The 144,179-nt window shown below is 38.2% G+C and overlaps 2 protein-coding genes and 3 long non-coding RNA genes across 7 annotated transcripts; 2 read left to right on the top strand and 3 right to left on the bottom strand.

Annotated features, from left to right (window-relative positions):
- The first annotated feature begins 13,774 nt into the window (after positions 1-13,774).
- On the top strand, positions 13,775-78,574 carry LOC115412653 (melanophilin-like). 3 transcript variants are annotated; one of them, XM_030125269.1, is made up of 16 exons: positions 13,775-13,875; positions 16,867-17,036; positions 34,128-34,349; positions 37,027-37,166; positions 45,385-45,426; positions 49,963-50,018; positions 51,488-51,595; positions 53,774-53,957; positions 55,462-55,685; positions 62,266-62,346; positions 68,333-68,635; positions 71,067-71,216; positions 71,333-71,401; positions 71,656-71,704; positions 72,929-73,023; positions 76,544-78,574. In XM_030125269.1, the coding sequence occupies exons 2-16, from the start codon at positions 16,912-16,914 to the stop codon at positions 76,568-76,570; spliced, it is 1,875 nt and encodes a 624-aa protein (XP_029981129.1). In that variant the 5' UTR covers positions 13,775-13,875; positions 16,867-16,911; the 3' UTR covers positions 76,571-78,574. The 3 variants fall into 3 exon arrangements, with proteins under 3 accessions (XP_029981129.1, XP_029981130.1, XP_029981131.1); XM_030125270.1 differs by having other exon boundaries at positions 68,372-68,635; XM_030125271.1 differs by lacking the exon at positions 51,488-51,595.
- Positions 78,575-82,484: 3,910 nt separating this feature from the next.
- On the top strand, positions 82,485-87,283 carry LOC115412658 (uncharacterized). The gene is made up of 3 exons (XR_003934365.1): positions 82,485-82,578; positions 85,479-85,580; positions 87,154-87,283. It is a non-coding gene; the product is annotated as an uncharacterized LOC115412658 (long non-coding RNA).
- Positions 87,284-94,197: 6,914 nt separating this feature from the next.
- Positions 94,198-99,421, bottom strand: LOC115412654 (ras-related protein Rab-17-like). Its single transcript, XM_030125272.1, has 5 exons — positions 99,078-99,421; positions 96,575-96,726; positions 96,370-96,495; positions 96,191-96,284; positions 94,198-95,062 (listed from the first exon to the last, which is right to left on the bottom strand). Exons 1-5 carry the CDS (start codon positions 99,259-99,261, stop codon positions 94,932-94,934), a joined length of 687 nt encoding a protein of 228 aa, XP_029981132.1. The 5' UTR covers positions 99,262-99,421; the 3' UTR covers positions 94,198-94,931.
- Positions 99,422-115,744: 16,323 nt separating this feature from the next.
- LOC115412656 (uncharacterized) lies at positions 115,745-119,149 on the bottom strand. Its single transcript, XR_003934364.1, has 3 exons — positions 118,930-119,149; positions 118,555-118,860; positions 115,745-115,803 (listed from the first exon to the last, which is right to left on the bottom strand). It is a non-coding gene; the product is annotated as an uncharacterized LOC115412656 (long non-coding RNA).
- A 31-nt stretch (positions 119,150-119,180) lies between these two features.
- Positions 119,181-120,571, bottom strand: LOC115412655 (uncharacterized). Its single transcript, XR_003934363.1, has 3 exons — positions 120,525-120,571; positions 120,145-120,447; positions 119,181-119,235 (listed from the first exon to the last, which is right to left on the bottom strand). It is a non-coding gene; the product is annotated as an uncharacterized LOC115412655 (long non-coding RNA).
- Positions 120,572-144,179: the final 23,608 nt, after the last annotated feature.

Raw genomic sequence — 144,179 nt, forward strand, 5'->3', positions numbered from 1 at the left:
CTTGATTCCCACCATTCCAAGTCACATAGTCTCTCTCCGAGGGCTACAAAGTTAGGGATAATGTGTTCCAAATTTCAAAATAAATTTTCAGTTTGGAACTGGTGGAGCTGAATAGACTCACTTTACTTTCTTTGCAGCCTGGACATTTTCCAGACACATTTAAACACAATACAATTTTATGGCAACATAACTTAAGACCTAACATATCAAATTTAATACCTTTTAAAGGTATTAAATGCAAAGACTTTTTAAGACTCCTGTATAAAGTTGCACTGTTTGGCAAAGATAGCAAACTAGCATTTAGTTTAATGTAAAACAGCTCAGTGGACTGTCTGCCTGGACTGTATGTGATACATGTCAACAACACCATAAGGATCATCACCACAATGTACCCCACCTCAAGAATGAATAGAAAAGTTTTGAAATTGACAAAACACACACACACACACACTCACACACACACACACACACTCACACACACACACACACACACACCAGCTTGTTCATGTTGATGCAGCAAGAACATTAGTGACTAACAAATTATGGAGAAACATAGCTCAGGTGTGTAGTCTTCCTATTTACATATTTTCCACAGTCTGGTAGTTTTACAGTTTCACAACAAACTGCAACTTCCTTGACTTGTAAAATTTATTTTTAAACTACTAAATATTGTATGTGTAAATGATGGCATCATTAAAACGGAAAAGAAAAAAGCTTGTTTCTCACCAGTGACTCTAATTATTTTTTATTTGTTTATTTATTATTATTATTATTATTATTATTATTATTATTAAGGTCAGGCCAATAACACCGTCTGTGCCCCCCTAGGACAAAGCTCAAACCCATGGGTGAAGGGCTTTTGCTGCTCCCTGTCTGTGGAACGCCCTGCCTGACCACCTCCGGGCCCCACAGACTGAGGACACGTTTAAAAACGATCTGAAGACCTATTTTTATTCTCTGACTTCCCTTTTAATCGTATTTATTGTACCCTGCCTATAGCACTTTGAGATTTTTAGATAAAAATGTAAAGTGCATTACAAATAAAATTCATTATTATTATTATTATTATTATTATTATTATTATTATTGTTATTTTAATACATAATGAAGTCCCATGGGGTAACAACAGAAGGGTTGGGAAGTTTCACCAAGAGATTAACAGCTCAGTCCGTTGGGTCCTTGGGCAAGACACTTCACCCACCTTGGCTCCAGTGTCACTCACACTGGTGTATGAACGCGTATAAATGTTTGGTGGTGGTCGGAGGGGCCGTTGGGTGCAAATTGGCAGCCACGCTTCCGTCAGCCTGCCCCAAGGCAGCTGTCACTCCAAATGTAGTTTACCACCACCAAAGGGAGAAGGTGAGAGCCAATGAATAATGGATCAATAATGTAAAGTGCTTTGGGCGCCTTGAAAAGCGCTACAGAAATCTAATCCATTATTATTATTATTAAACCATTGTTTCTTTCTTATTCTTTCAAAATACAATTTTAGTGTAAAATAAAATGATGCTGTGGGTTCGTTTTTCCTCCTCTCCTCCCTAGTATCTGAGTCATCAGCTGCCGTTGCCCTCATTACACTCAGCTTTTATTGGTCTGACATCTGGTGGGAAAAACTCACATCTCAGTGAGTTTCAGGTCTGACTGGTTTGTCAGTAAAATTAAAGGGTTACTTCATTAAGTCTTATGATTAGGTTTCATCCTTTCCAAGTCAGATCCATCCTCTTTGAATGGAATACAAAAAAATGTCCGGAAGACCAGTGTGGGTAAGGTTCTTTTCCAAGTCTTGATTTCTAACAACTAGATGTTTTCACACAATAAAGTTCTTCAGCTGAATGGAACATGTGACAGTGAAAGACTCTGTATGTGCTGCACCACCAAAGCTGTGTCCATAATAGGTCTTTGTCACTTGGTCCAAGACAAAAAACTACACTGACAGCCAGCAGTGCCCAGCTGGATGTGTGAAAAAAATTGTTTCCAGGATAAAATCTTGGAGGTTTAAAACAGGGGATTCCCATAAAGCTGTTGCCTCAGTAATTCCTCTTAGAAAACACACAAAGAACCTTTGAATCAAGTGAATATCTCTTTTCCAGTGCTCAGGCTTATGCTTTGTCACTTATATTTAAAGGATAAATATGATGCAAGAAGTAGAGTCCTTGACTACAACATGATCGCCAATTAATGACAAAAACAGACTCCACCTCTATAGAGTGTGGAGGGAAAAGAAAACTTTTACAGGCACACTTCATATCTAGCATGCAGAATCGTTTGGAATGCGTGCTCGGTACTTTAAGTTGGAGTCCAAGGGAATATGACCATGACTTCATCACAGCACAGGACTGAAAACAGGCCCACTTCCTGCTTCCAAATGACTGCTTGAGCAGAGAGCCAAACTCTAGTGATAAACCAGGAAGAGCCAATCAGCAAGTCTATATCATTCTTAAAAGACCATAATCTCACATTAGGAAGGAAAAACAGGAAATATAATGAGGCCAAGCCATAACCAAAACACCAGTGTGTGTGTGCCTCCATATAAATCCACTGTTATTGCGATCTAATCTTCGCTTCCAACAATGTCAACAGTGTTTGAGAACACCAGACGTTACAGTTGAAGGTCACACATTTAACTAAGCAAACAGGATACAGGTGAGTGATTATTGTGGTTTTAATCCTCTGAAAATATCCATTGATCAAATTCACTTCCAAGATAAGAAACATGAAATGCTCAGAAACATATATGAGCCAAAAAAGATTTAAGTGTTCAATATCACTCCATATTTAGCACATAGTGTGTTATATTTACAGTTTACCCTTAGATGTGTTCAAGATACACTGTGCCATATATTGAAAGAAGATGAGAGCAGGCTAACGGAGCTAAGTTAAAAATCAACTGTTGGACACTTTTATGTTGAGAATGGTGAACCTATGCCCATCTGTACTTCTGAGAGACTGTTCTTCTCTAAGGCTACATTCAGACTGCAGGCAAATGTGGCCCAAATCCGATTTTTTTGCCCATATGTGACCTGTATCCCATCTGTTAAAGACAGTTTGAACAGCACAAATCTGATTTTTTCAAATCCGACCCAGGCCACTTTCATATGTGGTCCTAAATCCAATACGTATCCGATATTTTGGAATGCAACTTCAGTCTGAATGGCCAGGTCGCATTTATCCAATCTTTAGTTCACTGAAATGTAACAAACGTCACAATTCTGCATCCCAGGAGTGTTACTTCCGTAATCACAGTGCGTGCTTGCGTTTTCACGTATTATGTCAGGACCACTTTTGCGCATGCGGGTCACTTCAGGGTCGCATTCAGTTCATACTCAAAACTGATAGAGGTCTCATTTAATATGTAATATGAACAAGCACACAAAAAAATGTGAATTGTGCATCAAGAGCTGCTGTCTCAATGTAGTCTAAGATGTTCTTTTTGTACCCAGTCATGTATCTTATTAATCTAATTAGTTGAAAAATATTCCTCTGGTTTTTTCTTTTAAGTTACACTTACTTTCCCAGCCATTTGTTGCCCTGTCCCAACCTTTTTGAGATATGTTACTGCTATAGAATTCAATATTGCATTTTTTTTCTTCCTTAAAATGGTATATTTTCTCAGTTTAAGCATATGGGTTTATGAGGTTTGCAAATAATCCTTATTCACATTTTACAAAGTATCCCAACTATTTTCAAATTAAGTTTGTTGACAAATTATCACTTTGTTTATCACAGGGTATTTATTGATTTAATCCTTTATGTTTAATTCTGTGTTTTTATGAGCAAATGTGCAAATATTTATGTACAAAAAATTCACATCAATGTCAAAATCAGGTTACACTTATTTATTTTCAGTGTCAAGTTGTTAGTGGTCTTCAGCACTGAGTTCCTGGTCTTGTGTGTTGAAAGCACTCCCAACACCTAGCTAGCTACTAATAAAAGCAACATTCAGGACAACACATATTGGAACTTCACAAATTATCCACAAGATTAAAGTCAAACAACTTCATAATTGCCTGATTTTAAAACATCTTCTAGAAAATTAGAAAATTACAAGTAGCCATTGTTTTGAATGCTAGCATGTTTCTGTCAACCACTGGCTCTTAGAAGGCTAACAAAAAGAGCCAACGGAGAGTCAGCATCATGTCCATGTTGGTTAATTTGTGTTCTATGAGAAAAAGGATTTTTGTTCCAGAGGTGAATTTACCATTGTAGTGGCCACATGATTTAATGACGATGCTATATCCTGGGGCGATGGTCACAGCTCAAAGTGAAACCAATGTGGAAGTATCTTAATGTGTAATACTAGTGATGGCCACTAGGTGCTGGTTCCAAAAAGCCCTAGCTTCCATAGGATTATGTGGAACTTCTCGCTGAATGAAGTCCTTTTTTTTGTCAAGGAGTTATTCTGGTCTCATCCCCATTATTTGGAAATTCTAGTGTGTTTTGCTGGTGCATCTTTAAATTATTATTTGGATTTTTGGGCCAATAGAAGACTTTGATGTTTGCCGTGTCTAAGTTTGATTGATACTCATGTGCTGTTACTATGCTATGGGTTATCTTGGATGATCTATTGGAAGAAATTGCTGAAAACACAACAGAGAGTTGATACATATGTACATCTGTTGACACATATGTACAAGGGTGTTGGCTGAGCTGTGAACCATAAGGCACTCACTCCAGATTATTCTCCTTTAGGAATCTTTAAACCTTTCAAAAATGTACTTCCTCTGACAGTTTCCATGTTTTGTTTTGGGGTTTTTTTTTTGCATGTGAGGGTCCCACATTGCTTAAAAATGTTAAAGTTGCAGAAGGAAGGAAGTGTTTGGATTAGCTCTGCAAATGAATACTCCAGCCATTGGATTCTCTCAATCCAGAGTGAGTTCATGTCACATACCTGCTCTATCTGGAATGATACAGGATGGAAAACCCACAAAGACCAAAACACTATGAAAACAAGTGAAAATCACTGACAACTCAAAGTGACTGAGTAAACTTAAAGTGGTTCATATCATCACTGGTGGATCTACATGTTATGAACCCAAATTCCAAACTCAGCAGTGCAGGTAATAAATGTGCTGTGCACTTTTAATACCCCTCAGCCAAATATAGTCTAATCAGAAAAGCTTTATTATCTGTCATGACAGAAAAGCATCTTAGATGTAGTTCATACAACAAACAACCCAACACAGAAAAACACAATTCCTAAAAACCAAGTGAGATAAAAGAATACTGAGACATAAATAATTTATACAGAGTTCAAGTAAAACTAAAATGTGCAGCATAGTAAAGTGCATGTGCTGGACATCATTTATGAGCTTTTGTTTGTTTAAAATGTTGTAAGTTGAAAGTTACTGCCCCATAATTTAGATTAGGTTGTCTTTGTGTAAATCATACATACATATTTGAAAGTACTCAGATATTATAACTGTACAAGGCCATCTGACCTTGAAAAAATAGGTCAAGGTCACCTATCTTCAATAGGCTTCCGCTCCATGCCAAGATGCATCCACAGTATAAATTTGGTGCAGATATCACAATGTATTCTTTAGATAATGGGATCACGTTATTGAATGGACAGACAGACGGACAGACAGACAGACAGACGACAAAACAATTACAATACCCCTTTGGCCTAAAGTTGGCCGAGGGGTAACAATACAATTCTAATAACAATAGATTACATCTGTGAAAACACAAAGGTAATGTCTTATCATCCGGTTAAGTGAATTAAAGACTAGATCACTTATTACAAGGTCCAAATAAAACAAATGTGGCCAGAATGACTCAGACAGAATGTTGACCTCAGTATTTTTCCAGGTAAGGTCATCTTAAGTCTATGGGAGCCAGGCCTTGAAGGAGCCATTATCTAGTGGCCATCGGCCATATTAAACTCGAAGGAACTTGCATGTTGGTTTAATTTTGGAGCCTTTGTAGTTGGTCTTACCGTCATTCAGTGATAAAATACAACACTTCCTACACTAACAATACAAACTAATAGCACATTGTTTTTCAGTTACATAGTAACAGACGTCCTACGGGGCTACAGCTGCGAGTTCCCAGATCAGCCACCTACATATACACAGGCCTGAAATCTCACTTGACAATGAATTTGTAATTTATTTCTTCTTGTTCACTACTTAATGATCTACTCTGAATTTTCCTTATAGGGACAAGTGATTCAGAGAATAAAGGGGTATATTTCTTAATATTTGAAACTGGATTATATGGATGATTTTAATAGTGAACAACATAAAACATGTTTATCATATTTTGACTATTAACCAGAATATTACTTTGACATGTGATTATCTATAGAACAAGTGACAAAAGTGAATGATAAATATCAGGTACTTCAACATTCACAGTTAACACACTTTATCATTACTATTATTGCTACTTCTTGTCACTTTAGCCACTTTAACAAACTTTTTTATATTGTTTATATTTTTATCTCTTCATTTTTCTATTGTATTGACGCATACTGTCTTGCACTGCTGTACACACTTGAATTTCCCCCTTAAAAGATCAATAAAGTATATTCAGTTCAATTCAGTTAAGTGCCATATATGTTTTTGTGAAGTTCCCACTGTCCTTGGGTGCTTCATCTTGCATTGAAGCAGATTCAGGACACAGACAAGACTGGCCCGGACAAAGAGTCACAATCAAACAAGCGAACCGGGTGATCATGTGCTGCTCAGGGCTTTTATACACACTAGTGTGTTTGAACTGGGTGTAAGCCAAGATAAAATGGAAGGAATTTAATGCTAACGTGCATGGTGAGATAGCTGCAGGATCTGACTGCACTGCAGCCAAACCTTTGATGTGCATTTTTCTTCTTCTTATCAAACTCAAAGACACTGTTGAAGCTTCCTGTTGTTTTTAGGCTGTTTTTCACTGATCTGGAAATGCTGCGGTCTTATAAATATCTTTAAAATAGCAGTCAATCCTGTGCTCATCATTCAGAGACAGTGACAAAAAATGATGGAGTAATACAACCTGATGACAGAATAAAAACCTTTTACCATGCCTTGAGCTGTCAGTTTCCTAGTATTAAGATGCTTTCCTGCTGTAACTCAGTGAGTTATTTTGTTTTGGGTCAGAAATGGTAGCTGTAAGCAGTTATATTTTAGCACACACCTGCTGTGAGCTCAGATGTTTTCTTTAATAATCCCACCAGCCAACTGTTGAATTACCTCACCTAAAGAAATGTTTTTTCCTTGGTTTTGTGCTCCTCTTACCACTGCAGTAATCATTTGTGGCCATAGAGGGCAATGCTGCTGATCAGCCTTGTTTTAAAAAATGTTGAACTAATGTTGATTTATGAAAAATTATGTATGATTTACTCATGAGTTATCTTTGGGCATTAGTACAATACACTCCCCGGATCTACACCTGCGTTAAACAAAGCAAATTCCATTGGATTATTACTGCAGGGATTAATATGTTTCGGCAGCAGTAATTTATTAACTGTTACCTTCTCGTTTCTTCAACAACCATCAGTTTGTAGTGAACATAAAGACTGGACTGTGTTTCAATGGAAGAACGTCATGTGGTCTGATGAGTCCAAACTGGCCCTGCTCCAGAGTGATGAACACATCAGGCTGAGGAGAGAGTTGGATGAAGTGATTACCCATCATGCCTTGTGCCCACAGTACAAACCTGTGGAGCAGGGTTATATGATCTGAAGTTGCTGGGTCGCATTGATAATCTTTTGGATGAGCTGGGGAACATTTTATGCAGTGGTCAGACTCTCCCAACATCGATACAAGATCTTGGCAAAAAATACATGCAACTATGGATGGAAATAAGTGTTGTTTACTGTGTCATTTAATAAGCACTGCATGGCATAAACAATGTCAAAGTGAATGCATTCCACAATAAAAGCTAAAGGCGGTTCAACAAAATAATGTGCATGACTTTTTTGGCTGGGCAGTGTAAAGAGAAAGCAAAAGAAGTGGATTAAAGAAACAGTGTTGATGCTGTGAACAGTTCCTGATACTTTGTGAAAGATTTTGGGAGATTTACAATGATCTAACCAGAAGTAGTATAGAATACCTCTATATAATTATGTTTTTCATTAGTGTAGATTCCCACAACAATGACAACTGTTGTGTTTTTGTTGCCTTAGAATTAGGGATGCACCGATACCGATAAGAGTATCAGCATCGGCTCCGACACTCAGCATGTGTACTCGTACTCATAAAAGATATCCGATACAAATGTACTGATATCACTTACGGCTGCGTGACATTCACAGTTCAGTGCAGCAGGTATGAGGAGGAGGAATAATGTGTGGGGAGTGTGAAGAGTGTGGAGATTTAACCAAATAAATGACGGTGATAAAAGTAATGCTGACTGCAAGTAACGTTAAAGACACAGACAGATACAGACGCAGCGTTCTGTCCGCCCTCTGCGTACATTCCATCTGTTTACCAGGTGCTCGCGGATGTGTAAACAGAATGAGAATACCAGCGGGTGTACGGAGCGGTGCAGACCGCCGCCAACAGAAGTGAAAATGAAACTTATCACTCATTTCTCTTTTCTCTACCTGCGGAAGCTAAGCTGTTAAACCTTACCAGTGAAAACGCTGCAATATTAGTATCACATTAGTGTTACCTCTGTTGTCTCCATGTTTGTTATTACTGACTCTCTTGTTCTTGTTCTTCTTCTCAAAAAACTTTACTCTTCTTCGTGGTATTTGTCCAGTATGGTTGATTAAGAGCGGCGCCCCCTGGTGGATTAATTGAGAAACGCTCATTCCAACACATTAAATGTCAGTAGCAACACTTTTTTTTCCAGTCAGACTAATGACAACGACAATAAAGCACATTTACAAAAGGAACGAAGAACTGGAATGAGATTATTAAGTATTAAGTACTCAAATGTAAGTACTCGTACTCGGTCTGGAAAAAAGTGGTATCAGTGCATCCCTACTTAGAATGACACATTAATATCGACAGAGGGTCATGTTGCATTATCACGTGACCTCTAAATGCGAAGACACACCAACCCGATTTTTGGCGGTCAGATGTCATCGGGCAATCGGGCGAGGTTGGTGACATGAGTCTGCTCGGTGTGTTCTGAGCGACTGGCCATCGTTAATGCTGTCACCAGTCTTTTCAGCCGATTCAACATGTACTACCCGTCGTTCAGTCGGACCAATCTGATTCGTGGAGGGATAGCCCTTGACTAGTGAATCAGTGAATGAGAAGTTTATATGTGAATACAGCTATGTCAAGGTACTTCACACTATTATTGTCTTCTGTAATAGGCCATTCACTGCTCATATCGTATCTGAATGAGTGTCAGTCAGTATTGCCAGTGGACTTCATTCATTCCATGAAGTGAACACTGTTAGCGTTGTTAGTATAGTGCGATTTCTCCTTAGTTTTCCCCTGTGACATCTTTCTTCCTCCACGAGGAGAAGCCCAAGAGCTGACAACGCCAGTATCTTCTCATTACTAGCCATCCATTCAACAAGTACAACAACTTCAACTCTTATTGACTACTTAACACCCTCTACTGACAACAATAACTGACAACAGTGACCTCTGTGTTTTGGTCTAGAGAGATGTCCTGTCCTTTTCCGGTCTTACGTCTCGCCAAGTGCAGAACGTACGCTCAAGTTGGTAGTTGATTTGGTGTGTCCTTCATTTTTTTTTTTTGACTGTGTCAGAGAGATGGGAGTCAACTCATCAGTCGGGCTACCTTTTCTGGTGACGATCAGCAGTCGGGTTGGTGTGTCTTCACTCTAAGGGGCAAGAATCTGGGCTTGAAAAGAAGCCAATGTTACAGTGTAATGCCATCGATGGCCACTAGGTGCTGAATCTAAAAGGCTTCACTTGTCTCCAGATGAACAAGATGTCCTAAATGCCAAATATGAAGTTTCAAATCACACAAGCCAACAGATGACATCATAGAGTGTCTGTCCGGTTTTTATCAGCAGTCGGTCATGCATCCCCTCCTCTTCCCACAAAACAGGATTCCTGACTTAAGCCACCTGGCCTCTACAAAACCTCATGGCTGTTTCTCACTTGGATGCTGTCCAAATGACAAAATTGATGCTTCTCAGCTGATTGATGTATCATCAGTCCAACATTTCCCTTACCTTAGAATGAGACATTTATATTTACAGAGGTTCATGTTCCATTATCACATTACCTCTAAGGGGCAAGAATCTGGGCCTGAAAAGAAGCCAATATTACTGTAATACCATCGATGGCCACTAGGTGCTGAATATAAAAGGCTTCACTTGCATTGAATGACATTGAACCTTACTGAAAAATACTAAATCAGTACTTTGTTATTTCCTTTTTTCTCCAGGAGTAATTTTAGTCTCATCTATTCTATTTGGACGCTCTAATAAGTCCTCTGGAGGCCCATTGGTAAACTGTTCCTCCACTAATAAAACCAAAGGGCTAATTCAAGGCTTTGATCCCATGTTAGGTATCGATTGACAGTTTATTAACCTGCTTAATCTGATTTTCAAAGCCTCTGTTCAAACAATCAAATCTTTTAGGACAAACAGCACCACTGTAGTTGTTATAAATGAATAAAATCATCCACTGATTTTTGTGAGTATGATAAGTGGTTTACCCTTTCATTAAGTTAGTGTTTAGCATTACCTCACCCCTTGCACCCCCTGAGCTTCACCCTCTCATCCAAATGTCCAAACAGCTGCCTTTACCACTGAGGGGTCAGCCAAATTACAAACTCCTGACTTCAGGATGAATTGGAGATGTTACTTTGGCTCCTCTCTTCTTGCCTACAGTCTATGATTTCACAGGATTTACGGTGAAAAGCCCACCAAGACACAAGAATCACCAGACAGATCTATATGTTCCTCTAAGCTCAGGCTTAATAAAGCAAACAAAACACTACTGCATATTCTGTATTTTCCACCTAAATGTAATAAATGTAAATTGTATGAGGGGGAAAAAAACTCCATGACTAAACCCTTCCACAGATTATAGTCATGTTTATTTTATCTACATGAAGATGACAGAGTGTGGTGGTTGAGCAAACAAGAAAATTGCTGGATAGGTCACATGGCTCAAATCAACCTCTTGAAAAACATAAACCACCAAGAGAGGAAATGGGAGCAAATCCTTTTGTTTATGAGTCGAATTGAGATAAATAAGAGCAGAAATATCTTCTCTGTTCATCTGTTTTCATTTTCACATTCAATTACACTCATTTAATTTTATATCAGTGTGTAAGTGTACACTTCTGTCATAGTCTATGCAGAGTTTCCTTTGTGATGACTATCTCAGTCCAGCAATACTTTCAGATCTTATTTGAAAGACTGCCATAATCACATGGAAATGTGTCTTCTGTGCTGTAATTTCAAGTGCTAAATGTTTGGCTTCATTTGTGGTACCTGACTACACTGAACTAAAGCCGACCCACCCTGTGCAAATACCGGTCTTACAAGTACATTCTGCCACCCAGTAGTCTTAAACCAACACTGAGTCAATTATTGACTGGGATAAAATATTTTGCATTCATTTGCTATTGGCCTGACAATAAACTTTTAGTTTTCACTTGAAAGATGTGAGTGGTGACGATATCAGATAAATGAAATGTAATCTGTTGTTACAAAGTTACTTAAATGTGACGACTTTCTGAGCTTCCATTTAGTGATTAATGTGTTTTTATTTTGTCCTGTCAGTCAGCTTTACTGTATGTATGGTCAAAAATGGTTCCATCATGAATACACTACCTAATGTTAACATTTATTTATATCTGTTAGCTAGCCTGTTGTTTAGGCCAGCCAGGACTAATGGGTGGCAAATGTAGGGTTTAAAATTTATCAAATAATTGAAATATTTGTTGGCATTTAACATGCCAGTGTGGTCAGTAATTTCAGTAAATCTTATGCATATATAGTGACTACCCTTTCCAAAAATATCACAGTGGCAAAGGCCAAAATGTCAACCTATACCTCACTTGTTAATATAACTTGGCTACATGAGGAAGAGTTAGCATTAATTTAGTGCTGCATTAATCGGGCAGTGGCTGAAATTCCATTCTGACTTGATAATTAGTAGGCTAAAACAGTATGACTGACAGTGCAGCATGAAACCAGCATTAATTGCATGCTACTGTCCGGTACGTATTACAATATGCAAGCTCTGGACCACCAATGCTATCGTGGCAACAACAGACAATGACAGAAGATGAACAGAGTCCAGTATCTGATAGTTTGTATCATCACACAGTTGTTGGTACAGTTTGTATTGTTACAAAGCTGCCAGTTGAGAAAGTAGTATTTTAGATGCCAGAAAAGTCTGTAATATTACACACATGCCAGTACAGTCCATATTACACAGATGCTGGACGATGGACTGGTGGTTACCAAGGTTACATTTTACCACCTGACAATGAGGCTGGGATTCTACTGGGTATTTACACAGAAGTGTGTTGCATGTTAGTGCAGATATATTGTGTAGGCTATGTGGAGAATAACATGGGAATAAGCTAATGGTAATTGGTCTAGTATACAGTGTTGAAGTTGACATTGTTAGAAAAACACAACTGGATATGTTAAAATTTATTAAGATGTATTTTATTAAGGTGAAATGATTTGGTGGTGTGTTACATGGCAATGTTGGTCAGTGTCGTTGTTTTAAAGGGGTCATATTTTGCTAAACTCACTTTTATTAGTCTTAGGTTCATTTATTTGTGTATTTGGACCCTAATAGTTCAAAAAGTTTGAATTTGAACCCTCCACATGCTGCAAAGCTATATTTATATTCATTTTGGCAAAAAATGAGTGGATTTCTACAACCCGTTTTAATTCCTCCTTAATTTGTTATGTCTACAACTACTTACGTCACATATGTCAGATTAGGTCAAGACTTCCGACCAACATTTCTCAGAGTACAACACAATTGATTATCAGCAACAGCGTTTTTTTTGTCCATACTGAAAATATGTCCAAATTTAGACCCGATTACCAAAAATGTTCAGTTGTTGGTTGAATGGGACAGAGCAGTACAGCCAACAACCTGGAGGGGGTGGGGCCTGAAGTGGCTCATGTGCATTTAAAGGGCCAGCGCTCAAAATGACCTTTCTGGAGTCATTACTTAGAAATACGGTTGAAGATGGACCTGTGGAGTTGAATTAATGAAAAATTCAGACCCAAGTATAACATTTACAGTTCATGTAGATCACAGCGAAATGTTTTAAAATGCATAATTCCATTTAAAAAAAAAAAAAGCAAATATCACTCCTTTAAGTAAAGCTAACTAAAAGTAAAGTTGTAAAGTTGTCTGGCATTAGGTTATATTAGCTAGCATTAGCTTACCTTAGCTTACACATACACACTTCCCCAACTCCATAGACTTGTCCAAATATGGGCACTTCTGCCTCATAAAAAACAAGATCTCCAAAATGCCAAATATGAAGTATTAAATCATTAATCCAGAAACCAATGGGTGACATCATAGTGTCTGTCCAGTTTTAATCTGCGGTCAGTCATGCATCTCCTCATTTTCCTACAGTATAAGATTCCTAACATGTGACTGTGGACTTAAGCCGACTGGCCTCTACATAACCTCATGATTGTTTCACACTTGGATGCTGTCCAAATGACAAAGTTGATGCTTCTCAGCTGATTGATGTATCATCAGTCCAACATTTCCACACAGCAGTATGTATGTAAATGCAAAGTGGCACAGAGGCGGCAAAGAACATTGCCTGACCCTTTGAAGTAAAGTCAAGAAAGGCGGAGGGGAGGTTTGTCTCCGTGCTTTTCTTCCTCCTGGTTAACTAGACATGTGATTAGCATTGCTGTCTGATACTTAGTTTGCCCTGCAGTCAGCCTGGTCTGCTTCCAGAGGAAAGACTGCCCTCAGGCTGCTCAGTCAACAACCGAAGGTGAGTTACATATGACAGTAATACCCTATCAATCTACTCAGTTAAGAAAATAAATATAGATGTTCTTACATGTTTGTATCCCTTATGAGTTAAGGTTATTTTGTTTTTATGTTTTTATATCTGTGTTAACATTGAAACCCTTTAACCAACAGCTATTTGGCTAATTTTACTGGACAAATCTGGTCTCTGAAAGGTTTTTTGTTGTTGTTTTTACCTTGAATTCATTGACAAATTTGATGTATATATCAACTATTGAGCAAATGCCATTCAGATCTGTCATTGCACTGCTGACCTGTGGGTTAGGTTACCTCTTTCATGTGTGTCTCATATAACTGTGTACAGTAATTTTTAGCCGAATAAGATTGTACAGCAGGCATTTGTATTTCTCTTTGCTGATGAAACTATTTAAAAATTGCATAGCCCTCCTCATGCTTTAAAACCAAATGTTCCTTCTGCAAATACCAGGAGTACTTTGCTTTTTCACCTGTTGTATCCTGTACACTAATACAAATTTAACTCAGAAAATACTTAATTGACCACATGCTACACAATTTAGATTTCATTAACCAGGTAATATACACTGTAAGGAATATCATAATGGACTTTAACAATGTTTGTTTTCTTCGTGTTTCTTTGTGCAGTCAGATACCAATGTGCTCACACCCACTAAGTAAATATGTATAGAGTTTATGTACAGTAGTGCTCAGCTGTTTCAAATGTAAGTTGTCTGAAATCCTTTTTAATGGATGAACACTGTTCTTCTCCGATTAGAACCGATTCTAAGTGTGACTGTGTTTTGTGCTGTTTCTCCAACAAACCTCACCATTTGTTTTTAACGTTCCTGCCGGCTTGCAGAAAAAGAAATTAGATTAGGATACTGAATTATTTGGGGTTTTGACGTGGCCTGTGAAAAACAAGATAATTATGTGATGTTCCTGAGCATTCCTTTGCTCCTCTCTGAGACTCTTGTTGACTGTGTTTATATGTACTTAAATGGTTGCATGCACATGTAGGTGTGTGTAGATAACACTCTAGAGTGGAGGGGAGACACAGCGAGGTTTGAAGTAAATAATTTAAACTCATGCGTAAAATCACTGACCCTTGATCGATACTACTCTAGTCTGTTTTGTCTGAAGAAAACAGCCGGAGTTTCAAGACAGAAATTGTGAGCTTTAGACCTGTCTCAGAGGTAGGATTTACAGTAGGAGATGCTGCGATGATAAGACAAGGCACTGGCTTTACCAAAAATGGACTGCACTGGCTTTTACTCAATTGCTTCTCTGAATTGAGTATGTTTTATCCTATCACTTCTCAGTAGCAAAATTACAGTTTGTTATGATATTCCGTCTAAAGAAGAGAAGATGGACTGTCCATATCCCAGAGTTGGATTCTTTAACCACAGAATTTGTCTTTGCCAACTCTGCCTATTTTAGCATCTAACTTTAGCTCTCCCCATGGCTGCAGATTAAATAAAAAGATAAACAGTAAAATAGAACAAGTTGTTCCACTTAAAACCCATAAATACTGATAAAGCCACAATTCTGATATCAGTAATAATTCTACATTGTTTGACTTTAAACTGTTTAATGTAATAGGGGTTGTCTCTCATGATAAACCAATGCAGCCAGAATCATTTTAGCGTATTTCAGCTTGATGTTTTTGTTTTACAAACGCAGCTGTACTTTTTTGTTTCACTGTGGTTCTTAGCACGAATTCTAACCAACTCACTGTCAGCTACCTAAAGCAAAAAAGTTCTCTAATTTACAAACCAAGTGGAGAGTTTTGATCAGGGATGCGCAATCCTGGTCCTCCAGGGCCGGTATCCTGCATGTTTTAGATGTTTCCCTCTTCCAACACCCCTGCTTCACATGATAAGCCTATCATCAAGCTCTGCAGAACCCTGATAATGACCGTCAGTTGTGCTGGAAGAGGGAAACATCTAAAACATGCAGGATACTGGCCCTTGAGGACCAGGACTGCCCACCTCTGGTTTAGATGCTAAAAAAACAGATATGTTTTTGTCATTAATTAGTGAAAACCAAAGCTTTTTTCCACATCTTTTTTCATCAGTGGTAATCTGCATCATAAAGTCAGTAAGTAGTGCTCCTTTCTACTTGTGAATTTGAAATTACCAATGTGTTGTGTTCAAGTGCGTTTGTTGAAAAATGGCTGACACACAATTTATTGTGACCTGCTACTTGGGTTTTGGACATGTTAATTCTGCTTTTATTGTTTTATGCAAATTGTGTAAATGTGCAAAATCAGTAGCTAACACCAGCAGAACATTAAGAAAAGTACTGTTTATCGTGATGAATTCCTTGTTGCTCACAGTCATATTGAAAAGGTCAAAGGTTATTTTCATCTCAGCAGCTCGTATATCAAAATTTTTTCCTAGTTTTCCAGTGGAAAATATTATGTGATGACGTTCATGTGCAATTTTTGAGTTCGTAACTAGTATTTACCATAATTCCCACAGTATGTGAAGGCAGCATTAGTCCATAAATCAGTCTATAACAAGTCCATAAGTAAGTCAGTTTGATCTATAATTACACTTTAGCAACCAAGATTAGTTTTGAGTGCGTCTTTTTCGTGTACAATTTCTTATACCAAAATGAAGTATAGAAGTAGTAAATCACTGAGGTGTTCATGTAAACTTTTAACTGCCCTGGTGGCCTAAATAGTGTTACTTCAAAGAGACTGGAAACATTCATATGCAAACTCCAAGCAGAAAATCTGTGTTAAAACATTTCTGATGCCATGACCGTCCTTGAAAAACCAATTAACACTGATGTCATGCAATGAGAAGCTGCTCATGGCTCCATGAAATGAGTGGCAGGCAATACAGATGGATGATTAAGAGTAAAAATGAATGTGACCTCATTCTAAATGACCCATTTTTGCCTTTTCCAGGTATTTACACTATTTATTGTGACTATTAAGTGGACTTTGCCTCATTTGCTAATAACCTTTTTTTTTTTTACCCCACTGCAGCCCAAGCCCAGGCAGCCTGCCCGGCATTCAGGCAACAAAATCACAATGCCTGGCACCACCACAGGCAAGAAGCTCGATCTCTCAAAGCTCACAGATGAGGAGGCCAAGCATGTATGGGGCGTCATCCAGCGGGATTTTGACCTGAGGAAGAAAGAGGAGGACAGACTTGGGTAGGTTATGTAGGCACTCCTGTTAGACATTTCTGTTGTTTTGTGGATATACCATCTAAGTATATCACAGTATAAAACACCCGCTGCTTTTAAATCAAAATTTAAACCAAAACTGGACTCCATACCACATTTGTAGGGACTTCTGTCATATTCCAGATAAGTTTTACTATAGTACGGTTGAAACTTTGGATCTTATGTTGTTATTCCGGAGGTTAGTTCGCTCCATTAATCATATATTCTGCTTTCATTGGTCACCAGTTCTGTTGCAGTTGTTTATCCCATTCATTAAAAACAAAAATTTCTGAGCTTATTTCCCTTCATGGCAAAAGTTCATTCTGCAGCAAGTACACTACCAGTCAAAAGTTTGGACTCACCTGGTTTTTCTTTATTTTCATGACTATTTATATTGTAGATCCTCACTGAAGGCATCAAAACTATGAATGAACACATATGGAATTTTGAAGTTTAAAAAAAAAGTGTGACGTAACTCAAAGCATGTTTTATATTTTAGATTCTTCAGAATAGCCACATTTTGCATTTACTACTGCTTTGCACATTCTTAGTATTCTCTTGATGAGCTTCATCAGGTAGTCATCTAAAATGTTTTCCAAAAGTCTTAAAGGAGTTCCCAGTGATGTTGAGCACTTGTTGGCCATCTGTGGTCCATCTCATGTCATTTAAATGAGAGGGCATGTCCAAAGTTTTGACTGGTAATTAGTAGATTTAAAGCTCACTATAAAACACATTAGCTCAATTCAGTTTTTCTTCTTGCATGAGACGCAGAGAGACTTCTTACGGCCACTTAGGTGTTTTATTTTTAGATAAAATTAAATTATATCTGATAAAAACATGCACTTGAATTCGGAGGTGAATTCTGTTAATTATGTCACAATTCCACATAAAGATATAATATGAGAAAATGATGAACGGATGGCATTTTGTACCATAAAAGTTCACAGGTCAACTTCATTGCACTTACATGGACATTTATGCAACACCAAAAGAAGGGCAGATTGTGACCATATGTCATATCTGATTTGACAGGCAACACTAGCCTTGGTTGCCTGAACTTTAAAGAGTTGGGATTTTACAGTTCTTCAGGCAGATTTGCCAAAATCTCTGTGTAGCAACGTTCATGTTTGTATCTTTGTCTACTGTCTTGGCTACAACTTTGTGTTTTATCAGACTCAGTATATGAACCCAAACAGGAAATTAACTGAATACAAATGGATATAAACTGCACCTCCCTGCAATTTATAGTCATACAGCTGGTTTCCTACAATTCTGACCAGACTCAGGCCCAATCCCAATTCACCCTTTGGCCCTCCCCCTTACCCCTCCCCCTTGACCCTTGCACTTGGCATGACCCCTTGAAACAGAGTTGGAAGGGGTAGGGTTGAAACATTCCCCTATGAACCTTTCGAGACCTGTTACATCATCAGCAATCATCAATGCCGCTATAAACAGATGCAACAAATTTGTGAAAGAATTCACCATGCCGTCAGCAGCTGTAACTGTCTCTGTTCCATGGGCTTTGGACATCTTTTTTGCGGCTATCAACCACAAACCACAGAAATGTGGTCTATAATACATTGAAACAGCATTAAATGGACGATCAATAAATTATGTTGTTTATGAAGAAAATACATACATTTGTGTGTTTCTTTCATCACACTGCTGCACGTTTATTTTTTACTGTGTTTACCTCCACCTTGCTGATGATTTGAACAGAATTATGGGAAATTTCTCAAACCCCTCCATATGTAGTGTGATCCTGAAAAATTTCCATTTCGAGGGCTGTACAGCACCACCCCCCCACCCCCCCACCCCCCAGCCCTTCCCCTCCAACTCATCGAGAATCGGGGCACCCCTACCCTTTCACATGAACACACAAAATGGCGGGGTAGGGGTAAGGGGGAGGGCCAAGAGGGGAAATGGGATTGGGCCTCAGTGTGAAGGCTTCTGCTTGGTCCATTTTGGATTCTAACAGTCTTCACGATTGCCAAATAAAAAATATCCGGTTGTTAATCCTGACGTCACAGTGAATAAAAGTCATTTCCAGGTCCAAACAGACTAAAGCAGTGGAGTCTGTTTGCTGTTTACTGTAACTTCTGTCTTTGTGGCACCAGTTAAGGATCAGAAGGGGCTAAATTCATTTACTTAAATCAAATACAGTGATTAGTGTCATTTTCCACAGTCGTTTTTTTACCTGGAGTAGATGGCAATTTTAAGTGTCTTAAATCCTGTTTCAGCTCCTGGTCCAACAGTGCATCACTTCAGCTCATACTTAGCTGTATGTAGACATAAAGTACTTCTGCACTGCACTGCACAGATAAAGGGCTGACAAATGAAACATAAAGATGTTACACCATGTAAAAGTCATAGTCTGTATCACAACATAAGGGTTACATATAACATAAGCTGGGCTGGTCTGTTAGTCGTAGTAATATCATCTAAACCAGTGATTCTCAACTAGTGGGTCGCGACCCAAAAGTGGGTCACAAACCCATTTTCAATGGGTCGCAGGCCTTTGTCTGGGCAAAAAATAATTTTGAGAAACCAGTCCTGTGCTATATTTTTTATGGAGCTGAGCGCTGCCCATTCATACTCCCCAACAGTAGGTGGCAGTAATGCACTGTAATGATTATTAACACCAGACATTTCACAGCATAAAAGACGACCCAAAAGTTTCAATTCAAATCATGGAGAAACTCAGGTATGACAACAACTACATCTGATATGGTTTCACTTACATTGAGAGAGGTAATCGACACACACATCCAGAAGATGAAAGATGTGCAGGATCCCAAAAAATTCAATGAAAAAATGAAATAAGGTCCACACAACCTGTGAGCTCCCAAAGAATTTATTTACCACGAGTGATGTTTCGTTAGGAATGGGAATCGAGAACCGGTTCTTTTTGAGAACCGGATCCCAGTAGCTCAATTCTTTGGAATCGTTTTCCTGCCTGCTTAACAATTCTGCTTATTGATTCCGCCTTGGTTGTGCATGCCGATGACGTCACACGAACACTGCATTGTTTTGGTCAGAATGTAGCCAACATGGTGTTGAGGCAGAAACGGTCTCAAAAGATGACGCCAGGTCCACTTGTAACACTTGCGAAGCTTCCATTTCTTCAAAAGGGTGGAATCCCTCTAATATGGTCAAACATTTGTCCACACAGCATGTTAATTTGATACGCTACTTAGCTTGTGAATCTAGCGGCAATGTGAATACCAGGACGTCATCCGGGCCCAGTTCCAGTTCCGGTGTGGGCAACAAATGTCATATCCCCTAAAATACAAGTTTCCGAAGGTAGGCGAAAAGAAATGAGGTGCACAACAATGGGAGACGGGCCGAGTCGAACTGGTTCCATCCATCCATCCATCCATTCTCTTCCGCTTATCCGGGGCCGGGTCGCGGGGGTAACAGTCTAAGCAGGGATGCCCAGACTTCCCTCTCCTCAGACTCCTCCTCCAGCTCTTCCGGGGGGATCCCGAGGCGTTCCCAGGCCAGCCGAGAGACATAGTCTCTCCAACGTGTCCTGGGTCTTCCCCGAGGTCTCCTCCCGGTGGGACATGCCCGGAACATCTCCCCAGGGAGGCGTCCAGGAGGCATCCGAAACAGATGCCCGAGCCACCTCAGCTGGCCCCTCTCGACGCGGAGGAGCAGCGGCTCTACTCTGAGCTCCTCCCTGGTGACTGAGCTCCTCACCCTATCCCTAAGGGTGCGCCCAGCCACCCGACGGAGGAAACTCATTTCGACCGCTTGTATCCGGGATCTTGTCCTTTCGGTCATGACCCAAAGCTCATGACCATAGGTGAGGGTAGGAACGTAGATTGACCGGTAAATCGAGAGCTTCGCCTCTCGGCTCAGCTCCTTCTTTACCACAACCGACCGGTACAGCGACCGCATCACTGCAGACGCTGCACCGATCCGTCTGTCAATCTCACGCTCCATCCTTCCCTCACTCGTGAACAAGACCCCGAGATACTTAAACTCCTCCACTTGGGGCAAAGACTCCCCACCGACCCGGAGAGGGCAAACCACCTTTTTCCGGTCGAGAACCATGGCCTCGGATTTGGAGGTGCTGATCCTCATCCCGCTCGCTTCACACTCGGCTGCAAACCACCCCAGTGCACGCTGAAGGTCCAGGTTCGATGAGGCCAACAGGACAATATCATCCGCAAAAAGCAGAGATGAAATCCTGTGGTCCCCAAACCGGACCCCCTCCGGCCCTTGGCTGCGCCTAGAAATTCTGTCCATAAAAATTATGAACAGAACCGGTGACAAAGGGCAGCCCTGCCGGAGTCCAACATGCACCGGCAGTAAGTCGAACTGGTTCCATGTAGTAGAAATGCGTCAAAAGAGGAATTAGTAAAGTGTCTTCAGTTTCACTTTCAATGTACGCCCCCCCACCCCAAACCGGGCCCAGCATCTGTTATTATTATTTGTACATACTGTATATGTTATATTTTCTGTGTAGAGATGGAAATATACAAGACCGTCAATGCAAACATACCCATTTGTACTCTTTTATTCCCTCACCCAATGAGTGGCTCTCTCAAATCCCAAATCTTAATCCCATTGAGAATCTTTGGCAGGAATTCAAGAACAAGGTCCATGCTCAAAAGCCACGGAATTTAAATGTGCAGGAACAATTATCCATGGGGGAAGTGGCTGAGCTCCCTCATAAACACCTCAGTAAGAGGTTTCAGGACAGTTAAAAGTCAGAATAATTTACTGTTGATTGTCAGTGGACAAATTTTGGCCTGTTTTTTTCTGTTGCAAAACATCAGTATACAGTATATTAATACATATGACATATTTTGGCAAACTTGCTTGAGATTTTGTCTGCCAACACTTAAACCATAAACAGATTTGGTCCATTCCTTGGAAAAGCTCAGGGATTTGGTCAATTTTATAAAGAGAGCAAAAAACTCTGACGCTAACCTTGGTTCCAGGTTAACACACCCTTGTTGTGTTGATCCTTTGACTTTTCAAGACAGTCAAGATTTTAGAGCTTTTGCTTTTTCCACATAAATACAGCAACATCTTGGCCGAGGGTTACATTTGTTCCACACTTTGAAAGGGTTCTCACCATTACTCATTTACACTAACCACTAAGCACTGCTTCACATCATGGTTTTACTTTATAATTAAGAGTTTTACATGTTTTTCTCTCTTGTTTTCTTAATACATTGAAAACTATATGGCACAGTAGTATAAAGGTCCCTTCAGTATGGGAAAAGTGGTGGTTTAGTGGACTGTATGCCATCATAATATACCATACTCTGATGGTCAGCTTATGTCAGTCCACTGTAAATTTTACGGATTACGACATTTCAATAACCAGTAATGCATGTTCAGTCTCTGAAGCTTATGGAGCTACATCATTTCTCATTTTCTCTTTTTTTAATAAAATGATACATGATCATCCAATTTATTTGAAGTACAACATATTACATTAAAGTGATCAGACCTAACTTTGTTTGCCTATTCATCACTAACAAATGATTCCCAAGCTACTGCTCACATGTCTTCCTGTTGGCAAAAACTAACTGATGTCCAACTGATGAATGCCAAACCATGGGAGGAGGAGTCTTAGAAGGGATTTCCCCATGTGTTTGGCTGAGGATAACAGAGCAGTAGTGTCTTTAAAATTAACAGACTTACACTGATTATGTCTTTCTCTAATTTGCCCCCATATGCACACAATTATAGAACTAAAAAGAGCTTGCTGTATGTGCGCCAACTCTAAAGACATATGTCAAGACTTTTTTCTATAAAAGCTGTTTGAGATTTTACTACACCTGTATTATTACACTGACATTACCAAACTGTGATCTTGTTATTACTTGTAAGTATCTTAAGATCAAGATAAAAGCAGACAGATTCCTACATAACAAAAATTTTTGTGTTTGGCATTCATTTGATGTAATCCCAAGTAGTTTATCTCCCTGTCTGCCCACGCAGCTGGTTTCAGATAGTCTTTCTGAGATTCCTTCACAATAAGAGGATAGTGTTCTTCAATTTTGGCCGCTTACATTACAGTCCGTGTCAAGGCTCTTCTTCAACTATTTGTTTTCCATTTAAATGAGCAGTTGTTTGCTGCTCAGGCCACTCCTGTTCTCATCCAAGGCTTCTGCAGTATATAAATAGGTGCAGATCATCATGTGGTTTACATATAAAAGTGTCACGCCAAGATCTCATGAAACCACATATGATGGAACCAAAAAAAATAAAATTATTTTTCTTGGCAAAAAAGTTGTTTTGCTTCACAAGGCCCACAAAATAAGAGAAATAATCTAGTCAGGTTGTTTTTATTAGTAAAATGCCAATCTGTCATACTATACCTACAATATACACCTACAAATCTCTCTATTTATGTAACCATCAATTATATTAGAGTTGAGCACACTAACTAAATGCACTAATTCAAACAGGGAGGGTTTGGTTTGTGTGAATGGACACTGACGGGACATCACCATGTATGGGAACACACTACTACTGCTCCTCAGAGCTGTCTCTGTATAAGCAAAGACCTGCCTGCCAGACATGGATTCCTGAACTTTGCAAGGTTTGCAAAAAGCTGCACCATAGCTGGTTTAAAATGTCAAACCAAATTAAAGCCGCAAGCGGCATCTAAAGGCCCTCGCCACGGGCACGTCCAGTAGAAGTATGTCCGTCGTTCAGCAGGTGGCGCTCTAGCACCAAATTTCAATGTCTTCTGATGAATGGGTGTAGGCCTGGGAGATTGACAACTGATTCAAATTTGAGACAGATCTTTGTTTTTATGTCCGAACTAAAGGAATTTTTGTATAAGTAAATCTGTAGGGGGCGCTATGCAGCTGAAATTAAATTTCTTCCTTTGAATGGGTGTAGGCCTGCGAGATGTACCACTGAGTCAAATTTGAGCCAAATCGGTGTTTGTATGTCTGAATTAATGCAATTTTCGTGAAGGTAAATTTGTAGGCGGCGCTCCTGAGCGAAGTGGCAATTTCTTTTGATAAATGGGTGTAGGCCTGGGAGATTGACAACTGATTCAAATTTAAGCCAAATTGGTGTTTGTATGTCTAACGTGAAGTAATTTTCGTAAAGGTAAAATTGTAGGGGGCGCTATGGCACCGAATTTCAAATTTTTCATATAAATGGGTGTAGGCCTGGGAGATAGATGTCTGAGTCAAATTTGAGCCAAATCGGTGTTCGTATGTCCGAACTGAAGCAATTTTAATAAAAAAATATTAAAAATTTTTGTAGGGGGCGCTGTAGTGCAAAATTTCAGTTTCTTTTGACAAATAGGTGTAGGCCTGGGAGACAGATGTCTGAGTTAAATTTGAGCCAAATCGGTGTTCGTATGTCCGAACTGATGCCATTTTTGTAAATGTACATTTGTAAGGGGCGCTATAGTGCGAAATTTCAATTTCCTTTAATAAATGGGTGTAGGCCTGGGAGATAGACGTCTGAGTCAAATTTGAGCCAAATCAGTGTTTGTATGTCTGAGCTGAAGCAATTTTTGTGATGGTAAATTCCCGAAAACACTTCGCAATGTTTTCAACCTCGTCGCACAAAAACGGTGATGCCGATTCAAAAAATTCGGCTAACTTTTGATGCCCCACTTCTCTAGATACTATACACCGATTTTGAGCTCATTTGGCCAAACAGCTTAGTAGGAGATAGTTAAAACACGACGTCAGCGAAAACGCTGACTCAGCATTTTGGAAATTTCAATCCAATATGGCCGACTAAGGGTGGGTTTAGGGGCGTGGCCACAATAATATTTTTTGTTTGTCTCCTCATGATGAATCTGTGTACCGATTTTCGTGGTTCTACGACAAACTTTATGTTGGACATGCTCCCATTGACGTAATGCATTTCCACTTTTCAAGGGGGCACTGCAGCAACATTTCTTTACCGACATCTCCGAAACCTATATGTAAATTCAATTTTGCACATTTCTGAATTTTGTGCAAAATTTGGTGAGTTTTCATAAATGTTCAGGGGGTCAAAATTGAGCTCAAAGCGCAGGAGAAAGAAAAAAATAAATAAATAAATAAAAATAATAATAATCTGAGCAAGAACAATATAGCCGTTTCTATGGCAACCACGTATTTGCCCTTTTTTGAAAGTTCTCGAGGTCCCCCACATGTGTGTGGGGTCAGATGTCACGTGTCGTGCACTTACACCCACGTGACTAACCCCGAGTGTGCGTGTTCCATTGACTCCCATTCATTCTGAGCAGGTGTAAATATGCGATTTGTGCACATGTCATATACATCGTCGGAAAGGTCTCAGTGCCGTGAATGTGAAAATGTGTGAGAGTGGCGACAGTGGCGAAAGGCGACCGCGTCACTGGCGATTTTGTCCCCATGCGCCCACTGCAGACTCAATAGGCCCTGCGCCGGCTTTACTTGGCTCGGGCCTAATAATGTACAAAAATGAGGATTTTAAGAACATAGGGTGGCAAAATATGATGGTTGGTTGAATTGTCTAGAACACGGGTGTCAAACATACGGTCCATGGGTCATAACCGGCCTGCCAAAGGGTCCACTGCGGCCCATGGGATGCATTTGTGAAATGCTAAAGTTACACTGAAGATGTTAACAATCATTTTAGTTCAGGTTCCACATTCAGCCCAAATCTATTTCAAGTGGGTCAGAACAGTAAGATTATATCATAATAAGTATAAATATTCACAACTCCAAATTCTTCTGTTTGTTTTAGTGTAAAAAAAAAAAAAAAAAAAAAGCTAAATTACATGAAAATGTTTACATTTACAAACTACCTGTTCACAAAAAATACAACTAACCTTAAATGTATTAAGAGAGTGTGAGTGTAATTTTAATGTGTATTTGTAGATCCACTGTGATGTGTACATTGTAATGCATAGGTGTAAATGATAATCTGAGGCAGAATATTGTTAAAATTGCACTTATTTTTCTTAATAAATTTCAGTTTTTGTACGTTATTCACAACTTTTTAAAGGATTAGGTGTAGATGTAAACATTTTCATCATGTAATTAAACTTTTTTCACATTAAAACTAATAAAAGATTTCATAATTGACATTATTTTTATATTAATATGTTATATTTTTACTGGTCCGGCCCATTTCAGATCATACTGGGTAGATAAAATGAGTTTGACACCCCTGGTCTAGAACATGTAGAGAAATGTACAGAATGACATTATCTATATTCACTACTTGTACCACATTTGTTTGATGTTTGCAATTCATCAGAGACATTTTCCACCTTCTGTTGGATTAAAAATAGTGAAAAAGAAAAGGCTTACTGTATTTCACAAGTTCACTTAGTGCAACAGAAATATAACATTAATGACAGCACCAATGCTACATGACAACCTCCCAGCTATAGATGTATCGGTGGGGGACTGTCACTCAGACCTCATGCCATTTCCACTAGTGGCCACCCACAGTACTGCAAAAAAAATCCCTGGCAGCCCAATTCCAAAGATTTTAACATGGAGGTTTAATATGTTCAAAATAATCAGATTAGATATTAAAATCTGTACAGTCTGAGCAGCCCAAGTCTGCTTGAGTAATGGGCTGCACAACTTGTTGTGAATTGAGGACAAAAAACTTTTTTTTTTAGCTTTGGCACCAATGAGCAGATTTCTTTACAAATCTACAAGCTCCATTTTGGAGTCTGGAATCTATTAATACCATGCTCCCAATACAACATCACCTTGGGCTGAACAAGTTGGATAAATGATCATATGAGGATCTTACAAGGTAGAATCAAAGCACATCAAAGTACATCCAAATCACAATTTACTCATCTTTTATTTAAAATAGTTAGTGTACTAAACCCTAACAAGTTTTCTTTGTTCTGGTTTCTGGAGGCTCAGGCTGTGTTTGGTGGTGGCTTTCTGTTGTTTGAGTTGTCTGAAACTCTGCATTTTTGCATCACTTTTAACCATATCATTGCAATATTTTGATAATTTCTGATGTCGCTCCATTGTCCAGGCAGATATTTATGAATCAAAAAAGGTTTTTACACACCGAAAGCAAGAAAAGCTTATGTACACATCATCACCAGACACACACAGACATTAAGATAAGATAAGATAAGATAAGATAAGATAAGATAAGATAAGATAAGATAAGATAAGATAAGATAAGATAAGAGCAGCAACATACAAACAAGTTTTAAAATAATAATAGTGGATTAAATTTATATAGCGCTTTTCAATGAACGCATACTCAAAGGGCGTACAGTGGATCCAATATTCATTCATTCACACATTCTCCCTCTGGTGGTGGTAAACTACATATGTATCCACAGCTGCCCTTGGGCAGACTGACAGAAGCGTGGCTGCCAAGTCACGCCTACGGGCCCTCCCACCACCACCACCGAACATTCATACGCATTCATACACCAGTGTGAGTAGCAGCACTGGAGGCAAGGATGGTGAAGTGTCTTGCCCAAGGACACAACAGCACATGACTAGGACAGAGCTGGATTTGAACCACCAACCCTACAGTTATTGGATGACCCACTCTACCTCCTGAGCCCACTATATGGCTTACTCATTTGGTCAGTCATTATTTGTGTGGAGTTTGTACGTTCTTCATGTGTGTGCATGGGTTCTCTCTGGGTCCTTGAGCCTCCTCCTTCTTCCTAATACATGCACCTTAAAAAACTAGGTTAATTGGTAGCTGTCCAGGGTGTACCCCACTTTCGCTCTCTGGTTGCCAGGATGGGCTCCAGCACCCCCACAGCCCTCTTCAGGATTAAGTGGTTATGGAAATGAATGAATGAATTATTTTATCTACAGCAGTGAAGCAACAAGTTGCACAAATTTACTGCAACTTAATGCAGACCAAACCAAATTCTTTAAAGTGGAAAAAAAAATACTCATGCAAATCACAATGAATCACAATGTACAGACCTAAATTAGTACCTTAACTCAGTGGTTCCCAACCTTTTTTGGCTCCTGCCCCCATTTTAATATCACAAATTTCTGGCGACTCCAGACATTCAAAACGGAGACTTTTTTTTTTTTGCAGTATTAATTTGTTTTTGATCATGTAATAGTTTGCTATAGTATGTTGCAAATAAACATTAATTTTAGATGACATTTAGTCTATATAATGTATATTATTATGGATGGAGGCAGAAAAGCCAGGTTGAGATAATTGCACAACATGAGAATTTTATTTTTCTTGGTCAGAATATGTACAGTCAGTCTAGCTTGGATTTACAAGGCTGACAATTAATACTGAAAAGACAATAACTCAAACTATGAATTATGAAAAAGCTGCAGCATCTGAAACTGACAACAATGAACATTTGACAGATAAACAGAACCACAGTGCTTCAGTTTCAGCTTCACAGTTTGTCATGTCTTTTATGTATTGTGCTTGTCTCTGTCAACTCACCATATAGTTTTTATTCGTAAGGTTTGTTTTTTTTATTTTTACCAATTTCTAGAAATTTCAGGTGACCCCATTTGAATTCCAGGCAACCCCATGTGGGGTCCTGACCCCAAGGTTGATAAACACCGCCTTAACCTACATTAATGCTAACAGCTCATTGAGCAATAACAACTGAAGCTTTAACTGGGTAGGAAAGTTTGGATAGCACTCTTTCATTTAAGGATGCAATCTGTTCAATCCCACTGAAAAGAAGTTTCATGTAGTAACTACACAAGCAGACATGTAACGTTTGGGTGCTCATTCACATCCATTAATTATTGTTTTTCTATTAGTCATTTATGCTCACTTCTGAATTGGAATCATGTGAATCACTAAATGTGGCAATTTACAAAATCAAAACAATTTCATTTTGCCTGAAATAATTAATTTACAGATACATACAGCACTTGGTATGGAAGAATTAAAGAGGTATACATCACTCTTACATTAGCTGTTGTTATTGCAGTGCTAGTGCCGATCTCAAGTACAGAACAATCTACAAAGAAGACACTGCAGTCATGGCTTAACATTAATCATTACCTGCTGCCAGCCTCTTTATGTGAGCACATTTACAGTCCATGCAGTCCCAGCCATTACTAAAAGTCCACTCTGTGTAAGCCAATGCACTTGCCTTTGATATTTAACCTTGCCAACTGTGTGTCGGTGTATAGAAGGGTTGGAAGTCGCCTACAGCATGCATCTTATTTGAAGAGGCATCTTGTATACCAGATCTGTGGGATTTGATGTTTCAGAGGAGGGCAGATTTAACAGATATTACTTTTAAATCGCTCCGCTAATGGCCAGCAGCTGTATCTCGAAAGGTTATGGGATACTGACAAAGTACCCCATTTATCCTAAAAATCTGTGTATAATTTAAAAAGCATGGCCTAAAAAAGCTTTAATAAACAATAAGCATCTCCTTATCCTTAGTGGGTGTTTTGCCAGACTCCACCCACATTGTGTGACATTTGGGACTAGTTATCTGAATTTTTCCTATTCACTACTGTCAGCATCCCACAGAGCTGATTGAGACCATTGCTTTTCCAACAATCTGCAGGAGTTATGAAAACAGTCTGACACAATGAAAAGAAGTCATTTACTGTGCATATGTGAGCGGCCAAGTCGCACAGAAAGAAGAAAAAATAATAGTTTGTGTTTTTGAGCTTTGCTTCAGTATTTTATTGAGGTAATTGCTGCATTTTTTGGATCGTACAAGTATAATTATTCAATGGTGACAGAGAATTCAAACTGTGATTTCTAGAAGAGAGTTCTTGTTCCAAAAATAGGAAAAAATCTTTATTGAGAAAGTAGTTTTTCTAACATTTCTCCTTAGAGTTTTCTCACGTGAACCATCTTCATTTGTATAATCAAAGGTTTTTAGTCAACTGCTCAACATGTGCCTATTTCTTTAAAGAAAAAGTGAGCTGTGTCACTCATTGCAACCCATCATTATGAGCACTCGAGGAGAAACTTGTCAGCCACCAACTGACCAAAGTTTTCCTGCCTTTAACAGAAATGTGATGGTCTGTTTTTCATATATAATACAAGGGTTTAGCAAAACCAGTATCCATTTAACTGCCATTTATCCCTGTGAAACAAACAAACAAACAAACAAACACCATTCACTTGTTTTAGATGTACAGCATCATGACAATGCTTTAGAAAGGAGATGGTGCATAGAAACCCACAAGATTAATATATACTGTAAAGATACCAAAAATATAAACTTATTCTAATGCAAGTATTTCATTAAAAGTGTCACAAAGTAGGTTTAGGGCAGAGGAGCGCATAAACATTTTTCACAAAAATTCAATTAGTTCGGTATGATTACAATTTAAAATATGCACATGCTTGTCTGCTTACATGACATATTGTGCTGGAGGTGTAGTTTGTTGACATTAGCTAACACATTTCTAGACTAACAGCTGGCTCAGTTGCCTACATCCATGATATCTCCCTGTTCAGCTACAGTAGCAACAGTGTACAACAGTGTACACGCTACAAATTAGGTTCATAAACGTCAACCAATGATCAGTTTCGAACTCAGACCCCTACACAAATTACAACAAGCAAATATTGCATACTCTGCCTGGCCAAAAAAAAAAGTCACACATGCAACATTTGACTGCACCACCTTTGGTTTTGATTACAGGAGACATTCACTGTGACATCTTATTTGCCACATTATGCTTACTTAGTGTCACAATAAGGTTAAAAATATTTTTTCCATCCATAGTTGCATTAATTTTTGATTATTGATGATGGAGAATCAGACTTCTGCATTAAGTCTTCATCACATCCCAAATTAGAGTCTGGACTTTATGGAGGCTAATCCATGTGTGAAAATGATGTCTTATTCTCCCTGAACCATTCTGTCACAAGCCTGATGATCCTGATCAGTCCTGGCATTGTCCAATCTTGATGACATGAAAGACATGAGAGGACACTTACTACATCAGTTAGAGTTAAATAACTTATTACAGCTGAAACATTATTCATCACTGCAGTACTTACCCATGGAAGGATCTGAACTATTTGTTTAGTTAAATCCAGGCAGTTAGTTTTTTTTTGTCCAGGCTGTTTATTTAACTCTAACTGATGCTGTAAGTAGCCTCTCATTTCTTAAACGTCAAAAAGATTGGACAATGCCAGAATTAATCAAGATCATCAGGCATGTGACAGAATGGTTCAGGGAGAATAAGACATCATTAGTCCCTTTTACACAGCACTTCTGTTGCAGGAATATTTCACCTTTATTCCAGAACAACGTCTCTGTAAACAAAATGGTGGATCATTTGGTTCCACCTCTGTCACAGCTCTGTAACGCCTCTGGAGGTAGTAACAGAGCCGTGATAAAGGTGGACTCATGATTCCAGAACGCTATATAAAAGGAACACCTCTTGTTCTGCAACCAAGGTGTGACGTTTTGATGACATATTGCATATGGGACCCCTGCGCGGGGGGGGTTAAAAATGAGGGTGGACCGTGTACAGTAAACAAACATATCAACGCGACCAGAAAGATGTCAAACTGAGGAGACACCGAGATCTGTGAGCTGTTGTCACTTTAGGCCAAGGGTTCTATCCATGCTAACATTTGTGGAATGGTTAGCTAAGACCTCTATGCTCGGGGTATTTCTGAAGCGCAAGTTATACATCACAATATACACTGTGCTGCGTCACCACCCCTTTGATTCCAGTCTGCAGGTCCGCTGTGTAAAAGTCCAGCCTGTCTCACCTGTTACTCCTTTGGCTTGGCTGTGGAAATCAGTCAGTGGTGGCAAATCTGGGATCTCTTTGTACAAGTGTCTACTTTCACACATGGATTAGTCACTTTAAAGTCCAGACTCTAATTTGGGATGTGATTAAGATGATGCAGCAGTCCAATTCTCCATCATCACTAATCAAAAATTAATGCAACTATGGAAACAATGGAAAAAATATTATGAACCTTATTGTGACACTAAATAAGCATTATGTGGAAGAAAAAAATATGTCATAGTGAATGTCTCCTGTAATCAAAACCAAAGGTGGTGCAGTCAGATATTGCATGTGTGACTTTTTCTTTGGCCAGGCAGTGTATTTAACCCACTAATCAGGTTGGAGATCCATGGCATGACACTGAAATACCTTAGTTCACAGGTGTCAAACATGCAGCCCGGGGTCCAAATCTGTCTGGCCTGCCAAAGGGTCCAATCCAGCCCTTGGGATGAATTTGTGAAATGCAAAAGTTACACTGAAATTACACTGAAGATATTAAAAATCAAGGATATTAAAATAATTTTAGGTCAATTCAATCTAAAGTGGGTCAGAACCAGTAAACTACTATCATAATAACCTATAAATAATGAAAACTGCAAATTTTTCTCTTTGTTTCAGTTTTCAAAAAGTTCAAATTGCACAAAAATGTTTACATTTACAGACTAGCCTTTTACAAAAAATGTGAATAACCTGAAATGTCTTAACAGTACTCAAATGTTACTAATATTCTGCATGTCATTAAATGTTTTGTGTATTTGTAGATCCATTGTGATCTGTAAGTTATAATGCACATGTACAAATTATAAACTAAGGCGAAATATTGATAAAATTGCGCTTATTTTTTAAAAAGAATTTTCAGGTTCATATTTGTTCATGTTATGTTCAAGTACTGTTCATAGCTGTAAACATTTTCATTACAGAATTTGACTTTTTTTCACTCAAAAACATAGAGCAAACTTTGGAGTTGACATTATTCATAAGTTGTTATCCTATTATTTATATTATTTTAATGGTCCGGCCCACTTTACATCATATTAGGCTGAATGCGGCCCCTGAGCTAACATGAGTTTGACACCCCTGCCTTAGTTGCACAGGTTACCTTCTCTTGTGCTGGTGACAGCTGTAGCAAAACATGTTGTTCACTTACTTCCATTCACTTAAGGTCACTGACTTACAAGGTATTCATGGTGACAGTGGTTTGGACCAAGGGGCAAGGATATCAGATCCAAAATGAAGTCAGTACTGTGTAACTTGAAGACGTAATAATATGTTTCACAGGTTTCACTAACAGGGCAGTAAAATTACTTTGTTACACAAGGTTTTTTTGTTTTGTTTTGTTTCTTTGTTTTTGTTTTTTATAATTTTCCAACCACCACCACGCCTACAACTCCATCCCTTTCATCCAAATATGGTCACTTATGGCTCTAAAAATCAAACACGGCAATTGCCAAAGCACTAAATACTGCCTTCAAAACACCAGATCAGACACCAATACATTCCTCTGCTCACTGATTATACACAGTCTGTGGTTTGAACAGTTGACAGTCTCTCTGTAAATGAGAGAAGCTGCTGCTGAATTTATTTCAGTGAAAAAATTGGTTCCATGTCATATTTTTTTTTAGAGAAATGAGAAACATGTGCAGCTCATTTCTTTTGAAATAATAACATTGAAATATCCTCTTCTTTAAATGGACATTACTCACTCCCTTCTGATATGGGGAACATCCTTATTGATTCCAAAAAGACAAATGTAAAGTGTAATGCAAAATGTGTGCAATATAAAATGTAGTAGAAAACCTTAACATCAGTTTACTTGTCAAAAAACACTGATTACATACTTTTTAGCTTGTCATCACAACCAAAATAAGCATGAAATTGATATTTTCAGAGGGTAAAAGAAAAGAGGACCCCAAAATGGGCAGTCGCTGAATTTGTTAATTTTCAGTCTACAGCAATGGAATGACAAATATAGTAAATGATACCAACAAGTCACAATGCCAAGTGAGTAGTTGGCTTCTACGTTGCCATTATATGTTTCCTGGAGAAGCATAGCACCATTTTCTGCCTTTACAGATTTTCCATGTAACACGGCTGACATAATATTTACACTGCTTTGCCAAAATGCAACCATGTGCTGCTGTGTGTGTGCTGACAACCATCTCTTCACTCATACTTGTAAGCCAGCATTTTGACTCATAAAATCTGTGTATAATGCAGAAGGTTACGGTTTGTTTTTTTAGCTGTAAAAACAGAAACTGAGTAATAAATTAGAAATTTAGTTTTGTTTTTGATGTGATCAGAATTGAAATCAAGACCATGATTCAAGCAATCACTACAAAGAAAACACTTGTTTAACCTGGCTTTACTCTTCCATGTTCCATGTCTTTTTTAGGGACCTAAAGACCAAGATTGAGAAGGAAGACACAAAGCGAGAGTTGCTGGGCAACCAGACCAGCCTGACTGAGACCTATTGTATCCGATGTCTTCAGCCCTTCAAGTTCCTGGTCAACAACAGGCGTCAATGTCTGGACTGCAATCTGTACATCTGCAAGTCCTGCAGTCGCTACAATAAGAAGGAGCACGGCTGGGTGTGTGACCCCTGTCGCATGGCCAGGTAGAAAAAAGTACCATTAACAACCTCAGTCTTGAAACACATTCAGTCATTGTTTCAGTGGGTAACAGCACCGGCCATCAGGCATTTGCAACTTCCACTGTCTGAATTGGTTGCTTTGCCAATGTGGAGGTAACTAGTGGTGGCCTGAACATGTAAATCCTTTCAGTGTGACCACTATTCTTCTCAATTATACTCAAATTATATATACTAGATTATTCTAGAATCATATTCATGTCATGCTTAATGTTATGTTTGCTGTCTCAGCAAACATATGCATACATTCACATTTGAACTTGTGCTGTTGTACTTTTTATTATGCTGTTCTTGTACTGGTGTTTTATTTGGTTTTTTTTTCTGTAATCAGTTTGGACCAAAAGCCAACAACCAGGGCTACAACTTGAAACCAGTGCAGAAGTATCATAAGGTGTAAAACCACTGACAGAAGATCCTGGCTCCCACTGACTTCCTCTTAAAAAATGGCAACTTCTCTGTAAAAATACTAATTGATAAATTTTTCTGTAGGACTCATTCTGGTCTCGTTTAATAAATGCACTGGAAATCCTAAGTTATCGCTCTGTTAAAAAAAAAATTAGGGCTAAGAGATATGACTGATAGCAACTCAGTTTCTGAGATGGACTGTTGGAGCATCTGCATATTGCATAGGTTTTTGGTTTTTGGTTTGTTTTTGCAGACAGACAGCTCAACAGTAGTTAGGGTTAAGAATTTACACTAACAGGACCATCAAATGTATTCTTATGCATTTCACATTTGCATAACAGCCAGATACGGTCACATTTGTAATAGACTGAGTACAGAGGCAGAACCCAAAAGCAAGACCACAAATACCGAATAAGATTTAGTGTTTTTATTAAACACTTTTACAGAAGAAAAAAACTCTACACAGAGAATATTTGTCTTCTGAGAGGCCTCCGGTTCCGGGGGTAAACGTCTGGGCTGCGGGTGGGATAGACAGACGGCCGACTCGGCCGAGTCGGGAAAACCCCCACGGAATCCCCACTAGGGACAGACAGAGGGTGGTCAATAGACAAGCCAGGTCATACACGGGAAAACAATCAATCGAGCAACGGTACATAGGGGACGAGCAAACTCACGGTAGTAATCCAGGCGGAGGTCGAAGCACAGGTTAACGTTGGAGGCTGAGGTAATAAAGGGAGCAGGCAGAGACGAAGTCGGGTACGAACCAGGTCGGGAACAGGCAGGCAGGAAGAGGTCAGGCTGAATCGAAGGTCGAGGGACGAAAACAGGTCAAACACGGCAGACGAACAAACAGGATCCAAGAAACGCTGGTAAGTGAATACAACGAGTTGCAGAGCACAAACTGGCAAAGGAACAGGGGAAGACACAGGGTTTAAATACACAAGAGGGCGGGAAGACAATGAGACACAGGTGGAGATAATCAGGGAGGAGCAAGGTAATCAGGTGAAAGGTGAACACAAAAGGAAGTAAAGACAACAGACAAGACACATGAGGGAAACTTAACAAAATAAAACAGGAAATGACAAACAAAACAGAAAAGACAGACAAAGTCCAGAAGCCGACATGACAACATTCTGAAAAGCCAAGATAGTTATAGTCAAAATGCAAAGTCAAGGCTTTGAAATGATACTTTACAAACCAAAACCAATTCCAACAACTTACTGGAGAGCTCAATAGTTAGTCAGACTACATAGTGTACAGCTTAGCTGTAATCTCTTGGGTCATTGTGCTCCAAGTTCTTTTGCTTATTATGCATTTCATAATGACATCCTGATGTGGACCTGCATATTCTTTGATGGGTTTTATAACTCTGTTATAGTTTTTAATGGCATGAGAAAACTGTGATGGTCATATATAAATGTAAGTTACAGTTCCAGTAATTTCCAATAACTTTACAGTGAATCATTATTTGATGCTCAGGTGCTGTTGTTTTTTTCATGGAAGGTTTCAGTGAAGAAAGTAAATGATCTACACATTATCTGTACCAGTTCCAGCTGCCATACACCTTTTACAACTAATAGGAAATTAGTAGCCTTATGGCACTGTATGTTAGTTATTTGTTTGAAACAGTCTCATCATGCTCAGTCTGGAGAAAAATAGGTATGGAAAGTAAAGAATTCAAGCCTTGACTAAGTACATTCCAGATGCCAGTGCACATAAATATGTTTGCCTTTCATCCATTTAGATGATGACTGGAGCAGTTAACAGTTCAGTGTCTTGCCCAAGTACATTCTGATAGCGATAGCATTTCATGGACATTTACTGTACATGCAAGTAACACTTTAACATCATCGTAGATACAGCTCCGATCAACTGTTTCGTTCAAGCTCTGCTAGTTGGAGAAGTCAAATCTAATACAGTGCACAGCTTGTCCTGGCCCCATTATACTTTTGTTTGCTCAGATAAGGCAGAGCACTGAAAAGGCCTTTCATTGACCTTAGCCAGCATCTGGAAAATATCATGCTATGCTTCTAATGCTTACAAACGTTTCACATTTACTTTATTATACACAGTTTTGTGTTAATTATTGTAGTTCATGTGGTTTTTGTTCTTGTTAGGGTGGCATTTGACTCTATTTGATCGTTGTCTTTAAAAGATACTTTCAGTAATTATTGGTAACTGGTTCATGTTTGAATTGTTGAAGAACAGTACTTGATGACATCCTAATGTCTTCTAATAGAGTCCTCAAGATTGGAACTTTGGAATGGTACCATGAAAACGTACGTGCCCGCTTCAAGCGTTTCGGCAGTGCCAAGGTTATGAGATCACTCTTCAAGAGGCTGAGTGGAGAAGACACTTCCTCTCAGAATGAGCTTGGAGGTGAGGAACCAGTTTTTACTGATGAGTTGTCTGCTTTTGTGTGTGTGTGTGTGTGTGGGGGGGGGGGGGGGGGGGGGGGCGGTACCCACTAATCCCCCTTCTCCTCAGCTGGCATCAGCTTGACTCTCCTTGACACAGCACATTTGGTATTTCCACTGTGTGAGAGCAGGGACCACTGGGGACTGTCAGATATTAGGCGAGTTTCCAACACAGGAACCTCTGGGTAGTTTTATGGGGGTGAGGCCGTCGGTGTGTGTTTCTGCTGCAGGAACCACCACCGTGACAGCAGTGTTTCTCAAACTGTGGGGCAGGTACCCTAGGGGAGGCACAAAGGCTTGCCAAGGGGGACATGGGATCACCCCTCGGTGTTTTTTTTTCTTCAGGTTAGAACATGTAGCAGGTGGAACTAATGTTTTGGCGTTGGAGCACCCTGGACTAATTTTAGGGACGTACAACAAACAAATCTTCTGCCAAGGTGATCTGTCACAAGACTAGACAAAGAGTTAAGGGTTGGAGAATGGACAAGAATTGGACTGGAAAAGAAAAATGTGCAATGTTTCTGTTTTTGCACAGTTTGTACAATTTGCACTTTAATGTTCTGAGATTATGGAATGGAAACAGGCTCATTACAGCCACTGATATTGTTAAAATGTTCATCTTTGTAACCAAAATTTGTTTGTTGTTCTAAATAAAGTAACTGTATTGTTTTAACTGTAAAATAACTGCACATTTCCTATTTTTATTTGGAAGAATATTGTCTCAGGGAGCAGTCTTGTTGAGTTTATTTGTATTATTCAAGCAAAAATCTAAGTTATTTTTAATTTGAACAAAAACTTATTCAAGGAAAAGCTAAAAGTATTGTTATGATACTGATGTTTCTTTCAATAAATGTTACAACTTCACCGCTGTTATAATGTTGTTGGGGTTGAGGGGTGCCTGGTGATTTTTCGTTCTCCAAAGGGGGGCCCCACAGAAAAAGATTGAGAACCACTGAAATACAGGAACCTTTACAGGGTCTAACTAAGCCCCTGCTTCGGGATAGGTACTCGAAACATCCATGAAAACTCTTGGGCGGAGCTTAAATCAATCTCTCAATGATCGCAATTAATTACATCAGTGGTGGGTCTGATTCTGCTGTGGAGATTCTGCCCCCCCACACTTGTACTCTGAAGTTCCCATGGTGGAAAGGCATCTATTGTTTGTTTTCTCACTTTTTCCACAGTTCTAAGCAGGCCAAAGCTATACTTGGATGACTGGATAGGTCCAGAATTGTCGTTACACCAGTACATATTTGGAGTCATGGTGTGACGCTGAACACTGAGCTAAGCTAGCACTAAGTCTGCAAAAATTTGGAGCAAATTTTTTATTCTATTTTGATGACTCAATCATAGATTTGATTTGTAAACAATTATACTCTCATCTGAAAACTATTAATACAACATTGCATTTTGGAAAGTATTACTGTTGTCAGAGTTATCCTCATCGATTCCCATGCAATTCATAGCTACAGTTGCCCTATACATGACATCATAATAGTTTCCATGTGTGGAATACTATACACACCTGATCAAAATCTTAAGACCAGTTACAAATTGCAAGAATTCACATTTTGCACTGAAGCTTCTAAGTAGAGTTTCAAAATGCAACAAGAAGAAATGGGAGTGACACAAAAAATAAAAAAAGCATAAAATAAAGTAAGCAATTTATTGAAAACAACATTCAACTGAAATCGGCTGTTCATCACCTGATCAAAAGGTTAAGACCAGTGCTTTTAAAAGCCAAAATCTTCACATCCTCTGTAATCCTCAGGATCTTTTAAGAAATTCAAAATGACTGTCTTACTGCGTCCAACCTCAGCAGCAATGGCACGTTGCCAGAGGCCTTGCTTTTGCAGCTCAACAATCCGACCACGTTTAAAGAGAGAAAGCTTTTTTACCTTTACCATCGGGAGATCATGACAGTGTGAATACCTGACAGAAAATGACATTGAATCCATATTTTTGCACAGATTTTGGCTTTTAAAGGCTGCAGTCTTAAACTTTTGATCAGCTGATAAACAGCCTATTTCAGTTGAATTGTTGTTTTTAATAAATTGCTTACTCAAAGTTTTTTTTTTTTTTTTTTTTTTTGTCTGACTCCGATTTTTTCTTTTTGCATTTTGAAACTCTACTTAGAACCTTCTTAAGATCCGACAGTGCAAAATGTACATTCATGCAATTTTTCAACTGGTCTTAAAATCTTCATCAGGAGTGAACCTGCAGTAGAAATGCAGTCAAGCTGAGCCAAGTCAATCTGATCCCGGCAGTGGAAAAGTTTTATTAATTAATTTAGGACTCATGGAACGTTTCTGGTGAGAACCAGCCAGTGTCTCAGCTAGTTTTGAGACAAATCATTATAATCAAGGCTGTGTCATCACTGGAGGGAATTGCACAGCAGATAATGTCTGGTAACACATTACCCCGTCCAGCTCCACTTTAGTTTATGATTTGGTCTTGCATTCAAGTAAAACCAGCCTTAGCTAGAATTTTGGCTTTTTAGTTTGGCATGCAACTTACTCTTTTCCTGTTTTTTCTTACTTGAAACTCAGTGGATAACCAAATAACCTCCATGTACATTTATTGGTTTCACTGGCACTTTATTCTGTTAGTTTCTCAGACTGCCTTCTGCATCCTCATAGAATATGACATGCTCACTGATCTTGTCACAGTTAACATTTGGTTCCAGCTGAGAACTCATTTTCTGGCTTTTGAACCAATTTGTTTTTGGATTTGATAACTTCAAATGGTTCAAAATTTAATGCAGAAACAGGAACTGCAGGGCTAATAAAGGTTTTTAAAGGGTTTAGTGGATGTGAAAACAAAATAAACCTTAACTTAAATACTGATGGCCCTTTCAGAGGTTAAACCCATAGTTGGACAAAGTAGAGTGTTGACGGCAGTAGTTATTCCAAAGAGGAATGTCTGTATGAATGTGAACAGTTCACATTTAAGGTTACAAACATGCTAGGTCTGTAGGTCAAGGTTTCGTTGCAGAAGGCAACCTTTACAAATTTCCATCTGTTCCACTGCTTTTTTTTTTCTTTTACAAGCCCCTGGGAGGTGCTGCAGGTCAGGACGTTAGATTGTCAGAGTCTCTGAGCATTGCTGGAAGTCAGCTTGAGCTTACCATGAAAAATCCTTAATAAATGAAAGGCTTGAGCAAGATTCAACAGCTGCATAGCATACTGTGCTAGCATGGAAAGTATGCATCAGCCTTTGAATCAGAGTTTAACATCCTAAAGTGGGTTAAATGTCACCACAACAAGGTCATTATGTGTAATTTGTGAAGCTCAAATTGTACATGTAATGTTTTAACAAACGTATTTTAACACTCAATCGTAAATACACAACACACTCCCCATATTATTCTGATGAAACATCAAAATTGAGAATGTTCCAGTTTACTCAAGGAGTGATTATCTTTACCACCAGAACACAGGTATGCATATGCACCATATTCAAGCACCTTACTAACCCTCAAAGACCTGGGACTATTTTTGTTGCCACCTCTAAATGAATATTTCTGAACTTTTACCCTTTCAAGTGATTTATCACAATATATTATAATATTATCTTCTGTATTTTGCATTTTTCAGTAAAAAAATCTGATAATTTTCTATATTTCTTTTACTAATTATGGGGATTGTCATAAAATCCCAGAATTAATTCAAAGGCTGTTGCATCAAAACAGGAAAAACTGAAGACAAAGTGGCTTTTTGACTAACTGAACATAAAACAAGCATCTACAAGCACTGCCATTTGTTGAACTCCATGGGTTTTACTGGTCAATCGATGTTGCTGAAGATGACGGTGATTCCACGTTCACTACAGAGCCACTAAATGTGTCCAAAAAAAGAACACATTTGATTCAGCTGAAAAGCTGAAACAGCATTTTACCTGAATTATTTACATTTATTGAGCAGATTAGTGATTTGGAAGATTGTAAATATTTTTTGTAGATGCTTTTATTCACCAGCAGCTATTTAGGTCTTTGAGGGTTAACATAGGTGTTAGTGGTCTATAGTCATTGTTGGGCTTCACCTGTGGACACAGCTGATCACTGTATTTGCCAGATCCTTTTCTATTATGCTTATTCACATTCACCATTTATTGATACACCGTACTTTACACCTCTACCTAGCATAAAAACTTTTTTAATATGTCAAATCTTAAAAAAAAAAAAAAAATGTGTTGGGGTGGGGGCTGTTACTGCCTAGTAGTAGTAACATAAAACAAGGAATAAGGCATTAATGGGTAACATCACCCACAGCCACACAAAAATACAAATGAACCTTGTCAGTCTCCATTTCTTACATCCATTCTGGGCTTTTTTGTTAGGTGGACAGTAAATCCAATCCACACTCAGTTAATGCACCTTAATGCTAGGTGCCTCCTACTATAAAGTAGAACAGGAAGAGGTCACTGTAGAAACCTGGTGGTGAATGTAAACCCACTCCCTTTGTAGATACTGTATAAAGGTAACAAAAACACTTTTTTCTTTCTTTTTTTTTTTTGTCACAAGTGTACACAAATGAAAACATCATTATGAATATTACATTCCATTTATTCAAATACATCCTCCTAAATTATATACACTGTACTTAATAATAGCTTTATATTGACATGAATACAGAAAATGCACATGAATGCAAATAAACATCTACTTAATAATGAATATATGTACAGTATCTTTATATAAAGTTTCAAGAAGAGATTTTAGAGTGGGATGTTCCACAGCACTGACTAGAATTCAAATAAGAGAATACAGTTTTTTTTTTAGAAGAATGGTTTCTCCAGAAGTGTTGTACAAACCTGGACCTTCTGCATTAAACTGATTCTGCTCTGGAAGACTGTGGTGGTCTAACACCTCAGTAACACCGTGTATACTAGGGTTTGGGTTCAATTTGTCACCCATCTGTCGATGAGACGCTTCATTCTTATGACTCAGAGTCACAAGAATAGATTCCTTTCTCTTTTTCAGAAACTAAGACGTCACCTGCCAAATCCGTCAGAAAGATCTAATCTTTTCCGTCGCCTGTGTTTTTCAGATCCAACTCCTGACAGCTGTGCAGTCACGGCCCAGTGTGTCTCAGGCCTGGATCTACATGGTCCATGTCTTCCAAAATCAGTTTTTGTCCTAATAAATGCACTTTTAGAAGACACAGCCTTGTGGGATTGCTAAACCAATTTGCATGGTTCTATTACAAGTGGATCTCATTTGATTCAGAGAGTAGATAAGCAAAGTCTGTGTTTTATTTTAAATGAATGATATTCCTCCACATATAAGATGTTAAAGCTCCTGATTAATAAGCTTCCACACAGTAATTTCTGAGCTTGTTGAAAGAAAAACCTTTATTACGCAGCCATACATATCATTGTTCTCATTATCTTTGGAGATTTTGCTCTTCTGGTGGATTTTAGCTTCCTTTTTGTGAATGGATCCCATGCTGTGTACTGACAGTTCTGAATTATTAGATTATTATTAGTACAGCCTCTATAAGAATGAGAAGGAGGCAGAATAAAGTTGTGACATGAAAGGTCAAAGTTGAGATGGAGTTTCGAGGATATAATAGTTTTACCCCGAACACCGCCACTGGATATCTGTCATGTGAATACAATAACTAGGACAGATTTGGTTGGATTTCTTCTCCCTTGATGTCCCACATAGGGGACTCCTAGTGGAAGAACCCTATTGATTTCAGCTTCTCTATCAGTATTATAAGTCATCCAAATAGGGGCGCTTAGTTGAAAATCAGTTTTTTTGGACATAAATCAAGCAGTAATAGGCCGATTGAGATAAAATTTGGTTCATATTGATCGTCTTACAATTGTTTTTTTCTGCCTACCATCCAGAGTTCATATGGTGTCATTTTCATTCACTAGGTGGGGCTTTGTGGGAAAAATTGGTTCTCTGACCATTATTCTACCACTATCAGGTTGATGTAGCTCAAACTGAGTTCTAACAATTCTCTTTCTTCATGCCACTACCTTGAGTTTACATGATGTCATATTTTGACTCCAGGTGGTGTGTTTTTTCCAAATGGTTGGGGGAGCAGAGGATTTGGGGGATTTCGGGGATACACCCTTGCTGTCAACCCCCGACAGCGTAAGCCTTGTTCTCACAGGACTTAGGGCAGGACTTATTTTCTGGAATATAATACTGTACAGCAGAACATAACAATAAGCATGTCCATCCATCTCTTCATCTGTCAGTCTGCTACCATTTTGTTTCTGCAGCATTAAAAAGAAAAATCTGTATGTTTCTAAAAAAACTTTGTAGTTTGTACAGTTTACCAGTTCAGCATGCTGAGAACCCCTTTTTTGGTTGGACTGTTTGGTCCACCTTGGTCTGGATGGAAAAGTTTATGAGTCTGAACCAAACAGTTAAGGTGTTCAGGAAGGTGAAACTATGGAAGGGAATTTGTTGTTGAATTTTTACCTTGACAATTAAAAATATGATAGATTTGAATCACAGTCACAGATAAAACCCCTGCTGAAATTATTACAGATTTCCAGAGGTCACTCTGTGTAGATGTCTCGTGCAAACAGACAGCCTGTAGTACTTTATTATTACCAGAAATACTGATGTGATGAAAAGACATGTTTATGTGTGCTGCTAATGTTTAAAGTCTGATGCAATGACATTATGAGACTTAATGGAAACCTGTCTTCTGCTGTTTCCACTATTTGAAGTTCTGCACGTCCATATCACATGTGTTCCTGTAGCATATCTTGCCTATCAGTTCACCTCGAGGTTGACAAATAAGCTCATAACAACAGGAGATCAATGAATTATGACGAGACATTCAAGACTCCTGGTGCTGTTTACGCTGAGTCACCCTTGAGGATTCTGGGATGGGATACAGAGTGAGTTGGCTGGCTTAGCCCAGGGGGCCGTGTGATCATCCAGTCACATGTCTCCCATTCTGTGCCTGGAATTGTACGATCCAATGCTGCAGGACTCCACAGACCAGAGGCAGACAGAGCAGAGAGAAAGAGCCAGAAAGAGGGAAGGAGAACAAAACGTTTGTTTGTCATGTCATGTATGTGGAATCTAACTCACAGAGTGCACGCAGACAAACTGTGTCCTCACAAAATGCAGTCATAAATATGCATGTAAACAGATGCATTGGGTTAGAAATCAGCAGTCATGTACACATGCATGTGACCACCTGGATTAAATTCAACATGCATGACTGCATGCGCACACTCTTAAACTGTCTTTTTAGTGTATGTAGTGTACTGTGGTCCGCCGGGCCCCCAAAGCTCACAGGGTGTCATCCTGTTTGTACAGTATCTTTGTGCACAGCATGAGATCTAAGACTGGAGCTTCCAACAGGGTCACTGTGCACGTAAAGCAAGTACAAAACAGTTTAAAGCAATTAACAGCTAATCCTGACTCTCACCCCGTAGATTTGTGCTGCTTCTGCTGCTGCTCTTTCTAAACAGCATTTCTTGCGAAACATTAGAATAGAATAGAATAGAATAGAATAGAATAGAATAGAATAGAATAGAATAGAATAGAATAGAATAGAATAGGCTTTATTGTTATTACACCAGTTGTGCAACGAAATTGGAGGTGTTCTCTGCCAGCAACAGTGCAATTACATCTAAGTAACAGCACAAAACATTCAGACATATATTTAAAAAAACATATACAATATAAAATAGTGTGAAAACATAATATGTGTAAATTTGAGATATACTGTATGAAAGGGTAAAATTTTAATAATATAAAAGTAGTATAAAATGTGCAAATGCAACAGTAGAAACAATGTAAACATACATGTACCAGTGTAAACAGTATAAACAGTGCAAATGTAACAGGGTAAACAATGTAAACATACAGGTGCCAGACATGAGGCACACATTCTGTAAGTGGTTATTGCACATTACAGTGAGGTATTGTGTGTGTTTACAGTCCCCAGGGGAAGAAGCTGTTCATAAGTCCGGTTGTGTGGGATTTGATTAGCCTAAAATGCTGGCCAAAGGGCAGCAGGTCGAACAGGTGATGGACAGGATGGGAGGGATCTCCTGTGATGGCCTTGGTTTACCTGAACTTTCTCCTTTTGCTCAGTCTGTCCTTACAGTTAATCAGAGACAAAGGTTTGATTTTGCATTTTTCTTGCATGTATTCAACACCACTTCATGAAGCATGTTTTCTGTCTTCTGTTTCCTAGAGCCCAGTGAATATGACACGCAGAGCATACCTGAAGTCCAAAGTAAGTACCTAGATCTAAGCGATCTGTCAGCAGACATCACATATCACTAATAGATAAGAATTGAGATTTTATCAAAAAAGGATTAGCATATTGTACTGTACAGATTTGTGGTACTTGCACTTTACTTGAATATTCTCATTTTATGCTGCTTTATATTACCAATATCTCCAATATCACATTTGTAAACTTTTACTCCATTAGATCACAGTTTTTCATCCTGTTCCTGTCTAGTAAAAACCATGTATCTCATGGTAATGTTGATTGTTTTTGGTAAACTGAACGATGGTGTGATCTATTATGGGAATCTTGTATAGGAATTTTTTTATAATTTTGAGATTCAAACTATAAAATAATGTAGGAGAAAAAACAGCTCATTCTAAAGTAACAAATACAATGATTCTCACTCCCAGGTGATTACACAGTTATAAAAATACAATAAAGAGTGTGGGTGCTTCTATGAAACTGGGTACATTTTGGTACCTGGCACTTTGCCAGCTTTTTAGACCCAATGATAAAAAGAGAATGTAGACATATTTCCCCCCAGGATGTACCTAATGATGACCTCAGATAAATGCAAAAAAATTATACTCTTGCTCTGAGCCATCCAAAAATTAATGAATTTCTAATGAAATATTGGGGCCAAAAACAGGACCAAAATTGGGACATGAAAAACTACCTAGGTGTCAGTGCATTTGATCTGGAAAACATGGCTGTAAATGATCTTATATAGTGCTATAAATAAAGACACTGAGTTAAATTTGAAGATCCTAGTTGTTTTTCTAATCCAGACATGTAGGTTTTTCATGAATCTCAGTCTCATTCCAGGTTTCGCGTGTAACCCATCGTGTCCACTTGTGTTACATACAGAACCTGCCCAGTTAAACGCATATAAATCGTGAGTGATTTTGCAACAGCAGCCATTTTTGTGAAACACTCTACCTTGCATAATTAGTTTGAGTCTCAAAAGACTCCTGTGAGGGAATAAAAAGATATTTTTTAAAAAAATAGTAGCACATCCTTTTTTCCGTGTTACACGCAGATATTTGTATAAAAATAATAGTAAAAAATGTGTTTTATCTGAAAAATGGTTTCTTTTTTATCTCAGTAAATATTTTTAAAATAAACCCAAAGTGCTTCCAAACTTGCTTCATAACATTCGTTTACATCTGGTTTGAATTTTTAGCCCCCATGTCCTGTTTTTAGGGACCAGTTTCATAGAAGCACCCATATTCTACTGAGTGTCTACAGTTAGATGCTTTTGAACCTTACACACTACACCTCAATCTAAATACATCCTCCATATCTGAAAAAAGGACATTGAGCACATGAACATTTCCCTTTATTGAAGTTATAATTTTTTTCACACTAAAATGTGAAAAATATAAATATTTCATAAGTATTTCTGCACCCATCCATAACATATATTGTGGCAGCTCAGTCTATGCTGTGTATAAGAAGTAATTTTGACTTTGTGGGATGGACGGCCGTGGACTCATGACTCATTTTTCAATCATTGTTTCCTTTGGGACCTCCCTGTATGTTAATCCAGCCATGTGTGTGGTCTTACTCTCTTTGACTTTCACACTGCTTAATTTACTCATACTTCCCTCTTATATTCGGCATCCTAAGTTTGAGAACAAATCATTTGATATTTTATTTTGGTATTAAATAATGTAATTGATGAACATTAAATCACCGGAATGATACATCAAAACTTTCTAGGCTTGGGTTTCTAATGCAGTAGTTATAGTGGTTTGGAAAGTGACCAAAAGGTTCTGGTTAGGCTGGCACCATCAGCGCTCGCCGCTGGACTTTTCATTTCCAGTCTCCCATCAGTAGAATTACAGCCAGGGACATTTTAATAAAAACAAGTACTTGCTTAAAAAGTCCCATTAAGTACTTTTATTGGAATCATTGTAAAGCACTTGTTAGTGTAATGTGTCTACATCTGCAAATTCTTTCTTCAGACTGGTGCTGTGACTGACATTTAACTGATGCTGGAAATGCCTTTTAAAGAAACACTTTTGCATTGTTGTTCATGTGCTTTACACATACTCTTTTGATCTGGAAAGCTGAAGCCTGTAATGTTTGCTCTGCATTTTACGTCGTGCTCAGATTCTCTCCTTCTGCCTATTCAAGAGGAAACTGTAACATAGAAATGCAAGTCACCCATAAACACTCTAATTACGAGTATTTGAACACACACTGCATTCCTGCTCGTGTGCTATGTTTGTAATTCCACATTCAAGATGTAATTTCTTCAAGATGTACAGTGGTCATTGCCATTCATTTATATTTTATTGTATAGAAATGTTTAGCTCATGAAACCCAAAACGCACAACATTTACAGATTTTAGGATTTTCTTGATATAATAGTAAAAGTATTGGAAATTATTTTTCACCAAAACTGGAAATACTGTGATTTAATGTATATTTTCTGCTGTTGGGTTTGAATAGGCCCTTGTTCTGTTTAACCCATAAGGACCCAGTGTTACTTTTGTGTCAGTTCCCAAATGAATTTTTCTGTATTTAACTTTCCTTAAGTGATTTATCACCATTTACTGCATTATTATCTTCTGTATTCTGTGTTTTTTTTTCAGTCAGGTATTTTTTTTTTTTTACATTTAATTTGCTAATCTTGTAGATGTTCATAAAAGCTCAGAGTAAAGTTGAGTGTGTTTATTTCAAAACACAGAAAACTGAAGAAAAAGTGACTTTTTCAGTAAAATATATCAATAACTGAACATAAACCCAGTGTCTCCATCTGCTGTCATTGATCCAACTCCATTGGTTTTACTGGTGAATCAATGTTGTAGAAGATGACAGTGTTTCCACGTTCACTATGGAGCCTCTGAATGTCCAGATGGGTCATATCGGATGACCATGAAAAGATGACAAACTGTATTTTACACCAGTTATTTACATGTATTGATAGGATTAGTGAATAAACAGGTATTAAACATTTTACATCAGTTGATGGTTTTGGTCACCGGTGGATGTGTGCGTCTTTATGAGATAAGATCTGGTGTGCAACAACTTCTGCAAAACAATTAAAAAAAAACCACAAAAAAAAAAATCCAATTAGCTATTAGTTATCTGTCTAGCTATCCCATCATGCCTTGCTGTTCCTCAGTGCACATTAAGCTGCAAACTCTGCAGCTGTAAAGTGGAGCCACTGCAGAGGTGTCAAAATCTGCACTGGGCTCTGCATTCAAAAGCGAATCACAGAAGACCATGTTAAAATGGACTTGGCAACAAAAATAAACATGTTTACAACCAAATTTCTCCTTTGTCACAAGTTCAGAAAGGGTGACTTTTTGAATAATTAACCTGTTTAGATTAACCAAAGCCAAAAACCTATGCATAGTAAAGTCACAGGCACTTACTGAGGCTTTGGATTAGCACTTCACAAACAGGTGACCTAGAGGGTTTGACCAATACTTATATGCAGTCTATCGTGCACATTTATAGAGATTTAGAACATAACTGCTGTGAAATAACCATGAAATTAATTACATTTTATGTCTCCTATCAACTACTTTGTTCTTGCTAATGCTGCTGTCTCTCTCTCTCCACTCACTCTCTACCTCGCTTGACCCATGTCTCTCCATTTGTCAAACGACCCCAGTTTCCCAAAAGCAGACATTTATCATTTATGTCGACTACAGGGCCACAATGTAATGCATGTTATTAGAATTTCAGTTTCAGTAAGGAAGATTTGCTCTTACTTTTACACTCATACATTTTTTCTGTCAGAATCTGTGTTTTGCTGGAAATTCTGTCAGTTTTGGGGGTTAGCAAATTTAGCTAACAATTTTGCTAATTAAGTGTTTTACTTTGTTGCTGAAGAGAAACAGAAGAACAAATGGAAGGAAGCAGGAGTAAGGATTTATATGGAAAGTGTAACCCGAAATCTTTACATAAAAATCTGTGCGCTGTGATAATTATTATGGATGTAAGCAACCAAGACAAACATTAGCTTTGAAATGGAGTTAGCTATTGTCAAAAATGAACAGCTCCACAAACAAAACAGCAGCACAGCACAAATGGAAGTACACGAATATTCCATATAGACTCTTCGGTGTTATCAAAGTAAAGTTTGGGATTTTGCTAACAATTTTGCATTTGTAATGTTATAGTTAATGAGGCTAGCTAAAGCAGTACAAATACACAGTGTAAGAAATGGTCCAAACTGCAGAAAACAACTGTATTTGGACTAGGTTTCTGTCACACCGATGAGTGTTTATTTTCATTTAGATGTTTGTGTGTGCTTTTTAGAGAGACTTTGATATCATCTGTTCATACTCTACTGTTATAAAGCTACATTTACAGATATGACTAATAAAGTCTGAAAGATCTGAATTATGGAGCCCACTTTGCTTAATGTTTGTCTTAATAACAAAATGCAAATGCATCCCCTGGATGATGTTACCACGGTGCTACTTTCCAAAAACTGTACACTGTGAATGATTGTAAAAAAAAAACAAACAAAAAAAACGCTGAAGTAAACACTGACATGTCTGCTTCCTTTCTCAGCAGATGGATACGGGGAGCACAGTATGGATCCGGCAGATTCACAAAACTATAAAGGGGTAAGAAAAACAACTCTCATTTTCTCTCATAGGGCATAATTCTTCTGGAGAGAATTAAAATAAGTGGCTATTTTATTTGCAGCTGTTTGCTGAGGCCTAAAATTTTAGCGAGTTTGTTTCCAGCAGAACACAGTCTAGTGATATGTACATAACACAAGAAACAGATATCAGTTTGTACTCTGACGTTATTAGCAGTAGCAGTTCTGCTGTTTTGCACTAATAATGCTGCCACCGCAACACAAGAAAACCCCTCAGACAATGCTCTGTATGATTTGTTGTGCACACCTAACGCATTTCCTGTTTCTTAATTAAAAGATGATGTAGTGAAGGAAAAACAAAGACCATTTGTAACACAGACAGTTCAATCTGTAACAAGTGACATGCGGTATTTGTGTGTGCACATGTTTTTGAAGCAGCCATATGGCTCTGCTGCCGTCAGCGCTGAACTTCATCATGTTGACAGGTCCCTCCTCTGGAAAGCAGAGGTGTCTTCTGCACAGTTATCGACATGATCTAGACCAGTCCTCGTGAAAATAACTGGTAAAGCCTTGACAGCTAGTGATGACTAAGGTTGACTAAGGTTAGGCATAGTCAAACCGTGTGCAGGCCGTGGTGTATTGTGGGTAAATTCCAGCCTGTCATACATAATCACACACATAAAAGAGCTAGGGTAAAGTTGAAAGAGCCTCTGGTCCAAGTCTTGAGATTGTAAAAAGTGTACAGAGTCCACTGGAATTCATCATAAAGCTTAGACAACTATTGTTTATACCACAGTCTCTGTGTAATGTAGAAGCTAAGCTCTGTTTATTTTCAATCACTGCAGCCGCTGTGAGAAGAAAAAAAAATTACTACCAGCAGTTTTGAGCTTTTCTTAGCCTCTGAGCACTTTATTTTTGCTTCCGGTGTGACAACACATTTAGGTTTTATTTTTTATCTGATATGAATGGACTTTATTTAAATATATATACTCAGAGGGCTTCATTTCCTCTGAGGGTTTTCACTTAAACAGAGTGCCCTCTAGTGTCCCTAAAACACCACTGCATTATGAGCATTTTACTGATCTTTGAACTCTGTTTTTTTTGTTTGTTTGTTTGTTTTTAACATAACAAATAAGTAACATTGACACTCCTGCTGAGTTTTTACAGTTGATCAGTGTCCTAATGGAGTACATATGAACAGAATGGATGATGTGACAACACAAGGCTTTAAGAGTCCAAATGTTTGAGAGCCACATAGAGCAGCATTCCAGATGTCCTCATAAAGACAGGGCTCACAGCCTAATTATTTGCCTGTAATGGTAGACATAATATAAATGACAGTAATTTGGTGATATCCTGCAGATTTAATAATCTCATTGCATTCAAATGGGATAACCTTGGGGTTCACTCCTTTTCTTTCCTGTCTCGTTGTTCTTTTTATTCCTTTTCTGTCATTTTGTTGGTGATGGGCTCTTTTGCTGGAATTCCAAGATGAAAAAGACCAAAAGGCGGCTAACTGTGGACCCTTTTGATCTCGATCTGGGTGATTTGGGTGATCTGGGTGACTACCTCATTGAATCAGGAGGACGGTCAAATCAGGTAGAATGAGCGCCCCCCCCCCCCCCCAAACACGCAACACACACACACACACACATACAAATACACACATACACACACTACCACCAAAACCTAAACCCATCTGCATGTCTTCATACAAGAGGTTCTCTGTTTGTTTCTTCTGCAGCTCATTTTGGTCTTAGTTCTTTGCCAAACATTGTCTGGTTTGACAAGAATATATTATATTAGTGCTTTTGGCCACAATACTCATATATTTATGGTCGTGTGGCACAACAATAACATATCTTGACAGCTCATTAACAGAATCCAACACAAGGCAACTTTTAATGCCAAATATAAATATGTAGGGAGCCTCAAGAAGTATAAAAGTAGGTCTCAGGGGCTTTAGAGTTTAGGAATCACATTGGTAGTGGAACAGTGTTAACATTATTCTGTGGCTGGGTTGTACCAAACTTTAAAGGTTCAGTACGTAAGTCTTGTACATGATCTTGAAGTACAGACTCCTAATTCACCTACAGCAGGATTAAAATGAAGACATGATCCTTTATCTTTAACCTTAAATATAGTTTCAAGTGTAAACCGAGTTTACATTTATTTCGGTCACACTAAATCTTTGAATTCCAATTTAACCTTAAACTTACATTTGAGGAGATTTCATTCTTAAAATGTATGCATTGTTGAGGTTAATGAACAAAACAATTTAAGAAATTGTGACAGATAAATCTAAAGGACAGACTCAACTCTGATGAGTTTTAAGATGCTGTTTAGTTTTTGCCAAGACACTGGTTCAGAAACCTGTCCAAGAGCTTAACTGGACCAACTGTCAAACATGGCGACTGTTCACCCATATTTTCCATTAATTCAGCCGAAAAATTTTTCTCAAAGGAGGTGAAAAGAAAGTTTTTTACAGCAGATATCTGAGTGAACCACAGGTGTTACTGATAACATTAACAATAGCTCTATTCTGTTTAGTTGACTCAGGAGGTCATTCCACTAAACCAGGATGTACAAATCCAAAATCCAATGCCCCATTGTTTCAGGGGCAAAAATGTGTGTGTGTTTTTTGGAAGAAAAAAAAAACATCTCCTAAAGGGAAGATTTTTAAGAACTCCACTTTGTGTGTATCCATGTGGGAAATGAAGAGATTAGGAAAGGATGGAGTCACACGCAGTGAGTATGCGCCTGAAAAACCAAATATAGGTCTTATACGTAGGTGTACATGTCAGTGTGACCTTTAGGAGACTGAGGTCACTGACACATATGGAGACAGACACAAGCACCTGTGTGTTTGTTTTTTGTTTTTTTTTTCTTTTTGGTTGCTGCACAGCTTAATGACAAACTAAAGCCTGTGCATCTGCGTCGTCCAGTATTATCTGAAAGCCCAACATAAACAACGGTGTGTGTGAAGATGCAAAACAGCTGAAAGTTAATATGGATCTCTGATTCTTTATACATACTACTACTACACAACTTTATTTTTTACAGATTTACTTATTTTTAGTGTGAGCGAGCAAGAATCTCCTGTTTAAATCAGCTGTATTCAATTTTGGTTTACAAGATAGATTTATTATCAGAGTATGATGTGTTTTTAAAATATCTCTTCACTTAAGTGTTAAACCTAAAGTAGACTGATCCAAATTTGGACATTTGGATTTACTAAACAACAATTTTAGTTGATTTAATTATGCAACAAAGATACGCTTAGTTGTGAGCCAGAGTAATGTATTTAGAGCCTAGTATGCAAAAGTCTGATTGTTGTAACCCAGCCTATTAAACACATGGAAACATAGGAGAGGAATCATTTCCCTTGTCTTTATATATTTATTTATTCATCATATTTAAGCATTTCATCCAGAGTTAAAATGCTTTTAATTTTTAATTTAATCTAGTTACAATAGTATTTGCTGATTTTACTTGCGTGTGTCATTATTGTCATTAATAATAAAAGAACTGACCCTTAATGTATTTACTTTAGTTGAGATATCACTAATCTGTGTAAATACATAACATAACATTAAAATTGTTAGTGCATGTTTTTTTTTTCTTGTTATTTTATAACCTAATCATACTTGAATAACAACTCAAGTCCTTTCAGTAACTTTCTTCCCCTGAAACTGTTTCTAATCCTGAAGCATGTGATCAGGTTGTCCCCATCCAGTGGCTCCAACAACACTCACCTTTGTACATCCTCACTTCCAGGCTCCCAGCCCCAATGAGATCACGCCCACAGATGTAGCTAAGAGGGAGTCGATGCTTGCTGAGGCTGATATGGCCTCTGTGTTCCACAACATTTTTGAGGAGCAACGCAAAGGTCTGGGGTTCAGTACAGACGCTGGTCTTGACTTCAGCCATGGGATGGGCATGGGAATCATTCAAGAACAAGGTAATGCATTACCCATCCTATAATACACAACATTCTAAAAATTTTAATCTAAAAACTAATCAATCTGTCAACACGCTATTTTCATGTCTAACGAGCATACTGTAGAATCAGTATAATTATAGTTATTGCTCAGTATCAAGTTCGCTGAGTTCAGACTTGTGAACTCGATGAGTACAGTCTGAGTAAGAACGGTCCCAGAGAACGGACTTCCTAAGCACACCAGTCTGTCTGTAATTGGAACGGTTGGTGCTTGTGAACTTTCCTCCTTGGCTCTGTTAGATTTCACCTTTGGCTCCCAAACGTATTCCCACAATCAACCAGAAGCCACCGTGGCCTTTAAGAATAGCACAAAATGCATCTGGTGATATTCGCAGCTAAGTCCACATGTCACCAACCAGTGCATCTTTGGTTTAACCTAACAGACAAGAACAACATCTGGGTATTCTATGTGATCTTGAGTTGTGTGAACTTTTAAATAAAACAGTACTTGGGAAACACCTATTGTCAAGGTAGCTTTTTCTTACCTATTAAACAGTCCCTCCAGAAATAAATCTTTGATTATGCGATGGAATATGTGGGGTTTTCATGTGATTTTATGCAGTGAAATTATGGAAATTTGTAAAAAAAAAAAAAAAAAAAAAAAAAAAAATTCATGCAGTTGTGAAAACATGTGGGAACTGGAAAAATATGCATTTCAATGAAAAAAAATGATTTTTCTCCTAAACCCTGTTCTAACTAGGCTACTACTAAATGAAAAATGTCTAATTACATCCTATGATAAGCAAACATACAAGAAATAAGCATACACTACATCACAGAAAGTGATGGTTCTGTTTTAGTTCTTTATTTTCTAAGCATGGCTGAAACATGGCTTCAGCATTCCTGAGTCACAAGTGTCAAAAATAAAATAACTGCTTCCTGCTTCACAAAAATTACATAGAACAGGCCATCCTTTATGTTCATATTATTATTGCTGCAGCAGAAACCATTTTCAAATGTTTCACACAGGAAAAGTGGCTCCAGCATCGATTTTCTTATATGTTCCAATATACAATTGTATGGGGTGCAAAATAGTATGAACCACTTTCGTGTATGACATCAGGTACTGGTTTGCTCTGTCAAATGAGCTGCATTTTTCATCATCTTGCAGGATTTTTTTCTGAGGCTCACGGTTAGTTTACATTCTGTGGACACCCAAGCTGATGACGTTGTGCTTTGCATGTTTCATCACTACCAGTGTCAAGTTACAGTGCAATATTTTTTCAACTGTAAGCGGAAAACTGCAGGGATTATGAAATCATGGGATCCCTGCATATTTTGTGTATTCTGTGCAGAAATATGCTATTATTGTGGTGAATATGTGCTCTTTTTGGAAAAAAATGCATTGAATTGTGTGATTGCATATTGCGTCTTTCTGGAGGGACTGGTTAAAGCATGTTAGCCTTAAAATAATTTTTTTTAAGAAGTGTTCATTGTGTTAATTCACTTTCATTTTTATTTCCAGATGACTTTGCGTACACAGACAGCCGAGCTCTTCCATCTCGCTCCATGTCGAGGCTCAGCTACTCTTCATGTGGTAGTGGCAGTGCCGGGGGCCCCCAGGGCAGTGGCAGCTATCTGGCAGGCCCCGATGACTCTGAGGAGGACTTCCCACTTTACCAGTCCCATCAGGGCTTTTGCAGTCACACTTCCCAGGAGAGCCTGAACTCAACAAACCCCCCACCGCAGGTCATTAATATCATGAAGTTCATTTTATTTCAACTGTCTTACGAAATGCTCAAAAAAGTACTCCATTTGGCCAATGTTTTATGACATTAATAAATCCACTGTTGATGTTTTTATGTTGTAAAATATATTATTTAGTCTGATGGAGTCTCTTATACATCTTTTACTGTCAATCCATTGAGCATTCTGTACATTTAATACATACCACATTCTCATTAAATAATAAATATTTCACAGTTTAACTGGTACAAAATATATTTTCATCAGTTAATATTTTGTTGTCTGACATCAATCAGTTTTACTCAAGTATGTAAGACTCATGTGGCCTTAAAAAGTCCAAGTTTGCCATGCAAAGATGTTTTTTTTTGTAACTTTCTGGCATAGTATAAAAGTCTTGGAAACAAAAAGCAAAGCATATAAAAGAGAACAATCAAACATTATTTTAGTGACAGTGGAAAAAGATATATGAGATTATTGGGCTTTTGAAATCATATCCTCATGCAGTAAAGCTGTTTATAATAGACCAAAGGCTAGATTTAGTTAGTATAATATTATTTATATTATATAACAAAATCATTAGAGTAAAGACAGCACAATGACAAGGAATCCAATTATCAACACCTCTAAGATAAGACATAGTTAAATCATCATCTTGTAGTGTTAGTCTTGGCACAAACTTCCAATTAATATGATCTTTGATTAATTATATTGTTTGGTTTGGTTCTATAGTTCTATAAGAGGACAAACTGATTTATCTTATTGATATTCAGGGTTTTTCCAGGAGCACATGCTGCAGCTTCAACAAATATACAGGCTCATGTTTATCAGGCTGACACATTGAGTTATGTGGGGAGACAGCTGCTAGATCAGAAGGAGGTTACACACATTACATCAGTGTCTATTTATGTGCATACAAACCAGTCTCTGCAAAGGATCACAACAACTGTTGCTCCTCTGTTCCTGGGAAGCAGATAAAAAACACATTTTGTTTACCATTACATTGGATGACTTGAAATCTACTTTTTTCGATGCTGCTGCAAGAAATCAAAAGTCCACAAATGTCCCCATGTGTCCTCTGTTTCAACTCAAGCATTTGAGTCAATCCAGACAACTCTTCATATATTTCGTGTCATTATTTTAGTATACCTCTAACTCTCTAAATCCAAATGTTCTTTCTTAAAAATAACAAGTATGGAAGGAAAAAAAGGAAATGATGGAGCTTTGTGACAGATGGCCGCCATGATATCAAAAGACCAGTGCTGATTCACACTATTGATATCTTATGTCATGGTAAATTTGTCTCGCCGTGAGCCAAGAGTGACACAAACAGGATACGGAGACAACCAACATACAGCCCAGACATGTGCCTGTCAGACATCAAAAACATCCGTGACATTTATGTCAACTGGATCCAAGGTTGCTCAAATGCCATATCCTGTATACGGGTGTTGTTTCTGTTGGTTAGATCTGGAAAATATTCATAATGACGAGCTAGCTTGAGGCTCATGTGACGTGCACACATGGACTGTTTATGGAACAGTACATTAGGTTGAGTCAACAAGTACACAGTCTGTACAGGACACATGTTTGGTGACAGTGAGTGGTGTAAACTGAAGTAACAGTACATTAGATTTCCAGACAGCCAGACATGTGACGAATGAAGCCAAATACTTAAATTAATAAGCAGAGTGTATGAAACGCCTCTAGGCTGAATTTAAGGTTTGATCAGTAAATATGATTTGAGACGTACGTCATGATTGTCACAGTCACTAATCAGCCTAAATATGGCGCCAAATACTCTATCACTGGCTCTGAGACATTTTATCTCCAATTTTGTAATATATTTGAAGAGATGAGAACCTTCCCAAATTGTCTCGATTGTCTGCATGATAGCAGCCTGTGCACTGATTACTGTTACTATGTTGCAAGATGGGATTTTTTTTGCCAGATTCCTTATACTTAGACCTTAAATCTTGTTTTGTTCTTTTCTGCTTCTCTCCAGCTGCAGTAGTAGATTCTGTTAGCTGAGACAGAGTCAGAAAACTCCAACATAAACATCATGTTAAAGTTTCAGTGTTACATAGTGCACTTTTATGAATATGCTTGCTTGTTAAATGGCCAGGGCCATGTCTCTAAAATGAAGCCAGTGTGGAGGAATGTTAAAGGAATGATATTTACCTTTTTTAAAATAGAATTATTCAATTTAAAACATTTCCCTGTTGTCTGCATAAACTGTAAATACACTGCTTGGGTCTGAATTCTTCATTAATTCAACTCCACAACTCCATTTTTAACCCTATTTCTGAGTAATAACACCAGAAAAGTCATTTTGAGCACTGGCCCTTTAAATGCAAATGCTCCACCCCCTCCAGGCTGTTGACCGTGCTTCTCTGTCCTGTCCAGCCACTTGTGTTCATTAATACGACCAACAACTGAAAATTTTAGGTAATCAGCTAAAAGTTTGGACATATTTTCGGTATGGACTACAACCGCTGCTGCTGACAAACAATTATGGCGTAGTCAGAGAAATGTTCGTCAGACGTCTTGACCTTATATGTGCAAATGTCGTGACCTAACTAGTTATAGACGTAACAAATTAAGAAGGAATTAAAACAGGTTGTAGAAATTCACTCAATTTTTGCCAACATGAATATAAAGATAGCTTTGCCGCACCTGGAGGGTTCAGATTCGAACTTTATGAACTATTAGGGTCCAAATACACAAATAAACGTACCAAAGACTAATGAAAGTGGGTTTACAAAATATGACATTGTAGGTGTAACACTGCTGAAAGCCACTGGGATTGGCTTCAAAACAGTTCAGACTTACATTGAAGTTCTCTCTTTAAATACGAAGTCTTTTTTTCCATTATTCTGGTCTCATTTGTTATATGTGAACCCTGAAATGAGGATTCTGATTATTCATTTTTAAATTATAACTCCATTAACGAGAATTAACAAGATGTCCACTGTCTGGGTTTGAGTGACAGGTTTGGCAGCCTTTCAGAGGTTCTGTTTACTGAATAGGGGGCGGGAGTATATAAATTCAACATCATCCTGCTCTTTTTCAAATAGGTTTTTTTTGTTTTTTTGTTTTTTTAATGTTTTTCCTTGTTGTTTTTGGTTTTAAATGTTGATATTTGAAACAAAATAAAATTAAGCAAACAAAGAATACAATACATGTTCCTGATCCACAGTTTTACTGTAGTTATGTTAATAAATTCCACCAATAACATCAGCAAATGACCCAATAAAGTTTACTGTTGTACCAAATCTGGATGGTTAATGTATTTAACATTAATTACATTGTTTAAGACTTTTATACTGTGCCAAAAAGAAAAAAAAAATCTTTGCATGTCAAACTTGGACTTTTTAAAGCCACATGAGTCATATATACTTGAGTAAAACTAAAACTTGATTCATTTACAATAATTTCCCCCTGGGATTAATAAACTATTCTGATTCTGATTGACTTTCTCATGATCCCTCCCACTCCTGCAGCCCCACCCCTATGGTCTGTATAATATGGTCACCTCTGGCTTCACCCAAAACACTAATTCCTTGCTTAAAAACAACAGTTCAAACACCAGTAAGTGACGTAATGGTAACTACCTCTACGTCTTATACACAGTCTTTGTTGCTTACCAAATTTAAGTAAATTAGTGACACCACTTCAAATATTTGTGGTAACTAGTTAAAATATAGGTACTCTTGATATGAGATAAGATCAAGTAATTTACCCTCCTTTGAAACACATTTCTTGGTTCAATGGCTGGGGTAATATGGCCAAATGATAGGAGCCACCGTATATCATCAGATATATATCTGACTCCAGACACTTTGCGAATCCATTTGGCAGACAGTGGAGGTGTGGAGGCCAAAATTTCCATCCTCTGGAAACATCTGGTGACAGAAATCTGTTAGTTGGAGCCTTGGTACATTTCATTCACTGTCATGTGGAGAGTTGGCCGAGTCGTCCTGTTCAACTCCATATGAGTCTCCTTACCAAAGCCACTGTCTTTACAGAAATTCAGTAGCATTATAAAACTCAACTGGGACTGCAAGACACTCAGTTATTTCGCTCAGTCCATGATGAAAAGGCAACTATTCTAAAAGATAAAACTCCTTAACTGCATAAACTTAAAACTGGATCACATTTTAGAATTGGATGGTTTGAATTTGTGTCGTGGCGTTGGGGTTGATTAAAGATGAATTTAATCAGATTTAAAATGAGTGACAAAGTGCATTATTCACATACACTGTTCTTCGCAGTATTATTCATTCAGTTTAATACTAATACTGCAGTTTCTTAACATAAGCAACATAAAAATCATCACAAATGTCATCCACTGTTACTACATTCATTTATCATCGCGTATTGACTTAAATATTACTAAAGTCTGACCGATAAATGACCGTAAACTACAAATCTACAAGACCATCCTTTGCTCTTGATTGACTTTGATTTTGATTGAGAATTATTTTCAGGGCCTATACTTTTACAATTTGCAACTATAAACAATTTATATTCAGAAAAACTATTGTGCAGCAAATCAGGTCGCATTTTCAACATTATGAGGGTATTTAATACTTAATACATATATTTAACATGAGAAATAGTCTTGTGCATTGTGCACAAAGTAAAACATCTCATTTCTCTCAGAAAAATCATTAATTCCCAGCATATTCTACATAAGGCTTCCCAGGACAACCTGATTGTTTAATTCATTTGATAGTCTTAATTTTTAAGGTTTTATGAGTTCAATCCCACCTTTGAACCAGAATTCATTCACCCCTCAGGAGCAAACTGTCACCAACAAACTCCATTCGTTATATATGTGTATAACCTATTGTAGGTTTTTTAGAGTTAATAACAGAACAAAAACAGCACAGGAAACTTATCAAAGACACCTTACATGACTGTCTGAGTGACTTCCTGGGTTAAATCCTACTCTTTTATTACCTCCGCCAAGGAGGTTATGTTTTTGCCAGGGTTTGTTTGTCTGTCTGTTTGTTTGTTTGTCTGTCCGTTAGTGTGCAACATAACTCAAAAAGTTATGGACAGATTTTGATGAAATTTTCAGGGTTTGTTGGAAATGGGATAAGGAAGAAATGATTAAATTTTGGTGATGATCGGGGGTGGGGGGGGCGCAGAACAGAAAATTTCATCAAAATCTGTCCATAACTTTTTGAGTTATGTTGCACACTAACGGACAGACAAACAAACAAACAGACAGACAAACAAACCCTGGCAAAAACATAACCTCCTTGGCATGGGGGGGCCCCCGGGGGGGGCCACTGATCAGCCTTGGCGGAGGTCTGCGCTCTCCGAGTGCTTCTAGTTATATTATGAATTACATTATGGATGGATGGATGACTAAGACTATGTAGATTACAGTGGTATGTTTAGGTAGGTTATGTTTCTTTTTTCAGGCAGAATTTACTGTTACATTTGGTTTCATCGGAGACAGGCCTCTCAATTATTGTGAAATCAGTGTTTTGGATGAAGTTATTTTCTTCAAAGCTCAGTCTGATGAAGCCATGTGAAAAAGCAGCATGAATGTTGTTAATTAGGGAATAAATTGAAGGCCATCTGTTTGTGAAAGACGTGTCGGTGCCGCTTTGCCTTTTGATTTGTTTCAAGGGAAATTAATATCATATGAGCTGCTTGTGCCTGTTGATTTTACTGTACACATTTTTTGGGATTACATATTTAAAATGAATTACAAACAGACAAGGGTCAAGTTTCATAATGTAATAAAAGAGTTGGAGGAAGATTCTCAGACAGTCATCTGAGGTACTGTATCTGTGAAGTCACAAGGACATTCTTATCTTGTCTGGACCTTAAATAAAGGTAAGTATAAACAATACAGTTTTGATAGCTGTACTTTAGTTCCATATTTCAAAGGAGTGATATTTTGCTTTTTTAAATGGAATTATGCATTTTCAAACATTTCCCTGTGGTCTACATAAACTGTAAATGCTATACTTGGGTCTGAATCCTTCATTAATTCAACTCCACAGGTCCATCTTCAACTCTGTTTCTGAGTAATGACACCAGAAAGGTCATTTTGAGCGCTGGCCCTTTAAATGCACATGAGCCACTTCACCCCCACGCCCTCCAGGTTGATGACTGTGCTTTCTGTCCTGTTCAGCCACTTGTGTTTGTACCAACAACTGAATATTTTAGGTAATCGGCTCAAAGTTTGGAAATATTTTCAGTATGGACTGCAACTGCTGCTCCTGACAAACAATCACGTCGTACTCAGAGAAATGTTCGTCAGAAGAATTGACCTTATATGTGGAAATGTCGTGACCTAACTAGTTATAGACGTAACAAATTAAGAAGGAATTAAAACGGGTTGTAGAAATTCACTCAATTTTTGCCAAAAAGGACTATAAAGGTAGCTTTGCAGCACCTGGAGGGTTCAAATTCAAACTTTATGAACTATTAGGGCTCAAATACACAAATAAATGAACCAAAGACTAATAAAAGTGGGTTCAGCAAAATATGACCCCTTTAAGTCAGCTACCACTTGCTGATTAATTCTCTGCCTGACTCTGCCCATCTCTTGTTTTTACAGATCACTGACCTCAACAGACGGGTGTCAGCCATAGAGTCACTCCTGAATCGCTTGGAGCGAAGAGTCTCAACAACTGAGCAGGTTTTATGTTCAATCTATTATTCATGCGTAACTCTCAGCTCAGTGCATGTTCAGGACTGTACAGTGAAACAGATATTATCTTGAAGACTTTGCTTGTGGGAAAGGAGAGAGCAAAAGTCTTGGTGCATAGATTGTCCAAAAATGTATGAACTAAGACTAATGTTTTTGGCCGAGGGATCAACAAACGTAAAAGTTAATAAAGTAAATCGCTAATAGCCTCCCATGCTACTTCCCCACTTTCAGGACATGGAAGGGAACAAGTATAATCCAGTATGTTGGCTTACTTCTGTGTCACCCCAAACACAGTTTGGATTATAGTAGTGGTGTCTGTGAAATACACCATTTTACAAAGAGTATTGCATCATTGCATGGGTTGCTTTTAGTACTGTCGTCGGAAGGCTCGCAAGTTTATAGTGATGTGTATGAGTCTGTCACTAAAAGTTTAGTCAGGTTTTGCTATCGCTGTAAAATCCTGATGTTCAACTTCAGATCACGTTCGGATCAAGGTGCAGGACCTTGGTATGAACCAGGTACTGTAGATGCTTACTCCAAAAAGGCCAGATTTCTGTAGACCTATACTGAACGTCTATCAAAATTCTAAGCCAATATAGTTTTTCTGGAGTCATTCTAATCTCCTTTATTATATATCGACCCTCTAAATTTTCTGGTGGTCCTACTTTAAACTAGAAGCACTCGGAGAGCGCAGACCTCCGCCAAGGCTGATCAGTGGGCCCCCCCATGGGCCCCCCCACCCCCGATCACCCCCAAAAGTTAATCATTTCTTCCTTATCCCATTTCCAACAAACCCTGAAAATTTCATCAAAATCTGTCCATAACTTTTTGAGTTATGTTGCACACTAACGGACAGACAAACAAACAGACAAACAAACCCTGGCAAAAACATAACCTCCTTGGCGGAGGTAATGATTCCTCTGCTAATAAGATTTTAGCACAAATATAAGAGTTTTATGTCTTGGATTGACAGGTGTGGATGACAGCTCATCCACTAACTGAGCTGCACTTTCAGAGCTTCTGTTTACTGTGTAAAATATGCTTTATAACAGCTCAACTGTATTTGTGGTTAAGTTACCTTTATAAGACTGTCAAACGAATTTCTTACAGAATTCCTTCATGACATTTCTTGTTACCATGTCAGTGAGCTAATGCTGGCTATAGGGTTAAATATTAGCCATCCAAAAACAAAAGTCTCAGTGGCTCTTTTCATGTCTTAATACAGTCTGTGGTTCAACTAGTCTGACTTTTTGGAGGTATGCTGCTAGAATAAGGGTGAATATTTCCATTGCGCTGAGGCAGGATTGTTATTCTACTTCCTCTATTGGTGTGTGTTACTACAACTACAGTACATTATCAAAAATTTGACAATGGCATGTCTTTTTACCCTGCCCCCCGAAGGGAAGGCAAGGGATATTGTTTTTGGTTTGGTTTCTTTCTTTGTTTGTTAACACTTTAGCAGCAAAACTACAGGTTGAATTCATAGCTACCAAATTTGGTTTATAGATTGTCAGTGACCTAGAACAGATCTCATTACATTTTAGGAAAAGTAGTTGAAAGTTGAAATTTTTTTATGAATTTTTTAAATCTTTTTTTTTTTCATTTACTTATAATGGGTGAAATTGCACATCTACAAAAAATCTATTTTGTTTCAAGTTACTTCAAACTTAGACATGATGACAATGCGAGGGGAGGAGTTTTTTGTGCCTGGCACCACTTGTTATGTGTTGTTTTTTGTAGTGAGTGAGTTATTTTAATATCACAGGATGCTTCCTAATGTGCACTTTTCTCACCAAAACAACTTCTTTTTCGACTCTATTTTGCAAATGCACTGTGGCAGCATCCTGTAGTCAGCTCCACCCAAGAACTAGCCAAACAGCTCAGAGAACTTTTTACAATTTAACTGAAAAATAGTAAATGATTTGTGGAGATGGAAATGCAAGACTAGACAGCTTAGATATCTAACCATGTATTGGAATGTCAGAACAATTGAACGACAGTAGCAAAACTGTCACACAAATTTTGTCACAGCAACCTGTTTTCTGTTGTTGGGCTAAAGACAAGCCTCCATGCCAGCACTGATATCATAGAATGAAATGTTTCGCTATTTCTGTTAATAGTAACTTGCTAAAATGTTTTCGGGTCCTGCTGAAACTGTGGCTGGACAAATTAGACTATGGTGAACCAGTCTGCATAACTTCTGTGCGTGGGAAACACTGGAGTCTGTATTTTTGATGATGTTAACTCCAGTTCTTAGCTAATGCTAGCTTGTGGATTTTTACAAGGGTGTCACTGAAGAACTCATGAATGGGGATGAGATTTTTGTGGAAAAAATAAATTACATAGAAGTAATTTTATGAACATAGGCAACATGGATGGACACAGACATTAGCTTAGAAGTGGAGTTAGCTAACATTAATGACCAAGCAGTTCCCAGCAAAACCTGATGTTCAACATAAACTTCATACAAGCATGTGTGAATCCTTATTGAAACACTGAACCTGACATGAAAGGCTAAAACTTGCATATGAAATGTATTACTGACTTAGAATGTGGACTGAATATACATTTTACAGATTAAGACTTGTCGATAGAATTATGGATTTGTGAACATTAACATCAAAAGTCTGGACTAGTTTGTGAAGACAGTGAAGCCTTTGGAAGATAATAAATGATGTTTCAATGCTGAACTCAGTGACTAAAAATGGATAAATGCCTCTTTAAATGTTAAAGATGCTGACATGCCATCATTCACTCTCTATAAACGTAGAGGCATTGTGTAGCATTATTCATTTGTTTGTCAGGTTATTTCAGTGTTGAAGAAATGCTCTATCCTATAGTCAGAATGATATATTTAATTTGCAGATCATCATTCATACATTCTGAGGACCACACAATGATTCATATTCATCTTCCTCTCATCAACACTGATCTTTAATGTGGGATGGGTGTCTGTTTTTAATTAGGCATTGAACTCCGTTATCCACACAGTATCGTTACACGAAGCCAACCCACACAATCTGTAAAGAGTCAACAAACACAGTACTTTAAGCTTGTGTGGTAATTAGTGGCTATTGGGCTTTAAATGAGGGAAATATCTGATGGACTCATGCTTCATTTCTCCTTTGTGGCAAACCACAGCTTAAGTCAATTTGTGTATGGCACATGTTCTCCCAAAGGAGTCTGCATGCAACATATGTCTGTGTTATTTCTGTCTGATCAGAATAGTAATAGGAGAAACTGCTTGGTTTCACAAATTGACAAACTGATTACGGTTTGTCCATCAGAATTATAAACCTGGAATTTAGTAGAAGGTGGGACATTTCCTGCTTATCATTCTGGAACATAGCAGAAGGCAGGATAAAGGATTCAGTTCTTCTCATCCTGTCACATATATAATGGACAGTATGAGAAGGACAGTGTATAAGGAGATTGGTATTTTAGCCATGGCCATATAGAGGGTATGCACGCACGTCACTTCCCCCCGAGCTACGCCCCTCTAAGTCAGACTGAGTGGCAAAAACCAACCTGCTCAACATGACGGAGTATAGCAGTAAACACAGCGAGACTGGGAAAATGTGAAATATGAAATTAAATTAAGGACAATTGGACTGGACATGGATCCATACGAGCTACCAAAGAACAAGTGGTCCACGAACATTGACATGTGGATAAAAATCACATATCCTGCCATCCAGGGTGTAGGGGATCATCACTATTTTTACCTGAAACAAACATACATGGTTTCATCATTACTGACAACCAGGGTCCAAAACTAGGGCCCAGAACCAGCTGATCCAAAGTGCATTTACAGTAGACTGTGTATTGACCCCAGTGAATATATGCATGATCTACTGGTACTGAGGAGATTTACGTCTAGTTAATATCAAGTACTTTATACAACACAGATACTACTGCTGTGGACCAGCAGGGTATGATTTTATTCTTGTAAATTATGATATTCTTCCCACCTGTTTTTAAATCACGACATTACTCTTGTAATATTATGGCTTTATTGTCAGAATATGACGACTTTAATCTCATAAACAAATGACATTTTTGTTTAATTATGAGTTTTTTATAACTACGACTTTATTCTCATAACATTATGATTCTTTTTGTAGTCGACTTTATTATCATAAAATTATAGGTTTATATCGATATTTTATGACTTTATACTCATAGTGACAAGTGTTTTTATTTTCTCATGTGGCCCTAATATGCTGTCGTAGCTTTATTCTCCAGTTCCCCCGTATTTGAAAAACTAGGTTAGCCTCAGTTTAAGTTAGTTTACTAATCGTGCACAAGGTTCATAATCACAAAATAAAGACAAAAAGCATGAAAGATCTGATCATGAAACCAAGAGCTTTACTAAGAAGTAACGTTAGCCAAAACAATACGTAATTTAAGGTATGATTTTACCCAAAAATACAGCATAAATTAATGTTACCTGACACGAAACGGGATCCACAGATCTAGGTTTAGTTTCCTGGATTTGTGGATCCATCTGCTTCTCTTTTCTTTGTCTTTCAGTGTCTGTAAAATGATAGCTCCGGCTGCTTTTCAAACCTGTTCATACAATCAATCGCACAACAGCTCTTCCCCATTTTTTGTTAAATATTGTTCTTAAGTTTAGACAGTATTGAAGCCAACACTGCTACTCATCTCCCTCTTTCTGCCACTCAGTGGGTGTAACCGTGGTGACTTCTGCTAGCGGTGACGTCACATGCATACCCTCTATAGGGGATTTTTAGAGGAACAAGTGACCATATTTGGACAAGACGGTGACGTTGGAGAGCAATGAGGGGTGAAAGTCACCAAACTACTGTCAGTACTAGTTATTTGCCCAAAACAAAACACACACACTACAAAATAGTGAATAGTGTTGGAAAGTATTTTAAGATAATTGCTAAATATAAGGGCATATGTAGTTGTGTTTAATACCAGAAAAGTCAACTTCATATATTACTAAAAGCATGAACAAGCAGGCTAGCTCACCAATTTAGACAGTATAAGTAAATACAGTAGGCCCACTGAATTAATGCTAGCTAAGGTAGATAAGATATGCTAACAGACTAAGGACTATGTGGTTAACACTACACAAAACCTCCTCTGACAGTTTTAAAGGTAAAAGAAAACAAACCGTTAAATCAAAGTTATTATGGCAGAATGAATGTGATTTAATTGGAACCAGGATGTAATAGATGTCAGCAGTATCACAATTTAAGATAATCCAGATAATCACTGACTACAATGTCAAGCCATGGATTAGCTACATTAGCTACAATGCTTCTATAAACATATTTTATGTGCATTTTGAAGTATCCAGTTAGAAAATGTAAACAGCAAAATTCAACAAACTTTCCCTCCTTTTCACATCCATTTTAATGTTTACTCTGGGTTGTCCTAACCATTTTCAACTTATTTCAGCATCTTCCTGGACATTCTTCTAAATTGCTAAACCATGACTAGTAGTAGCTGCAGGTACTGCAGACTTATAAGGAGACCGAATTATTCCATGGTCTCCTTCATAGAAAATAACACTGGTCAACAACAAATTTATTGTTTAAGTTTAAGTTTTTTGAGCTGATTTAGGAGCTGATTTAGGATAATTTTGGTGTGCTGAATCCAAAAATCACATTAATTTTGCTCAATCAGGTCAACTTTCTGAACTATGCTACATATTGGCTTTTTAACATTTTTGCTTACATTTATGGGCATTTTCACATCATATGATACAAAATTCTTTCATATTTCTGCATATTTCTGCGAAGTCATTTATCCCAAATCCTTCATTATTCTTTTAAGTGATGTGTTTTAATTTTGATTGTGGGAAGAAACTGGAATACCCAGAGGAAACCCACAACAGTGAATGGAGCATGCTGCTTTTACTGTTTTTCTAGTGGTACATGTTAAATGCGTCTGATGATTTCTGAACCACACATTCTCCACTCTGCTCTTGCTGTCCAACTAGACTCACTCTCCAAGTAGCACCTCTCCTCCTCCTCCTCAGTGGGAAGATGCAGACCTAGAAGAGCAGCAGTTAAGACAGAAGCTGGACAAGATGACGGACGACATCAGTGACCACAGTGTGACCTCTGATGAGGAGGAGGAGGAGTCCAACGGGCCTTTCTCCTCCCAAGACCCTCTGACATGGAGGAGCCCACTACAGGGGGACAGCCATGTCTCCAAAATACCTACCAAACCCACATCCAAAACAGGCACTGTGGTCTGCACACCTGAGGAGAGGCAGCTACAGCAAACCAACTTTCAGAAGGTAGAGAGGCAGTAGCTATGGCACACTGAAGGATCACATCTGGCATGATGCACATTCTCTACATCTGGCAGTGAAACACTATACCATCATGCTGGAATCCAGTTCAAGCTCATATTGTAGTCATAAATCAAGTCGCTCAAGCTTATCGTTTATTTTTCCTTTGTAGTCCTCTCACCCAGATTGTCTGGAACAGAACATTGCATAGAAACGTATCTTCTCTGCTAAGTTCCCTGAAATCTTTTCACTGGTATTTCCATGCCTTTAATTGAACACATTGGATGGGTAACAGCAGATAAATACATATGCTACATGAAATTTATAGCCTGATAAAGTCATAACTTTTAATGCAGATGCTTTTTTTTTGGTTGTCAGTCTGTCATTGGCTGTCTTGTTTTGGAGCAGAGCAAAAGGGGACACGGGTCACCTATTTTCACGCTTTTATCTCCTAGAATTCCCTTGCTTTTGGTCTTGTTTTTTATCAGACCCAGTCCATTTCAGTGTCACGGTGAGCTGTGAATGAGGATGTAATATGTAGTTCTTGTTGTTCAAGAACATCTCAACATGGACCAGATCACTGCCGACCAATTTTTCAAGTTACATTTCATCCACATTTTAACAGATTCAGTTTTAGCCACATGTTATACACATAAATTGTAAAGTATTCCCTGTCTAATGTATGCATTTTCCACTTCTTAAATCCTAAACCTAATCCTTACCATGAGTGAAAGATCGATGAACTTTGCTGAAGGTTAGAGTTCTGTTCAAAGATGTGAAAATTCCGAAATAATGTAACACGTAGATCTGTTCAGACCAACACTGTTATCCAGCCGGTGTAATTTGGTGCACATGAGAGAGCAATTTTGCATTTCAATGTTTTGATAATTCAACCATCTTGGAAATTGATTGGATAAAGTATGCATCATTAGTGAATGGCCAGAAATCAACAACAAATATTACAATCTTCATACCTATTCATTCTGATTTCTTGTAGGGTTTACATCATATGGTACAATATACTTTTTTTTTTATAAATCTAAATGTGAAACCCCTAGGCACAATATTATATGCCTATAGATGATCTAGATTAGAGTTTCTCAGCAGGGGTGGTACAGCCCCCAGGGGGCATTGGGACAACATTGAGGGGCATTTGAAAAGAGAAATCCGAGAGGGGCACAAATGGGGGGGCGTTAGTGTTATTTGTCACAATGTGTAAGTATCCATATTAGAACTAACTTTGTTTCCAGCACTGCTTGTGCTGCCATTTTCCTACTACCAGCATGTTATCTCAATGGCAAATGTATCTCTCCTGCACCCTCCAACCCACCCTCCCCCCAGGGTGTGAAAAGGAGAGTAATGATGAGGTGGGGGGGTACAGGAGGCTCATGATGATGTAAGGGGGCATTTGTTCAAACCACTGATCTAGATAGATGTATCTGTATATACAATGAAAAACCTATACCTATATGGAGGTACTTCCCTGCCAAAATGTAAGAAACAAAGTGTTTTTCACAAATGTACATGAAATAGTGGGTTTTAGAAAACAAACAAATGCATTTTGCTTTATTATTGTTTATTTACAGATTGATTGATTTAATAATTACTTCCTGATATTTACATTCACTGGTTTTCTGACTAAGATAACATGTATAAAATTAACATTTTTTAATTTCCAGAATATAGTTAACATCATTTGATCCTTATTGTGTCTGAAAATGAACTTAAAAGGGGCTTTAGTATTTGGCAGAACTCTTCTTCAGAACAGCACTTTGAAATTAACTCAATCATAAACACAAGCGCAGTGGAAAGATCAAAAGCCATATTACAGTTTTTGTCTTTGTAGGTGATATTTTAACATATGCATTTTGGAATACAGGATGTTTGTTAATCATGTGACACATTTAACATATAACATGTTTTATGTTTTTGTTAAGGTTTTGGCAGGAAAATCTGAAGTGGCTTTGTAGCCTTATAACATTGCCATGGGTCTTAGAGACGGAAATCAATGCCATCAGTATGTATACTGTCCTAGCAAGGTTCAAGCCTTAAAAATGTAAACATAGATATCTGGCTACTATATATGGTTACTGGCTTCCTCCTGGTAACTATATATAGTAGATATGAATTACAGGAGGCTAATATAAAAGGGAGCCAAATGCACATATGTAGGAAGTATTTTTTTATTTTTATTTTTTAATTCCAATTACTTTAACATTTGGGCTTTGTTTGCGTTATTTCCAAGAATCAGATAAGAAGATCAATACCACTCTATAGATAGATAGATAAACTTTATTGATCCCAATCTGGTAAATTGCAGATTATATACATGAAATATGAAGCATCTGGTTAGCTTAACATAAATTAACTTTGAAGTTACCATTAAAATAGCAGTTTTCCTGAATTTCCCTTAATAATAATAATTGTTCTCTCTCAGGTAACCCATGTGACAGAAAGCCCAGAATGGAAGTTGCACCCTCTCGAGGAGGAATCAAAGATGAACTTCAGAGGCTCAACAGCTTTACTTGTTGAGCTGGAGGACAAAGTGGCTCAAGCAGCTGCTGATGTTCAGAACACTGAGAGTGAGGTATGTAACAAAACACAACAAAAGCTTCAAAAATTGTGTGTTTTCAAAGATTATTAAAAAAAAAAAAAAAGTCTGTAGAGAATCCTGTGCAAAATGCTGTTTCTTTTTATCCCAAGGTGTCTTACATAGAAGATAGAATTGCTGCGCTGAATGCTGCTGGCATGCCAGTGGATAAAAGGAGAAGGGTAAAGACGAACACTTTCTTATCAAGTATATTTAGGATTCTGTTATACATAATATAAGGCTAAGCATACACTGGGTCAAACCAGGTGTGAAGGCTGATGTAATGGCTTGACTTGTTCCATAGCCCTGCCCCCTTAGATCTAAATCAGCCAATAAAATCATTTTCATCTTCTAAACAGGTCTATCTCTGATGAATATTTCTGCTCAATGACCAAAACATTCTTCTCCATTCACACTTGCTTCTTATTTGTTCTAGTCTGCGATCCCGATCCAAGCCAGAAGACTCTCCCACAATTTTCCCACAAGTAAGAACTGACACTGCTTGACCCCCAGGGGCCTCCTGACTGACTCAAACATCTTAACCTTGTTAAACTCATGAGAGAACATGATGATCCATTTTCGGAGCTGAGTCACATCTCACGAACAGTATCTTATTGTGTAGCTGCTTTAATTTTCCCAGCTGGATATCAGAAACTAGACTTCTCAACACTTACAATTCCCACAGGCATAGTGAACTGAATCAGGACTTTAAATAGTCTTTCGTTAGCCTCATAGCATAATTGCCTAACTCATACACTCTATGGACAAAAGTATGTGGACATGTTGAATTCAAGATTTTCTTTTCTAACAGGGGTCTGGGATATAAACAATAATGACAAATATCATAATATAGTTTTATATTGTGATAAATATCATTAAATTAGTTAGTTTTGTTAAAATTGTTGTTAAATCTTTGCTCCCAAAATGCCTAAAAGTCAGTTTTTACTTCATTTCTCTCAACATTGATTTTGTTTCTGTTTTTTTGGTTTTTTTTATCCATGATTATGATTTTAAATGGTCTACCTCTAAATTTCTAAAAAATGTTTGTGCTGTGATTGTAAATAATAATTTTCTACCACAACTACCCATCTACTTTCTTCACGTCTCATTTAGGAAGAAAAATCTCCCACTAAACATTAAGGAAATATTGATGTTTATAAACTATATGGACAAAAATATTGGGACACATCATGGCTACAGCAGTAAAATGTCCTGTTCGTGTTGATTTGACATATAAACATCAATATTAACAATCAATATGATAATTATCACAATATAAAACTATATTATGACATTTGTCATTATTGTTTTGTACCCCAGACCCCTGTTAGAAAAGAAACATCTGAATTCAACGTGTTCCAATACTTTTGTCCATATAGTGTTTGACTTTGGCAATTATGCTGTGAGGCTGATTTTTAATCTTACATTAGGCTACTTAGTATTGCACCTTTCCATAGATTCTTGACCAGTGGGCTATTTAGTGAAGAGAGGGAGTGTTTTGTAACTCTGTACTGTGCTGGTGACAAATATGCTTTTACTTGCAGGTATTTAAATACTTTTACCTCTCCTCCAACTGCCGTGTTATGTTTAGGGTTACATTTGAGTCATGTTTAAACTATCATGTTTTAGGGTGTGTTTTAGCCATATATTAACCTGGAGATGACGGTATCAGCAGAGCATGGACATAAAATGTAGCTGTATGTTTCCAGGCCAAGTGGACAGGTTTGTGAGGAACTCCCTCTACAGGGGCTCCCTGACACAGAGGAACCCAGTGGCCAAGCCCAAGCCAAGGGCTACCTGTGCGGTATGACGCCACACCCGATGGTGCTGGGTGTAGTCAAGAGTTCACTTCCATCATTTTACAACTACCATTTGGGGAAAATAAAATCAACACATCTCCAAACAACACACATATAACAAAAAAATGAAAAGGTGTAATGATGGACATCTTGAATGGGGATTGTCTGACTTGAAGGTGCATTGTGTTGGAATTATTGGGTTCTCTTTACAGAAATACAAAATCACATTCTGAACTGCATTTTCTGAACAGTAGTTGCTTGAAAATAAAAGTGTTTTGACACACACCATAATTACTGGTGTGAAACTTCCTCTGGACAACTGTACAGACCAGAGAGGTGACCTTTCCCTGGATCAAACTGATTCATGGGTTAGGGTTAGGGTTGTGTTTGTTTACAATACGAAGACCTTTTGGATGGTTCAGACATGAGGTTACAGCAGGCTATCATTTAGCATTAAACACAAGAAGAAAAAGAACCACAGAAAAGAAAAACAAATGAAACACAAAATTATGGAGAGAGAAGACATGTCCAAGGAAGTAAGAAAAAAAAGCGAAAAAAGTTTCATAAATATAACAAAAAAATCCTGAGGGGTTCAATACATTTGAGCCATGTTTGAACTGTTTCACATGAACCCTGAAACAACAAGACGTTCTCTTTCTCATTAAGTCTATGACATGCACGTTAGCCTTCTGCTTCTTCTGTTGTAAGTATAACCTTAGTAAAAGGGGAAAAAAGCAAACAAAGACAAAAACAATAAAAATATCTGTCCTTATAACTTCACATAGAGTTGGGGTTCCATGAAGGAGTTAAGGTATGAACAGAGCTGCTTTACTGCCACCAACTATTGTAAATAGGTATGGTGTGATCAGTTCTTTAGTACACACACACAATTGTGGAACCAAAACTGTCCAGATCAAAAGTAAAAAATGATGTAAGCAAAACATTTGTTTGAACTTTTATTTAAGAAATCACCCCAAGAATCTCATTTTTATCAACTTTAGAATGAGTGTTTTACATCTACAGAAGGATCTTAACCTTGTCCATAGTGTCAGCTGTGTTAAAAGGTCAAAGGTTAACTCACTTTATTACCCCCATACCCCCGGAAATTCAGTCTCTGCCTTTCTCCCATCCTAATACGTACAGCATCTAGCATTAGCATTAGCATTAGCACATTAGAAGCAGTGAGCTGCCATTGAAGGTGAACTAGAACTCATCCCAGATCTTCATCAGTACTTTGGTCAAGAACCTGACAGGAGAATTAGCCCATGAATATCTCACGTTTCTCTTATATTCAATGATAAAGAGTGACAAAGGTTTTGCTTCAACCTTTGTACTCCAAATAGATACTAACCTGAATATAAAACAAGGACTCATTGAAATTGTTGTGAAATGTATATGTGATATGGTGCTTTTGTATCAAGAAAAGCGGCCTTTTACCTTTCTGTGTTTAAAGTCTGGTCCAATATGGCAGACACACTGACATGTCACAGCAGTGGGCTGAAATGGCCATGTTCTTACCAAGGTTATAATAGTTTTGGATTTTTCATTATGGTTTAGTTTTATTTAGTTTTGACTTTTTTTTTCTCTAATTCAGTTAGTTTTAATTAGTTTTTAGAGCAGGTTTGCTAGTTTTTATTAGTTTTTGTTATTTTCTAAATGCTAAGTTTTAGTTTAGTTTTAGTTTTTTTATATCTTTTATCTTCTTCACTGTCGTATTCAAATAAATCCCAGACAGGACTCTGCTGCTTTCTCCCAACATTAGCCTCCATGTTTCCAGGTAAAGTGGGGACGAGAAGTCGACTAAATGACAAGTGACAAGAAGTGACGGGCTGTTAAATATCATATGGTGCCAGCAGCTAAAATTGCTTGAGGGAAATAAATTGATTTTATATCAATCCAACATTGACAAAGACGAAAACGAAGGGAATTTTATCCAGAATTTTTGTACACTTTAGTTAGTTTTGTAAAAACACAATACAGTTTCAGTTAGTTATCGTTTTTGTCTTTTAATTATAATTTCTAGTTATTTCAGTTAACAAAAATGTTTTTACAATTCTAGTTTTCATCATTTCGTTAGTTTTTGTTAACGATTATAACCTTGGTTCTTACAGTATCCCAGACCTGATGGGAAACAGGTGGTATCAATCTGCCACTTCACCAACAGATGCCACTAAATCCTACATAATGCACCTTTACAGATATCAGTGAACTTAATAATAAAATCCAAATGAATGTGGAGGTGAACTCTGCTTGTATTCTTTGGGCTTCAGTGCCTTTTGCGGCTCCAATCAGGTCTCGCTGTGTTAATCATTACATAGTGCCAATATGAACCTGCTATTTATGCTTTTTGTTGCCTAAACTTATGATTCCTGGGAGTTTATCAATGTTTGTTGTTGCTACTAAAGAACTGAGCTATTGCTGAAATGTCATTTAATTCATTTTAATGTTTGTTTTTGTTTTGCATAGGGATGCACCGATGTCGATACCAGTATCAGGTATCAGTCCGATACTGAGCACATATGCTTCTACTCGTACTCGTAAAAGTGCTCCAATACAAACACACCGATACCACTTTACAGTAGTGTGACATTCACAGTTCAGTGCAGCAGGTATGTGGCGGAGGAGTAATGTCAGCAGTGTGGAGATTTTTCAAAATAAACGACGGTGACAAAAGTAACAGTGACTGAAAGTTACGTTAAAGACACAGAGGGATACAGATGGAGCATTCTGTCCGTCCTCTGCCTACATTCTGTTCGTAAATCTGTCTGTTTTCTGGGTGCTAGTGGATGCGTACCCTGACAGAGAATACGAAGCAGTACCACCGGGAACTGTGGAGGTAGCAGATCTTTTCAAAGAGCGACTGTGAGTTAGTGAAAAACTACTGACATATTTTTGACGACTACCCTCATCAATATCAACAAGTATCAACAAGAAACTTTACTCTTCTTCGTGGTATTTGCCCAGTATGGTTAATTAAGAGCAGCACCCTCTGGTGGATTGATTGAGAAACGCTCATTCCAACACATTAAATGTCAGTAGCAGCACTTTGTTACAGTCAGACTAATGTCAAAGACAATAAAGCTCATTTTCAAAAGTAGCGAAGAACTGTAATGGGATTACTAAGTACTCATATCAGTACTCGGTATCGGTAAGTAATCAAACATAAGTACTTGTACTTGTACTCGGTCTGTGAAGAAGTGGTATCGGTGCATCCCTAGTTTTGCATGCACTAAAGCGATCACTAAGCACAGACTGACAGAACTAACGTGTATTAGCTACTCTCAATAGAGCATCAGATGAGCAAATCCGGTGACATGTTGATTTAAGGTTTACTTTCTTTTCTAATCTCTTTGAAAATGTGATGGAGCTGCTGTTTTCTTTTCCTGTCTGATTCACAGGCTTCATCGTTTTATGCCTCTGTCAGTAATTTCATATCTACTAATCAAATCAACATATACTGTGAAAGTTTACACTGACTTATTAAGGCATCAGCCAATTATTGCATCTTTTTGTCTCTTCTTACAGAAACCAGTCATGACACAGGGCTCATGAAGAGGCGGCTGACTATTATCTGAAGTACTATGAGGGTTCACTTTCCCCATTTCTTCTGTGAACACATTTATCTTGTACAGTTGGAATCCATGACATGGTTCCAATTGAAATTTCAGGGTCTGTCAAGTGGGATGAGACAGTTTAAGTTTTACGTTACTTCCTGGGATAAATCCATACAGCATTCATAGTGTGTTTCTCAGTTTCTCATGATACACTATGGACTAACATTGCAAAACCTGCATCTTAGGATACACTTTTGATTTGCAGGTTTTCGTTCATGCATTTTAATGAGCACATTACTTGCTGTCATTGGTTACATACACTGATGTATAGAATGAAATCCAATTTCATTACATATTGATGTAAGTTGCAAGATTTCATAATACTTTATGCCAGTGCAAATGTGCATTTGGCTCTGAAAGACTTACTTAAGGGCACAAAATTAGTTCTGGAAAAGCTAATTTTGTGCCTGACCTAACTTTATGCATTTGTGGGAGTTCCTATTTCAAAGCGCCAATTCTGAGGAGTGTATTTAAATGAGTCATGCAAAGTGATTTACTGATGTTTGCAACTGAAGATTTACTGCAGAGTACACCATTATTAAATGCTGGAAAAACAAAACAAAACATGTCTTTACACATTGGCACCTGTATGAACATGACAGGTACTGTACGTACAGAGGAGGCACCGCCGAGCACAGAGGACAGGCGGAAGAAGAGACGGAATTTTCAATACTTGTGTTAATTTATTTAATTTAGGACAGAGCAAGGTGTTATCAGAGCAGACTGACCATAAAACAGTTCACATTTTCACTTGAGTTGTTCACCTGAGATCACTACTGGAGCGCACTGACATCATGTTACCTAATCACCAGGAGGCTCGACAAGTCAAGTAGAGGTTTTATGTTCATGTAAATGAGGCAATGTGGCAAAACAATTTAGATGAACTATTGAATTCTAGTGAAATATTCAACTTGATAACATTCTGATTTCTAAGTCTTTTTCCTGGTTTTGTGGATGATACAGACAGCATGGCATGTTTCCTCTGTATTACTAATATTAAAAACAGTAGTCATATGGAATTAAAGTATTTCCCATAAAGTTTTGACCAGAGTGATGAGAATTATGAATGTAAGTCAGAATTCAGTTCTAATAGCAGCTACAAATTTCACTTCATGACATTTCCATGCGTGTGCCATTTTCTTTAATTTCCTCTGTAGAATACATCCTTCCCCTCCTGTATTCAACTCACTTGCAAAGTGATCCAGATCGGCCTTTATGAACAGGTGGAACATTATGATTTTAAAGCATTTTAGTTTCTCTTTTAGACACACTTACATTCATCCACAAACTCGTTCTGTTTTCCCACAGAAAACCTCTTCTCCTGCTACCTCTCTTTGGTCTGTGTTGTTGTTTCCTGACAGAAATGTGTGTAAAACTGACACTGTGTTGTTAGTAGAATCCCTTCATCAGGTGTGTCAATGTGCAGTCATTATTGAAATGAACTTTGCACATTATTGAAATGAGCTGGTTCTGTCTGTTCAGAATTACTTAGTAAATCACCTGCAAAAAGTGGCCACTGCTTTAGGTATACCTGTTGCCTTAGTAAATCTGGCACAAACTGTGTATATATGCACGGTACACATGCAGTTTTATGTAAATCTTCTCCACAATCCTTCCATAACTGTAGGTTTACTCTAACAAGAAAAATGATTTATGGTACTTAGGTGGAAAAATTTGATATTGGTATAGAGTCTTATTTTTTATTGATGAAACATTAAATAATAGGCTAAAAAGCCTTGTTTTATAGGCATATTACTCTGAGAGTTGTTAAAACTCCCAGCTGACTCAAATATAGCAGTTTGAGTTCAGCAGCTGCTGTGTTTTATAAATATATTTAATGCTTAGTGTTTAATTAAATTATTAAACGACTTTCTTTAAAAAAAAAAAAAGAAAAGATTTCATACAATAAATATAAAACTTTATTCTTCCAATCCAATCCAACTTTATTTGTAAAGCACTTTAAAACAACCACAGTGGACCAAAGTGCTGTACAGAAGAATTATTGTAATGTTGTAACTTCTGTCTCAAAATACACAAAAACAGATAAACATTATTTATCTCCAATGGGAAGTTAGTTTTATTATCAGCTCAAGAAAAATCTATCAGTCATCAGACTACAGTGTTGCAGAGTCTGATGGAAAATACTTTTTTCTTTGGCATTCTTCCTGAAATATTACTTTATTCTTGTATTATTATGACTTTTTATGGAAAAAACGATGAGTATATTCTCAACTTCAATGTGTCCCTAATATTCCTTCTTATTAAAAGTACTCTTTGCTGCATTAGTCTGGATAAAGACTCCTAGATTCATAGAATTAATACAAGTGATGTGTTAAGTAGACATAGTAGCAATACACCGTATTACTGCACATTTTATTATGTATATGAGATGTCATATTATTTATGGTAATAAGAGCTTTAAACATATATTATATTGTGCTGCTTCCACATTATATCCATACTTTTAAGATGAAAGCTTTATTGTGGAGTAGAATAAGTGATTTCAACTACATTAAAATGCTAAATTCACTTTTTTAAGTAACAACATCAACAAAGTAATGACTAGGAGTAGTTTGTATTTGATGAAAAAGGAATTTCTTTATTTTCATTTAGAGATGAATGTCATGTATTAATATATTAGGAAGACTTTGAATGGTTGTTATGTGGAGACAATTGCAATACCACCAATTCCGCCAATCTGGGATTAGATAGGAGTCACATGATCATTTCACATCCTCCTCAATCCCTCATGGTGGATACCAAAGCTGTAAATAGTAGAAACAAGAGGTGTTGATGTTTTCTGCCTAGTACTATATTGTATTGTGTTCGGACGATGATACATATAATCCTATGGCTTTTTACTTTTTGTTGCTACAGCGACAGTGTGGCCTACTGATCAACATTCTCTTAAATCTCCATTCCTACAGGTTATAGTGTCTTTCATGTAAGGCCACTTCCATACTAATACATTTTCATTTTAATACAGCATTTTAAAGTGAAAACATTCTTGATTCACATTAGCTTTTAACAATATTTCATAATTATACCAACATTTTAGCAAGACTAAAACACATCAAAATTACTAATAATGACTAGTAAAAAAACACCTGAATACAGATGTTCGCTACTCATCAGCCATAAATGTAGTCAGCTGTAACATTGTGAAATGCAGAATTTAATAGCACACCAGCTTTTAACAGAAACAACAAGGACAAAAACACCCAAAAGCACCTGTAGTTGTCTTGGTTTTTTCCAGAAGAATCACATTACAAGGACGTGAACAATCACAACCCTAGAGTTTCCAAACTATAAAAATGAGTTTGTACTGTTTCCAAATTTCTCCATGTAAGGGAGGCTAAAGCACCAGAATAATGTGGAAGCTACAGTAGGTGAAATTATAGAAAATGTTATATGTTCAAAAATGAAAACATGTTACTGTCAGCCTAATATCAGTGTTTACAATTTACTCTTTCATTGTCAAAGAACCACTATGTATTTAAGAGTAACCCATGAGGTGTAATTGATTAAAATTAAAAAAAAAAAAAAAAATATATATATATATATATATATATATATATATATATATATATATATATATATTTTTTTTTTTTTTTTTTTTATTTTTTTTATTTTTTTTTTTTTTTTTTTTTTTATTTTATGAAAATTTTTGCATTTACAAGGTTTCTATAAAAAAAAATTGTTCCCTTAAAAATGTCCTTAAAAATTTACAAAGTTTCCTTCCGGACATTTCTTAAGAAAAATAAGAGCAATGTTAAGAATATTATGCCTCCATTTATCATTTACACATGTGCATTACAATTTACAGATCACAGTGAATCTACAAATACATAAAAGATTTAATAACAGGCAGAATATTCTTAAAATTGTACTTATTTCTCTTAAGACATTTTATGTTGCTCTTATTTGTTCAGGTTAGTCATATTTTTTTGTGAAAGGACAGTTTGTAAATGTAAACATTTTCATATGGACTAATTTTACTTCCTTTTTTTTTACATTAAAACAGACAAAAATTTGTAGTTCTCATTATTCATAGGTTATTATGATAGTATTTGACTGTTCAACTTCTGACACACTTGAGATTGAATCGGTCTGTAAGCAGAACCTGAACTAAAATGATTTTGACACCATTAATTGTTAAAATCGTCAGTGTATATTTTGCATTTTATGGGCTGGATTGGACCCCTTGGTGGGTTGGTTTTGGGCTTCATGTTTGACACCTGTGCTATAGAGGTTTGCATCAGTGCCAGTGTTTCAACCATAGCTGATCTCTGTGGACATATTTAGAAAAAGCCTGTGTGGGGGAGTCGGAGAAACACAGTGAGGGGGTCATGGAGTCTCACAACCACTGCTGTATTTTCTTTCATTTGTTAATTATTAAATATTGTATTCTGGTATTGTTTTTTGGGGTTTCCTAATCTAATTCCCTCAATCCAATTTAATTAATAATAGAAATGATTTTGGTCAATAAAAATGTTCAGAAACTAAACAAAATGCTGTCAGTTGTCTTTATTATTATTATTATTAATGATATTTTTAATGAGACACAGGGTTGATCTGATATAATGTGACACTCATGCAGAAATATTGCAGAACCTTCTACGTTCCTTGTTTGTTCATTTCATATCTGAATTATCCCACCATATCATGAGAATATGACATGTTTATTGACAATATACTATCTTTAAATTGTGGTGCTTTGGTATGGAACCCATGCATAACTCTGGTTCTTTCAACTTCAAGACGTCTCAGGAAATAGACACATTTTGTCGATTATGGATAATGTCCGTTTTGGACACTACGCTTTGGGTGGAAATCATATGAAATCAAATTTCCAGGTTATGTGTCATGCAAGAAGTGGTTTTAATTTGCAGCCAGTTCAGAGTCAAAACAGGAAGGACAGAGTGGTCTTAATAACATCCTCTGAACTCTGGACGTAAATTTGCTTCAGGTTTGTGGAATCATGTGCAGGCATGGTTAAGCACATTAAGCATTGGGATTGCATTAAAACGAGTGAGAATACATTCACACTGGTAATAAAATGGAGCCATTTTCCAGCGTCCAGGCAGATGGCACATACATAGAATAGAATAGAATAGAATAGAATAGAATAGATCTATAATGCCATTGTTACAGGACCAATGGAAGTCAGTTTAGCAGCTGTTTCTTTTTCAGCAGCAAAATCACATAAAGTGCAAAGAGGCTATAAAAATATCACTCAAAATTATACTCAAAATATACAGTGGAAAGTATTGACAATATACAAAAAAAAAAACCTTGAGGAAATATTTTATGCTGCAAATAAACAAAATATATACAACATATAAGGATACAAGCAGTATAGGATATTTACAAGGTAAATTTAAAAAAAAAAAAAAAACATTGTGCATGGGTTGTGATTATTGTACTGATGTAGAGTGAGTCTTGCGTTGTACATTAGACTGGGGGTGGTGGTTATTCAGTCAGTGTGTGTGTGTGTGTGGCAGGGGGGCTTCTCTAGCTTTCCGCTGGAGTCTGCCAGTGTAGATGTCAATAAATAAGGCAAATTACACATATGTACTACCCCGTCAGCCTGGTGAGGATGTGTAATGTGTTGATATGTAATGTAATGACATGGCTGGGTGACATCAGCTTATCACACCGATGCCCCTCCTGCTCAAATAAAACCACATGATGACCCAACTGATAAACGGACTCCCAGAGACACCGCCTCAGTGTGCATCCACTTGACACAGCAGGTGAGAGACAACTCATTTCCTCAGTCTAAAATAACTGAAATGAAAAGGCGCTTGGGACGAGTCAATGGGAAATAGAACAGTGTTTTTTTTTTTTCTAGGTATTATTCTTACACCTGTTCAACTCCTGCATCTCACAACCATTGAAGTTTGGTCCTGCAGCTCAACATTCAAACAAGAATTTATCCAAACGGTAAGTCAGTTTATTATATTTTACTGAGAGGTCAAATATTGTTTGGAATGAATGCTGTTTTGAATGTTTTTTTCTAAAAGTAACTATCAGGCTTGTTCCTCTTTAGAAAAGGAAACTGTTGCATTTTCAGACAAAAGTTAGAAATAAGATGTTGGTTTAACTCTTGACCTTCATCTGCAGTCTTCCTCAGAACCCTCAGCAGTTCAGAGAGTCTACCTTTGTGTCAATGAGCCTGTTTACATAACCATAAAAATCAGATAACTAGGAGAAATCAGGTAACTGTAATAATCCTATCTGATACGTTTACATCCACTCAAGAAATGCAGTAATCAAAAACCCTGGTTTAGATGCTCCAGTCCATTATCAGATTTCTTTCAGCGTACATACGTATGTAGTGATGATAAACTCAAACTCCCTGTTGTCTTCCGCTCACATTTGACTATGAAACTTCAGTTTCCTATGACTTCAGTTGTGTTTACACGTGCAGACGTAAAGTGGATCAGATTATCCTGTATACATGCAGGAAGACAATGGAGTACTGGGGAGAAATCCAGGTATTTTAATCCAATTTCTCATAATCAGATTACTGCCATTATCTGATATAACAGATCAGAATATACTATTTACATGGTCACTTAAATAATCTGACAACTCCAGAAATTGGATAATGATTGGAGTATTGGTGATTTTAGCAGTAACAAGTTACACTGATAGTCTGCATGACATTAATGAGGAAGACCACTCACCAAGGTTATAATAGTTTTGGATTTTTCATTATAGTTTAGTTTTATTTAGTTTTGACTTTTTTTCTCTAATTCAGTTACTTTTAATTTGTTTTTAGAGCAGGTTTGCTAGTTTTTATTAGTTTTCTTTTTTTTCAAAATGTTTAGTTTTAGTTTAGTTTTAGTATTAATTTTAGTTTAGTCGTATCTTTTATCTTCTTCGCCATCATATTCAAATAAATCTCATACAGGACTCTGCTGCTTTCTCCCAACTTTAGTCTCCATGTTTCCAGGTAGAGTGGGGACCAGAAGACGACTCTAAACGTCAAGTGACGACAAGTGACAGACCGTGAAGTGCCATACGGTGCCACCCGCTAAAATTGCTAGAGTGAAATAAATCACTTTCGTATCAATCCGACATTGACAAAAGACGAAAATGAAGGGAATTTTATTCACAATTTTTACAGTTTTAGTTAGTTTTGTAAGCATACAGTACAGTTTCAGTTAGTTATCGTTCTTTTCTTTTAATTATAGTTTTCATTTATTTCAGTTAGCAAAAATGTTTTTTCAATTCTAGTTTTTGTCATCTCATTAGTTTTCGTTAATGACAATAATCTTGCCACTCACACAGCTTCTCAGTACGAGAACATTAAGTCTTAAGCCTTTATCGGGCAAGTGACTATTTTTAGTCATTTCCACATACATTACAAAACAGTGAAAGCAACAGTTACAGTGAGGGCAGTGAGTCAACAGTCTCCGGTCTAATGTGGTCTCCAGGGTCTGTAAGGTCCACCTCTGCATGAACAGTGAGCGGACCTGCTTTGTTAGGTACCATGAAGTAATGGTACTAATGTAAGGAATGATATTCAAAGGGATCATGTGAATGTGGACAGGGGTCTGGATCAGCACTTAAGTTGGTCTAATGTTCTAAAATACATGTTCTTTTCACATTACATGTGTTTTTCTTGTATTTTTATTTTTTTTTAATTAATATTTACTTCTTGGAATTTTTTTCTACGCATGGGCAAGGAAGCAAATATGGTAACTTCATTGACCTTGACTTTCTACATGACCATCAAAATTTTTGGAAAATTTTCACAAAAGTACAAAAGCCTTGTTAAGTCCTCCAATAACACACTAAGGTTAAAATGTTGAATTTCAGATCATTTCTATGAGTGAACTATAAAGGGTTAAATAACTGTGTTTGTTACTTGAGAAAGCACAAATTTTATTTATATAGCATCACATCATAACAAAATATCTCATGACACTTTACATTTAGAGCTGGTCTGAACCAGACTCTTAGGCCAATTCACAGACACCAACAGAATCCTCCAAGAGCAAACACTTGGTGACAGCGGGGGAAAAACTTCTTTTAACAGCCAGAAACCTGGAGCAGACCCCGACTCCTGGAGGATGGACTCTGCCTTGACCAGATGGGGTTAAGGAGAGAGGGTAAAGGAAGAGAAAGAGAGAAAGACAGAGAGAGAGAGAAATTGGGGGAGGGCAGAGACACATGGATGCACGGCAAACTACAACTGTTAAAAACTAGAACAGCTGTGGCTAGTATAATTACTAATATGTCCATAACTGTTAATACTACTACTCTAAATACAAATACTACTGTTTTAATGCCCTTGATTGTCTTTCAGTAGCTAGACTGGAATTTTATTTTTCGTCTAACCAAGCAAAATTTGTTTACTTCTTCTTTTACATAATATAACACAATTTGATTATATTTAAGACTATTGTGCTTTGTTCTGTTTGGGCTGTTTTTGCCCCGTGTAATGTGATCAGAATGTACTGTAATGTAATATAAACATGTAATAAGAAAAAAGAAGAATCAGTACAGCTAAAGAGGGGGAAATATGCAGAGGTGTGTGTCCATGCACTAAAAACTGTTTCTGAATTCTCACCGGTGTTTCCTGCTGTGATCTAATAGGCAGACTGTGTAATGTGTCTTAATTAGCTTTTACCCAAATCCTTGTTCTGTTGGTTGAGCACACATTAGCACTGGTGACTTTTATTTATTGCATTTTAGCTGAAAATAAATTAGAGGTCACATGTTGGGGTTACTGTGTCAGCTAATTGGTTCAGCTTATAAGAGTAAATCCCAGTCATTCCTCTGCACCAACTTTGTTTGTGTTACGGTCATTTTCTGTTTGTTTTTTGCTCCAGGTCCAGCTGCGATGAGGACGTCTGCAGTTCTATGCACAGTCTTATTGATGTTGAGTCACACACTTTGTAGACGTCATCAAGACAGTTCCATGAGTATCAGAAGTAAGGGATCCTCCTGTGACACCTCATTAATATAGAGACCAAAATCATCAAAATGAAATATATAAACAATCAAATAAATCTAAAAATAAGACATCAGTAATGAACTTGCTTGTAATCATTTCAACAACTCAATGCTTTTTTGCAGTTGGCCTAATGTAGAGTGGCTGTTTCTTTTAACTAAATGATTGATTAAATTTATCTAATTTCACAAAGATTAAATAATTTATTATTATATTACAGTTAAGTTATTATCTAAAATGTTAAGATGTGACTTTTATCATTACTCAACATTAATATATTATTTAAATATGTTATATTACTACACAATAAAGTGTTATTATATTACAAGATGTTACTTATGAAGATATTACTTAGTACATAACCATGTAAGAATTTACAATTTAATGAGCTATATTACCATTAAATTTTCTAATATACTGTATTACATATATCTGTATCTGAACCGAGAATATCAAGGTGTTAATTAACATATTATCACATAAGTTACTTAATTACTTAATATATTTTGAATGGTTATATAATTTATTAATAAAACCATGTAAAAAATATTACATGGTCACTGTTATATTACTATAAGTTTCTAATATACCGTATTACTCGCATACATTACAATTTGAATTATTAATATATTAATTATAATACTATCCCTTAAAATATTATGGATTTAATCATTATATTACAATCTAAGATATAAAGAGTTTATTATATTACCATGTAAGAAATCACAATGTAATATAGTCTAAAGCATATAAAGCATTAGATTATCTCCCAAGATATAGTGGTTTTATTTATTTTATTACCACTTAACATGAATATATTAATTATATGTAAGATGTAACTTACTGTATTATGTAAATGGTAAATGGACTGCACTTATATAATGCTTTTCCACACCCTCATGGTGCCCAAAGCACTTTACAAAGCCTCACATTCACCCATTCCCTCACACACCAATGGTGGCAAGGCGCTGCCAGGTCCTAGGAGCAATTCAGAGTTCAGTATCTTGCCCAAGGACACTTGGGCATATGGACAGTCGGAGCCAGGATTTGAACCACTGACCCTTCTGGTCACTGAACGACTCACTCTACCAACTGAGCCACAGCCACCCCATGTTACTACATACTTACTACAGATATACAGATTATTTAAAATGAAGATTTTGGAATAAAAAAAACAATACTTTTATTGTAAAATGAAGCAAAATAAAGTAAAACTTTCATCCATACAATGTAATAAAATGTAATGAACTGAAATGCTTTGCAACATATGGTTTTGTCCTAGTATTGGTTTTGTGTCAAACATAAATATAATTCCATTTTATTTACATTAGTAATTTGAAGTGAACAATCCCTTTAAACTCGTGTCTCTGGACAAGGTTTTGTTGGTTTCCTAAACTGTAATAATTTGTCATCCTCTTCCCTGCATGCCTCTTCTGCATACTGTTTGTGTTTTGCTTGTAGCTAGTGCTGCCATGCTTGGTTAGAACAGCATAGCTAATTCATTATAGCTGTAGATGTTGAAATGGTTTCGCATTGCGTGCTGTGTTGTCCAGATCCAGACATCGATGCCTCCTGGTACACAGGCAGAGGGATCCGACCAGTGGGACGGTTTGGAAGAAAGGCTGTGAGGAGAATCGAACATCTGGCTTTTATCACAGCCGGAGCTCACAGGCCAACAGCTGACAGTGACAGCACTGTTTGGATCACACAGTGAGCCAGGAAATGGACATTCTGCTATTGTGTTCCTAGTCTTTACCGTTAACATCCCATTACTTCACTACAGTCTTGTAAATAATTTCTACATAATAATTTCTTATTAAAGTCCAAATCATTTATTTTGACTTGTAATTCAGGAAGTACTCGACAATGTTTTATTTGTTAATTAAAATGAAGAGTTATATTTGCTGTATGTGACAATAGAATCAGAATGTAGTGCTTTATTTAGATCCTTTCCATTTGTATCCTTCTGTTTTACATCTAAACAGAAGGCTCTGGCACAACTTGACCTACTTCCAAGATGCATGGAAGAGGAGAAAAATTAGCTACAGGTCAAGACTTGAGCAGCACTTATAAGTTTATTTCACTCTGAAATAAAATTCTTCTGTAACAAATACTGATGGAGGTCGTGACCTGTATTCTTCATTTTTGAAGGTGCAACCATGGATGTAAAGTAAACCTTATAATGTCTGAAAATACACTATGGTGTGTATTATTTGGCAGCGCTGATTTGATTTGTCTTTAGAATGATACATGCCTTTGTACTTAGATGCTATTATTGTTTGTGAATTATGATGTATTATATTCATTCGTTCATTTGTTCATTCATTCATTTTTTGAACCACTTACTCTTCATGAGGCCTGCAGGGATGCTGGAGCCTACCCCAGCTACCAACAGGTGAACACAGTGCACACCCTGGACATGTCTCTGGTTCATCACAGGGCTGAGATATATATATATATATATATATATATATACACACACACACATACATACATATATATGTGTGTGTGTGTGTGTGTGTATATACCATTTCAATCAATTAATCAATAAACTAGAAAAGCACTCAGAGAGCCCCCCCCCCCCGATCACCACCAAAATGTAATCATTTGTTCCTTGTGCCAGTATCAACATTTCCTGAAAATCCATCCATAACTTTTTGAGTTATCTTACTAAGAGACAAACAGACAGACAGACAAACCCCAATTTAATTACCTCCACCAACTACATTTGGTCTATATAGCACCACATTGTAACAAAAGTTATCTCATGACACTTTACATATAGACCTGGTGTAAACCAGACTCTTCAGCCAATTTACAGAAACCCAACCGAATCTTCCAGGAGCAAACACTCGGTGACAGTGGAAGGAAAAACGTCCTTCACTGCTAATTATTTGGTTCTTACCAAGATAAAAAATTAAATTAAATTAAAAGAAACTTAGATTTAGAAGTGTTAGATAATTTATCTTGTTTTAAGACTTAATTTCTTATTTCAAGTGTTCATACATCTGTTGACATGTAGACATCTTAATTCACTAGATCTTGTCAAGTGAAATCATCTTGCTGCACGGACAGATATTTCACTTGTTTTGAGTACCTTTTTACTCAGATTTAGTGTTTTTATCTTGTTTGTAGACACCCCTTTTTTGCTGTGTTTAACGGGTAGAAACCTGGAGCAGACTGTGGAGGATGGACGTCTGCCTTGACCAGTTGGGGTTAAAGAGAGAGGGTTAAAGAAAGAGAAAGAGAGAGAGAGAGAGATAGGGGTGGGGGGGACACATGGATACACAGCAAACTAAACTACAACTGTTAAAAACTAGAACAGCTGGTACTAGCATAATTATTAATAACTAGAATAAACGTCCATAACTGTTACTGCTACTCCACAAGTACTAACAGTGGATATACTACTACTACTGCAGCTGTTAGTACAAATAATAGAAACCACTACCATACATGTAACTATATAATAAACACTATCACACCTATATGGATAAATGAATCATGATGATGGAGTCAGGAGAGAAGGAGGATCACAGCAGCAGGTCCAGAGATGATCCAGGGAAAACCTGTGAGGACATAAAGCACAGAGACTCCAGGGAAGAGGTCAGTAACAAATATTTGCTGGAGCGTGAATAGAGGAGAAGAGGAGGCCAGAGAGGAGGAGTATTTACTCTCATATTCACACCTATGGGTGATTTAGATCGACCAGTTAACCTATTAAAATGGAATTGGAGCCAGTCTGTGCTTCTTGTTGTGAGGTGACAGTGCTAACCACTGCCCCACCATGCCTCTATGACATATTACAGAGAGTTGTTATTGTTTCATGTATAACATACAGGGCCGGATCTACTACAGGTTGGTGTATATTAAAAAATGTACAAACTGATTTACTAACAGTGCGCACTAAGGTTGCTTCGTTCGAAGGTGCAAAATATTGCATCTGCATCCAGTTAGTACATTTGCTGCAAAGAATATGCAAGTTTTATATGTAAGATGACAATTAAGTTTACACTTAATTGTGTTTGCTGGGAGGAGATAATGTAAATATATTAATTTACCACATGCAAAGCATCAAACCTGAAAGCAATTTTGCTCATAGAAACTGCGTCTATATTTAACACGTCTCAAAGGGCAGTGCAAATAGTTTGGATGTGTAACTGTGCACACATGGAAGTGGTTATTGTCACAAAAAGGAGACATCAAAACAATGAAACAAGATGCAGAGAATGATTTTTTTTTTACCCTCGTGAACATTTTGGGAATGACAGAAGAAAAAATATTTGAGACTTTTCCACTTGATCTGATGATTGTAATTAAAAATACGCACTGACATTAGGCTACAGTGTGACAAAATTATGTGTGACTAACAGTCGATCCAACAACCTCCACGGTCCCCCCACCTCTAAAATGAATCGAGCACTGCTGTCCAGCAACGTCATTTTAGAACTTCTAGATGAACTAGTGGATGATCTGGGGCCAAGGAGGAGTCATGCGATACCTTCTATGACAAAACTCCTCCAACGTTACATTTTTCCGTGCATCTGGATCATTTCAGCACATTGTTACCATTAGTGCTGGCGTATCCCAGAGGACTTTTTCCAGTGACAACCAGTAGTGCACGCAAAATCCTCATTTAAATAGGGCGGTCTCGAACACTTTGCACCAGTTGCCATTTGCGCAAGCAATCTTAGTAAATCACCCACAAACTGCGGTTCAACCCCACACACAAAATTCTAGATTGTACACGCAAATTAGTACACACAAATTGGGATCTTAGTAGATCCAGCGCATAGTGTTTTAAACGTAGTGCAATTTCTGTTGGCAAGAGACACTGTTTTTCAGTTAATTGTTTTGCATTTGTAGAATGTTTGTTTTCACTGACCTCTTTGACCATCATCAGTATGAGAACAGCAAGTGGCACTCTTCACAAATGCTTCAAACAAATTGCAGATGTGGATTGGTCATTATAGTCTTCACTTTGGTTATATTTATAACTGTACAAATAACAGCCAAAGTGTTAACAGTTTTAAAGCTGTATTTAACTGAGATCACTGGGATTTACACAACATCTGCGTAATCTAAAACAGCACTGAGGGCGGCTTCTTTTTCTCAAGATTTATGCTTATAATGACAATTAGATAATCCATATTCCTCTTTTTACTGCATATCTACTCTCAGTGTGGGGTGTTTCTTTGTTTCTGTGAGGGATTTTAACCAAACAAGGACCAGCAGCCCCTCTGGGTGCACAGAAGCTTGGTTTCAATCAGTTCAACAACGCCCCTTTTCAGGAAAGATTTATCATCTATGTGCAATGTTTTAGATCACTAAAGGAGAAAAAACAAAAACACACACTCTCACACTTGGAACAGTTCTGTAGAGAAAAACTTCGTGCACTGAGAAAACATAGTGCTTCAAGTGAGTGACCACAAAATGGGGGTGAGGGGGTGGGGGGTCCACCTTAAAATGTTGGGCAATGCTGGTATGATATGAGTCTTCCTATTCATTATGATACTCTTTTGTGTTTTTTGTGGTTGTCGTGCAAAGCATAATATAGAAGTTCATGAAAGACAGTCCCTTAAATAAGGCCGCACTTCACTACTTGTCACGAGTCCAAGACATAAACCCATAAAATCACAATGTGTTGTTGCACTGTTTTACGCAGGATAAGCAAAGATATGGCACATTAAATGAGAGCCAGGTCAGCTGGTTGCCTGTTTATAGCCTTTGTGTGGAGGTACTCAACTGGTATTAGGTTTGTCAATATGTGTGATTCTCCATTTAAAAGTTTCTTTCATGGTTCAGAATGTAGGATTTGTGCATGTTCATGTACATGCCTGAAATATTCTGCTGAAGTCTATTTTGGGATGGGAGCAGTAGTTTGTTGTTAGCAAACATGACAAATGAGACAGTCATTAGCTTAGAAATGGAGTTAAAAAAAACATCCTGCACAAAGGCCAGTAATGTTGTACGGCTGTCAGAGAGGCGAATGTTGTCCAAAGTCAAGACAATATTGGACAACTCCACTCACCCACTCCATGATATTCTGGTCGGTCACAGGAGTACATTCAGTGATAGACTGATTCCACCCAAATGCACCACTGAACCACACAGGACATCATTCCTGCCTGTGAGCCAAAGGATAGAGTTCAAAATCTTACTCCTGGTCTACAAAGCACTGAATGGCCTTGGACCCAAATACATCCTAGACTTGATGGTTCCCTATGAAGCATCCAGACCTCTGTGGTCATCAGGGCCAGGTTTACTGTGTGTTCCCAAAATCAGAACCAAACAAAGTGAAGCATCATTCAGTTGTTCTGCTCCTCACCTGTGGAACAAACTTCCTGAATACCTGAGGTCTGCTCAAACTGTCAGCTCATTTAAATCAGGCCTGAAAACATGATTGTTTACTGCAGCTTTCCCTTAAAGTCTTGAATTATGTCTTTTAAATGATCCACTGCATGAAAAACCAGATTATTGGCCCCGTAAACACCCGCCAACTTCAAAGATTCCCAGTAATTATCGTGAGTGTACAGAGAAGTTCAGCTATGCCAGAAACTGCCAGAAATGGAGTTGGGGCGGGGGGCATGGGGGATGCAGGGCGAGTGCGGGGGTTAATACCTCACAGCAGAGGTGTGAATGGCCCTAATTTACATTTGAATGTCACTGGCGTCTGCCATGTCTGGCCTCAGAAACACCCAGTGTATGTAGTTGTTTTTTGTTTTTTTTTATATCAACACATTAGATGTTACCACAGACATTTCAAAGGACAGCTCACATGTGATTGGACAGTATTGGTCATCTGTGCAGCATTATAATAGGCCCCACCCATTACAAATATTATTATTATTATTATTATTATTATTATTATTATTATTATTATTATTATTATTATTATTATTGTTGTTGTTGTTGTTGTTGTTGTTGTTATTATTATTAATGTTTTTATTATTCAAGTATTTGTTTATTGTTGCAGGGTAACAATTCACATACTGAAAACATCACCACTAAAATCAACTGAGATGTCATCAGCAATAAAATCACATTTTATTGCTGATGATTTTAATGTCTATTTTAATTTTAATGTTTTTATATTTTAACTTTCTCTCATCTTAAATGCATTTTTATCCATCTCCTGTGATGCTTTTATGTTTTAAGTAAAGCACTTTGAATTGTCCTGTACATGAAATGTGCTATGCAAAAAAACTTGCCTTGCCTTGTGGCCATCAGTTTAATTCCACCATATAACTACATAATTCTAATTACACACAGCTATATTTTTGCAAACTTATTATGTATATTTCTTTGATTTTCATATTGATAATATATTGTCTTGTACAGGGGTCACTAACCCTGGTCTTCCAGAGCAACTATCCTGCATGTTTTAGATGTATCCCTCGTCCAACACACCTGCTTCAAATGATAAGCCTATCATGAAGCTCTGCAGAAGCCTGATAACGACCGTCAGATGTGCTGGAAGAGGGAAACATCTAAAACATGCAGGACAGTAGCTCTCAAAGACCAGGGCTGGTGACCCCTGGCCCAGTATATATTGTATAATTTGCTGATATACATATGTGTTGTATTGGTAACTTCTTTCCTGCTTCTTTTTATTGTGTTTGAATGGAGCGACTGTAACCCCCAATAATTTCCCCCTGGGATTAATAAAGTATTCCAATTCTGATTCTGATTCTGAAAGCAGACTCTAAGATAAATGACACACGAGTGCACAAGTACACTTAAATATTAGATAATGAAGTTCAGCATTAATCTGAGTGTATGGCCAAACTATACACCCCAAAATGTACCATTTTTCCACAACTGTAAAACATATTACAAACAACTGCTGTAATACGTTACATATGTCTTCATGTTCACATGTTCGTTATTCTCTTCACAAACAAAATTACCCAAATTTACTGCAGTGTTTTTTTAATGAAGAGCAGTTGATCCGCCTGGCCAAAATGAATATAATGCAGCTGACAACATCTAAAGATATTATGTAGATTTGTATTTAATCAGAAAGAAGCAGTTTGTCGGTTTTGCTTCTTCAAACATAAGGGTAATAAAACTGGTATTTCACATAATCAGTTCGCCTGTGTGCTGTAGCCATGTTCTGCTTTCATCCGTCAAGAAATGACAAGTATCTGTTTAGGAAAAATAAAAAATATACATTCTGTTAAACTGCAGTTTGGACAGAGGATGATTAGATGTCTTCATTTTTATTCTAAGCTAAACAGATCCTGACTCCAGTTTTACTCTAAACACCAGAGACTGATGTATATTTTCACATGAATTGTTGTGTTATGATTGTTGAAATGCACGCTACGTCAAAGGTCAGTATGTCAGACTTGCATATGCACATGATGTTTATGTTGACTATGTGTTGTTTGATGACCAGATAGTTGATTAATATTAGCCAACTTTTTCTCTAAGCTAAAGCCTGTATCTGTGGTCTACATCCATGATAACAGCCTTTATAAAGTTTTTTATGAGGAGTGAAGATCACTCCTGAGTTCTTCTTGTTCTTTCGTCTGCTCTTCTACAGCAGCATCACTATATAACATAACTTACAACAACAAATGACCATCTCCTGTCATAACACTTTACATAAGCACACGAGCATGTGCAGATCTGATATACTGAACATCTCAGTAAAGTTCAGTGCACTTCTAAGTATCTCTGTTGCCACTTTTAATGATATAAATGCTTCTGCCAAAACAACAGCACAGTATCTCATAGCATTGACAAAATACATCTATATTACAAATTGCACAACTGTCAAAATCTTTGACAGCTGGATGTCTGTTCATCTTTCAGGAACCACATCAACTGAAGTGAATTTGAGGGATCCCTGCTAGATTTAATGACAGACAGATACTACCGTAGCAGTGAGGAGAGGAAATTCAACTCAACATCTGGCAAGTGCTAAGACTGAGTGGGGTTTAGAATCTCCTGGAGGTTGATTTTCAACCCACTGAGGAAGAGTGCATGAAACCAGTGTGGGCACTGTAATAAATGGAAAAATTGTGAACTGAAATGTACTCAGCATGTCTCAACGGTAGGGGGTAGGGGGGTAGTTTCAGGATTTGAGTTCTATGATTATGAAACCGAATCATCTCAGAATACAATTTGTGTGGATCTTTGCAGCATCAGAAATGAAAATGGCAGAAACTTATATGTTAAGAATTAGTGCATTTTTATTGAATTTGAAGTTTTTTACATGATTATGTCTAGTATAAAAGTGTCTGTAAGTCTGGTATAAGTCTGGTATAAGACTATGACCCGGTGCAGCTTTGACAGAAGCAAAGAGAGATAGAAGTTGCAGAGGTCAGGGTCCGACTCTGCAGCAGTAAGCAAAAGGGTTGAACCTGTTCGTATGTTGGAGGTCCACTCGATGACCCTCCTGCCACTCCAGCAGACCACCCTGCTGCTCTCCAATGCACTCATACACTCTGTGGGCTGAGATGAAACTTCTGTTAGCTAAGTAACACACACAGGAACAAATCTATCATCGACTATCAATGAATGTGCACAATGTCTGAATGGGATCACTGAAGACGTGAACTGTTTAGAGTTCAAATAGTTGTTGTCAGATCACTATATTTTCATCATCCGTGGTCACTGTGTTAATGCATTGTGTTTATATTTATGTTGATCAACTCCATCTGCATTACCTGTTTGTCAATGTATTTTATATGTGCATAATTATTAGTGAAAATACAGCCTAAGTTCTCTGTACAGAACACCTGACTTTATTGTGTATTATTCACTGATGACGTTAAATGTGTTTGCTTTTCACCTGAGATCCACTTTTAATTATTTTCTTTTTTTATTTGTGCTTTTTATTCTTCAGTCCCTTTATGCTTTTTTGTTCAAGCTTGATTATTTTTTTACACCAGAAATCCAATACATCAGACTGAAATGTGCATTTATGCGGTTCACTGTGAGGTACTCAGTTTGGTGTCTGCTGCCGTCTAGTGGTACTAGACTGACGCTGATTTTATTCTCCCTGAGTTTAGTACATTATACAGAATAACCTTTCAGAATGTTTTGAATTCTTCCTTTCATGTAATAAATAAGTAAATAAATAAAAAGCAATAATAATAATAATAATAATAATAATAATAACTTAGAAACTACTATTTCTGAATAGACTGTTAGAAAGAAAATTCACCTAAAAATAAATAACAAAGTGTGATCACTCTCATGTCTTGTGTTCTTTATGAAGTTATGATTTTAAATACTCTTTTTTTCCCCCAATCATTAAGTATATTTGTACAAAGTTTCAGTATCAGATTGGTATTGCTGATACTAGCCTAAATTTTATCCAGGTCGGAAAGGACATCTGTGGTGTGGAAAATCACTAATGTCTGGTGGTCCGCACATTACCACCACCTGCTGTTGGGGAGTATGAATGGATGGTGCTCCGCTCAATAAAAAATAAAGCACAGGATTTGTTTCTTAACATTATTTTTTGCCCAGACAAAGGCCCATGACCCACTGAAGACGGGTTGCGACCCACTGTTGGGTCACGACCCACCAGTTGAGAATCACTGCTCTAAATCATTGTGTTGTTGTTTTACTTACCTACATCTAGCAGGAGTTCATTGACCTGATCCCCTGACAGAGCTGACGTCTCTATAAAAGACAAGCCCTTCTCATGGGCCAGATTCTGTCCTTCCTGTATTAGGACGCACAGAAAACAGAAATACTTATGAAGATACACAACAGGAAATCTGAGCCAGTGTGATTTTCATCGTCTCTACCTGCACTGAGACTTGTCGATCCCAAGCCAAGTCTCCTTTGTTGCCTATCAGAAAAATGACAGTCGAGCCTGGGATGTAGTGTTTCTCGAGCTCTTTGAGCCACAGCTGAGCTCGGATGAATGTTTCCTATTGTGACAGAGACACAAAGCCATATAAAGCTGCCAAGATAAGATAAGCCGTTCTTCACATGTTTGTTTCCCTTTACCCTTTTGCTGATATCATAAACCAAGAGTGCTGCATGAGCTCCTCTGTAGTAAAGTGGGGTGACACTGTGATACTTCTCCTGGCCTGCTGTGTCCCATATCTCAAAGCGAAGACTGGCATCACTCACATGTACCACCTGGGTCAGGAAAGCGCCTGGAGGTCACACAGCACAGTGGCAACAGGATGGATTTATTTATTAGACAGGTTTGTTTGTTTGTTTGTTTGTTTGTTTTCCTGTCACTCTCATAGTAATGAATCAGCTGATACTGATGATGATCCAAACAGTCAACAAGGTGGATCCTGTATGCCTGTTCAACATGTTCCTTTAATAAGGCACCAGTTAGAGTTCAGAGGGAGCTCATTTTATTTATACAACTCATTCCACTGATTAGAGTTGTTATCATAGGGAGGCATTTACTTGTAACAGATCCAACTAGAAGCACTCGGGGAGCGCAGACCTCCGCCAAGGTTGATCAGTGCCCCCCCCCCGTGGGCCTCCCCACGCCAAGGAGGTTATGTTTTTGCCAGGGTTTGTTTGTCTGTCTGTCTGTCTGTCTGTTTGTCTGTCCGTTAGTGTGCAACATAACTCAAAAAGTTATGGACAGATTTTGATGAAATTTTCTGGTCTGCGCCCCCCCGTGGGCCCCCCCACCCCCGATCACCCCCAAAATTTAATCATTTCTTCCTTATCCCATTTCCAACAAACCCTGAAAATTTCATCAAAATCTGTCCATAACTTTTTGAGTTATGTTGCACACTAACGGACAGACAAACAGACAGACAAACAAACCCTGGCAAAAACATAACCTCCTTGGCGGAGGTAATTAATATTAAAGAGACAGACACAGCAGAATCGCATCTCAAATACTGTTAAAGCTCCTGGTCCATTTACATCAGTGCAAATGTTACTGTGTTGACATCACTCTAATCACCATCACCTGAACTGGACAACACAGGTAAAGGCCTGACAAACTAAATATGAAGTGTGAAGGTCTGAAATACCTCATAAAAACATATTTTATATCAGGGGAATCTATGATCTGGTTTGGCAGACAGTGTAATTAACATTAGTGCTAATATGTGCTAATATGAGGGAGCCTCAAAATGAGTTTTACTCTCATTAGTTTAAGAAGTCTAACTTTACTGATAATCTTCATCCACTCCATCTGTTCTTTATGATCATAAGTAATAGTGGTAGAATGACAACTGGAAGTATAAAGAGATTTATATTTATATATTTTGCTTTGAAATATAACATGAAACATTACTCTACACTTGTGGAACTTGAAGGATTTTCTCTAAAAAATATAACCACCACTAATATCACACATAACACATGATTTATAGTTAAATTATACCAGAAGTTTTCATTTTTGAGGATTACCTAACTGAAGCTAATGTGTAAATATGCTATGAGCTGGCAGTGCACCACTGTGCTGACCCTCAAATGTTAAGTGCTATTTTGTCCTTACATGGTATTTAGTCATTTCTAATGGTCTATATCACAGGTGTAAAACTCCAGTCCTTGAGGGCCACTATTTTGCAGGTTTTAGATATTTCCCTCTTCCAGCACACCTGGTCAATTAATGATCAGCTCATCAACATGCTCTGCAGAAGCCTGATAACGATGTAATGGCTTCCAGGTGTGATGGAAGAGGGAAATATCTAAAACATGCAGGATACTAGCCCTCAAGGACTGGATTTTGACACCCCTGGTCTATATCTAATTTTGCTGCAGCAGCTCCTAAACTATGGAACGATCTGTCTCTCCATATCAGACAGGCTTCCTCTGTCTGTTTTTAAATCCCTTCTTAAAACCCATCTTTTCTCCTTAGCTTTTGAAACCATGTGAGATGTTTGAAGGTACTATCTTTATTCTATTGTTTTTATTTTGGTAGTGGTTTATTGTTCTTATTTATCTATTTTATGTATTTATTTGTTTTGTTGTTTTTAATTGTATGGCTTTTTAATCTAGCTTGTATTTTATTCTTTTATTTGGGTTTTATTTATTTTTCTGTATAGCACTTTTTCCTTTTTGTACAGTTTCTGTGTCTTTAAATCTATTCTGTATTTCATTCTTCTATTTTGGTTTCAATTATTTCTTCTGTACAGGACTTTGATCCACTGCAGTTCTTTTAAAGTGCTTTATGAATAAAGTTGGATTGGATTGGCTAATGGTGAAGTTGCTGATTATAACCTAAAGAATTCATATTTTACATAATTATACACTAATGAAAGCAGAATCGTTAGCAGAATCATTAAAGTTACTTTCAGTTGACAATCATAACTCTCTACACACTGTACATATAAATGTAAATAGAAGTCCATTTATCTTAATTTAGCTTCAAGACTGTAAGTAGTGGAAAAGAGCTCACAAATCTCCTGTGTGGACAAATGTGAGAGAAACAAAAGTACTGTATCTCCCAAACTTTTCATCAGATAACCTTTTGGGATTGATAAATAAATATGACTGTTATTCACAAAGAACACTGTCATTAACTCACAGCCTACAGTAGGTGATGTGTCTCTGAACTCATTCTTCGCAAATCGGACAGCCAGACTGGACTTCCCCACTCCAGAACTTCCCAAAAGCACCATCTTAACCCTGAGGGTCCGGACTTGTCTGTTCAGAGTCCTGTCCTTGTGGGGCTGTGCTCCTCCTGGTATCGTTTGGACATTTTCCCCCATTAGTTACCTCCAAATCAGAACAGATTTAATCCAAAAATAGTCCCTTTACTCTGCCAAGGTGAAGTTAGGTGAAAAAGGAATAACAGATTTCCTTTGCTGGAAGCGTCTCTGTGCAGGCTTCATCATGTTTAAGGAAAATAAAAGTGAAACCAAAGTACAGTCTGAACTCAAACTACTGCGACAGTAAATTTTCTTGTATACATCCACAAATGAGCCATAAAAACCCAGCCAGAGAAGAGAGAATAATCACATGCATTGTCCCAGTACCTGGTGCTGAGTAGACACCTGTTTAACAGGATGATTCAAACTGGAAAGTCCATGGTCATGTGTCTTACACTGTTCAGTATATGACCTTACCACATGAACCTGAGGAGGAAACAGTTAAGTAGCTCTAAACAGGAAACGAAAGGCTAAAGGTGAAATCATCTTTTCTGCAGAGCTTGATGTTTTTTTCCTTTTTACCTCTGCCAAGGAGGTTATGTTCTCATCGGGGTTTGTCTGTTTGTTTGTCTGTCTGTTAGTAAGATAACTCAAAAAGTTATGGAAGGATTATAATGAAATTTTCAGGAAATGGCACAAGGAACAAATGATTAAATTTTGGTGGTGATCGGGGAACGGACGGACTGATGTGCCTTGGCGGAGGTCTGCCCTCTCCGAGTGCTTTTCTAGTTACATACTGTAGAAACTAGAATTAAAAACAATCCCTAAATATTACTACTTTTCCTTATATGAGGCAATGAATAAACGAATGAATGAACGAAGAATTACGTAGAAAGAAAGAAAGAAAGAAAGAAAGAAAGAAAGAAAGAAAGAAAGAAAGAAAGAAAGAAAGAAAGAAAGAAAATTTTATTTGGCAATGTAAGACACTAAAATCTTAACTAAAAACAAGTCCCACAGTCTAATATTGTATTTACTACGTATTCACCATAGCATTGTTTTGATAAGATTACGGAATAGTATGTCACTCAGAGCTGATCTCTGCCGCTATAACTGCAATGGCCTTATTATTATTATTATTATTATTATTATTATTATTCACCAGTTGAAGGAGGCCACACGTGTTGAACTGGGCCTTGGATCATAACCCCACTCATCCTAGAAGCGTCCTGTTGAGCTGTGAGTTTGCTAATGTGGAATTTTGGACCAGTTTAGCCTCCATGCTAGCGCTAGCATGCCAAGTTTGCCAAAATTGTAAGTTAAACTGACTGTAGATGTGAGTGAAATGGTGTAAATGTAACTGCATCAGATTGAATAACTCTGATAAATAGATGAGCTCACTGATTTCAGTGAATTTACCTTTGGAATAAATAAAGTTATCTTATCATGTTTCAGGACTTTATGATATTGTCAATTAACCCATAAAGACCCAAACATCCATCACCAACCAACACCATCTACTGATCTAAACTGTTTAATACCTGTTGATCCACTCATCCTATTAATACATGTCAATAATTGGTGTAAAATGTAGTTCTTCATCTTTTCATGGTCATCAGATATGACCCATTTGGACGCTCAGAGGCTCCGTAGTGAACACGGAAACACCGTCATCTTCTCCAACATTGATTCACCAGTCAAACCCATGGAGTTGGATCAGTGCCAGTGGATGGACACACTGGTCTTATGTTCAGTTAATGACAGATTGAACTGAAAAAGACACTGTTTATTCAGTTTGATCTGTTTCTGATAGAAGAACCATCAACTGTAATCTGAGCTTTAATGAACATCTACATGATCAGTCAATTCAGTATAGGAAACTATCTGATTTATAGCGATAAAATACAAAGTACAGAAGACAATATTATAATAAATGGAGATAAATCACTTAAGAAAGGTTAGATAGAAAGAAAATTCATTTGTGAGCTGACACTAAAGTAGTGCTGGACCTTTATGGGTTAATGGACACTGTTCATTGCTTGTGATGTTCATTGTTTGGTTTAATATTCTTCATCTTATCATTTCAGATGGGCCATGCTGACTGTCTCATCAGTGTTGTGTCACAGTGGTCTGGTTTGGTCCATGACTCCTGAGTCTGTCAGACCTCTGGAATCTGTCAGCGCTGATCACAAGGTGAGCCACACAGCCAACATCAGTTTATGATCAAATGAAAAGCTTTCAATTTTAGTGACTTAGTCCACTTTAAAACAACACAATTTATGTTGAAAATTAAAAAAGTAAATAAGTAATAATAATCTGTTGCCTGTTTATATTCAGAGCTTGATTAAAATATGGGAAAGTATTTCTAATTTCAGAGGAAGTCATGAGGAAGTTCTTCACTGATGTCATGTCTTCCTCGGCGTCTGTGTCATTTTCAGATTCCTGCCCAGCTCCGGCCTTCAGCTGAACCCAGCCGGGGGTCCTTTGCTGTGCGTGGTCCCCGTGTGTGTGTGTGTGTGTGTGTGCGGCTGCGCCTTTGGTCCACACTGGTCCTTCTACCGTGACGCCGGCCTCCTCCCTCCTTATCGGGGGGGGGACTTTTGCCACGGCCGCCCCCTCACCTCCTCCCCTGAATGGATCCATACCAGGTGGTAACAGTCAGTGGAACTGTGGGTTGTCGCTCTTGATTTTCTTGTTCACAGGTTAAAACAAGCACAAACTGTGTCTTTCCATAACCGCTCAATAAACACCTTGTTTACTGAACCACTCTGCGCCCAGCCGTCCTTATTTCAGTCCGTCAGCTCTAACGTGTATGAAATGAACTGGATCCAGCTCTGAAGTGAAGGGATGCTGTAGCATTAATGGACCACAGGGGGTCACCCTAGGCACGTGTTCTGTCCACAGGAGGAGCCCACTGTGTACAACGGAGCTGAAAGGAAAAGATGGAAGACGCTCAAAGGCAGGATTTAACCCTTTCATGCATACTGGTCACTCCAGTGGACAGTTCTTCTCCAGCTGTTCTCTTGTATATTCATGGGTTTGGTTGGTGTAATTCCATATCAGCCCACACAGTGGATGCTCATGCATCATCCCATACACTGACATTCATACCATTACTATCCCTTTGCTGTTCTTGATAAAACTGATCTGCACTAACATGTTGGAGCGTAAACCACTTGTTTTTGTTAGACACAAAGGGTTGTTTTGCATGTTATCTCCATGAAATGACTAATAACTAGCATAAGAATATGTTAAAATGTGAGAAAACATCAGATTAGCAGCATTAAAAATGTTTTTATTTCATTTTTTTCATATCATTTTCTTAGGTCAATATGGCCTCTTCCCCCCTGGAACCGGAAGGACTGGTATGGAGTGGTATGATTTACATATGGGGTTGTCATTTGGATGTCACCATTGGGGTGGTTGGATTTTTGGTCTATATAATCTTTAATATTTTCATGGTTAATCAAACTTCACTTACAGAGCTTTGTCGGTGATTGATTTCTCAATAAATGCATTTATTATTTTAACTAACTTTCTCCCTCTTTCTTTGTGTGGGTCATCAGTTGAACGGTAAATTTCCACAACAAATTGGCGTTGTCGGCAGGATTCATTAAATTACATTAAATTATGAAAATATTTACATTTACGAAGTGTCCTGTAACAATAAAATGTGAATAACCTCAACAAAAATTAGGCACAATTTGAACTATTTTCTGCCTGTTCCTCAGTGTCTTTGTAGATCCAATCCATAATGCACATGTAGAAATGGTAAGATGAGGCAGAACATTGTTAAAATTGTACGTATTTTTCTTAAGAAATTTCAGTTTTTTCATGTTATTTACATCTTTTTTGTTTGAATAGTTTATAAAAGTAAGTATTTTCATAATTTAATGGGGGGGGGGTTTACACTACAGCAAAGACAAAAATTGGGGTTGTCATTATTTATCGGTTATTCTGTTATTATTTTACTGGTCAGGCCCACTGGAGATCAAATCAGGCTGAATGTGGCCCCTGAGAGAAACTGAGTTTGAGACCCCTGATTTAAAGTTAGTTCCAAAGGAATCAAGCAACAGGACGAAGCACCTACAACAGCAGCAGCTTTGAACACTTCTGTTGTCCAATCACAGTCTAATCCACTAAATGTGGAGTCTGAAAGACAACCAACCTGTGTTCGACACCAGGGAAACCACTGAAACCAAAGGAGCAATGAGCAGGCACTTTAAACCAGGGGGGTTAAACTCATGTTAGTTCAGTTCCACATGCAGCCTAGTATGATCTGAAGTGGGCCGGACCAGTACAATTATATAAATAATAGGATAAGAACTGATAAACAATGTCAACTCCAATGTTTTCTGTTTTTGAGTGGAAAAAAAAAAAATTCCTTAATGAAAATGTTTACATGTACGAACTGGACTTGAACATAACATGAATAACCTGAAAGTTCTTGAGAAAAATGTTTGCAATTATCAATTAGGCCTTAGTTTATCATTTATACATGTGCATCACAACTTACAGATCACAGTGGATCTACAAATACACAAAACATTTAATAACAGGCAGAATATTGCTGCTTCTGTGGTTTCCTGGGCTTTAGCTGCAGTGCATTGTGGGACACGTTGTCCTGGGCCGTATGAGTTGGACCTCAGTCCCAGGAGTCGGTGCAGTCAATAGGACTTTCACCTGCTGAACTTGTGTCTGGATTCAACCTCCCTTTGGACCTCTGAGCTGATGAACAGGAACAAAACAACAAACAACACCAACTCTCTCAAATGGCTGTGCTGTTTGACCCACACTCATCACTTCTCTGATCCATATCACAGGATGCAAAGACTTGAACCCATCCCACAGTGGTTCCTGTGGTTCCTGGTTGCTATGGTGACCAGTCAGAGATGTAAACTTGCAGATACCTGATTGGCTGATGCTGTTATCGCACCTCATGATGCTTGTGGGAACAGAGAGACAGGAAGTGTGTCATGATAAAAATCAGCTCACGTTGAATTTGTGGTTCTGGGTCTAGATTCAGTTCAGTTACTGAGTTTAACCCTTTCATGCATCAACTGTGAATAAAAAATTACATTGATTTTATCTCTCAAAATGAGGCTAAAGTTCAAATGCACTTGGAATGTTTTAAAAATATGGTTTTAATCAGAAGATATTTAAGCTCCTCAGACCCAGGAAAGGACAAGTTTGGGCTTTTTTTAATTCAACAATTGCCGATATTGGAAACATCATGATGCAACAGTTTTTTCAGATGCATTTTTTCATATTTTTATGGAATGTCCTTTGCGGTGGACACTTTTTTTGGGTTTTTTTTGTATACAGCTGTGAAACTCTTGTCCAATCGTGGACAGTAAACCCATAACTGGGTGGGATGCTGCGTTCAAGGCAGGTTTTTGAGCCTGTAAGTCACGACTTCAAGCCACGACTCACGACTTTGTGACGTTCCAGGCAAGTCCTGTCAAACTGCCTGAGCGCAAGGAATTGTGGGAGCTAGATGTAAATAAACCAGCATGGTGGACCGTATGGGGCTTATGCTCATTTATAGTCATTTCTATCCCAGAGGTGTTTGTTCTTTGCTTATTTGAGGGAAACAGAGGAGGAAAAACAGCGCAGAAATAAAGAGAACCTTTTTTACCTTTTATGTTATTTATTTGGATTCGTATTTGGTATTAATTTATTCTTGTCTTCAACGGACTGAAAACTAGCTAACGCTAGAACAGCTGCTGATTATGCAGAACATTTGTGGATAAATAACATTAGAGTAATACCTTGTTTTAATAAATAATTTACATAAACACCACACCCATGGGGGACTGCCATTGTTATTGGACAGGTTATGTGACATCAGAGTGCGGAACTGGGAGAACATGGTTCTAGTACGAGTTCAGGGGTGGGAAGTCACAGGTTTGACTGACATTCCAGTGCATTTTCACTGGTAGAAGGTCTGAAAAACACAGGTTACAGGTGGACTGGAATGCAGCATTAGGAGGTTCACTGTAGCAGATCCCAGATCAGTCCACATTCTCCAACTCAGATGATCCTTTAGTTCATTGTATGTCTGAGGGTCTGTACAGACTGGACCCATGTGGTCTGGACTATAGAACCTTTAGAACCCTTTGGAACGTCAGTTCAACTATGGGTCCACTAATGTGGACGTCAGGCATCAAAGGGTTAATATGAACTAATGATGCCTTCAGGTGCTGCCGGGAAGAGGAACCTTTCCACTAGTGAATTCAAATTTACCAGTGTGTTGTGTTCAAATGCTTTTGTTGTCGTAGTGAAATGAAAAATGGTTGAAACACAATTCATGTTGACCTGATACTGGGGTCAAATACCTCTGTGAAGTTGGCCCCCCACCCAATGAAAATCTCTGGATAAACAGTCTCATTCATTTGTGCTTCGTTTGTGCCGTTAAAATTTTTGTTTGTGCTGTTATGTTTTTATAGATATGACATTTATTTTCAGTCGATGACATTAGGAAACTCCCCCCTCTACAAATTCACCCGAAATGGTCTGTAATGTATTTTTACAGGAGCTCCATTTGCAGTGGATTCTCCATTGTTCTTACTCTGTTAATCACAGCTTTAACGATGGTCTGACCTGATCAGAACTTCTTGATGCCTCTTCCTTGTTTACCTGCTAAAGTTGTCTGGTCAACAATGTTTAAAATGTCAATAAAAAAGCAATGCAAAGCAAGTGTTTTGTTCAGTAGTTCTGTTCCCGATTTATGTAAATGGAGCATCATGAGACTTCACCATTGTCCCACTAGTGGGAGCTGGACAGGTTTGAACCTGTAGTCCACCTGTGGAAGAAAAGTTAGTGCTGCAGGAAATTCACATCTAATATTGTACGTTTTTACAAGTTTAAGCTTCTCAGCAGAGGATTTACAACCCTCTGAAAAATCTGATTTCTGGCCAATGTAAGTGAAATGTTTTCAAACTAAGTTAGCAGAATATTGACTCAAAAATTGCTCTCAAAATATTGCTAATGTATGAAAGTAACCCTTTTGACAAATGGAGAGAATTTATTCCAGAAAAGGCTAAGTTCGACAAATTTTCTAAAACTAAAAAAAAAAGAATATACCCTTTGAAGCCTGGCACCTGGACTCATGTCATAAATGAGCAGATTTGGAAAGCAGTTAAAAGTCCTGTCACATTTATTTATAAAAGAGCCAAGGTCTATCCATCAATCACAATTACATTGAAATCAGGGTCTACTGTAAAGAGCATGTAGCACACTCAATGTTATGAGGATGTCAGATTAGAGCTGATATACGCTTACAGATTAGTATATAGAATTATAGGATTTTGGACCAGAAGGAACGGCTGCTTCACAGGAGTTGGAAGTTGAATGAGACTCAGACAAAGGCTGAACTTTATAAATGCGGGCTTGTATTTTTAGAAAAAATTATTTTAAAAAAAAATTGAAACAAATCTTAAATGAAAGTTCTCTCTCTTTTGGTACCAACAGTTGTCAGTAACAACCATTTTCACAATCACAGTGGTTACAGTTCTCTTACCTGGGTGCACCCGATCTAAATCTAAACATACACAAGGTGACTCATTACTGAAATCACAATTCACATGTAAATTCAATAAACATTTCATGGATCATAGAAAATCACTCACTTTCAACACAAAACCTTATTCTTAAGGGAATGGCTCCCAAAAAGACACAAAACCCACACCAAGTCCACTTCCTGTGTGTTTGAACGTGTACATGTAGAAAGTCCGAAGAGTCCAGTTGAATGTCGAAAAGTTCCAGGGGAATGTGTATGTTTGTGTGTGTTTGTGTGTGTGTGTGTGTGTTTTGGGAAGAGGCAGTTGGTGTCAGATGATATAAAAGGGTTTTGGTTGCAGTGGGCCTACCACACAGCACCGTGCAGTAGCAGGATCAGAGATCATTTGCCATCAACTGTCGAATGACCCAACAAAGTAACCATGGAAGTTCAAATATGTATATAAATAAAAAAAACCCTGACCTGTCGAAAGTGTCATAAAACATCATAAGTTATCTAACATTCAGTTTTCACAATCTATCTGACAAACTTTACATGTTGTAACATATTACATGACAACAGATGAAAATCAAACAATGGAAAACACAGACATGTACTGTTACTGTCTAATGCACTTGTAGAAGCCAATAACGTAGTAACAACCCATAACGTATAAACAACCCATAACGTAATGAATTTGCCATTTTTAAAATGTAATAGGCCAATAACGTAATAACTGACCAATAACATAATAAAAGTCCTGAACCAATAACGTAATAACTTTTGACCAATAATGTAATAACTTATTATGTTATCGGTTGGTTATTACATTATTGGCCTGATTTAAAAAAATATATATATATATATATTTGCAGATATAATAACTGAGTCTATGTAATAATATATTAATATCACTGTATTTAAGTTTCATTTATTAGATATAACTGAACCCCCCCCCATGTATTTGTCGATTTAACTCGATGGTTAAAATTATCTCTAGTCCTGTCTGCTGCTCCTTAGCCTTTCAAACCATCTCCAAATGAAATGGAAGCACACATGTTTACACACATAGACAACGGTATGAAATGAAATATATATGACATTTATGACATATAACTCACTACTGAAGATAGTAATTTTTTTTCACTGTTAAGGATTTTTTGATTTCCCATAATTGACCACTAGTGGGCAATGGTGTGACATTGACTTTCTTCAGTTGTCCAAACTTCCTTGCTTCCTTTCTAGTATACATGTTGAAAGGTAATCAGTGACCAGTTTTCTTTGGTGAACAGTTCATTTGTTTGAAATTCTTGCATATACCACGTACAATCTTATATATTTAGTACAAGAGGATACAACATTATTGACAGTGTATTCAAAGTTAACTGACCATACTTAGCTAACTGCTGGTTAGTTATTAGCATATTAACTATTACAGTTTGATAATATCAGGGGGTATAAACATTTTTAAAGAAAAGTGTGTATGTATGTGTATGCGTACGTCCATGTGTGTGTGTGTGCGTGCATCTGGTAAATTTTGTGGAATGGAATGGATAAACTGAATAGATCAAATATGGGACAAACCCTTAAAAAGGTTTATAGCCCCTGATATTATCAAACTGTAATAGTTAATAATGATAATAACTAGCCAACAGTTAGCTGGGTACAGTCAGCTAACTTTGAATACACTCAAAAATGTTATGTCCTCCTGCACTAAATATATAAGATTGTATGTGCATAGAATTTCAATAAAATGAACTGTTCACCAAAGAAAACTGATCACTGATTACCTTTACACAACATGTGTACCCAAATTGACCAGTTCCACTGGTGGATTTCTCATTGCTGCATGACAGTAGCACTGGAAAATGTTCTCATGTATGTTTGGAATGACCAATTTGTTAGATATGTTTGTGTTATATTATGTTTTTGTTTGTTCAAAAATAATATTTGAGCATTGAGATGCAATGTATCAAATATGATACAAACTGAAACTCATACCTGGAAATGAGTTTGTTTTGTTTTTTTTTTTCATTCTTCAGAAGGACCAATAAAGGCTCTATATGAATATAAAAAAGGTTTAAAGAATTGGAACTTTCTATAAATGATTTAATGGTTCAGGCTCGACAGGATTAACAGTGGAAAAAAAACATACTATCTTCAAGAGTGAGTTACATGTCACAAATGTCATATATATTTCATTTCATACCATTGTCTATGTGTGTAAACATGTGTGCTTCCATTTCATTTGGAGATAGTTTGAAAGGCTAAGGAGCAGCAGACAGGACTAGAGATCATTTTAACCATCAACTTAAATAGACAAATACATGGGGGGGGGGGTTGGTTCACAGTTATAGCTAATAAATGAAACTTAAATACAGTGATATTAATGTACTATTACATTTTTGGCTCAGTTATTACATTTTCAAAGAATTTTTTTTTTTTTTTTATCATGCCAAAAACGTAATAACCAACCGATAACGTAATATGTTATTACGTTATTGGTCAAAAGTTATTATGTTATTGGTTCTGGACTTTTATAATGTTATTGGTCAGTTATTATGTTATTGGCCTATTACATTTTAAAAATGGCAAATTTATTACGTTATGGGTCGTTATTACATTATTGGCTTCTACACACTTCTTCTGCAACATTACTTTGAATAACATTACATTCATATGTTAAATCTGTTTTTTTCTTTAAGGCATTGTTAGAAAATGCAGCAGAAAAATAAAACAACATCACATATCGATTACTTATATGAAAAGATATGTTTTACAGTGTAAATACTTCCAATTATGTGCACAATATGTGTGACTGTTAAGCACAAGTAACAATTTACTAGAAAACACAGTAAAAATAATAAAATACATTCACATTTCAATCACTTGTATGAGAAAATGTGTTTTCTATGAAAAACAGGTGCACCCGTTCAGTCTGAGTAACAGTTCACTCACCAATTCACACCAGGGATAAAGCGGAGGCACAAAATGGCGGCGCTTCAAAGCCTCGGATTTCTACAACTAAGAAAGTCCACGAAGAGGACGACAAAATAATAAATTTCTGAACCTTTGGCTTCATTTCAGACCATAAATGAATCCAATAATATTTAGAGTGAAACCTCTTGGAGTTAACTCTGAGCAGATTTCTGAATTTACTTTCCCGCGGGTCACGGTGAAGTTTGAGCTTCACGATGGAGGAAAATCCAGCAAAGCGCACAATAAGAGTCTGAAAAAGGAGTTGTGTCACTGCCGACGCCCATTTTACAGGTGGAGCTGACTGGTAGATTTGACCTTTTGGACTTTTCTCTCACTTTATTCTGGCTCTTGTCTCCGTCTCAGTCCGTACTGCTGAGTTCAAGAGCTCCTGGTGAAAGGAAGAGGAACTGACAATAACGGAAGGTTCCAGAGAAAAGGGGCGGGACAACGTGCTGATTTACAACAGCTCATAGGTCAGGAGCTGTGTGTCAATCATTTTTCCGGGTAGTTAACTCTTTGGCTCTTGAAAAACAATCTGTTTACTACTAATAGGAAAATATAACAATCAGAAACAGAACTGAATGACAATTTAGTGCATAAGTTCTGATTATATTATATTATATTATATTATATTATATTATGTTATATTATATTATATTATATGGGTTACAAGCACCATGGTCATCTGGACAGAACATGTGAGAAATACAACAGATACAAATATAGCAGATAGAAATACAACACATAGAAAAACAACAGAGAAATACAATACAGCAGACAGAAATACAACAGATCGAAAAACAACAGATAGAAATACGGCAGATAGAAATGCAGCAGATAGAAATACAACACAGAAATAAAGCAGGTAGAAATACAACAGAAAGACAGACAGCAGATAAAAATACAGCAGATAGAAATACAACTCAAAGAAATACATCAGAGAAATAAAAAAGATAGAAGGGAAATGGGCTCAATAATTCCTAATGTTCTGATATTTGAACTTAACTGAACAGATAGAAATAAAACAGACAAAAATACAGCAGACAGACGTACAGCAGCTGGAAATACAACAGACAGAAAAACAAAAGATAGAAATACAGCAGATAGAAATACAACAGAGACATACAGCAGTTATCAATACAGCAGACAGAAAATACAGCAGATAGAAATACAACAGATAGAAGGGACATGTGCTCAATAATTCTATGACTTTACCAATAATTCCTAATATTCAGATATTTGAACTTTAATGTGGTTTCTGTGTCATCCAACTTCACTTCTTGTGTAAAGTTACCCCAAGGAATTGGATTTCATTGACCCTTTCAGTCTGTATTATTTAGACTTAGATGTCTGTTATCATGACCATCAATCAAATCAATGTCAAAACTGTGTCAATCAAACAACCGTCCAATCAAATCCTGCTTTTATTGAAATGATCAGATTCATTTATTACAGACTTTTATTGACTCACAGATCAAATAAAACTCCAAAAAAATACAAACGGAAGCTTTTCTCCGTTTCCATTTCCAAGTGGCAATAGATTGATCAGATCTAATCTCAGCAGGTCGGTCCATCGGTCCGTCGGTGGACAAACAATGGTGTTTCCATTCAGTCCACAATTGAAAAAATGGTGGAATTTACACAGGAAGCATCAATCTACAGTCAAAATCAGGAGTTTCTTCAAAGATGGCAAAGTAAATATGTACTGCATAAACAAAACACAAGAAACATTAAGACTGAACAATAAATGTAGGACAGAAAACTGTGATCCACTCAAAACACCAAAAACTCTGGTTCATCTTGGACTGGGTGAAATGGAACCTCATCTGGATGTGGCTTAGGAGATCTTCCAGATTTACCCACAATTTAACTCTTCAGTCAACCATGGATGGAGTTTTAGGATCATGCCCAGGGAATCAAAGTCTTATTTTTACACATAAAAGGTCATATTTCAGTATAAATGTTGTTCTGCTGTTTTAATAAAAGCGTCATACACAGAGTGAAGAACTCTTTGGACTATTCTGAGTAACAAGTATTTTCAAAAACAAGTCAGAATATGATCAGAATGAAGTCGTATTTACATGTGTATAAACTCTGTGAATAGAAGCTGAGACGTTGATGGATGGTGAAGCATCAGAACAGAATGAAGGCGTTTATTGGTTCAGCTGTGAAACTGTTGAGCCGATCCAAATATCAGCTGGACTCACACTGAACAACTGGGACTCTACAAATGGGATGTTTCTTCCAGAACTCTCATTGCGTTTGTCTCCGCCTTCATTCGGATTCGCTTCACAGAGACCTGGAAAAAACATGGCAGCACACATGTCCAGTTCAGACTCCTGTGTGTGTGACTCAGTCTGAAGTCCAATGGATCCACTGAGGAAAGATGTGAACGTACCTTATAGAAGAAGAAGAGGCAAATATCAAATATGAGCAGAGCCGGGACGAGGACCACCACCCTGATGATCAGATTTGTCACCGAGTCTGAAACACAATAGAAACAACCTTTAAAACAACGCCCATGGAACATGTATTTGAAGACAACGAAGGAAGGAAGGAAGGAAGGAAGGAAGGAAGGATGGACACCTGGACAAGTTACCAAAGAAGGAAGACCAAAGCAAAGGGAACAACTACAGAGGCAGAACACTCTAGTCCACACCTGGAAAGATTTTAAATAAACCTATATCAGAGAGGATCAGACAAGCAGCAGAGGACAAGCTCCGTGACAACCAGGCTGGATTTGACCACAACAGGTCAGGTGTTGATCAAAGAACACCCAGCGGATCACCATAGAACAGTCTGTAGAGTGGAACCTGCCTGTATTACTCAACTTCAATGACGGTCAAAAGCATTCGATAGCATAAACCCGTCCAACACTCTGGAAACTCATGAGACACAACGGAATACCAGAGAAACTAGTCAACGTTCTGAAGGCCATGGACCAGGGAACCAACTGCACAGAAAGGACAACACTCAGAACCTGTCCATGTACAGACAGGAGTACGACAAGAATTCTGTTCATCCTGGCAGTTTTTGGATCGTGAAGGAACCGACCAAAGGAAGACAAAACGGACTCCAATGGACACTCTGGTAACAACTGGAGGACCTAGACTTTGTGGACGGTCTTGCCCGACTGTCTCATACACATGTACAGATCCAAACAAAGACAGATGAACTGAACCTACAGCCCACACATACATCCAGGAAAGTCAATTCAATTCAATTCAATTCAACTTTATTTGTATAGCCCAATATCACAACAAGGTTATCTCAAAGGGCTTTACAGAGTCAGTTAGAGTAAACAACAGTCAAATGAACAGCAAGAAAATGAGTAGTGTCCAGGGCATCCCCTGTCCTTAGACCCTCCTTCTCGGCAAGGAAAAACTCAAAACCCAGTGGGAAAAGGGAGAAACCTCGGGGAGAACCACAGTGAAGGAGAGATCCACTCCCATGGACGGACAGGCTATAGATGCACCAGGACTGATGGACGTCCATTTGCAGATGTAGTTCTAGTCTACAAGGATGCAGTAGGGTGGACACATGGGGGGTCCATCCCGCTGGATGAGACAGGCAGGGGCGAGGAGGCCCATCCACAGTGGTGAGGCCGAGGACGTCCATCCAGACAGGTGGGGGAGGGGGTCAGGACACAGGACAGGGCAGGACACAGATGGGTCAGCGCAGATCCTGCCATCATTGGCTCCCAAGTGGTTACAACTGAAAAAGTAGCCACTCCCCCGGAGGGGAGTGGGGAAAGGGGACATCGGGTGAATAGCACTGCACAAACTAAGTTGGCTAAATATTAAAAATATAAGTGCAGACCAGAATGGTACGTAGAACCAGAAACAGGAGATAGGACTCAGTGCCTGTACTTCCCCCAGCATTCTTGCTCCTAGGGCAGCTTAGACTGAACTGTGGGTTTAGTCTGGTTTGAACTAGCCTGACCATAAGCTTTTTCAAATAGGAATGTTTTTAGCATGACCTTAAATGTAGAGACTGTGTCGGCCTCTTTAATGTTAACTGGAAGCTGATTCCATAAAACAGGAGCTTGGTAACTAAAGGCTCTAGCTCCTACTGTACTTTTACAGACCCTGGGAACTACCAGTAGACCTGCATTCTGAGAACGAAGGGTTCTGTTGGGATGGTACGGCACCAGAGCATCTCTGAGATAAGAGGGGCCCATACCATTAATGGTCTTGTATGTGAGGAGGAGGATTTTGAATCAAGTCAAGAGTTCTTCAGTTAGACAAAATATCAAGTAATCCTGTCACAGTGGACAAAAGATCCCTGGAAGACTGGAACCTTTGGAGTATCATTGACAAACAAGGCAGAGCAGAAGCTGATGTAAAAGCAAGAACAGCATTCACCCAATGGACACAAGTTTGGAAAGACAAAAAGACCTCACAACGCACACAGATACAGCTTTAAATTGAAATGTGAAATCAGTTCTGTTATGTGGCTGTGAAACATGGAAGACACAAAGACAGTCCTGGACAAAGTCCAAACTGTGACCAACTGATGAATGAGAACAATCCTTAAGATCAAATGCAAGACAAGGTGTCAAATGGAGAACTGTGGGACAGAAGTGGACAGAATCTAATAGAAGAAGAAATCGGACTGTGGAAATAGCCATGGACTGGAAAGACCCTGAGAAACCCAGGCAATGACATCACAAGACAAGCACCAGAGTGGGACCTACAGGGAACAGGAGGCAGGGGAAGACCACGGCAAACCTGGAACTGCTGTGTAGAAAACCCCTTTCGCACAATGAAGTTATCGTGGAAGGAGCTCACAAGGATAAAGGTGGAGTTCACTTGTACGTGGCCTATGCCCTGCCAGGGGTGGAAGGCAATGGAGATGACCTCATCTAATGGAACCAGTATATGGTACCAAGACCTGACCCACTGAACCAAGCCCACATCAGAACACTGACCCCACTGGCTGGGACTGGAGGCAATAGGCGTTTTATATATTTCAGCTTGTCCTTCTTTTTCTTCTTGTTTCAGGCAAATGATTGGATGCCTCTGAAACAGTTCCATCTGTTCCACGACCACAGGACATCTTTTATCTCACAGTTGTTTAAGAAATGAGAAGTTGCTGGTTGCCTCAGTTGGTCTTAAATTGCTTGTTGCAGCTGAAACCCTTAGTTCAGTGCAGTAATTATCCAATGGACAGATCTGAACTAGTACTAATAAAATCCTGGTTCAGACGTTTGTGTTTTTCAGACAGAATGTGTCTCATGAAAAAACAGGACCAATGTCTCCAACTGGTCAGATACAGACCGGATTGGGTTGGACTTTAATCTGTGGACATTGTGGACCTTCAAACTCAGACACACAGGTTTTAGTCGGACTGGTTTGTAGATACCAAGAGTTGAGTTCGGAGCTGAAGTTGACTTCAAAGTGTTGATTGATGTTGCTGAAGTGGACTCGTCCTATTGGACAGATTGGACTCCAGTGCATGTGTCCAACTGTGTTGGTCCAGACCTCTATCTGCTGCAGCTCATAGACTGACTGAGACCAGTGGACCCCCTCTAGACCCTGGACATGTGGACCACACAGACACATGTACAGATGCACCTTGAACTGTGGACACTAACTGGGCTTCACATTCAACTGGATGGACTGGTTTTAAACCTGGGTTTAAACTCAACTGTGGTTTGAACTGAGCTTAGATTAAAGGAGTGTTTGTTGGTTCAGCCCAGTCTCTGACAGGTTCAGCTGGACCGGGTTTACCTGATCTCAGTTCTACCAGTGTGGTTCTCCTCACACCTGTTCACTCTGCTCACTGGGAATGTTGTGGAACATGGTCATGTGACTGTTACTGATGCATTGTGGGTGGTTTGTGTGCGATTGTCCTGATGTTACCTCCGACAGTGAGATAGAGGGCGGGGCTCTGAGACGATGAGAAGCTGTGGTTGAAAACGTCCACGTGATAAACACATGTGTAGTCCCCTCGGTGGACGTAGCCCATGGCAGACAGCAGGAAGTGGGCGGAGTGATTGACAGCTGGCAGAGTGAGGTTCAGCGGCTTCTTGGTGTCGGAGATCAGCTGGAAGGAGCCTCCTGGGTACTGTGGTTGGATGGAGCATGTGATGGTGAAGTCGGAGCCCACGAGCACCCGGAACCCCTGCTGGTAGACCTCAAAGACCCCGTCAGACAGGGAGATGTTGGGCTGAGGCAGCAGATCTGTCCACACACAGAGACATGATTGGACCAACCAGCACACATGAGCACAAACAAGCAGTCAGAGAATCCATCCTCCTCAGAGACACAGATGGATCTGATCCACATGAGTTTGGGATGTGATGAACACTGAGCAATGAAAACATGGAGGAATGTGTCATTTAGAGCACAGCTGACCTTCAAAGGCATTATGGGTAAAAAATGACAAAGGTGGTGGTTTTAGAGTCTCACATGTCAACATTTGGTCCTTTTGTCCTGAATGAGACTAATGGGAAATATGTTTGTGTTTTCAGCCTCATCTGGTCCAAATGGAGATGTTCATTTGGGATCTGGACATTACAAAGGTCAATATTTGACACATTTTACAGAAAAAACAATGACACTGCGTGAAAAGTGGTGTTTTCATAAGTTAACGTCACTGTAAATTGCTTTGGAACTTCAAATTAACACCTACTAGTGGGAATTTAAAGTCAGCACAGAAAATTCTCTCTGTCCACTTGGAATTGCCATGAATTCACAACCTCTGGTTAGAGAGCCTTGGCCATAACCCCTCCCCAGCCCCTTGGGCTATGTGAGGTTTTCGTGCGTAAATGGTCCTGCTGTGAGGTATACAAATGCAAATGGAGTCGTACACAACACAGCAGGTTACAGTGGAGGTGAGACAACAACTTATTGACTTGAATACCAGGCAGACACTGCTGTATGACCGACAAGACTGCGGCTGTGGACAAGAATCAAAAAAAGGCTTGTGCACAATCCAAAAATTGTGGTAAGTACATATTCAGTTAATTATTATTAGATGTGTGCTATTCGGGTGGGAATATTATCTTTGTGTGACTTTCTTAGATAAATGCACAATGTATGACAGTGTGGTTTTACTTGTGGAACTGGTTAAAGTAATGAATCTGTCACATTGACCTGCTTGAACCTGGAGGTGTTTGTTCCCCAAAGTGACTTGTTTTTTGTCTTGTATTTTTTTAGGAAGGTGTGTGCCGTCTGCAAAACAGTGAAGGAAACAACAGACAGTATGAAGGAGCAAGGGTCAGATTTTAAAGAGCCTGGATCCATTCTGCTCTATTGAAGTAAATGTACGCTTTTTCTGAACTATTTGTATTTTGTTTTCACAGACTGAACTCACCCCACAATGACGCAGCGACTTCTCATTTAAAGCTGCAGTATGTAGGATTGTGGCCAAAACTGGTACTGCAATCCCATTCAAAATACTGTAGAACATGGTATCCCCTCCTCCTCCCCCCAGGCTAGGGGTTGCCAGATCCCGCATGAGCATCTACTACTAGCGTTTCCACTAATCCTTGCCACCACACCATAACTTTCATACAAAAAAATCATCACCAGACTTATTATACATAAGTATAATATATCATAGGGCAGGACAAATGTCCTGCACAGTCAAATGAAAGTTTGCAAAGATTCAGGAGATAGAGAAAAGGGAAATGAGCATGAGGTTTCACTTTTACTACAAGCCGCATGATTGCTCTAAACCTCCCCAACGGACACTGAACTACCAAACACCCCCTCCCCGACCGAACCACGGACACTGAACTACCGAACCCCCCCCCAACCGAACCATTGACGCCGAGCTACCAACCCCCCAAGACCGAACCACGGACCGAAACACAGACTGAACCCCCCCCCCCCCCCTTCGGATTACACACCGCTACATGAAGAGGTCACTTCCACAGAAAACACTGAAGTACAAGGAGCTACCATGGACAGAGCCAAGTCCTACACTGGTACCCGGTCTGTTCACCAGTCCCGGACCGGCAGTCTCTTCACCAGGACTGCAGCCCAGCCCCGGGAGAAGAGACCGGGTGAAGAAGCCGCAACCCCAGCTCTCAGTGGCTCTTACCGGTGGTCAGACTAAGGCAGAGCCGGAGTTGGTCTTCAAATCCTTCTCCTCTTTCATCCGTCTCCATGTTTCAAAGTCATCTCCTACATCTCCTTGTTTTATTTCTCACTTTGTCATGATGTATTTGGGAATAATAAGAGACCTTTTAGGTTTATTAACATCAGACATTTGTGATCAGAAATGTTCCAGCTGCAGTTCAGTGGAACTGGCAACCTGGATGCTGAAAGGCTTCTGACTCTGTGATTAGCAGACAGGTGATGGGCGGAGCCTCAGACCAAAACACACAATGTCAACATAAACATCATTTCGGGGCTGACACTGAGCTTTTCAAATGCAAATATTCTGGCTGGACTCCTACTGTCAGTGAGATCAGTATTTGAAATGAACATGATTCCTTAATGTCTGGTGACAGTCAAGGCCATTTTACAGTTACTTAGAACATAATTCCGACATACTGCAGTCTTAATGGCAGCTCCAGCTGCAAGTCCAGGCTTGAATGGAGTAGAAAGTGGAGTCCTGTTGATTAAGTAACTTTAATATTTTTTGTGTTTTGCTTCTTTATTGTTATAATCCTATGCATCTATTTTTTTTACTCTTCTTAACTTGTATATTTTCATTCCAGTGGCCTGTAAGACATAATGAAACAGTCCAATGAAACTACACATACAGCCAACCAGATCTAACAGTCCAGGCAGAAGCCATGAAAATTTCAGCCCACAGCAGAAAATAAAGACGGTAAGATTTAAAAGAATCTGTATTTAATCTTAATCTTGGGGCCGGTAATCTGGTTTTTCATGCAGTGTTAGATGTAACTTTAAATGTCAGAGTAAGAACCATCTGGTCACTGAGGATTCAGTTCAGACACAGTTCATGTCCATTTGTACCTGAACACACCACGTCCACACCAGATGAGTGGTAATAGTAATCATGTAGTTCAACACAGTCCCTCAATCCAGATGTCAGCTTTACACAAGGAACTGAGACCAACCACACAGGTCTGCCTGTAGAATCATCTGTTCTGTTGACTGAAACAGCTGATCCACAGTCCAGATGTTGACACACAGCAGATCCAGACTTCAGGTCCCAGCGTTTATAGAAGTTTTCTACAGGTCTCCACTGTCCCTGCTGTTGGATCTCCAAAGTACCAGCGCAATGGCTTGGCTGTCCCACCAACCTGACACCACCTGGATCTGAGCAGAAACACAAAGACATGAATCAAACAAACACACTGTCATATGAAAGTCACGTCCCCTTGGTACCTGTACAGGTGAGTCCAGCAGCTGTTCCAGGTGAGCAGGTCTTCCTAGCTGAGCTGGACCTTCTACAGTCCAGGACAGCAGACTCATTGCCTTCACATTGGAGTTTACTGGTCCAGACTGGGGCCTCCCCCTCTCCATAGAGCGCCCCCTGGAGGAGCCCAGGAGCCCCACAGTCCAGCTCCCTACAGACCACCTGGGTATCGTTAAGGTCCAAATCCTCTTCACACACTGAGGACCAGGACTGGTTGGACCGGACCTCCAGTCTGCCTGAACACAGACTGGAACCATGGACCAGTCTGACAGAGTCTGTGGACACACAACAACACACAGACATGTTTAAAGACACAAAAGCCCCTGGACAGACGGGAGTGTGAGGGTGGACTCTTTCAAAGCCTCCTGTCAGTCATTAGTGACACAGGAACTAAATAGGACTCATGGACCAGTTCAACCACAGCCAAAACGTCCTCAAAGAAAAGAGCAGAACACAGAACACACCAATAAAAGGCCCTTTAGTGTTGAATGTGGAGCTGAAGGACACAGTGAGTGTGTGCTGTTGTTGAACTGGATTCCAACAGAGGGCGCTGTCTACATTCAGACTGGACTCAAACAGGCCTCAGGTCCACTCTGTGGATCCTCAGTCACAGGTTAGAGTTAGTTTAACATCAGCGCTGGTGGAGACACAGTCATTCTGAAGTCAGACTGAACATTCAATATGTGTGAGTGGGGTCTGTTCAAAGGCAGTGGGTTTGATGCACACACACAATCCCAGTGGTCAGTGAATGCACCATAATGCAGTGTGTTTGATCAGTGACCTGTGCACTGGTTCATCTCAGACAACTGGAAACATGTGGCTCATGTCAAACGTCTGCATTTAAGGACATGGTTTAGTGTCAGTGATGTTTTCATGGTGTCCTCAGAGTCCAGCAGACCCACATAGAGCTGGAAAAAGAGCACATGGACCAACACAAAGTCCAGTTCAAACTAATGGACTCAGTCCTTCTGAGCTGTTCAACAGCCAGTTGGAAAGCAGAGTCATGTGACCACGTTCATGGACTGGAACTGAATTCAGCTCCATGTGTTTGATGTTTCAGTCCAACTGTCCAATGTGTGGACCTGGTCTGACTGGGTTTGGTTTGACCCAGCTCAGATAAAACACACCTGAATGGACTCATGGAAGAACTCTGATAGAATCAGGACCATCATCAGTAGACTTACCTGAACAGGTGAGGAACAGGGTGGAGCGAGTGTACTCAGGATCTGTTCTAACACAGTCCATCAGTGTAGATGTAGAGAGAAGACAGGTGGGGCTGATGACCCACTTATAATTAAAAGAACGAGTTTCTCTCCCAGAAACAGCAGATCCACAGTCCAGTCGATGACATATGACATCTGCTGCCTTCAGGGTCCAACGATCATAATAAGGACCATAATCCATGGGTCTCCATTCTCCATCATGTTTGATCTGTACTGTACCATTACAGCGACTGGCTCCTCCCACCAGTCTGACATCATCAGGATCTGATCAAATACAAATGAAAGATAAATGAGATCAAAGTGAGTGAACTGATAGAAGCTGGTGTCAGTCAAAGCTCCACCTGTGCAGGTAAGGTCCACAGCTGTTCCAGATGAGCAGTTCTCTGACCCTGAGCTTCCACAGTCCAGCAGAGCAGACTCATGGCCTTCACACTGGAACGTCTGCACCACAGGAGCCTCCGCTCCTCCATAGAGCGCCCCCTGGTGGAGCCCAGGAGCCCCACAGTCCAGCTCCCTACAGACCACCTGGGCACCAGGAAGGTCCAAGTGTCCTTCACACACTGAGGACCAGGACCTGGACTGGTTAGACCGGACCTCCAGTCTGCCTGAACACACACTGGACCCATGGACCAGTCTGACAGAGTCTGTGGACACAGATGGAAGAAGACTGGAATAAAACTAGAGTCTGAAGTGGACTTGAAGGGACTCTTGTGGACTGGAGTAGACCAGGGTCTGGGGGCTTGAACTATATAGTGGATTTTATTGGACTGTAGTGGACTCACATTCATATGTGTTTGGTTTGGATTCTTCTGTGTGACATGATGTTCAATCAGCTGTTTGTGGACATGGATATTATTGATTGATTGTATTGATCAGTTTGTGTGAATTCACATTAAATCTGAGTTGAAGTCTTGGACCGACCAGGATCTGAGAGTCCACAGAGTCTGGAGCCCATAGTGACAGTGGAAGGGTTAGGGTTCAGTGTTAATGCTCTTACCTGAACAATTCAGCTCCAGGAATGTATAGAGAGATGTATCAGGTGTAAAACAATCACTCAGTTCAGATTCATCACAGTCCGATCTGATTGACCAATTATCTATATTTGAATGCCTCTGTCTGCTTCTCATTGAAACTGCAGATCCACAGTCCAGTTCTGCACAAACTCTGTTTCCTAACTTCCTGTACCAGTAGCGCCCATTCACTGGTTTCCAGTTTCCATCCTGTCGTTTCATCTCCAGGTCACCATGACAACGACTGGCTCCTCCCACCAACCTGAAGTGGACAGACTCTGTAGAAATAAGACAGACCAGTCAGAGTCCAGTCCAGAACCCCAACACACTATCTGGACCACATGGACTGGATTATTGACCACATATGGTTTCCATGTGTGAACAGTTTTCAGTCCCACTGACAGATTTTCTGTGTAAAAACAGACTCAGTTCATCCCTCATTCATTCAGTCAGTGAATTGAATGGCTCAGTCTGCTCCTGTTTGTCAGTGTTTCCTTCACTTGTGGATCTTTAAAACCACACTTGTCCAAATGTCAGGAACAGGAGCTGAGTGTGCTCAGTGGAGCTTCTGTAAACCCATCATTCCTGAATCCTCTGCATTGGCTCCAGTTTGTTCAGATGAAAACCACCTGAACCAGGATGTTCAGCTTCAACCCATTTCACATCCTTCCTTTATGCATTTCTTACCTGTTGAAGTGGTGTTGTTTTCAGACAGGAGCCCTGCAGGAAAAAACACAAAGGACAGCCATGAAAATAGGACAATATTAGGATTAGAAAACAAACATGTCCACATTAGGAACCAAACAGGAAACTGAGGCTGATCAGGTTGGATCTAAATCTGTCTGAACTGTGTTTGTGCTTTGACTTTTACAAATATCGTCTAAATACCAAACCACCACATGAGATGCAGATGAAGGTTCAAATACAAATATATGACATGATTGAACAGCAGGAGATGAACAATGACGAGATGAAACTGACACATTTAGGTTGAGCAGTATCAGTCAAACTGGAGGAATCATGAATGAATCGACTGAAATCGACCCAGACTGAATTAAACTGATTATTGTACAGTTTGTGTTTAACGGTTGAATTAAAAACCCATTGATCCAGAGCTGATCTGTAGTTATTAAACTCATATATTACTCATTTAAATCCAAATGTTGAGTTGAACAAGTTCTGTCGGTGGATTGTGTAAAAACAGTTGATGGACAGACTGTGGAACCAATCAGAGAGCTGGAATCAGCAGCGGCTGTGACAAAGAGGAAGTGAAGCAGTAAAGTTGGTTGAGACTGAGGCCGGTGGTAGGCATGGGCGGGGCTGGACTCAGCCCACCCAATTGTCCGTCTTGCCCCCCCAGTCCAAAGTTAGGGGAAAACGTTTGTTCAACAGACTACACTACCATTGGGTCTTATCTGTGATTGGGTGGACAGCCTACAGCCCGCCCTATTCCATCAGTGATTGGTTGTCATTATTGTTTTGTATTTCCTGAGCGCTTCATTGGCTCATACAGCAGCTCACTATCTGTGGTCTGTTTCTGAGCTGGGGGGGCACCCTCCTCGGTCTCTGCTGCACCTGTCAGGGTTTCTGTTTAACACCACGATTCTCTCTATGGCAGTTTCACTGTATCGGTGACTTTTTGACGTGCTCTTGGGCTCTGGGCTTCTGTAGAGCAGCCGGCCCACTGCAGCGGGATCACCTTATGTACGCACACAGTGACTAAAGCAACACCATAAAACACACACACTGGTCAACAAAACACCATAAAAGACACACGTTGGTCAACAGAACATCCGCTGCATGAAAAACCAGATTATCGACCCCGTAAATGCCCACCAACTTCAAAGATTCTCTGTAATTATTGTGAGTTTAAAGAGAATTTCAGCTATGCCGGAAACTGCCACAAATGGAGTGAACGGGCGGGGGGGGGGCTTAACACCTCACAGAGGTGTGAGTGGCCCTAATTTACATTTGAATGTCACTGGTGCCTGCCATGTCTGGCCTCAGAAACAGCCATTGGATGTTTTGTTTTGTTTTTTTTTTATTTTTATAGCAACCCACTGGATGTTACCACAAAGGAGAGCTCGCATGTGATTGGTCATCTGTGCAGCATTATAATACGTCCCACCCATTAAAACTATAATAATAATAATAATAATAATAATAATAATTATAATAATAATAGTAATAATGCTTTTATTATTCAGGTATTTATTGATTGTTGCAGGGTAATAATTCACATACTGAAAACATCCCCACCAATATCAACTGAAAAAGAACACGACTGCCAAGATCATGTTAAAAAATAGACAAGCTTTAATAAAATGCAGAATGCAAAAAGCACACTAACATATTTAAGAAAACAGTGCCAACACTTTCAAATTAAAATAAACTTTTAGAATAAATAAAAATGACAACATTTCAAATTAAAACTCACTTAGAATTTAAAAAGTCAGTAAAAGTCAGATGTGCTGGCCTCACAACATGTGACTGTGCAGCTACAGCCAGAAACAAAAATACAGTAGAGTCCAAACAAGGCTTTCTGTTCTGAGTTGGAGGTTCTCCTTTACTTGAATTTTTCTTTAATGTTTTTGTAACTGCAACATACAAAATACATACAACTTCAATTACTAACAAACAGTTATTATTAATTATACTACACATGTAAAGCACTCACATCGCTAGCTTGAATAGCATAAACGTTAGCTTCATTACATGTTCACAGAACAGTTTCAATCAACCAACATCTAGAACTTAATATTGTTTTTGGATATAAACACTTTCAAAGATGAAAATTTTCCAAGGCACGAAGTAGTAGAGCACACTGCATGAAAAGTGGGGTTTTCGTCAGTTAACGTCACTGCAAATTGCTTTGGAACTTCAAATTAACACCTATTAGCGGGAATTCACAGTCAGCACCAAAAATTCTCTCCAACTGCCGGAAATTGCTGTGAATTCCCAACCTCTGGTTAGAGAGCCTTGGCAACAACCCCTCCCCCAGCCCCTTGGACTGTGTGAGGTTTTCATATGCAAATGAATCTACTATGAGGTATACGAATGCAAATTGTGTGTGTGCGTATACAGATAGAGTAGTTTTCTGTTTGTCATTGATTGTCATCAAGGTAATTTAAAACTAGCTTTAAAAATTAATAATTAACTAATTTAGTTTAAAATTTGTAATTTAAAACTAATTTTAAATTATTTCATGGAATCATCATACATGAAAAGTATCCAGACTTTTAAAAAACCCTTCAAATTTACACTTAAATTGTTAAATTTCGCTGAGAAAAATAAGAAATATACAGCATTTATACCCATTTTTTACCAGCTATACTAACTTTTTATGGTTGTATGATCAACACGATACTTGCTAAATTCCACCAAGGTAAGTCCACTGTTTATCGTTAAATATGAAAAAAATATGAACACAAGAAAAATCTTTTTAAATCTTTAATAATGTAAAACAGTTTAAAACAACTCAAACTTTAAAACAATCTGATTAAAACAGGTAGTACTGGTTTATATGTATCAGTTAAAAAAACAATTGTTTATGGACAAAGGGTTCTGATTATCTGAGAAGAATGGATGTGACATGTCTGTTCCCTGCAAACTCCAGACTTCTACTGGTTTTCCATAAAAATGTCTGTCTCGATGGGGATGAAACCAAGAAACTTTTGTAACCACATATTTAAATGCCCTAACTTTTGACATGACATTTACAACAAAGAACTTCTTAATAATGGCTGGTCTTGGTTTGGATAGGGGGTCAATGATGGGCTCCTCAAAACTGTTAGTGTGTGCACACCACTTAACATATACATATGCTGACCTCTCTGCTCTAGGTCCTTCTATGGAGTAAGTTACATTCAGATGTGTCACCCTTTTGCATACCATACCAAAACAGCCAACCTCAATGATACAGTTTTCTGGGTACATCTGATGATACATTTTCAGCATTGCATGTCTGTCATGCTCATCCAGAATAACATGGCAGAATGGGGGGAGTGGCACTACAACACAGTTTTCCAAGATAAGTCTTTCTGCTGACCCCAAACGATTGTACTTCACATAAAGCTCATCAGTTGTATTATCGCATGACAAAGTCCCAACCATTTGTCCTCCCAAGATATTGGCAAATTCAGTTCCATATTCACATGTCCATGGCAAGCTAACCGGCTGACCCTGTTGAAATTGCCTCATAATTTGGATTTCAATTGACCTATTGTTTTTATGAAACTTTCCAAGTATTCCATTGAAACGTTCAAATGAAAAACACCAGAAGGAATAAACTGGTCCATAATCCAAAATACACTCCTTTAAATGAAGATGGAGATGCATGTTGGGGGTGCAGTGCAATGTGCCAAACCGTTCAACAAATTTTGCGAGAAACATCTGTAGGTATCTATCAGCTTCTTCCAGTTTCTGAATGGATATGACTCTGGAGCAGAGTATGATACAGGCCTGCACAAAGTCAAACCCCTTCTCATAGGATCTTTTGCTGATGAGCCTCTTAAGACAAAACAAGGAGTAAATGGTTAGGGAATTCTTCCAACGTCATATGGTACTAAGAAGATTGTGCATTGGGTCTATGATGACAAATCTGATAGCATCATAATAACTCAAGCGGAAAAGTTCAGACCATCTTGCTCCATGCTTGCGTTCTATTCTTTGTTTTTCTGCCTTTGTTTTTGCCCGTTTGGATAATCCAGCATAGTGTATGTGTTCTTTCGATGTGTGTGGCTTCCATGAAGACCGGTCAAAGCCAGAATAATCTGTTTTGGCATCAAACTCTTTCTTGCTGAATGTCTTCAGACACTTGTGGCAACCTGGAAGAAAAAAGAAAATTAGTGTCATACACACTTATTTTGTGTAATCATTCAAGGAAACAGATCAAATTGTGTTGCTTAATTTTTATATTTGCATTTATTAATTTTCAACGTAGTTCTACTAAAAACTGATTAGAGCTAATAAATCTGACCCTTGCTCTGGTTCATACCGTCTGTTGTTTCCTTCACTGTTTTGCAGATGGCGCATACCTTCCTAAAAAAACATACAAGACACAAAATAAGTCACTTTGGGGAACAAACACCTCCAGGTTCAAGCAGGTCAATGTGACAGATTCATTACTTTAATCAGTTCCACAAGTAAAACCACACTGTCATACATTGTGCAATTAACTAAGAAAGTCACACAAAGATAAAATTCCCAACCAAATAGCACACATCTAATAATAAGTAATTGAATATGTACTTACCACAGTTTTTGGATTGTGCACAAGGTTCTTGTCCACAGCCACAGTCTAGTCGGTCATCCATCAGTGTCTGCCTGGTATTCAAGTCAATGAGTTGTTGTCTCACCTCCACTGTAACCTGCTGTGTTGTGTATGACTCGATTTGCATTTGTATACCTCACAGCAGGACCATTTACGCACGAAAACCTCACATAGCCCAAGGGGCTGGGGGAGGGGTTATGTCCAAGGCTCTCTAACAACAGGTTGTGAATCCACAGCAATTCCAGGCAGACAGAGAGAATTTTCTGTGCTGATTTTAAATTCCCTCTAGTAGGTATTAATTTGAAGTTCCAAAGCAATTTACAGTGACGTTAACTGACGAAAACCCCACTTTTCATGCAGTGATCAGAAAACACACACATTGGTCAACACAACACCATAAAACGCACACACAGTCTCACAATCGTCGTCCCACAAAGGGACAAAAACCAAGTGAGGTGCAAATGATCTGTCACTAAATTCTGTTAATTATTCTAATAGTTTAGTCCTGTTGGTTTATATGGATATAGTTCTACTGACATTTGAGTCTAAAGTTCAGGGTTTTAGATGAAAAAAAGAAAAATGTGTTGTTTTCTTTGTCATTTGTCACTTTTTAGATTGAATTTGAATCAGACTTTTTTGGTTTGTGATATATGAACAAATCTGATTTTGTTCTTTTATTTGTCCTTTTGTCCCAGTTTCAGTTGTTTGTGTGGTTGTTCCATTTGTGCCACTTTTCAGTCTGAGTTTGAACTACAGTAAACTGCCTTCTGTTTGTATAAATTCTGGCCACAGTGAGAATAATTCATTTTATTAGTATGTAGTTTTCATTCTTTTATTTTTCAAGCTCAGCCAATGAAAAGAAATATGCACAAAGGACTGTTAAAATCATTTTTATTTTATATTAAAGAGTAAATGAGAGTGATTGTTTGTCTCTATATGTTCAGCCCTGTGATGAACTGGTGACTTGTCCAGGGTGTACCCCGCCTTCGCCCCTATGTAGCTGGGATAGGCTCCAAGCGACCCCCGTGACCCTAGTGAGGATAAAGCAGGTTCAGATAATGAATGAATGAATGAATTAAAGAGTAAATGAACACAGATGAGCTTCCTGACAGTAGAATTTCTCTTTCAGGATCAATAAATCAAATCATATTCTTAAATAAACCCAAACCACTTCTTTTCAGTGGTGTCTGGAGTGCAGTTCACAGTCTCACCCTTCAGGACACTATTGGGCTTCGCTGTTATCTGTACAAACCAGCCAAGGTGCCCACCTGTTCTTTCAACCAGCCCTCCCTAATATGACAGGATAGGACCGGCCCTGGTGGAGACTCTTCATGTACTGGTGTGTGTTGAGAGGAAACACAAAGGCCCAATTCCACTTCACCACTTGGCCCCTCCCCCTTAGTGCTACCCCTGTATTTTGCATGTTCAGGTGAAGGGGTAGGGGTGTCCCAATTCTCAGTGAGTCAGAGGGGAGGGGCTAAGGGGGAGGACTGTTTGACCCTCCAAATGGAGATTTTCCAGGACCACATTATGAACAGAGGGGTCTGAGAAATCTGCCATAATTCTGTTGGAATCATTGGTCAGATGGAGGTAAACACAGCAAAAAAGAGCAGCAGTGACCAAAGAAACACACAAATGGACAGATTTACTGCTGAAATAAGGTAAGGTCTAGGGCAGGGGTCTCAAACTCAGTTTCTTTCAGGGTCCACATTCAGCCTGATTTGATCTCCAGTGGGCCGGACCAGTAAAATAAAAGCATGATAACCTATAAATAAAGACAACACCGAATTTTTGTCTTTGTTTTAGTGCACCCCCCCCCCCCCCTTTAAATTATGAAAATACTTACTTTTATAAATTATTCAAACAAAAAAGATGTGTATAACCTGGAAAAAAAAGACATTTCTTAAGAAAAACATACAATTTTAACAATATTCTGCCTCAACTTATCATTTCTACATGTGCATTATGGATCAGATCTACAAAGACACTAAACACTTCGTAACAGGCGGAATATAGTTAAAACTGTGCTCAATTTTTGTTCAGGTTATTCACATTTTATTGTTAAAGGATAGTTAGGAAATGTAAATATTTTCATAATTTAATGTTATTTTTTGCACTAAAGTAAAGACAAATATTTGAAGTTGTCATTTATAAACATAATGTAATATAATTTTTTTCCGCATCAAACCGACAAGAAAATATGGAGTCATTCTTTTTTGTAGGTTATTCTGCTGTTATTATTTTACTGTAGATCATATTGGTCTGAATGTGGAACCTGAACTAAAGTGAATTCCACAGCCTTGACTGTGGAATTTTTGCACTTTGCAAAATCATCCCATGGGCCGGATTGGAACCTTTGGTGGGCTGCATTTGGGCACCGGGCCGCATGTTTGAGACCCCTGGTCTAGGGGGTACTGCCAAGTGCAAAGGCCAAGGGGGAGGGTCCAAGGGGTGAATTTTAGATTGGGCCAACATCCATGTGTTTGATCCTGATCCATAAATCCAACACAGACAAGTTAAAGACAGAACCTGAGGCTGATGAAACCACAACACACATTTCCACTGGTTTATCCCATGGTATCTATGACAGAAGTCAATAATGGACACAGTCAGCAGCTCCTCCTTCTAAAGCAGGTCTGATGTCACTGTTGGAACAGACAGGATTCATCAAACCAACAATATTTGATTGGATTCACACTGATCTGAGTTTGACACTCATTTATCATCAGGAGTCACATGACCATCAGCACACGCTACTATTTTTATCAAAGGCACGCATGACGTGTCTGAAACCATGGAGATGAGCCTGTGTTTATACATTTATATCATTTCTCAGAAACAGAATCTAGGTATGATTTCCTGTTGACTGAAGCCTCTTTTCACATGAACGTATCCGGTTCATCAGCCAAAAACAGCTCCTTTTATGGTCTGTTAGGGTCCGTCTAGGGCACAGGTGACAAACATGCACCACGGAGGTCAAAACCGACCCGCCAAAGGTTCCAATCCAGCCCCTGGGATGAATTTGCAAAGTGCAAGTTAGGGTATCAAACTCAAAAATAATATTATAATAACCTATAAAGCAGTGGTTCTTAACCTTGTTGGCGGTACTGAACCCCACCAGTTTCATATGCACATTCACTGAACCCTTCTTTATTAAAAAATACAATATGATTTTTTTCAAATTCAAGACACAGGTATATGTTTTACTGGTGCACAAAATGAACCATGCATTAACATCACTGTGCTCAAAGAACAAAACCAATACAGTGCATGAACTTACAACAAATTCCATACCTTTTCACAAAGACATGACCTTTTTTTAATACTACCACACTGAAATGGTTTTAATTTTTAACCTTATGTATTCCAATAATGAACTTATTGTATTTATGCTATTTATCATTTTTAACATTTTAACACACACCCATCACCTAATTTCCATCAGGCTACAATAATAATGAATATTTACTGCAAATCAGACTTCTGCTGTTGTGTATATGTATGTGTAGGCTGTCAGGTCAACCCGGTTTTCGTTTCATCTCGCTCCAAACTTTCCGAACCACGCAATTTTGACAAAAGAAAAAATTAACTGCATGTAGTGTATCAAAAAAAAAAAGTTCTCGTTATACTCCTTCAGTATTTTTGTGATCGTTGTTTTATTACGGCACTAGCTCGGCTTTAGCGTAATACGATTTTTCCGTCCGCGACGGTGCGTCGGTCGTCACATGATTGTAACTGACCAGTGCGGTGACCGAAAAATGTAAACAAACGCTACACATGTCTGCCTCCGTGGTTAACAGGAAGTAGCAAAAGTCATAACAACGATGTGGAAAATACTCAAATAATTCATCGTCAGACGAGTGGAAGAGATTATAAACACTTCCGGATGTGTTGTAGTGCTATAAGCAACAACAATACACCGTGTATACTGGATGTCAATCAGAGAAAGAGTCTCCAAAGCCATTTGTTTACATACACGAACCAAGCCCGACACACACACCTGACTAATGAGTCAAGTGTGTGTCTTGACCTCTGCCGAACCCCTGAGACTGACTCACCGAACCCCTAGGGTTCGATCGAACCCAGGTTAAGAACCACTGCTATAAATAATGACAACACCAATTTTTTTCTCTTGATTTAGTGCAAAAATCATTAAATTATGAAAATATTTACATTAACAAACTATCCTTTAACAATAACATGTGAATAACTTGAACAAAATGAAGAAAATTAAGTGCAGTTTTGACAATTTTCTGCCTGTTACTAAATGTTTTGCACAAATGTATAAATGATAAGTTGAGACATAATATTAATAAAATTGTACTAATATTTCTTAACACATTCCATTTTTTTTTTTTTTTTTTCAGGTTATTCACATCCTTTTTGTTTGGATAGTTTGTATGTAAATATTGGAATAATTGAACATTATTTTTTGCACTAAAACAATTTGGAGCTCTCATTATTTATTGCTTTTCATGCAATTATTTTACTGGTCCTTCAGATGAAATTGGGCTGAATGTGGCCCCCAGAAGAAAATGAGTTTGACACCCGTGGTGTAGGGAATAAGGAGACAAAACATAAAAAGGCAACCAACGGATAGAACTCCCAAAATAACACCAACAGAGAGTCAGGGTGCCCAGCAACACAAGGGGGACAAGAACTAAACTAAAACCAGACCAGCTGGGTCACCCCAAACTAAACTAGAAATGACTCTAAACAGACGGTGACATGTCCAAGTGTCAACTGAACCGAGCTGTGGCAGGAAGAGGAGAGAGAGAGAGAGAGAGAGAGAGAGAGAGAGAGAGAGAGAGAGAGAGAGAGAGAGAGAGAGCACGCGCAAGCAAGAGAGAGCGAGCCAGGGACCCGCCTCCAGCTTTTAAGAACTCATTCTGTCGAGTCCAGCCAATCAGAGCCTGAACAGACAGTTCAGGTTTCATATTCAGACCAATTCAATCTCATAATAACCTATAAATACTCACAACTCCAAATTTTTCTCTTTGTAAATGTAAATATTTTCATGTATTTAGACTAAAACAAAGTATAGTTTTGAAAAAACTCTGAATAACTTGAACAAATATGAACAATCTGAAAAGTCTTAAAAGAAGTGATATTGTAATAATATTCCACCAGTTACTAAATATTTTGTGTATCTATAAATCCACTGGGATCTGTACGTTATAATGTACATGTGGAAATGATAAACTAAAGCATAATACTGTTTTTTTTTTTTTTTTTCAGTTTGTTCATGTTATTCACATTGTTTGAAAGGATAGTTTGAAGTTATAAACATTTTCATAATGAAATTTTACTTTTTTCACTGTAAAACACAGAGAAAAGTTTGGAGTTGACATTATTTATGTATTATGTTATTTTACTGGTCCGGCCCGCCTCAGATCCAATTTAGCTGAATGTGGAACTGAACTAAAATGAGTTTGACACCCCTGCAATAGTTAATGACAGAGAACGGGGCCGATGTGTATGTGCAATGCACGTAACAGGTCCGAACCAGCGATCAGGTACCAAACACTGGTACTTTTCACTGAGTCTACATCCAACAAACACAAGTGTATTAGAACTGCAACAGTAACTGGAAGACAAACACAAACCAAACATCCAATCAAACACTGACAAATGCTGAACAGGCGTCAATAAAGCACAGTCACTGTTAAACATCCCACATCCAAACATGAGCTGCTGTGGTTCATCACCGCTCAAAACAACATTCCATCATCATTGTGTCTAATGTGACAAACACATGAAACAGACTGGGTGACCAACAGCAGTCCCACTGTGTCCAGTGTAGACGCTGGAATGCATCAGTGTGTCCACAGTGTGGTGGATTCAAAGCCTGTCGTCCATCAAAGCGCACACACACTCTGTTTGTGTCCCAGACTTCAGTCTCATCCATCCTGTTCCTACCTGGAATGTTCAAGGACACAAACACCAGGATGTAGACGCTGTGGTCCATGTCCAGTCAGATGGTCTTCTCTTGTCGGAGTCCTCCTCTTCACTGTCTCTGTCCTTTGTCAGTACTCCTGTCTCATCCTTCGTTCTTATCTCCTCATCGATGCTTCAGCTGCTCAGTGTCACAGTCGACCTCAAACATTTCATCACATCAGACGTGTTCAGAGTTCAACCCAAAAACTGTCCTGATGAATGTGACGCAGCTCGAACACCACAACCAGTCACTAACACTTTAAAGCAGGGGTGTCAAACATGTGGCCCGGGGGCCAAAGGTAGCCCCCCAAAGGTTCCAATCCGGCCCCTGGGATGAATTTACAAAGTTCAAAAATTCCACAGTCAAGGCTGTGGAACTCATTGTAGTTGCAGTTCCACATACAGACCAATATGATCTACAGTCAAATAATAACAGCAGAATAACCGACAAAAAAGAATGAAGGCAGATTTTCTTCTTGGTTTGATGTGAAAAAAAATTATATTACATTATAGCTACAAATAATGATTACTTCAAATATTTGTCTTTGTTTTAGTGCAAAAAATAACATTAAATTATGAAAATATTTACATTTACAAACTGTCCTTTAACAATAAAATGTGAATAACCTGAACAAAAATTAAGCACGATTTTAATTATTTTCTGCCTGTTACTAAGTGTTTAGTGTCTTTGTAGATCTGATCCATAATGCACATGTAGAAATGATAAGTTGAGGCGGAGTACTGGTAAAATTGTACGTATTTTTCTTCAGAAATTTCAGTTTTTTCAAGTTATTCACATCTTTTTTGTTTGAATAGTTTATAAAGGTAAGTATTTTCATAATTTAATGGGGTTTTGCACTAAAACAAAGACAAAAAATTTGAAGTTGTCTTTATCTATAGGTTATTCTGTTATTTTACTGGTCCGGCCCACTGGAGAGCAAATCAGGCTGAATGTAGAACCTGAAAGAAACTGAGTTTGAGACCCCTGATTTAAAGTTTGTTCCAAAGGAATCAAGCAACAGGATGAAGCACCAACAGCAGCAGCAGCTTTGAACTCTTCTGTTGTCCAATCACAGTCTAATCCACTAAATGTGGAGTCTGTGAATGACAACCAACCTGTGTTCGACACCAGGGAAACCACTGAAACCAAAGGAGCAATGAGCAGGCACTTTAAACCAGGGGGGTTAAACTCATGTTAGTTCAATTCCACATGCAGCCTGATGTGATCTGAAGTGGGCCGGACCAGTACAATTATATAAATAACAGGATAAGAACTGATAAACAATGTCGACTCCAATGTTTTCTCTGTTTTTGAGTGAAAAAAGTAAAATTCCTTAATGAAAAGGTTTACATGTATGAACTACACTTGAACATAACATGAACAACCTGAAAGTTCTTAAGAAAAATATTTTCAATTTTAACAATATTACGCCTTAGTTTAATCATTTATACATGTGCATCACACCGTACAGATAACAGTGGATCTACAAATACGCAAAACATTTAATAACCTGCAGAATATTGGTACAATTCCACATACTTCAGATATTTTTGTTCAGGTTATTCGCGTATTTTTAAAAAGGCTAGTCTGTAAATGTAAACATTTGTGCAATTTTATTGTTTTTACACTAAAACAAAGGGGAAAAATGTTTTTCATTATTTATAGGTTATTATGATAGTATTTTACTGGTCTGACCCTGATTGAATTGACCTAAAATAAATGTAACATCCTTGATTGTTAATTTCTTCAGTGTAATTTTTGCATCCGCGGGGTGGACTGGAGCCTTTGGTGGGCCAGTTTTGGTACTCTTACGATACAATATGGGACTTACAAGATCATTAAATGGCCCATCATGAACATATTTATACATTGCACTGGACAAAACAGTGGAAAAGCTGTGAAAGTTGCAGTTTTCAACAGGACCTGAACAGGTGCCTCTGCGTTTGACTCCAGTGTGATGACTCTGTAGAAGTGACAGGGGGATGGTGGATTTATCTGCACAAAGTTGTTCTGTTTTTAATGGACATGTTTTGACAGCATATGTGAATTTAGAAAAGGTCAAATCCTTCAGAAATACAGCAGCATATGCTGGGGAAGTTTTACTGTGTGAGTGACAACGTTCTTTTTCACAATTTCAAAGTATTAAAAATGCACATACAGGTGTGTATTATTTGTTTTTAATAATTCTATAAAAAATGTGCAGGATTGTTCCATTTCATAATTTTTGACATAGTATTAAAATATTTAGGAATACAGCAGCAAATGCCTATATATTTTTTTCTACTTTTGACAAACAAATTATACAAAATATGTGTATGTATGAAAATTAGATATGTAAATAAATGTTACTAAAGTAGTGTGTGTGGGGGGCGGGGTTATTTCAGGAAAATTTTCAGATTCAACTTTAGCCCAGATATTCTAATGCCCCTATATCTTGGGAATACAAAGAAGTGAAAAAAACTCAAATCAAAATTAAAAAAAATAAATACACAGGAGTGCTTAGAACATCTTGTTGCATCAGAAAATCAGGGCTACTGTGGTATTATTTGATATTAAGCCCCCCCCCATTAGAGTAGCCCTCCGGCAACTTCATTCTGTAAAAGTAGCTCACAGAAGAGAAAAGGTTGGTGACCCCTGGTCTAAAGTGTCAACGCAGACACAGATCCTGTTCCCATCATCAGTGTCTTTGAAAGAATGGGACCCTTCGACCTCTGGAAAACCACCACTGATGCACAAATGGACAATCAGCCGCTCCATCTCACTCATCACTTCTGTTTCTGACCGTTTCACTGCGTACGTGACTTCAGCCTCGTCCCCAGGCCATCTCTGCTGCTTCTGTGGTTTCCTGGGCTTTAGCTGCAGTGCATTGTGGGACACGTTGGCCTGGGCCGAATGAGTTGGACCTCAGTCCCAGGAGTCGGTGCAGTCGATAGGACTTTCACCTGCTGAACTTGTGTCTGGATTCAACCTCCCTTTGGACCTCTGAGCTGATGATCAGGAACAAAACAACAAACAACAACAAACACAAACACCAACTCTCTCAAACGGATGTGCTGTTTGACCCACACTCATCACTTCTCTGATCCGTATCACAGGATGCAAAGACTTGAATCCATCCCACAGTGGTTCCTGTGGTTCTTGGTTGCTATGGTGACCACAGTCAGAGATGTAAACTTGCAGATACCTGATTGGCTGATGCTGTTATCGCACCTCATGATGCTTGTGGGAACAGAGAGACAGGAAGTGTGTAATGATAAAAAAATCAGCTCAACTTGAATTTATGGTTCTGGGTCTAGATTCAGTTCAGTTACTGAGTTTAACCCTTTCATGCATCAACTGTGAATAAAAAATTACATTGATTTTATCTCTAAAAATGAGGCTAAAGTTCAAATGCACTTTGAATGTTTTTAAAAATGGTTTTATTCAGAAGATATTTAAGCTCCTCAGACCCAGGAAAGGACAAGTTTGGACTTTTTTTAATTCAATAATTGTCGATATTGGAAACATCATGATGCAACAGTTTTTTCAGATGCATTTTTTCATATTGTTATGGAATATCCTTTGCGGTGGACACTTTTTGGGGGGTTTGTTTTGTATACAGCTGTGAAACTCTTGTCCAATCGTGGACAGTAAACCCATAACTGGGTGTGATGCTGCGTTCAAGGCAGGTTTATGAGTCTGTAAGTCACGACTTCAAGCCATGACTCACGACTTTGTGACGTTCCAGGCAAGTCACGTCAAACTGCCTGAGCGCAAGGAATTGTGGGAGCTAGATGTAAACAAACCAGCATGGTGGACCGTATGGGGCTTATGCTCATTTATAGTCATTTCTATCCCAGAGGTGTTTGTTCTTTGCTTATTTGAGGGAAACAGAGGAGGAAAAACAGCGCATAAGGCAAGAGAAGCTGTTCTACCTTTTATGTTATGTTATTTATTGAGATTCATATTTGGTATTAATTTATTCTTGTCTTCAACGGACTGAAAACTAGCTAACACTAGAACAGCTGCTGATTATGCAAAACATTTGTGGATAAATAACGGTAGAGTAATACCTTGTTTTAATAAATAATTTACATAAACACCACACCCATGGGGGCTGCCATTGTTATTGGACAGGTTATGTGACATCAGAGTGTGGAACTGGGAGAACATGGTTCTAGTACGAGTTCAGGGGTGGGAAGTCACAGGTTTGACTGACATTCCAGTGCATTTTCACAGGGAGAAGGTCTGAAAAACACAGGTTACAGGTGGACTGGAATGCAGCATTAGGAGGTTCACTGTAGCAGATCCAAGATCAGTCCACATTGTCCAACTCAGATGATCCTTTAGTTCATTGTATGTCTGAGGGTCTGTACAGACTGGACCCTTGTGGTCTGGACTATAGAACCTTTAGAACCCTTTGGAACGTCAGTTCAACTATGGGTCCACTAATGTGGACGTCAGGCATCAAAGAGTTAATATGAACTAATGATGCCTTCAGGTGCTGCCGGGAAGAGGAACCTTTCCACTAGTGAATTCAAATTTACCAGTGTGTTGTGTTCAAATGCTGTTGTTGTCGCAGTGAAATGAAAAATGGTTGAAACACAATTCATGTTGACCTGATACTGGGGTCAAACACCTCTGAAGTTGGCCCCCCACCCAATGAAAATCTCTGGATAAACAGTCTCATTCGTTTGTGCTTCGCTTGTGCTGTTGAAATTTTCATTTGTGCCGTTATGGTTTTATAGATATTACAAGATTTATTTTCAGCTGATGATGTCACACAGCCCCCCACTTCCTCTAAATTGAGTGAAAATGGTTGGACTTGTTTGTGCTTCATTTGTGACGTTCAAAGTTTCGTTTGTGCTGTTATGGTTTTGTAGATATGACATTTATTTTCAGTCGATGACGTTAGGAAACCCCCCCCTCTACAAATTCACCCGAAATGGTCTGTAATGTATTTTTACAGGAGCTCCATTTGCAGTGGATTCTCCATTGTTCTTACTCTGTTAATCACAGCTTTCACGATGGTCTGACCTGATCAGAACTTCTTGATGCCGCTTCCTTGTTTACCTGCTAAAGTTGTCTGGTCAACAATGTTTAAAATGTCAATAAAAAAGCAAAGCAAGTGTTTTGTTCAGTAGTTCTGTTCCCAGTTTATGTAAATGGAGCATCATGAGACTTCACCATTGTCCCACTAGTGGGAGCTGGACAGGTTTGAACCTGTAGTCCACCTGTGGAAGAAAAGTTAGTGCTGCAGGAAATTTGCATCTAATATTGTACGTTTTTAAAAGTTTGAGCTTCTCAGCAGAGGATTTACAACCCTCTGAAAAATCTGATTTCTGGCCAATGTAAGTGAAATGTTTTCAAACTAAGTTAGCAGAATATTGACTCAAAAATTGCTCTCAAAATATTGCTTATGTATTAAAGTAACCCTTTTGATAAAATGGAGAGAATTTATTCCAGAAAAGGCTGAGTACGACAAATTTTCTAAAACTAAAAAAAAAAAAAGAATATACCATTTGAACCCTGGCACCTGGACTCATGTCATAAATGAGCAGATTTGGAAAGCAGTTAAAAGTCCTGTCACATTTATTTATGAAAGAGCCAAGGTCTATCCATCAATCACAATTACATTGAAATCAGGGGCTACTGTAAAGAGCGTGTAACACACTCAGTGTTATGAGGATGTCAGATTAGGGCTGATATACACTTACAGATTAGTATATAGAATTATAGGATTTTGGACCAGAAGGAACGGCTGCTTCACAGGAGTTGGAAGTTGAATGAGACTCAGACAAAGGCTGAACTTTATAAATGCGGGCTTGTATTTTTAGGAAAAAAAAAAAAAATCTTAAATAAAAGTTCTCTCTCTTTTGGTACCAACAATTCTCAGTAACAACCGTTTTCACAATCACAGTGGTTACAGTTCTCTTGTCTGGGTACACCCGATCTAAATCTAAACATACACAAGGTGACTCATTACTGAAATCACAATTCACATGTAAATTCAATAAACATTTCATGGATCATAGAAAATCATTCACTTTCAACAAAAAACCTTATTCTTAAGGGAATGGCTCCCAAAAAGACACAAAACCCACACCAAGTCCACTTCCTGTGTGTTTGAACGTGTATATATTGAAAGTCCAAAGAGTCCAGTTGAATGTCGATAGTTCAAGGGGTGTGTGTGTGTCGGGAAGAGGCAGTTGGTGTAAGATGATATAAAAGGGTTTTGTTTGCAGTGGGCCTACCACACAGCACCGTGCAGTAGCAGGATCAGAGATCGTCTACCGGGTTTGGCTCGCCATCAACTGTCGAATGATCCAACGAAGTAACCGTGGAAGTTCAAAGCTGGATATAATATTAAAAAAAACCCTGACCTGTTGAAAAACAGAGTCAAAAAACATCATGGGTAATCTAACATTCAATTTTCACAATCTATCTGACTAACTTTACATGTTGTAACATATTACATGACAACAGATGAAAATCCAACAATGGAAAACACAGTCATGTACTATTACTGTCTAATGCACTTCTTCTGCAACATTACTTTGAATAACATTACATTCACATGTTGAATTTTTTTTTTTCTTTAAGGCACTGCTAGAAAATGCAGTAGAACAATAAAACATCACATTTCGATTACTTATAGGAAAAGATATGTTTTACAGTGTAAATACTTCCAATTATGTGCACAATATGTGTGACTGTCAAGCACAAGTAACAGTTTACTAGAAAACACAGTAAAAATAATAAAATACATTCACATTTCAATCACTTGTATGAGAAAATGTGTTTTCCATGAAAAACAGGTGGAACCGTTCAGTCTGAGTAACAGTTCACTCACCAATTCACACCAGGGATAAAGAGGAGGCACAAAATGGCGGCGCTTCAAAGCCTCAGATTTCTTCAACTAAGAAAAGTACACGAAGAGGACGAAAAAATAATAAATTTCTGAACCTTTGGCTTCATTTCAGACCATAAATGAATCCAATAATAGGCCTGTAACGGTACACAAAATTTTCGGTTCGGTACGTTTTCGGTTTTCAAAGCCACAGTTCGGTTTTTTTCGGTTCGGTACGGGAAGAAAGAAAACCCCTCAAAATGTCTTTAATACATTTATGAATTTTTTAACATTTTTCCCCCAATTTTTGGACACAATAGAATATAGAAAAACAGGAATAATATAATTCTGCTGCTATAAATCAAATAGAAAATAAAATAAATTATTAATACGACTAAATGTATTTTAAACATTAGTATTGCACTTTTCTCTGACAGGTAGTTTTGAACAAACAAGAAAAATCTAATCACAGTTCTGTCAGTTCACAATCTGCAGAAAAATATCAGCAAAAAAATTCTGCATGAAGTTCAACATCAACAGGAGGGTAAACTGGTATTCTGTTTAAACAAACTGAAGAGCAACACTGACAACAAACTGAACCAAATTATTTATTTTAGGACAGAGAATAAATTGTTTAGGACACTGTGTGTACTTGTGTGTGTGTGTGTGTGTGTGTGTGTGTGTGTTTGAGTGTGCGCGCGCATGGAACGTACGATTTGTCTGGGGGATGGTTTGTTTGTTGTTTTTTTGTTTTGTTTTTTTGGTCGGAGCCGGGGGGGTGGGGGGGTGCGGTCCGGTCCATAACTAACGTAACTAACGCTGGCGTGAAACGAAAGTGAAACTTTATTTTTATATACTGTCAGTGGCCAACTCCGAGTTTTATTCCTCTGTTATGCAGCGTGCATGAGAGAGAGAGAGAGAGAGAGAGAGAGAGAGCTAGTGTGTTTTAGAACTACCGTAGTTCCTAGGGGCCAAACAACGTCCGTCTTATCTCCGTCTCTTTCCTCGTTGTTGTCTTTCACCGGGACCTGAAGTGATCCAAACTGGACTGTACTGATGGTGGAGGGTCTTCAGTCTCTTCCTTCCAGGTTCACATCATATTTGTTTTTTTTGTTTTGTTTTGTTTTTTTTTTACCTTATATCAGCTGCTATTTGGTATTTTGGGTCAATGTGCGTGTCCTTTAATATGTCCGTGTGAAACTTGCGCGGATTTAAAGTTCCGCATTAAACGACATCTTTCGTTCCTTTTTCTTTTTGTCAACATACTGTGCCGTTTCGGTACAGCTGTGTGCCGAACCGAACAGGTGTGTACCGAAACGGTTCGGTTCGGTACGTGTACCGTTACAGGCCTATCCAATAATATTTAGAGTGAAACCTCTTGGAGTTAACTCTGAGCAGATTTCTGAATTTACCTTCCCGCGGGTCACGGTGAAGTTTGGGCTTCATGATGGAGGAAAATCCAGCAAAACGCTCGATAAGAGTCTGAAAAAGGAGTTGTATCATTGCCGACGCCCATTTTACAGGTGGAGCTGACTGGTAGATTTGACCTTTTGGACTTTTCTCTCACTTTATTTCTCTCTTTTCTCCGTCTCGGTCCGTACTGCTGAGTTCAAGAGCTCCTGGTGAAAGGAAGACGAACAGACAATAACGGAAGGTTCCAGAGAAAAGGGGCGGGACAATGCGCCGAGTTACAACAGCTCATACATAGCTGTGTGTCAATCATTTTTCGAGGAAGTTAACTCTTTGGCTCCTGAAAAAAAAAAAATCTGTTTACTACTAATAGGAAAATATAACAATCATAAACAGAACTGAATGAGAATTTAGTGCATTAGTTCTGATCACATTATGTCATATATTATATTATATTATATCATATTATATGATATGGGTTACAAGCACCATGGTCATCTGGACAGAACATGTGACAAATATAGCAGATAGATATACAACAGATAGAAATATAACAGACAGAAAAACAACAGATAGAAATACAACACAGAAATATTACATAGAAATACAGCAGATAGAAATACAGTGATCCCTTATTTTTCGCGGTTAATGGGGACCGGCGCCCCCCGCGAAAATTGAAAATCCGCGAACTGGAGCCGTAGCCCCCGAGCCTATCCTAGACCTAGGTACATGTATGTATGTATCTATAAATAGTATATAAGAACTGCAAATGTAATAATTATGAAATAAATGAGATATATATATATATAAAAGAAAACAATGATTAGTACATGTATACATATATATATATATATATATATATATATATATATATATATATAGAGAGAGAGAGAGAGAGAGATCAGATACATGTACATGTACGTACTGTAAAACATCTGAAAGAAAAGAATGTAGAAAGTAAACAAAACACACACGTGCATATGTACTAACTACGGTGGCCCAGAGGTGCAACAGGCCAAAAAATTATCCACTAGACGAAAAAAATTATCTACTACAAGAAAAAAAAAAGAGAACAGCCTAAAAAAATTATCCACTAGATGAAAAAAATTATCTACTACAAGAAAAAAAGAGAACAGCCCAAAAAAATTATCCAGTATAAGAAAAAAAAGAGAACAGCCTAAAAAAATTATCCACTAGATGAAAAAAATGATCTACTACAAGAAAAAAAAGAGAACAGCCTAAAAAAAATTATCCACTAGATGAAAAAAATTATCTACTTCAAGAAAAAAAAAAAAAGAGAACAGCCTAAAAAAATTATCCACTATAAGAAAAAAATTATCTACTACAAGAAAAAAAAGAGAACAGCCCCAAAAAAATTATCCACTGTAAGAAAAAAAAAGAGAACAGCCTAAAATAAATTATCCACTAGATGAAAAAAAAAAATCCCCTATAAGAAAAAAAAGAGACCAGCCAAAAAAATTATCCACTAAAAGAAAAAAAAAGAGAACAGGCAAAAAAAAATTATCTACTAGCCCAAAAAATTATTCACTATAAGAAAAAAAAAAAGAACAGGTGAAAAAATTTATCTACTATGAGAAAAAAAAGAGAGCAGCCCAAAAAAATATCCACTATAAGAAAAAAAAAAACATCATCCACCTTTTCAATTACGGGGGCGCTGTTTACCCGAAAGGTGTCTTGCTTTAAAATTAAGGCCACCACAAAAAATAAAAGGATAGGCTGAAAAATTTTAAGGCTTTTGGCTAATGTGGCTAATGCTAAGGAAGTACCCCACCGGAAGTGGAGGTCGTGCGCTAAAAAATAAAGTTATTTTAAAATATAGATATTTCCATTAATATAGTTTGCAAAGCAGTTAAATGATTAAATACGGTTCCAGTGTCTGCTCAAGGTTAGGCATGGGCGTTAAATGGTTAAGGTTAGGGTTAGGGTATGGTTGGGGTTAGTTTTCAGTGGTAAATGGCCCTTGTGTGCACTGTGTGAAGGTTCGTTGCTAAGCTAATGCTAACGCGAAAAGTTGACGGCAACTTTGTGTTATTTTATTTTGAGAGGAGGAGAAGAGGAGCTTCCTGTGGAGCTCCACTATCATGGCATTGCCCATTTGTTTGCAGGTAGACCTCTCCTCCTCAACTCAAACGGAGTGTCTTCACTAACACTAGATCAAGAAGGACATTTTGTGGAGATAAAGATGTGTGCCGTGGTACCGCAGTGCCTCGGCACCTGGCAACGAGCTGAGCTGCGGTACCGAGCCATGGTACGCGGCGCCAAGCCGTGGTACCGCGGTACGTCGCGGCACCCGTGGTGCCGCACCAGCCGAGGTGCCACGGTACCTCGCGGCACTAGCCGAGGTGCCACGGCACCAGGTGTCGGTGCCATATTATGCACTTGCTGTCTCTCAACAAATGGGCGATGCTATGATAGTGGAGCTCCACAGGAAGCTCCTCTTCTCCTCCTCTCAAAATAAAATAAGTTTAGAACTTCTTGTAGCGAATATTCATCAAAAATGATATTGAATGTCAGGCAGTTGAACAATTCAACACCGTAATCACAAAATTGTTTACTCGCACTGGCAGTTCACAAAGTTGCCATCAACTTTTCGCGTTAGCATTAGCTTAGCAACGAACCTTCACACAGTGCACACAAGGGCCATTTACCACTGAAAACTAACCCCAACCATACCCTAACCCTAACCTTAACCATTTAACGCCCATGCCTAACCTGGAGCAGACACTGGAACCGTATTTAATCATTTAACTGCTTTGCAAACTATATTAATGGAAATATCTATATTTTAAAATAACTTTATTTTTTAGCGCACGACCTCCACTTCCGGTGGGGTACTTCCTTAGCATTAGCCACATTAGCCGAAAGCCTTAAAATTTTTCAGCCTATCCTTTTATTTTTTGTGGTGGCCTTAATTTTAAAGCAAGGCACCTTTCGGGTAAACAGCGCCCCCGTAATTGAAAAGGTGGATGATGTTTTTTTTTTTTTTCTTATAGTGGATATTTTTTTGGGCTGCTCTCTTTTTTTTTTCTCATAGATAATTTTTTTCACCTGTTCTTTTTTTTTTTTTTTTTTCTTATAGTGAATAATTTTTTGGGCTAGTAGATAATTTTTTTTTTGCCTGTTCTCTTTTTTTTTCTTTTAGTGGATAATTTTTTTGGCTGGTCTCTTTTCTTTCTTATAGGGGATTTTTTTTTTCATCTAGTGGATAATTTTTTTTGGGCTGTTCTCTTTTTTTTCTTATAGTGGATAATTTTTTTAGGCTGTTCTCTTTTTTTCTTGCAGTAGATAATTTTTTTGTCTAGTGGATAATTTTTTTTAGGCTGTTCTCTTTTTTTTTCCCTTATAGTGGATAATTTTTTTTGGGCTGTTTTTCTCTTTTTTTTTTTTTTTTTTCTTGTAGTAGATAATTTTTTTCATCTCATGGATAATTTTTTTAGGCTGTTCTCTTTTTTTTGTTGTAGTAGATAATTTTTTTCATCTAGTGGATAATTTTTTTAGGCTGTTCTCTTTTTTTTT

Source organism: Sphaeramia orbicularis, chromosome 21, assembly GCF_902148855.1.
Source record: "Sphaeramia orbicularis chromosome 21, fSphaOr1.1, whole genome shotgun sequence".
NCBI lineage: Eukaryota > Metazoa > Chordata > Actinopteri > Kurtiformes > Apogonidae > Sphaeramia > Sphaeramia orbicularis.

What these genes read in the sequence shown, in the direction of transcription:
- LOC115412653 (XM_030125269.1), top strand. Translation starts at nt 16,912, where the DNA reads ATGCCTGGCACCACCACAGGCAAGAAGCTCGATCTCTCAAAGCTCACA. An exon ending in CTCTCAGAATGAGCTTGGAG is followed by an intron (nt 37,167 to 45,384) that starts GTGAGGAACCAG and finishes TCTGTTTCCTAG; the next exon opens with AGCCCAGTGAATATGACACG. An exon ending in CAGTGGATAAAAGGAGAAGG is followed by an intron (nt 71,402 to 71,655) that starts GTAAAGACGAAC and finishes TATTTGTTCTAG; the next exon opens with TCTGCGATCCCGATCCAAGC.
- LOC115412654 (XM_030125272.1), bottom strand. Translation starts at nt 99,261, where the DNA reads ATGGGGGAAAATGTCCAAACGATACCAGGAGGAGCACAGCCCCACAAG. An exon ending in CACATCACCTACTGTAGGCT is followed by an intron (nt 96,727 to 99,077) that starts GTGAGTTAATGA and finishes TGTGACCTCCAG; the next exon opens with GCGCTTTCCTGACCCAGGTG. An exon ending in TGAACTCCTGCTAGATGTAG is followed by an intron (nt 95,063 to 96,190) that starts GTAAGTAAAACA and finishes GTTTCATCTCAG; the next exon opens with CCCACAGAGTGTATGAGTGC.